Genomic DNA, 144,179 nt, shown 5'->3' on the forward strand with positions numbered 1-144,179 from the left:
TGTCGCTGATGATATAGGCAAGGCTAAAACTTGATCTGCAATAGGCCAGTTTTTTTTCAAGTGGTTTGAATAAAACTTGGCAAAACTGCAATGCAAAGTATGTGTTGCCTTGCAATAATTGGGAATAAAGGCCTAATGATTTCGCATTGTTGAAATTTTGAAGTGTGTTTAGCAAGGCTTCGTAGTTTGACAACACTGAAGAAATGGCCGGTACACGTGTCAGCCATCTTGTTTGGCACAAAGTGTGCAAGTGCAAGCTATGGTGGGATTCTTCCTGCAGGGCGATTTTGAACTTGCCAGACTGATTTTGCAAACTACTTAGCTCCTGAACAATTCCCATAGCATTATGCAGGTCTCTATTGCATATTTGCGTTGTCTTGCGAGTCGGAGTGTCCAAGCAAACAACTAAAAAGTTGTGCAACAAAGTAAAAAAATGAAAATAAAACACAAAAGTAGAAAAAATATAAAATTAAATTTTTATCTCTACGTTAGTGGGGGGGGGGGTAATTTTTCATTAGTTACCCCCACTCCAATTGGTGGGGGGGTAATCACCCCCGCCCCCCCCCCCTAACGGAGCCCATGTGTGAAACGTATAATGGATTTTTAGCAATGATGGGAGTGGGACCGCTTGACGCTATGAACTCATAACGAAAATCAATGACCTAGAATTCATTACACCGTGGTGCTGACAAAACACGTTATGTATGTAGCGTGACAGGTGTTATATTATATTGTATCGACGCTCTACGAGATAAATATAAGTGAATATACTTACAAGAATCTAAGGTACGATAAGGCGTTGTGAAATAAATAATCGAGCAATTTTGTTATGATTATGGGAATACAACAGTCAACATGCATCAAAAAGAATCAAATAAAAAATAATTAAATTTGGGCTTCAGCATCTTCTAAGAAACAAGCGTATTTATGACTTCGGCAATGTCGTCGAACAAGGGTAGAGCACATCATCATCATCATCATAATCCATCGTCGGTTTGTTCCCCACTAGTGGGGGTGGCCGATTGTTTCCGCGCAGCAATTGTCTTAATCCCTTTTCTCCATTTCACCCTGTCCCTTGCATCTTCCTCCTTCAGTCCGACTTTTTTAAACTCATCCTTCACTTGTTGTTTCCACGTTCTTCTTGGACGACCGCGTTTCCTCTTCCCATCCACCTTTAGATCTAGTGCCTTTCTAAGAAAACTTCCTTCCTCCCTGCTTATCACATGTCCATACCATCTTACTCCACATAAAAATATAAAATTGTCATGTTTGATTTGTAGTTTGTGCGATAGGCTACAATCAAAGTAAGCAACATATTGTTACAATAATGATCAAGCATTTTACGTTGATTTAACGTAGAAATGCATCGACAAATATCAGGGACAGACTTTCTGTAACGGAATAAAACTTGTTTATTCTATCTGGAAAGCAGCGAAATGTGGAAAGCAGTCGCAATTCTAAGGGCATTGTTCGAACACACACAAGTGACACGGCAGCAGTGGCCGAGTGGTTAGCGCGTTGGGCTCACAGTCGAGAACCTGCGTGTTCGACTCCAGCCACCCGCACTTGCTGTTGTTTCTCTGGGCAAGAAACTTTACGATAATTGCCTCTACCCAGTGATCGATTTCGAGTAATGGGTAGTTCCAAATTTAAGTCATAAGCAGAGTAGACAACCGGAAACAGATATTGTCGTCGGCTGCAGCGTGGGTCAGGTGTACGTCGGAAGGCGTACACCGATGCATAGCGCTCAAGTCCGCTTTCCCGCAATGCAGGATAAAGATAAACAAACAAACAAATTGTAATTGAAACCCCACAATCCTATTTTACGCTTTTGCGGCGAAGCAACGCCTCGGGGTAGGATTAGAACGAATGTCCTAAAACGGATATATTGGATAATTGGATCACACAGCGGGAGAAAAACTTCCCACGACAATTAATTGCTGTAATGTAGGCAGTTTCATGAAAATGTCTAGCCACCTGGGACAAAATGCTTATTGTGAAGGGCAGGAGGGTAGAAAAAAAACCAGGGTAGGTTTAAAAAATTCGCAAAGAATAAAAACTAAAAGTCAAGAAGTTTCACATTTCTAGCATATTTCCTTATGTGAAATATCTCACTACTGCAGTGGGGCGTCCTCATTTGACCCCGTGTCGTATTAAGATAGGGTTAAGGAGGCAGTTCTACTTAAAAATTTTTTTTTTCAAATTTATTTTATTGATATATACGGTATTGGAAATTTATCGTAGATTCCGAATATGCAGTCAGTTTTTACCTATTTGCCCTCATTAGGCTTCAAACGGAAGGTTTTCTGAACGCACCTCAGTTTAAAATGTGAATAAAAATTTGCATTTTTGTGAGAATGTTAGTTGCAAGATGTTTTGTATTTTCCCTTACAAAATCTAATAATGAATAAGCTAAATAGCGCCACCTTTTCAAAAGTATAATCAAGTTGCTGGACTTACACAGAATCAAAACGAATCCTTCAATGCAACATTGTGGAAAAGGTGCCCAAAAGAACAATAGTAGTAGAACTGCCCCCTTAATTGCAACTTCCAAAGCTCCAATAGCTCAGTTGGTTAGCGTGTGACTTCGTGAACGAAGAAGCTTCAAGATCAAGCGGCGCTGGTTCGACTCTCGGGGTGTGTGCATGAGCAACACAGTCTAAGGACTGCTCTCCATTCAGCAGCATCTAATGGATGGAATAATTCCTCGACAACAACACTTTAACAATCGGAAACTTCACTCTGACAATCTCAGTAACTGGCCCTGCGTCAAGGGCCTCCACAATTATGCGAAACTAGCCTACCACTTACCAGGAATAACCTATCAAGGCTTTGTCGTCGTGTGAGCGTCTGGGGTCGAGGGTCTATCCTTTTACCAACCCAGATCCACGATGTTCCAGGACTACACTGGAAGGCTACTAGAGAGCAGCCAGTCTTTGGTTTCATCATCCATGACACGCAGACCTTCCACTCCGTTAGGTGGCTTGAAGATGGAGCATTGGAGCAGTCATTGATGATGTGGTTTGCGGTCTGTTCCTCGGCACCACATTCACAGGAGGAGGGAGAGGTCATTCCCCATTGGTGCATGGTTGAGCGGAAAAGCCCGACGCCCGTACGGAAACGGTTGAGGCGCACCCATGCCTGTCTTGGTAGTGTTAGACCGATGGGGCGTGTGTCGGCGTCGGGGATGAACGAATAGAGTCTGGTGGCGGTTGATTTCCATTCAGAACTCCATTTATGGTCCGCCCAAGCAGCCGCAGAGATGTGTTGTACATCAGCTTCGTTGATAAGAAGTTGAGCGGCTGGCACGAATGGGTGTCTTGATTTCAGTCGACGGGGGTGCTCGTTTGGGAGAGCAGAGATCTTGTGGTGGAGAAGGTGGTTAGGCTCCAGTGCCCGTCGACCGAGGGACAGAGTGGCTTCTTTGCGACGAAGCTCAGCGGGTTGGATGTCAGCGAGAATGGGGAGATTGTCCAGGCGCTGTTTATGGCAGTGTCGAAGTTATGGCAGTGAGCACTGCGGCACCAAACAGGTGCACAGTACTCTGCTGAAGAGTACACAAGGGCTAAGGCTGCTATACGCAAAGTGTCAGCTCTCGCCCCCAAGCTAGAGCCTGCCAGGCGCTTGAGTAGCGCTGCGCGTAAGTTAATGTCAGTTTCTTGCGCAGTGACACCAAATGGTGGCGGTATGTAAGCGATCTTTCCAGTGTCACCCCAAGATATCTTGGTTCGGGACAGAAGGACAGAGATTTTCCGTTGTTCTGGACGTGTAGCTCACGATCAGCTTCCCGATTATGGCTTTGTCAGTCTGAAGATAAAGATTCAAAACTATCTAAGGCAGTTTGGGACCTTAAGGACAAGGGTGTTGATCCTAAAATAACATGGTCCAATGGTCCATCCATCTGTGCTCGGCCTTATAGTGGAGGTGGTCGTAACAATTATGGCCTCTGTTTGGCTGAAAAGCTGGCCATTCTACAGTAAAGGCCGATGGTGGCTACCTTCTGAACAAGCGTTCTAAACTGGTGGGTAAACGTCGCCATAGAAACAAATTTAAACTCAAATAGGCTACTTCAAAATAAAATAAATTCCTCTTGATTTTCACAGGTTACAAATTTAAAAATAAATTTCATTTGATTTTTACAGGTTTTAAAAATTTCGTTCAATTTGTTCAGGTTACTACAGGTTGCTTCATCATTATCGCATTTTGCTTCATTGTGATGTCACAGGTGTTGGCATCAATTTGCTTGGTTTCAATCTGAGCATTCTAATTGAGGCTTTGTGGTAACGGATGGAGGTAGCCCTTTGTAATTCTGGGGTGTTTTTTTTGCAGATTGGATTATGGTTTTAATATTTAATATCTTTTCAGGAATTACAGGTTTAAAGTTTTTTTTTTTTGCAGATTAAATTACAGCAGTGCCGGTCTTAGGGTATTTCGGGCCCTGTGCGGAATATGCTTTGCTGGCCCCTATGACAATGATCCAATTCAGTAGCGTAGCTAGGTATTTTGAAAGCGGAGGAAGGTTTGACGGCCGGCGGACGAAACCTGAAGGCTTGTTCGTCGAAGGCGACACTCAGTGGCGGGGGTCTGGGGGGCCTCCTCAGAAAGTTTTGAAAAACTACTTTGAATTTGGTGCATTCTGAAAGCATGTTCAACAAAAATTTAGGTATGAATATTATTGTAAAATGGTGCTGTCCGGTGACATAGCAAAAGGACAAGATCATGTTTTCTTTGGCATTTTTCGAATTGAATTGAAATTTTTCCATTGGAAATGACAAAAATTACTGCATTTTCTGAGTAAATTGCGGGCCCCCTAATTTGCGGGCCCTGTGCGATCGCACGGTTTGCACACCCCAAAGACCGGCACTGATTACAGTTATAATATTTAGTAGCCTATCTCTTCAGGAATTACCAATTTATTGCTTTTGCATGTTTTTCAGAACTTCTGATGATTCAATTGTATTTTTCTTTGTCGGAAAACAACAGCAATGATAAAGTTACCAACAGTTTACGGAAATAAAACCAACAAAAGGAAACGGTGGCAAAACCAAACAAGTTTAAAACGTGCATGCGATGTAAATTTAAAGGATACGTCGATGAAAGTAAATTTAAGCACGGCCACCAAACCAAACAGTTTAAAATAGATGAATTAGTTGAAAGAATCAGTTGCATCTACATACCTAAAGCAACTGGAGGTCTGGCAGTTGATGAAGCCATGCGGGGACAACTGAACCTTACAACCAATACAAAAATAGAAAAATTAAAAATTTTGGGTAATCCATATAGGTGAAACAGGCTATAGTGTTAAGGATTCAGATAGTAATAACTATTTATTTAAAAAAAGGGGGGGCGATTACTTTAAACCCGTATCAACGTAAAGTCAATCTGGGATCCGCGTAAAGCAGATACAAAAGCATCAAAAATTGAAGAAAAATGTGAACACTATAATATAAACGACGATCTTTTAGAGTAGGCTACATCATAGTTAATAAATATACCTAGTTCGCCCACAGTCTCTATATTACTGATATAGAGACTGTGGTTCGCCAACTGAATACGAATCTTGCTGTTTAAACTCGGCACGTACGCCCTCTGTCGGTGGTTAATACGTTTTGCTGACTCAGCAAAACTACTAGATATAAACCCTGTGTTGCCAGATTGGGCTACTTATCGCAAATTGGGCTACTTTCCATATGTGATTTGCGACAAAAAATTGAGCTTGGCGACTTGCGACTTTTTGGGCTACTTTTAAATTTAGATTGGCGACAATATAACAAGATTGCGACTTTTTTACATCGGAAATTTCTTACTAAAGTAATTTTCGCTTGCAGTCTACTGACAATTTATTTGTGGTTTACAAATTTTACAGCGCATTCTCATGTTTCCAAGACGTAGCAAGGGACATGGTTGAGTGAGTTTCTAGTCATTCTAGCGTTACGTTATCTCCGTTCTATGTCATTACAGTTTACTCTTACTGTAGAAGTCAGAACGCAGAAGTGCTTGAAAAGTAGTGTGCTGAAAAAGTGGTGAGAATCTAATCTGTACCCGATATAGCCTGATGTGAACGTGCCTTACTGTACCGGTAACTCTGTTGCTATTTAGCAGAGTAATTTGTGCAATTTCACTGGCTTTGTTAAGCTGATTTTTCATATGTGTGTTTTTTAGCTGTACATTCAAGAGCATTTGATGGCTTGTATGTTATTAATTAACATTTTTTTCAGGTTCTTCCACTGACTGGCATGCAGTTTTTACATAGTTTACTAATCAATGTAGTAATAATTGGAATAAGAATGAATGGCTTGATGAAAATGTATGTTTGTTGAATTTGTGTAATGATGATTGTACACCTTGTCCTTCAGTGAAAAAAAACCAACACATGACAAAACTGAGGCTAAGCAGTTCTGTTATGAAGTATGCCTAACAGAGACATTCAAAAGTGTGACAGTGTTAGAACGCCTCACGGGGGTCTGGGGGGCGAAGCCCCCCAGAAGTTGGAAAACATAGTTCCCGCGCCCCCTGCTATAAATTGGGCTACTTTGGGAGCAAATTTGCTACTTTTTTTTTCAAAATCTGGCAACTCTGTATAAACCTGTAGAAAAATGGCGAATTGAATGGTTGCAGTGTTTGTTAGGTGAGTTTGGGCTGCTGAATGGGGGGGAATAACGCTAGAAAGAAGAAATTGTGTTACAGAAGTGCTAAACGTTCCTTTTAGGCCTTCACTGTGTAATTTTAATTAAAATATTATACTCCATGTGCACGTTTTCCTCAGAACATACCGTAGCTCAGAATGCTTGCTGCACCAAGTTGAACCATAGACAGAAAGCATGCAGAAAGGCACTGGTATCATGACTAGGCCAACAAGTAGTTAAAAGATGATGTGAGTTTTCAAATTACTAAGGAATTAATTTTTGGCTTCTTCAGCAGAAGACCAAAACATAGGTTCTTAAAAGGCTGGTCAGTTGCTAACTTTTCTGCCAGGAATATTAGGCACTGGTTAATTTAAAGGAGGGCACTTGTTGCTCATGGAAATTGACCTAGACTCAAGATTAAACAGTACTTTTGTCTATTCAAAGTTTATAAATATATATGTAGTGTACAGGTATTTATTCTGAAGAACTTTTGATTAGATTATTTATTAGACTACGGTATGTAAATCCAAATACTTAGGCTACATCAGACATGCGCAATCAATCATTTTATTCTGTATTACAGTTACTAATCACTTGTGATCTGCTTGACATATGGTATGTTAACAACTATACTTGTCAAAATCAACCATTTTGCTGTTCATTAAGAATATGTGCATTACAGTCAAAAAATTGCCCATTCTTGTGGCTAGTTTTCTAGGATAGGCCCATAAATTTATTCTAACTTGCCATTGAATATTTATTGTTTGTCAGTGTACACTACAGATTGCAGATGTACTTGCAAAAAACTTGTTTGTTTATTACTGATAAAAAATATAAAGTTACGTTATGTATGTAATCTCCTTTCTTGTTCCACTTAATGTATTTTGCACCAAAATGAAGAAGTGCATTTGACATGACACATTTGTACTGGTACTGTACTATGAGTTCTTATTCACTAACCACAGTTGATTTTGAGCCATTTCCACTAAAAATATGCTGGTGCTAATTCTCGCAAGCACATAAGCAAAATAACTATGTTTGATTGAATTAAACACTGGTGAGCTAAGGTAGGCTATTGGTAACTTACGGTACTTTTGAATGCAAACAGCTAGCTTCATTGAAAAGGAAATATATTATACACTGCAGTTCAATATTTCTGATATGTCACATTTAGCATGTTACTCGTGGGCCACTCATGATATAGAAAACAATTTATATGCATAATACAAATAGAGAATGTTCATAAATACAGTATATATTTATTACAATGCAGCAATAAGTGTACAGAAAGGTTTTTAATTATATTGTTTTTAAAAGTCATTAAAATGTTGTCACAATGTTTGGAGGCTCTTCAAGACATAAGTGAAGAAGAACTTACAATATTTTTTGATGAGGTATGTTTAACCACACTTGTTTAGATGCAAAATACTATTCATATATCTTACTAACTAAGTCTCTTTAAGACTCCTATTCAAAAATGCTCGTTTAATCTGCAATTCTGACGCTCTTGTCAAATCGTCATATTTTAAATGTGCCATTCGCAGCTTGTCGTTAACAATTCTCTGCAACAGCATTATCTGTTAACCTGGTTATTGTGATTATTCTTGTGTTTTTTGTTTTTGTCTTTTTGCATACGTATGGTAATTAATATGGACTTATTGGTCTGATGCAAATAGATAATAATAAAAATAATATTATCAATATGAAATTTGGAAATCTAGCCAATGAAATACTTAACTGCTTCAGGGTTGGCCTTCAGGTTGAAAAAGTTAGTTTTCAAAAGCATAATATATATGTACACCATTATGATGGTGCTACTTTAGAAGTGCTTTAATTCAATAATTCCGTAGCTAGATTTACATTTTGAGGTAAGGAACGTTCTTCTTTGGGTGCCATGCCTTCTAAGTTCGGAGAGAATAATGGCAATTGATGAAGATGGTGTAATACTGAATTTATTTGTATTTTACAGTTGAATGAAGATTTGGAAGGTGGAAATTCTCTTCGAAACGTGGGGTATTACACCGACATATTGCCCAATGAAATCAATAACCTTAATCTGCCTAATGCAAATCATGACTACTGTGAAGAAAGCTTATTGCCGAACTTGGACTGTGCGAGGTATACAGCAATCTATTAACTGGAAACCCTCTACGAAGGCGCCTTTGAAGAACCTTTCTAGATCCTTGCTATGTTGACATGTATTGTTTTCGCTGTGATGGTCAGAAATAAACAAACTAAACTTCTAAAAAATGTGCTGGAGAGATACATGCGTATGAGGACTCATATTTTTTACCACTACAAGACTTCTTACAAGAGAAACAAAACAGCAAAACAATCGCATAAGCCGAACAGTGCACTACGTAGCTCTCTGAAAAGTACAAACAATTCTAAAAGCAAACATTGAAGGAGGATTCTTGTTGTATTTTGTTATCCGTTTTTGATTTGTACAATAAATATCGTAGCATACTTTCATCGTATGCTTTTCAAGCTGATTTCATAGCACATTACTTTAAAGAATAAAATAGGCTTTCTATTAACATCATCATCATAATCCATCGTCGGTTTGTTCCCCACTAGTGGGGGTGGCCGATTGTTTCCGCGCAGCAATTGTTTTAATCCCTCTTCTCCATTTCACCCTGTCCCTTGCATCTTCCTCCTTCAGTCCGATTTTTTTAAATTCATCCTTCACTTGTTGTTTCTACGTTCTTGGACGACCGCGTTTCCTCTTCCCATCCACCTTTAGATCTAGTGCCTTTCTAAGAAAACTTCCTTCCTCCCTCCTTATCACATGTCCATACCATCTTACTCCATTTGCCCTTGCCAGTTGGTCTATGGTCTCTCTCATCTCTAGCATATCCAACAATTCTTCAGTCCTTTTTTCCCTTCTCGTTTTCACCCCACACATTGCTCTCACCATTGACTATTCCGTTCTTCTCAGGATTGCCAGTTCACTCTCTCTCAATATCCATGTCTCGCTACCATATAGCATTGCAGGCCGCACACAGCTCCCATATACTTTCCCTTTCATCCTTAGTGAGATTTTTCTGCCATACAACATTTCCCCACATTCCCTGAACTTTGCCCAGCCCAATCTTGCCCTTGTTGTCACCGCTGCTTCACATCCACCACTTCCATTTATCCGATCACCCAGATAACAGAAGTCTGTCACTGTTTCGATGCCATGGCAGAACTCATCATCATGGCCTTCCACTTCATTCCTTCCTTTACTGCATTTCCCACAGACAAAACACTTCGCCAATCTTGTTGCGGCTCTCTTGACATTAGCACATCTTGCGTGTACCCACTTTCCACATTCCTTGCATTGCATTGAATTTCTCATCACTCTCTTGCCACATATTCCACAGGGATCTACTTTGCTCTCAACAACTGTTCCTTCTGCTCCACTCACCATCACTTTTGTTTTTTCAAGATTCACCTTCATACCCTTGGTTTCAAATGCTTCTTTCCATTTCTCAAACTTTCTCTCCAGTCCCTCCATACTATTACTTGTCAAGACCAGGTCGTCTGCATACAAAATTTCACTCAATAAGCCCTCCCTCACTCCTTCAGTTACAACGTCAACCACAATAGCAAATATCAGAGGTGACAAAACTGATCCTTGGTGTACACCAACCTTCACAAAAAACTCGTTTGAATAATTTGATCCAACTCTCACTTTTGTTCTTGCATCCTCATACATAGACATCACAGCTCTCACTAATACCTCCGGTATACCTCTTTTCCTCATTGCCCACTCCGTAATTTAAATAAGTTAAATAATTTAAATAATAATAATTTAAAAATAATTTAAATAATATTTAAATAATTTTAATTTAACACCGTAATTTAAATAGGTAGGCTACTGTAAAAAGTACACAGAAGGGTGCCAATGCGGCAATGATGTAGTTGCAGTGAAAGTACGGTAAACCACTCTTATAACCCTCATTCATCTGAATGAACTACTATGTATAAGAAACCATCCGGAATAAAATTCTCGTCTATATACCCATACTGTATGTTATATGCAAGGTTTACTGTACCGGAAATTAGCATACAGTATGTGCTGTAGATATGGATACGCCACTTTCAATCACTGTTTTATGCAGTCTCGAATAAAGCGCAGTATGCCAGAGTGGTTAGTCTAATGTTCACTTCTCGACATTAGATCCCTTCACTGCAGAGTGCTTTACAATATCTAAGATTTTGGCGGTACTGCCAAGCATTCGAACTGTAGGTGCGGTATCACATGCAACTCTTTGATGTTGACAACCGAAGTACCGTCAAGCAGGGCTACTTTGAACGGTAGCCTAACTTTGAACACTAATTTAAAAATCCGACTACCCATTGTATTAAGGCCTGTGAAAGGCACATTTTAAATTGCATTTCAGCGAAAACTTCATCAAATGACCTTTAGGAATGGTCCTTTCTGAAAATGTAAAAATAATGGTATTGTCGACAGTAAAGACTGCTTCGAAACTATTTTTTGGAAATTTGTAATTTTTGCAGACAGCTAACAGTTTTAGGTAGGCTGGAAACTTTTGTACCGATCTTGGAAAGTAAAAGAGCTTTTGACCCAGTAATTTTAGTAAAAGATTTCAATATTATTAGTATATCGAGGATAATTCGAAAACTGGATTTGTGTTGAGCATATCGTTTGTAATTACGAAAGTTCTGGATCGCATCACTTTTTTAGTTTAGGTTGCCTAACTTTGAACAGTGTTCAAAGTAGCCCGCGCATTTTCTTTGGACTACACCACTGTGATTTAGCGATGTTCAAAGTAGCCCTAACATGTTTTTCAAGCAAGGATGCTTTTTGAGCAAGGATGCTTTTCCTTGTTGTTGCATTGAGGTATGCCATGGAACAATTCTGATGTACCTAGCCAGTTTTTTGGTTCTAATCGTATCATCTCACTCACTCACAAGCTCTCACTTCTCCAAAAAAGTGTTAGCACTTTCTGAAACCAACAACGTAGATTTTTGTTGTTTACCGCTAAATTCAACTCATCTCCAACCGTTGGATGTTGCCTTCTTCGCACCTCTTAAGAAGGCTTGGCGAAGAATCTTGGACCACTGGAAATCCAGCAACAAGAAGAGTGCTGCAACATTGAGCAAGGATGCTTTTCCTTCACTTCTGAATAATCTGCACAAGGAACTGTTTCTTAACGGTCATTCTGACAACCTTGCAAGTGGGTTTAAAGCTTGTGGCATTTGTCCATATGATCCGCAAGAGGTTTTAAAAAAGCTGCCAGACTATGATGATGATTCCAATGATGTTGGAAGGAGAGTGTCTGATGTTGTTGTCAATATATTGAAGGCAATGCGAGGAGTCGGAGATGATACTGCACCTCCAAGGAAGCGTAGGAGAAAAGTGAATGTAACTCCAGGAAAGGGAGTTACTCCTGCGGACATTGACTACAGTTCGGATGATACTGACACTGAAGTCGTTTTGAACGATGAATCTGAATGCAGCAGTGAAGATTCATACTCATCTGATGCTGACTCAAGTGAAGTCGAGGAAGAAGAAATAACGATCATCTATCATATACCGTATACGATCATATACCGTATCATATATCATGGGTCGTCCGGGAGAAATTTGAAAATTTTGCTAGGAGGGGGGTTGGGGGGCTTGTTATTGACTTTGTTAGCAGTTGTTTCATCATGAAACTTTTTTTAAATGAAACAACTAGTTCAAAATAATGCTATGTGACATATAAGATTGAACAAACTGCTCAATTATGGCCTAAAATATGCATAATAAGTGAGTGTTCAAAGTTAGGATACCCCGACCCTAACTTTGAACACCCACAAATTTGGCGGGAAAAGCCCCAAAATTTTATTTGTTCAAAAATTGCTTACACCTCTTTGAGCGTCCACACACAGCCCCAATTTTGGCTAAATCTGAGCTGTCTAACTTAAAAACGCGTAAAAATACAAGCAAATAAGTGCAAAAAGTGTTCAAAGTAGCCCTGGTTGACGGTAGTGTTCAAGATGATCCTGCTTTATTCTTCTTGCAAGTACAGCAGCAAACGTTCCTTGAATTATCGCTGGTAAGGACAGATACGAGAAGAGCATCTGAAGCTTTACTTAGTAGCATCTTCTCTCTATTGACATCCCCAACTAAATCTGAAAATCAATGACCTATCAAAAATAACATTTAGCAATGTATGTTATAATTAGCATACGTGTTCATCACAAATTAACTATACACATGACACAGGGATGCCAGATTAGTGAATCTTCTCAATATACGAGTACAGTAGCAGTAAGCACCATATGCTTATTGCTTAAATTAAAAAAAAAACATAACAGATATGACACATTACGTGATTCACTAGGCATCAGCTCTTAATTTTTACCAATGTCAACCATCATGACATAAAATTACATTATTTTATTGTGTTGATCTTACCTGATGAAACTGTTTTGCCCACTGTGCTGTTGAAACAGAAATTTTTTTCTTTTCACCACTTGGAACTTTGTACAAACAAAATTCCACATTTGTAGCGCTGCTACATTGTGGTAAACAGCAATTTATTCCAATATTCCACCACATTTACACTTAACTTGTGACATTATCCAACTAAATAATCATAACTAAGATAATTCATAATCCTAAAAAGCGTACAGCATTTGATTATGAACTGTAATGCTAATAACAACAAAAGATAATTGCTAACAAAGGTAGTGGTTAACCGGCTACTGCATTAGTGACCTGCTGGTAGTCTCAAAGTGGACTAATTGATCTACAAAAATGGTAAGCTTAACATAATAAATAGAAAATTACAACACAAAGGAAATAAACAAAACATAACCTTTGTCAGCATAACTGGTCCATTCAATCAAATTTCCAGCGTGTACATAATCAATTAAGATGCTATACATGTCGCAAACCAGGCTCCCCAAATATGGAACAAGTTACGGTATCTGAAGTGAAGCAATTGAAGTACAGTACGGTAGAAAATTTATCAAACAACGATTAGTAAGCCATGTGGATTAATTGTTTTACATTCTATTGTGTAACATCTTGTTTGCTGCCCATTATCAAATCGGTTCAAAGTTTGTCCTAAAATTTTTTGTTTTAAATTCAGTTGTTTTTTTTAACTTTTCTGGATTAGTATGTGTTGTATTGGTATAAATCAATTTAATTCAACCAGCACAAGAGTTTTTAATGATAAATCACTTAGTTTTTGACATAAAAATCGAACGTTGGCCAGCAAAGCAATCAAGCCTGGTCAGTTTTTAAGCAGGGCTGCCAGACAAGTTTGGATCAATCGCACTTAGCCTAAATCAACAAAAAAATTTTTTTTTTTTGCTTTTATTTCAATGCGAAATGTTTGATTTTTTTTAATTGAATTTAAATTTTGTTGCTTTATGTTAGTGGAAAAGTGACAAAAATTGTCATAAATTGTTATTTGGGCTCAAACTTTGTAATAATACGTCGCCTGGATTCAGGGGCGGATCCAGGTATTAACGTTAGGGGGGGCGATGTCGTTGACATTCAGGCAAGTGATCAGCCCAGCACAAACAACGACGGAGGTCTCCCCTAGAAAATTTAGGTTGAATTTGGTGCGTTCTGAGAGCATTTCGAACACAAATTATGAGAAATTCTATAAGTTAAAAAACCCTCAACAATGCTGTTGTTTAACAAAGGGAGAGGTGAAGAGTGATGTGCCCTTGCCATGTCAAGTTGAACCCTGAACAATTTAGCCGCATTTACAGTTGAGACTGAAGGTTTCACCTTGATTGTTTCACAGCAATTTAAAAATTGACCACGGAAAGATAATAACAGGTAATTCTGTCTTTCCAATGTCACAGCATAATATTAATATTGATACAGACATTGAGGTTGTTATAGACTTACTGCATAACTTCGAGGTTTTATTCCTCTGACAAGTTTTGAATTGCTATAAAGAGCAATGAGGCAAGGTTATGCATACATTCAACATAATGACCAACAAAAGTGGGGGCCAGGTCAAAACACTGGGTCCATCCTCCACCCCCGCAGAATAGGCTAGCTTTATAGCCATTGTAGGCTAGCTTCCGATTGTAAATTTTTATTTTGGATCAGCGAAACACTACAATTTGTACATTAAAACTATAAAATGGCAGTTAAACATAGTTAAATGACGACCAAAGGATATAGTCCTCCTTAAAACGTGTCATGCACGGTCGCTGCACCAGACAAAGAAAGAAACTAACAATAACAGAAACAACTATTTCTGTGGACTTCACAAATAAAACGAAAATAAAAAAGCCACTTTGCCGGAACGGGTACCGTAAAACGGGGGAAATAGGAACATGGGGGTGAATAGGAACAAATTTTAGACTTAGAATATTTTGCATATTTCCTTATATCTGTTTATATATTTTTGCAGGCTCGCATGTTATTTTGGTTAGGCATTATATAAAGTGTAGAATAGCATAAGCGTTTGATCTGTACTTCGACAGACTTACTGCTGAGCAGAGATTTTTTCTTGAAACTTTTTGGAGTGTTTTTTGCAACCGTGAAAAACTTCTATTCCCTGACGACGTTGAGCAGAGGTGGAGAACTTTCATATTGCCAAAGACCTCGGCCATAGTAAGTAGTTTACGCTTCATGGTAATTTTCAATTAAAATCCTAACAAAATTTTGTGCTCATGGATTTCATTTTTTTCAGACAAATTTTCGAAATTTTCGGGGAGAATAGGAACACGCCAAAAGAACATGCCACGAACATATAAATCGGATCCTCGAGGAAAAACATACAAGAAACATACTCCAGAAGCAATCAATCAAGCTCTGGCAGATCACCGTCGTGGAATGTCCTTTCGCTCATGCTCAAAAAAATATGGGATTCCGATTGCAGTCCTTTGCAGAAGAGCCAACAATCCCAAAATGAAGACTCAAGGGGGGCAAACTGCCTTAGATCAAGAGTTGGAGACATATATGGCACAAAGAGTAGCTACGTGTGCTACACGGGGCTTTCCTTTGGACAACTTCGACATCAGATTCATGGTAAAAGGACATCTAGACAGACGTGGTGTTTCTATTCCACGTTTCAAAAACAATTTGCCAAGCAAAGATTGGGCCGATTCATTTGTTAAAAGAAATCGTGAGATTGTGTCTTATCGGATTTGTCAAAACATAAAGCCTTCAAGAGCATCGTTGTCGCCTGCCATTGTCAAGACATATTTTTCTAATCTTGCAGTGTCGATTGCTGGCATTCCACCAGCCAACATCGTGAATTACGATGAGACCAACTTAAGCAATGACCCAGGGAGAAAAAAGGTCATCACTAAGCGAGGCATCAAATATCCAGAAAGAATCATGGATCATAGCAAATCATCAATATCGATAATGTACGCCGGCTGTGCAGACGGCACTTTGCTTCCGCCATACGTTTGCTACAAAGCAGTTCATTTGTATGAATCGTGGACAGTTGGAGGGCCATCCGGTGCTCGATATAATCGCTCTAGTTCAGGATGGTTCGAAATGCAAACCTTTGAGGACTGGTTTGTGAGCATTGCGCTTCCGTATCTGAAAAATCTGGAAGGGAAAAAAATAATGATCGGAGACAACTTAAGTTCTCACTTGTCTGCTGAAGTCATAAAACAGTGCGAAGAAAACTACATTGCGTTTGCATTCTTGCCACCAAATTCCACCCACATCCTCCAACCTCTTGATGTTTCCTTTTTTCGACCTCTTAAACGTTCCTGGAGGAAAATACTGGAGAAAGAAAAGCGCAACTGCAAAGGTTCGGCTGGCCTTTCTAAAGATTCATTCCCTTCCCTCCTAAATACGTTGCACAACGATGTGTATAACAATGCTGCGTCAAATCTGAAGTCTGGTTTTGAAAAGTGTGGAATTTATCCTTTAAATGAAGACAGGGCTCTTTCCTCACTTCCACATCGCAGTACCGGTACCGAACCAAATGATGGAGATTCGTTTTCTGCAGTGGATGATACCTTAATTTCAGTATTGGAAGGAATGCGTTACAAAGCTAATGCGCAACACAAAGCTCAAAAACGGAAACGGCTAACTGTGGAACCCGGAAGAAGTGTAGGAACGGCCGATGTTCCTTCATGGCCGTTCCTACACTTCTTCCGGGTTCCACAGTTAGCCGTTTCCGTTTTTGAGCTTTGTGTTGCGCATTAGCTTTGTAACGCATTCCTTCCACCGGCCGATGTTCCTTCATGTTCTGATCAAGGTGTGTCACCGGCACAAACTTGTATTAACACCGAATCAACAGAAGTGGACGATTTTGAGGAGGATGATATTGTTGAGATAAATGCGGCAGGAGATTATGTAATTTTTAATTATGAAGGGGAGGTTTTTCCTGGCCAGATCATAGCTGTGGAAAGCGAAGGCTGCTTAATTAAATCTATGGTAAAAAGCGGCTTCCATTGGAAGTGGCCGAAAGACGAAGACATCCTCGTTTATCCTTTTTCAGATGTCAAAAGGAAAATTGCACCTCCACTGGTCAGGAAAAGGGGCATATTTGCTGTACCAGAACTCGATTCCGTTTGGGGATTTTGAACTCTGATATTGATTGATTGACTGCATGGACTTATTTCTTGAGTAACAATAAAACTTCGTTTAAATGCAATTATGTGTGCATTAGTTGCTCCACAACTCCCACATGCGGTTGTCATATTGTAGAGTATAAGCCACAAGTCGAAGCATGTTTCTTTTAGCAACATCAGTTGGGTTTTATAGGAACAAATACTTAAAAAGCAAAAGCGTTCCTTTTCACCCCGAAGTGTGGGGTGAATAGGAACATCACTTATTTGTCTCTGCTTTCTAAACGTAGTTACTTTCCAACTAATCTGGTTGTTACACGTATACCTAGTGTTGATGTACACATTTTGGAACTATTGTGGTATTGGTTAAGTCGGTACTTTCAAAGCAGCATTACAAAATACCTCCAAATTGTTCCTATCCACCCCATCTTACGGTAATACTAATAGGTGTCGTACCTTTGACTATAACACAAAGTCAAGTTTGCGGTTTCTGCTGTTGGCAAATCGATTTATCACGGAGTCTGCGTGTCAATTAAAATGTCCCGATGCTGGTATAGTAAGGCCAATCCATTCAGTCTTTCCTCGCCGATGTTGTTCCTCAGCCAAGTTTTTAACAACCGAAGAAATCAAAAGCTTCTTTCGTTTGATGCTACGCTGACTGGCAAGGTTAATAGTATTTTTAGAAGAGAGTGTACGATTGTGTACATATCTTCATCACACTGATGTAAAGCTTCTTCCGCAGTCATCGATAAGACTGCAGCAGTCGCTGGAACAGTTGTATTTGCCCACTTCTCCTTCCATAGTTGGATCTCTGAACATAGAGCTGATTCCACACTATATATATATGGCGTAACAAGCCGTTGTAGGCATTGCAAATGACTTTTGTCAATGCTATTGGGTCGATACTTGAGCAATTTTGTGGTACTGGTAGCAATGATGTTAGGTGACAAGATGCTAAAGTCTCATTGAAAAAAATTGAACTTTGCTGTTTCTAGATGCAATTTCAAGGTAGAATTCCAATGGTTTTAGTTCCACATCTAACCGCCAAAGCTGCCAATAACCTGCCCTGTCAACTAACTTATCTAGGACTATGTTATTATTATTATAGCCTACCCTAGCCTGACCTAATCTTTGAACATGGCGAAAGGCTTAATCAGCATTGCTTTCGATATGTTGTTTTTCAAATCGTATACATATAAATGAAAAATAAAGCTACTTTCTTAGGTTTTAGGGGGGCGATCGCCCCAATCGCCCCCCTCTGGATCCGCCCCTGCCTGGATTTGATTTGTTAAATTTCATCTGAAGAAAACATTATTGACCTATTGTGTTATTCGGTTACACTCAATTATTTCTCATTTACATTCTATTCAATTTGTTTGTCAAATTATACGGTCACATTGCGCTAGTTCCTAACAGGTCACACTGAGAGTCACTCAGCCATTTTTTTTATGAAAGAACAATAGGCCTATACCTTTTTTTAAACTGTGATTATTTTTGTATTGTAATACTGTTACTGAAAATGTTTTTACTCGTAGCCTTGTACTATTTATTGGCTTGAACTTTTCTTGGTTGCACTGAAGTTTAAACGCCCTTGCTACAAGAGTTTATCGATTTCAAAAGTTTTTCCTATTTTTAATCACTCGGAATAAAGTTTATAGCCTATTTGAATAAAACCTCAGGACTTCACTTGAGGATCGCAGCAGCACATGATTTCTTTTCTGTCATTAATATTACTGAACATCAGCCTATCTTGTTTCAACGTAATTTGCCGATGCTTGACATTTGTCACATTAAGAACTGGGAAGCAGCTGACTCGATGACTGATATAGTCTTTCGCTGCTTCCTGTCTGTTGTGGTATTTAGATAACTATGGTACTTTTTTATTCGGATTGTGTATAATTGTACCGTACTATTGTCGCAACAGACAAAATAAAAGGTTCTCTCTCTCTCTCTGATTCTGCTGTATCTTCCGTCAGCCTAACTAGTTTTAAGCTAAATCTCAGGATTTTTAACCTTTGTGACATCGTTGCTGTAAATTACTGAACCTGCATACATACATACTCAAATTTGTCTTGCTAATGCTTTTTGTTTACAAATTATTTTTGGAAGTGGCTATTTTGAGTGCAACAAATTGAAACCTATCACCGTTTTGTAGTATCACTAAATAAAACAACTTTAATTACACTTTTCAAAATAACTGTCAACTGAATTAGTTGATCAATCAATGTTTTTGAAAATGATGCTGGCTGAGCACCGTAGCATCTTCCAATTAGGCTATGGTACTAATTTCAAGCTTACTTTAGCTTAAAGCTTCCACAAATATGTAGTAATTAAACCCTTCAATTACTAAGCTGCTGCATATACTTGGTACATTGAACTTTAAAGACCACCTTTAAACTTATGAACTTTAAAGACCACTACTTCAAACTATAAACTAATCACTTCCTTAGTAATTTGAAAACTCACATCATCTTTTAACTACTTGTTGGCCTAGTCATGCTACCAGTGCCTTTTTGCATGCTTTCTGTCTATATGGCTCAACTTGGTGCAGCAAGCATTCTGAGCTACGGTATGTTCTGAGGAAAACCTGCACATGGAGTATTATATTTTAATTAAAATTACACAGTGAAGACCTGCTGCTTTATTTGGAGTGCCTCATGAATTTTATTTTAATTTCACAACCCCAGGCTCAACAGACAATTATTCGCTGGAGGGGCATCTTTTTTGTTGATACTGTATTAGCTTACGTTTATTTTATGTTGTCCGCTCACTATCTTGTCTCATGACCACACTCCCGCATAATTATGACAGATTGCTACCACTTTTTGTGTTTGTTCGTCAGTTGTTGCTTGTACGCAGGTCAGTGCAGTTTTATTGAATTTCAGTCATTTATAATTAACATTTCACGAATAATTGTTTTGATGATTTAAGATATTTTCCTGAAGAGGGCAGAAAGTTTTGCCAAAAACGTTTGAAATTGTGTATCTATAGTAGAACTCGGTTAATCCGGATTCGATTTGACCGGCGATTCCATCCGGATTAGGCGAAGGTCCGGATTAACCGAGTTCTAGGCTACTGTATTTCATTTCTGTATTAATTTTGAATTATGCAATTCAATGTTATTAAGTTGTTATCGATTGTCTGTCTATGGTTTTTAAAAAGTACCTCTCTACCAAAGCTATAATATTATAATGAGTTGAATCTTTGCAGAATTAGATGATTCTTAAGAGCTGGTAGGCCTATTTTATTTTTATGAAAATCAGGAAACAAACTTCGGTTATTCAGACATTTACAGTAGAATATCACACAAAATTTGAGGTACCTACTCACAACACAAATTGATAATTAATCTGCTTGAATGGAACATTATAGGCCTAAGGATATTATAAGTAAGGTCAAAGGTAGGCTCATAACTGCTAAATGTATGCTGAAGCTTTCCATTTCGCTGTTCATTCATTAACTTGGATCTAACTTAACAAAAATTAAGTCTTAAAAATTGCCCACCTAGTTTCAAACTAGGGGGGCAAAGAAAGGGGTCGGGGGCAAGCAAACGGACTAGGTGGACAATTGCCCACCTAGTTTATACGTGAAAAGATGCTATGCCAATTGCAGTGCAGAGCGATCACTCTCTATTTTGAAGCTGATGAAGAATGCACGGCGGTCTACGTTGAAGCATGATCACACATTTTGAGCATTAACTCATCTTTAGCCTACGTATTTCTACAGACTGTGAAGAAACTATTGATTTGTTTGCAAGAGAAAAAGCTCGCCGGAAGCGATTTTAAACAATTAGTTCATTATACGATGACATTCATTGATGTATTCACATAAACAGTGCAAATAACTTTTTTGTAAGGAATTGAAAATATAAATTGTAGCGCACCATCGAAAATTTTTTTTGGGGGGGGCAGGCGGGCAGCACTTAGGCTAAATCCAGCCCTGCTGCAAGTCACTTGTTGTAATAATTGACCATGCAGAAAGAGGCGTTACCCTTGTGCAAAGCTTTTCTGGGCACTTAACAAAGGATGAAGATCAGCTACAGTATCTTTTGCTAGTTGTTTCTCGTCACCGCAAGGACTTTCCCCAGCCAGTTAAAAACACCTTAACTGAGCAACAAACATGAAACCCCTGTTCTAAACAGATAATACCCACTTTTGGGGTGGGGGACCCATTACGACCTTGTGTGTATACTGTTGAGGGAGCTAAATCCCGCTAAGTTACTAATGTCACATAGGTAAACTTGTAAAATTCAATTTTTTACACTCAACCTTTTCCATATTACAATAAACGAAAAAAATTTAATACTCGAAAATATTTTTAATACAAATTTTGCCATGTTTGACTTTGCTCACCATGCTGATGAAAATGAACCCCAACACTTATATGTTTGCGTGAAAAGTTTATGAAATTCAGCTATCTGATATTTTTCGTAAAAAACATCTAAATTTCGGGGGGCAGGGGAACCCCTAAACATTAATATTTAAAAAAAATATTTCACACAAGGTGTTTTTATAGTAAATGGAAACTTTTGGGGGGTAAGACTTGAAAGTTTCCGAAAAAAAAAATTTGGGCTGTTTTTGAAGCGGTCTAGTAATTACCTGCTTCCAATCTGCGTTTCCAAACCCGCAACTTGGCTAAAAACGTTTCAGTTTTTCAGCTGCATCAATTATTGTCACACCTGGTCCTTGAATGCCACGATTAACATTGTTAATATGACCGAAAAGATCGGCTAAGTAGGCCATGCCGTATAGAAAACTTTTACTCTCAAACAATTTTGAGAGGGGACTTCGTTTTGCTTTCAAAAGAGTTGATACCTCATTTTTTAGCTGCTGCAGTCGTTTTAAAACTTCTCTATAGATAACCAACGTACCTCAGAATGATACAAAAGTATTTCGTAATCTGACCCTACTTCTTGACAGAGCGTTTTAAAAGTACGGTGGTTTACAAAGCTCTCTGCTTTTCATGAAATTAACGACTTTCACGCAATTCGTCAGAATTTCTTTGAGACTTGCTGGTTAAGTTTTTGCTGTTTAAGGCGTACCGGTACCTGTGCAAGAAGCAATGGGTAACAACCACGCGATGAGCTTCGTTTTTTACTAAAGCAGCAAATCGGGATTTGTTCCGAGCATAGCTGGTGCTCCATCCGTGCATAATGAAACACAAACTGCATGTATCAAGCTAAATTAAAACAAACTTTCAAAGGTTGTAGTAGGGAGCAGCCACATAGTTGGAGCTATTTAGTATCAACCAAGCGCAATCAGATAAAGATGATAAAGACCAATTGGCCTGGGGGGAATCTATGGTGGGAGGGCTGCTTTTCTAGCAGGTTTTATAAGTTTAACCTGCATGCAATAGCATTCCTCATTTTCAGAATCACTGTGGTAGTGGTATGTTAGTTCATGTTTGTTTCCCTTGCTTGACGACATAATACTTTTCTCGCGCTATCTATCGATGCTTTAATAATAGTTCCCACAGAGAAAAACTCTTTTCCAATTAAAAGCCTCTACTGTTAAGAAAATGAAGACAAAAGTCCCTTGAAAAGGGAGATGTTTACTCTTGAATGATCTATTTTTCGGCGACAAATGACACTGCAAACAATTAACATTAATACTGATTGTACTATACAAGGGAAAAGATTATCAATTGACGTATGACATGAGCGTAGGCAACTGCACCTCGACATCACACAAACCAGGACGTGTCAACAGTTGGCAAAATAATGAACTTACAGTACGGTAATCATTTTTCGCCTTTTTCGTTCAAACTATGGTAAGAATCGAGATAAAACTTGGAAAAAGAGTCTAGTTCTGAAGCTAACCACCCAGCTTTATTGCGAAGAGTCTTGGTTCGAGTTTGCGCGGCGGCTAAAAGGCGACACTTCGCGACCAAGTTTTCGGATTCATTATTGATTTCCTCCCTGACAATTTCCACGTCATTGCAAAGCTGAGCAAACGTTCCAGATAATTCTTGTTGGACCTGCAAAAATTCAAAGAAACTTTAGAAAATGCAATTGCGCCAAACGTGTGCAGCCATGACATTTAGCACGGTCAACTCGGTAGCCACTTTAACAAGTCGAAATTCTGCCACTAAACTTGACTAGAATGAAACCGCCAACCAATCATAAGCTACGGTTTAAGTGACGTAAAAAATGGCGAAAAGAAGATGATAGAAAGCAAATTAAGTGATGGATTTTTTGTCAGCTGGTTGGCTTAGGGGTTAGAGTTAGGGCTAGAAAGTAGTCATTTCATTGACGCAGGTTCGATTCCCACCACTGCTATTGCTCTTTTTCTTCTGTAATTACTAAATAAAGTTCAAAACAAGCATTAACTCTCTGGATGAGTGCTAGAAGGGTCACAATTGGACAGTAGCCTCTTATAACATGTTCTGATTGGTTGGCGGTTGCATTGTAGTCATTCGCAGTGGCAGAATTTCGACTTGTTAAAGTGGCTACCGGTCAACTCAGCCAGTGAAGTGTTATATCAAGAGTGTTTTCCCATTTATGTCAATTCTAAGTGAAGTCATTAATGAATGTCAAAACACTGCTATCTTGGTGTCGAAAGAGAAAGTTCGTCGTTTACAAATACAGGACAACGTAATGTAAAACTTTGTCGCAAAAACGATAGCTTGTAAAAACTGAAACATTGCGGTGTACGCTTCATTCTTTCCACGTCGTCTGCCAATATGCACCACCCATGTTTCAAAAGTCATCTTCCTTTCAAAAACGCTATGCACAAAACTTAATACAATGACCCCGAAATAGTTTCATCACCAAAAATAAAATAAAAGATTCAAAGCGCATTAAAGAAAAAGTTAGGAAGCTGGAAACAAACATTCCAAATGCACTTTTTGTGACAATAAGTTGCATCATTTCCGAACCTGATGCGAGCAGTTCGAGCTGGTGAAAGTGATGACCAAGTTCAACTTGTCGGTTGCGTGCTCAACAAATTGACGTTTCAAAGCTCCTTCTTTGGCACGAGACGTCCATATCATCCGCTCGTAAGCGTACAGACCACCGTAAGAAACGGCAGATAATGCCAACGCTTTCCAACCGACTCCGCGCCAAAATATCCACGGCACCATACCTTGATGTAGTGATGAGAAGTGTGAACAATTGCAATGAAACTTTATAAGAAAAACTTTGGATAGTAAGTGAAGCAATAGCAGAAAGTATCACTCATATCTAATTTATTAATTGGCTCGTTTATTTTTGTTTCAAAGCTTGCGCCACACATAATATGTGTTTAGGGTGTTTCATTTTTTCACCATTTTTGAAATTCAAAATGCCTGGGGTCCCATCTGGTGGTATTTGGGGAAAAAAGTTTACGTCCCAAATTTTTTTTCAATTGTGACGTCATATTGAGGTGGTCCATGAGGTTTGAAATTTTTGGGCCTCAAAATCTCGAAATTTGGCCGTATCTCCGGAACCACTCTTCATAGATCGACAAAATTAGTATCAAAATGCGCAGAAGGGTCGGTTTTCTATACCTGATGTAGATAATATTAAGGTCTATGTGCTTCAGAAAAAAAGTTATTTCAAAAAATCTGATTTTCGGTCTATTTTCTCCTGATGAACAGAGATCAGGTGATCAAAATAAGAAGTTTTTCTGTATTTTTTTCATCTTGGAAGCTGCTATTGCGTAATAATAATCGTTGTTCGTTTTGCAAGAGATTAAATGGTAATTTGAAGGTATTACTATTATAATAATAATGTAACCGTTGAGGAAGAGGTATGCTGCTCACCTGCTTTAGATTAAGTGTCATTGTGGCATTAAGGTCAGGTATTAGTAAGTCGATGCAAAATTTCAAGGAATTGAAGAGAAATGTGCTTCCCCTTAATTTAGATATAGTCAGTCACTATTTTTACTTCAGGAAGAAAGTAGCCGAAACTAATCTTAAGTTTTTGAAGAAAATACCCCATTTTAAAGATCGAAAGATGAACTGCTGAAAGATGTAGTTGGCATATGGAACAAAGCTGGTCTTCCAGTGCTTAGCAAACAGAGAAACCTAGCACTTCTGGTTTACAATCTGCCAAAGCATCGGCACAACTATGTTTGAAACAGAGAAAAGGAAATGAAGTAGTTAGATGTCTAAGCAGTAGCGAAAGCGACTCTGATGGTGATATGAATTGGGAAGATGATAAGGAATACGAGCCTCTGAAACCAGCTGTTTGGGGGAAAGTGTACAAGAAAGTACATTCTTTTTCCATAAATGATAGAAGTTGTGTACTTGCTGATCGTAGGATAACTTCGGTACGCCAGCAGTCAGATCTTATGAGGTAGGTTCTTAGAAATGATCAAGTAGCTGCAATGCTGCATCACCTTCGACAGTATATCGCCAACGACAAAAAACGAGAGAAAAACCTCTGATGGAAAGTGAGAACCTTCTCAACTCAGCTTCTGCCATGCAGTTATGTTATGATGGGCGCGTTGTCAATAAAATAGATCGATGCGTTTTCTTGGGTCAACTTGTTGATGATAATGACATGAAGCACGAAAGTGTGCTTGCTGTTAAATTTTTTCCCAAAAGTGTGTCGGTCACTGCAGAACTGATTTTGGCACCATCATCCAGGAGGCTTGCAGAGTTCACTTATCCCAAGTATATTCAGTCATGGCTGATATGACTGCTCTCAACATAGGAAAAAAGTCCGGAGTCAATACTCGACTGGTCAATTATTTTAATGATGAAGTTGGTCATGATATTCATACCCTTTAATGCATGTTCCACATAAACGAAATATATCTTTCCCATGTCATTTCTTTTGTGGACCGCGCCAAGAAGGGTCCTGGAGCAATGCAAGATGGGGCTTTGCCCAGATAAGCAAAGCAAGACTAGACAAGCATAGTACTGAAACCTTAACACCAACTATTACTACGCAATAACAGCTTCCAAGATGAAAAAAATACAGAAAAACTTTTATCTTAATCACCTGATCTCTGTTCATCAGGAGAAAATAGACCGAAAATCAGATTTTTTTTAAATAACTTTTTTTCTGAAGCACATAGACCTTAATATTCTCTACATCAGGTATAGGAAACCGACCCTTCTGCGCATTTTGATACTAATTTTGTCGATCTATGATGAGCGGTTCCGGAGATACGGCCAAATTTCGAGATTTTGAGGCCCAAAAATGTCAAACCTCATGGACCACCTCAATATGACGTCATAATTGAAAAAAATTTGGGGTGTAAACTTTTTTCCCCAAATACCACCAGATGGGACCCCAGGCATTTTGAATTTCAAAAATGGTGAAAAAATGAAACACCCTAATGTGTATATTATATTATATGAGAGCTTCATCAGTATGTTTTTCTTATAGGTAGAAACATAGAAAAATAAGCGAATTATTTTTATGTGATATTTCCGCTGGTACTTTAATTCTAATATTATTACACTAATTCCCATTGATGAATTGAAGGGTAGTTATGTTACGAAAGGTTTAGTGACCAACTTTTATTTTGGGAATAAATGAGTTCGAGCTAATTGTGGCCAACTGCAAGCTACAGGAACCTGATATGAAATTAACATGGTTAGGCAGCCAGAACCTTAATATGTTCTTTATCTATATTGGATTACCACGTAAAACCGTTAGTTTTTAGTTAACAAAGTTAGGGTTAATCACAATAATCAAAGTTGAGATTACACTTGGTTGTCAATGATAAATAATGAAACATTAAAATAATACTTTAGAAACACATAACTGGTTTGCAACAATGAATGATTGAAGTCAATGTACATTGTACAGTACCAAGAAATACATGAACTTGTTTCACCAGCAATTGAAGCTCGGCATAAAAGGTACGATATCAATCTGGTTCGGATAAACCATAAATCAATATGATGTCTCTCACCTAAGCATACTACAAACACAGAAGAGTGGCTTTCGGAGAACTTGAAGTAGCTGGAGGCTAAAGACCAAAGTACATCTCGGAAAACAACAGGTTTAACTGGCCGGACATCAGCATGGTCAACACGTTGTTCAACGATTTGATGATCCGCTGAAAGAATCCAACTTCATTAAAAGATCAACACCGTTTACTGGAAGAACCTTTGTCATTGCATCAACAGACACAAAGGCGAATAACTCAATCAAACCAGAATATCTCATTAACATAACGCAGTACAAAAATGTAACCCATCCACTTTCGAATAATTGCGATGTACAAATTGTAAGGGTACCTGTTGTAGCGACAGATCCATGACGAACACACCTGGCTTCATTGGAGCCAATAAACCTGAAATAATCTTGTATTTACATATCCAGTAAATTAATTATAATAGTCAAATGTCGACTGCAAGGGGACCAAAAGTTATTTTTTTGTATTATCATCATATGTATTAGATATCAAAAGGCAATCTTGTAAAGTAAGGGCGTAAACACAAAACACAGTTTACTTTCTTCACAAAGTAGATACTAACGACCTGATTTAGCCTGATGCTACGAGTTCGCTGTGATAATAGCGATTTGCACTAGCTTTCGGAACAAAGTTCCCTGGTCATGTGCCATGACGAATGGTGTTGAAATCAGCGGGTCGTTGTTTGATGTGGCTCTTATTCGTAGATGCTGCTTTTTGCAGTTTACTTTGCTTCGTAACCTTGGCTAATCCCAAGCAAAAATCTCTCCAACCAAATAATATTATCAATCAATAGAATTACATTTTAAACGAAATAGAGTCTACTACAGCAGTGGTTCTCAAAGTGGGGTCCGCGAAGCCGTATTCTGGGACCCCGAAGCACTTTCAAAAAAAATGTGAGTTTTTCTTAAACAAAATTTTGACGTGATTACAAATCCAAGCTAACAAACTCTATCCTTTCTTTCTCTTGTAGCAGATAGTCGTATTTTTTTCTCTTCATTACGACAGATTGAGCGGTGGACACTAGACAGCTTCTGCTTTATCATAATGGCAGAGTAAAACTGCCATTACTTTCCCAACCTACAAGATCTTCAAAATAATGCATTGTCGTAAGAGAAGGAGGTGCAGAAAAGCGGTTGCAGCCGTTACACAAAAACGTCGCTAATTTAGGCAAATATATCCAGTTACTTGAAACAGTCAATGTAAAATGCAATGCCATCGATTTTAAACAATATTGCATATGGTATTGGAATCTGGGCAGAATGTTAAGCTTCGCTTCAGTATCTGCAGAAAACTGAAAAAAATGTTGCGTTTTTAGAAGTATGTTTGTAAAGACACGATTTGGGAAAAAGTTTTTTTCGCACCTCCAAAATGTTTTATTCTCCTAGCGCTATGTTTAAAGGCGGAATGGCCCGTTTCGGCGAGTCCGATTCGGAGAGTCCGATTTGGAGAGTCCGATTTGGAGAGTCCGATTCGGAGAGTTCCCTATTCGGAGAGTTCCCTATTCGGAGACAGCCTTTTTCGGAGAGTTCCCTATTCGGAGATTTTTTGAATTTTTTTTTGAAAATTATCGAGTGCCGTAGCCTAATTATCATTGCCGTTTTAACGTCGCTAAACGTTGAAATCGTGCAGAAAAAAATAGAAATTTATCGGGTATCGTAGCCTATTTATCAGTGCCGTTTTTACATCGCTTCAACGTCGCTAAACGTTGAAATCGTGCAGAGAAAATAGAAATAAAATGTTTGAACAATTAAATGAAAATTCGTCATGTTAGTTCAGTTGAGTTGTTTTTATTTGTGACCATCATATCAAAAACAATACACGTCAACATAGCAAAGGTCGAGAAAAAGGTAGAAGCGACAAAACGCGAACGTTAAAACGTGCTTGCGACCGAAGTAAGTGATTGAGTTGAAAGAAATTTGGCACGGCCACAACACCTTCAGAAAAATTTAAGATATGAAGAGAAAATAAAAAAAAGATGCTACAAAAAAAAAAAAATCATGTTTATGTCTATCAGTTAGTACTTTTGAATAGTTAAAATGATTACCCGTAGTTTGGATCAACAAATGTGTGGCCTACAGCTTGGATTGAAAGGAAATTATCGGGTACCGTAGCCTAGTTATCCCGACCAGTAAAAATTTGTTCCAAGAACCCAGTTAGCCTAACAGTTCATTTTTACATTGTAGTAACAGATAACCAAATGTGTGGCCTATAGTTTTAACGTCGCTAAACGTTGAAATACCGTAGCCTAGTTATCCCGACCAGCAGAAATTGCCGTTTCTACATCGTTTTAACGTTGCTAAACGTTGAAATCGTGTAGAAAAGAGAACTTTAGCTAACTAGGATACGCAATACGCATACTAGGATATTCCACAATATCGTTTCTTTTATAGTTGAAATTATCGAAGCTTTAGATGAGTGGGGTTTAGACCTAACCATTGAGATCTTAAAACTAAAAAGCAAATTAAATTTATTTTTGAACTATTAATGTTTGCTCAGATGAAATTGACATGTATCATGCGTCGCCGTCTGCATGCAAACTTAGAATATATATTAGAATCCTCAACTATTACAAAATTCTAAATCCAACGACGCCTTCTGTTTATTTACAGTAGAGAATTTTGCATTTTATTCCACAATATCGTTTCTTTTACAGTTGAAATTCTCGAAGCTTTAGATGAGTGGGGTTTAGACCTAACCACTGAGATCTTAAATCATATTTATGACACCAGAAAGACCCTAGTGATATGGTACGTTCCATATAGGGACATACGTTCCATATAGGTTCTACCATCCCTAGTTCCATATTCATAACTTTACCAAAGAAAACCGGAGCAACAGAATGCTCACTCCACAGAACAATTACGGTAGCCTTGTGAATCACCTAACAAACATCTTACTCCGAATCATGATGATGAGATTGAGACCAAAACTACAATCGGAAATTTCAACAGCACAGTTTTTATTTGTTCCAGACAAAGAGACCACAAAAGGAATTTTTACATTAAAAATGATAACAGAGAGATGTATGTCCGATTCTTCTGTTTATTTAGAGCAGGGGTCACCAACTGGCGGCCCACGGGCCGCATGCGGCCCGCCACGCTGTATCGCTGCGGCCCGCGGAAGGTATCAGCGTACAAGTATAACCATTAACCAAAAATACTTTTCTTGAGGAGTTAAAGAGCACGAAGGCAAAAAATACTTTCTGGGAAGCATGTTTTCGCTTTGCATACGATTCCACCGACCGACCAATCAGATTATAGTTCTAGGTGGGAGTTGCTTAAAGTTATTCCAATGCGATGTCCAGCCACATTGACCCAGTGGTTGATTAAAACGTCTGTTTTCGATTTTCTGTGAGCATAAGGTTGCTTATTTTAAGTTTGCAAATATCATGTAAACATTAGTGTGCGTTTCACCGTTATTGTGTTTCACGAGCAGTATTCTCTTTATGCAAGTTTTTTGTAGGCAAAATAGGTCGGTGTGCCAACTCAATTTATACTAAATTGGCAAAATATGGAACGCTTCACGATTTTGCGTGTCATGCTTGCGCAGGGACCATGCTAATCTTCTCTGTATCGTTCCAATTTTAGTATATGTACTGCCAAAGCAAGTACTGCAAAATGTTGTTAAATGTTAATCAACAAATTCTTGCCACGCTAATAAGCACCACATGTGACAGTTGTCTATAATAAAAGAAAGACGGTTTTATAGACTCTCACAAAAAGGATGAAAAACCAACTCATTGCTTTTTTTGAGGGAAGACTGTTCATGAATTACGATTTTTCGGTGATTTCCACAAACGTTTGTTTCTTGGTGCCTGGTGTCTTTTTCCCTGTTGTTGGAGCCTATTTTTCGCTGATATGTTTGCAGGTCACTATTGTTGCCTGTATTGCGATGTGTCAAACATTTCCTTGTTTGCTGAAATTGTTAATTGCAAGATATCATTTGTGAAGCGAAGTGACAACACCAGTCTTGCTTGGCGATGAATAATCTGATGAAACCATTCGCCTCACTATAAGTGCGCAAAACAAGTGGCCTCGTTTATTAAACATTGTTAAAGAAGTCAAAAGTGTTGTTAAAGGAGCTTGGCCTGGTTGTTCGACTAATTGTAGCGTTGTATACTCTCCAAAAAAGGCTGTCTCCGAATAGGGAACTCTCATAATCGGACTCGTCGAATCGAACTCGCCGAATAGTAGCAGACCCTTTAAAGGGGGCCTGAAATAAAAAATTAAATTTTTTTTGGTGATTCTTTAGTGTTTAAGTATTATATTTTTCGAAAAAAATTGTGATATACCTTTTTGTTTGGGAGATATAACCAAATGAAAATCGGCCACCTGATGGCGCTATGTGTCTTGTGACGTCATCGGGTCATCGGCGGGCAGACAACAGCTTCAGGGATGAGCAGGTGTCTGGGCTTGGTGCCTTGTAGCTCTGCCTGTAGATCACGTTGGTAATCGCTGGCAAGAAAATGATTGCTGCACACACGGCAGTGCTTGTTTACAGGTGGGTCTTTGAGTTTCATCGCCGAGATCCATTTCTTCAGCTTGTCGTCATTATTCAGAGGTAAACGATGAAAGGATACCCCTTTGACGGTTCCCCGGTTAGTACAACCAGGAGCCATACAAGCAGCCACCATTTTAAGGGCGTAAAAACTCACTTATCACAAAATTGTTCGCTGTTTCGGTAGCCTACGCGATTTGTTTCTAGTGTTTGCACGCAAAACAGTAGACCTTGGATACGGCGTTGCCGGCCAATGACGTCATCAAAATTTTTGACCAATCAAAATCATTCAAATCAAAAAAGCTTTTTAGGTTTTTTAATTAATGGTAACACAAAAAATAACAAAATTGTTGAAAAACGTTTTATTTCAGAAAGATCTACAAATCCAAAAGCCATGCATTTTCGTTGCAGTGCACCTTTAAAAATAGGTACCGGTACTGCTGTTTCGTTAACCCGTTTGGAAGTAATGTTAGCAACCTCCCATCGGAAGACAACTTAGCCTACCGTACTGCAATTAAAAACAGTTTATTGAATAAGTGAATGATGGGGATGGAAAAAGTATTTTCTGTGAGATGTGCTGCAATGATGTTTGGGTTGAAATGGCGCAGTCCTAAGCTGATATCGCAAATATGGCACTAAAACTGCTGATGCCATTTCCAACAACTTATAATGTGAAACAGCATTTTTAACACCAAAACAAAAACTCGAAACAGGTTGAATGTGATGCATGATATAAAAATGGCATTATGCAAAACGGAACCTCACATAGAAGGACTGACAACAGCTAAGCTGGTGCAACCCATCTCATTGACGTGTGAACTTTTAATTGTATGTAACAAACAAATGATTATTATATATTATAACCGTTTTTGAAGTATCTGTTACAACTCACTAACCTTGTCATAAGTTGGGTTAATTCCAAAGAAAACTTAAACTCTATGTCTTCCTGAAAGTCAGCACACAAATTGGCACAGTCAATGTCATAAGACATATCAAAGCTGGGTTGCTGGGATACAGAACGATGAAGTGAACGGAACACTGGCTTTGTGTGAGGAGGAACTGAAAAAATGGGAAACTTTAAATTGCAAATAAATGCGTATTTTAATTCCCAACCATTTAGTAAATATCATTAAGGAAATTAATGACACAACAGTAATTAATCTACGAAATAAACCACCTCATATTACACAACCAACTTTCATCACCATCCATATACAGTATCTAAGAGACTTTAATCGCCACAGCACATGAGGCTATCAATAGCCAAACCAAAGAGATTAGCTTTATAATCTTAGGCATCAACCTACAGCGTCCAAATGTCCAGCTATTGATAGACCCCAACCACCCTAACAGCTTCTACTCAAGAAGGTGATGTACCACGACTAACCCCGATCTAGTCTTTTTCAATCTAGCAGGACCTCCATTACAAAATCACAATGACCATGATTGATCAGTGATCATCCTAGAAAACCCATCACACCCATTTCTACAAATCCAACTGTAAAAAGATAAAACTTTTAAACACCAAACTGGGTAAAACTCACGCAACAGGTAAAAAACTCCCTTATCTCACCTCAGCCAACACAAATGCATCCTATCAAGCTCTTTGCAAGACCCTTACTCGGGTAGGTAAGAAAACGATACCTCGTTATGCTCATCGCAATTTTATTCTTTGGACAAGGATTGTGATCCCCACTACAACACAGTTTTGAACGATAGCTCAAGAAAGATGTTGCAGTCAGTGCCTCAAACCTGACGGACTGGCCAACTGACGGACGGCTGAAAGTCCGATTATATCAGCCAAGTTTTCATCCTAAGAGCTGTGTACGGCTATCAAACATTTGAAAAGTGACAAAACCCAAGGATTGTGAGATTTGAAGAAGTCATTCCTTTTTTTTGGAAAATTAAAGGGCAACCAATTCATGATTCATGAAATGGAAAAAACAAAAGTTGGATGTGTGATCTACTGTAGTTTTCTTGCGTGAGATAGCTAAGCTACACACCTGAATGACCTCAACACAACGCTGCAGCAAAATGGCCAGTAAGCAAATGACATGTATAATGACAAAGCAAATGACAAATAAAAGCGTTTCAGAACAAGTTAAGACTTTGAAAAGCTCACATACAAAATCTAGGCTGAGCCAGATTCAAACTCTGCGAGATACTAGACCAGTGGTGTCCAACACGTGGCACGCAAGGTATTTGAAAATGAAACTCGAACTCTTGCGAAAATTCATAGGTCAAAAACCAAAACTAATCAAGCTGTCTGTTTTGTTTGTTTGTTTGTTTATCTTTATCCTGCATTGCGGGAAAGCGGACTTGAGCGCTATGCATCGGTGTACGCCTTCCGACATACACCTGACCCACGCTGCAGCCGACGGCAATGTCTGTTTCCGGTTGTCTACTCTACTTATGACTTAAATTTGGTACTACCCATTACTCGAAATCGATCACTGGGTAGAGGCAATTATCGTAAAGTTTCTTGCCCAGAGAAACAACAGCAAGTGCGGGTGGCTGGAGTCGAACATGCAGGCTCTCGACTGCGAGCCCAACGCGCTAACCACTCGGCCACGGCTGCCGACAAATAATTGTCAATTGTTGTTGAATTATTTATTGATGATGCCAAACAAAAGTAGCAATTACGACAAACAACATTTACCATTTACTTTTAACCTGTACCAGTATGATAATGCAAGCATGAGCACAAGTCGGCAGGTAACTTTAACGTTGTTGAAAAATTTGCTAAATTAATTCTTTTTCTGCTTTGTCGAAACTAAGGATTGCATATAATTGAACTATTATTGTATGATTATTATAATGTAGTGGAGGTTTGCATTCGCACCATTTTGTAGATCGATGTGCAGAAGCAACCAATAAGAGAAAAAAATGGGCCGCTACGAATGTTTCAAGGTAGAAATAGACGTTGGCACGGAAATAGGCTATGAGACAAAAGTTGGCATACCAGCATGTTTGAGTTGGACACCCTACGCTAAACTGCTTCAAGAGGTCTAGAAAACAGGTAGAAGCGACAAAATAAGGACGTTATAACGTGCATGATGCCAAAGCAGGACAATCAGTTTAAAATATGGCAGGGTTCGGTTGCAACACCTTAAGTAGTTACAGAGTTTCAATATCTTGGAGATACGTTAGAAATAGATAATTGCACCACAGAGCAGTGATGGCAAAGATACGTGCAGGAAAAAAGTTAAAAAAATTGTAAGGCACACTTTGTGGCAGAATGCTTTCTTGCACATTGAAAGGAAGGTTATATAATGCAGGTGTATTGTGTAAGAAGCGTGATGTGATATGGAAGTGAACGCTGGGCGATGAAGAGGGCAGATATTAGACGAATGCAGACGACAGAAATGAAAATGGTTCGTATGATGTGTGGCAAGAGACTTCTCAACAAAATTGGAAATAATGTCTTGAGAGAGTAGACTGATTTAGAGAATATTGAAGAGTACTTGCGAAGTCATCACCTAAGATGGGTTGGACATCTTAAACAAATGGATTAAATGGGCCTACCATATTTTCATGGCCTAAAAAGAGGACACGTTTTGCCAGCAAGTGGAATTTTACGCTTGAACAATCTTTTAGGCCTACATGTTTTTATAGCATTACAGTATAGGCCAGGGCTACTCAAATAGCGGACCGCGGTCCGAATCCGGACCTTCTGGGTGTTGATGGTGGACCTCGGGCTCCTGGAAGAATAACCTCATTGCCACGTTTCAGGGCCTTTTTAAACAGATTTCTACTGTGAGTGGGAGGAAACAAAATTGTCTGTGATTATCTTACTAACTTAGCTAAGCCATCAAGACCTCTGAACACTTTGTCACAAATTCAAGTCAAGATACATTTTACCTAAAAAAATGGTTCGGCACTGGCACTGATAGTTTAACTTTTGTGGTTGCGTATGAAATAGTCTATTCACATGACCGCTGAACACATTCAAGTTGTTAAACCGGATCTTTGTTAACATTAGTTGAGTAGGCCTAACCCTGATAGGCCTACGCAGCAAAAGTTACGAAAAAAAAGCAAGAAAACAGATTGACTGAACGTTTAACTTATTTTTTTTCATTTGTAGTGCTTCCTTAAGACAACAAATAATTTAAATTTTTAAAAGTCAGCAAAAAGTGAAAAAAATACCTAATTTTTAAACAGTTTCAGTCAGACAGCAATGATCGCAAAAATCTGCAAAATGTGACAAATCAGGCACAACCTCCAGGCCAAGCTTTAACTTTTTTCAACAAGGAGTGGTCAGCCTTAACGAAACTGTTAAATTGTTTGCAAGAAATACGATTAAAACAGTAGGCTGCACATAACCGTTAAGATGCTAAAACCGGCGTAAACTGAAAAGCTGTTCCTTTCCTTGCAGCAAAGCTGTAGGGCGTAGGCCTATCCATGCCACGATTTCTTTTGCTGGATGTTAGGTCTTATACACATTGCACTTTTAGACATTCGTTTCGATTTGTTTCAAGTAACAAACGAGCTAAACTCAGTTGTTAATCAACAACGTCTACAAACTCTGTATCAATATAAAACTTATGAAGGTAAAAGAATAATTTTTGTAAAAGTCTGAGCATGGCCTTTAAAATGCCGCTTAAACTTAAGTAACTTAAGTAAACCAGGCAATGAATGTTCAACAACAGCTCCATAAAATGCGCCAATTTCGTGTAGAATTTATAAATCAGTATGTTACATTGGTAGCCTATACAAAATGTTTAGAAAACAAATAGCCTACAAGCCGTCGCTGAAACGTCAATCAAGCAATATAATCCCATTGAAAATATAAACATGAAAACCCAAACTGTCAAAAAAAAGGACATTTGAGCATTTTTTAGTGTCCTCGGAGGACAATTTATTTTTCTTGAAAAAAGAGGAAGATCATTTATGAAAGATCATTCATGAGATGATAGAGGGGAAATGAAATTCGAATAATAAAAAGCTTCCTTCAACTATGACTATAAATGATAAAAGCTATAAAACAGATTCTATTGAATTCATTAATTTATTAAATAATTACTCACAAATATTGGAACTTCAATGGCAGCTAAAATTCCAAATTCAAATGTAAATTTTGAATCATTCATGTTAAACAGAAAATGTTCTTCTTTTGGCTTTCCTGATATAAATGAGATAGAAGTATCTGATGCTATAACGAGCCTCAAAGCAAATAAAGCTTCAGGCATTTTTGAAATACCTTCTAAATTTATCAAAATGGCTAATGTAATTATATGCCCTTTTTTAACAAAAGTACTGAATAAATGTGTCTTGCAAGAAATCTTTCCTGATGTACTCAAAAAGAGTCTGATAATACCTGTACCAAAAGTTAGTTCACCTTTACACTTTACAGATTTGAGACCAATTTCTTTATTGCCAACTTTTGCCAAAATTTTCGAAAAAATTCTATATAAACGGATGATGAATTTTATTGACAAAGATAATATTTTAACCCCAGCTCAACATGGTTTTCGTGAAAATGATTCAACAAGCTTAGCATTGACAAAAATTTATGATGATTTACTTTCTAACTTGAATGATCATAAATACACATGCTCGGTTTTTGTTGATTTAAGTAAAGCTTTCGATACAATTGATCATGGCATACTTTTAAAAAAACTTTACCATTATGGCTTTCGTGGCAAGTTTTTAAACGTTTTAACATCTTATCTAACAAATAGAATGCAAAGTACAAAAATTAACGGTAAGAATTCTAATTTCAATGTTGTTACATGTGGTGTCCCACAGGGGTCAATCCTTGGTCCCTTGCTTTTTCTTCTTTATGTGAATGATCTTCCAAATGCATCTTCTTTTTCAACTACACTTTTTGCTGATGACTCAAACTTTCATATGTCAGATAAATGCCTGTCTCCTCTCCAAAAAAATAGAGAAATAGAAAAAAATTGATGTGTGGATGAAATCCAATAAACTTTCATTAAATTATAGTAAAACTACTTATATGATCCTCTGCAACAAAAGAAGTGCAGCAGAAAATTTTAGTCTGTCCATCAGTGGCCGATCCATCGAAAGGAAGAAATGTATAAACTATCTAGGTGTAACTTTGGATGAGCGATTGACATGGGATAGTCATATTATCAATCTTAGAAAGCAGCTTGCAAAGGTCTGCGGCATAGCATTTAAGCTGAGATACATTGCCCCTTTAACAGTATTACGGGCTTTATATTATGCTTTGTTTCAATCCAAGATCCAATACTCGATTATAAATTGGGGAAGAGCAAACTCTACATTGCTTGCTCCACTACAAGTGTTACAAAACAAGTTCATTCGATCCTGCTTATTTTTGCCGAGGTCAACAAATATAACTGTTCTTTATCACCAATTTAATGTGCTCAGAATTGACGATATTATTAAATTAGAAACTGCAAAATTTATGTACAAATATGTGCACAAAATGCTGCCCCGGGCCTTTGCTGGCTGCTTTATTTTTGTAAATGAAACTCACCATCATAAAACCCGCCAGAACCAAAAAAATGATTTATATTTGCCTTCTACAACGTCAAACTCTGGTAAGAAGATGCTATGTTTTAATGGAGTGAAACTATGGAATCAAGTACCAAAAGAAATAAAAGAAAAGTCTTACAATGTTTTTAAATTTAAATATAAATGTTTATTAAAGAATTTGTACAATGATCACTCCTGAAACGTATCATCCGCTTATTTCTCTACACAATGTTTTGTTTTATGTTGCACTGTGTTATTCCATTGTTAATGTATTGTTAATTCCATTGTTAATTTTTACAAATTAAAGTGCTAGTATTGTGCTATATATTATATACCGTATGTGTTAATGTTCTTAATTTTGGGTCTTCTGTTTAAATGTTTGGGTGGCAGCTGACTTTGGTGACCTTTTGGTCTTTCGCTGCTATCCTTGTTGTGCGAATTATTTGTGTTTATTGTGTTTTTGCTTTTGGTGTCTTTTATTTTCTCCAACAAAACAAAAAAATAAACTGAACTGAACAGAGGACAAGTCCTCTTAAAAGAGGACGTATGGTAGCCCTAGATTAAACCAATTTGACAAAGCGAGTTTGGAATAAGGTAGTGACAGGAAACATGAGCAAAAGAAGACCAAAGAAAACGTGGGATGACCCCGTGAAAGATAACATGACAAAAAGAAACCTGAAAATTGAACATGCCAATAATTGAAAGAGATGAAGGAGTCGCTGCAGACAACTGGTTAACCCTGATGATGATGATGATGGCTATCAGCAAGCAGGATTGATAAAAATTTATGACTTTAAAAAACGAGACTTTTTCAGATAAACAAAATTTTGTTGTCAATTTTAGGAGGGGGACATTTAAGTAACAAGATTGCTTTTGATCCATTAATTATCACAGGTCAACAAAATTTTTGTTGTATTTCTACCAACACTTGTTACATAATTTGGGAGCGCTGATTCCGAATTGACCATAGTTTTTTTCTGCAAGCCCTCTATTTTTTGTAAATTAAGATATTAACAATATGGGTTATTCCATACCAACGGCATACACCCATGTAAACATTATAATACTAATCATATGCAAATTTAAATTCCAAGTTTTGTCAAATCTAGAGGGAGCCGCAGCCAACCTGGATTAACAGAAGAAAAAAAGTCGTTCAAAACTGCATATTTTGCATATTGTTGTAATGTTGAGTTTCTCTTTTTTTTAATATGCCAACTTTTCAACGAAACACGGATTATTTTGATACAAAGCCAAGCCCACCTAGGTAGCTATTGGATGTTGGCAATCCACCATCGACACTACTTGATCCTCGATCTTCATCTGGCGTCGCAGCTGTGGATGCAGTGAGAAGAGGGCGAATATCTTCTATCATTTCTCCTCTCTGTTTGTCAATTTCTTTCTGCAAAGTGAGACTGCAACGTGCTGAAAGATTTCGTCCAAGCCCTGCCGAAAGTTAAGAAAGATTATATATGAATTGTATTGTTACACATTTGGTGTCGCATCAGTAGAATATTGGAAGTGACTACTGGTACTATCAGCCAATTTATTACACAATGGGTAGAGGTGAGCAGCGTTTTTCAACAACCAGCTGAAGCTGGGAGTCGAACCAGTATTGCATGATTGGAAAGCAGGTGCCTTATCCGCTGTGCCATACCACCGCCTATTTCGCCAGGAGCGAAAAAGTAGACTTGCACAAATAAGTTGATCCAAAAAAGCTTTCAGGTTCAAGGGACATCTTCTGAGGTTGAGGTACTTCTCCTCCACCAGTAGTTTCAAGAACACTACACGCGCTCCAAGTTGAAATGATGTTCTGGCAATGTAATTTTTAAAGCTACTGTAAGAATAAAATTGATTTTAGTTCTCTCGCGTTGCACATCTCGCGATCAACTTGTGATCTGGCTTAGACGAATCATTCATTTCAAAAGGGAAAGTAGTCACACCATAAATGCTGAATACGGTAGCATTGTAGCAATTTGTGTTTGGCCAACTCAGTTTCACAACAGCTTTTAACAAAAATTGATTTGCATCAGTTTTGTAAGCGTTTGTAATGTGTTTTCTTAATAGCAGGGGTTACTTCCCAAATCAAAATAGTTAATATGACCATACTGTGTATGTTTTCTATTTTGTGTTTTTAAAATGAAGCCAGTAATCCCATCATAGCATTGGTTTAATTTTGTCAATTGCCTAGTCAGCTTTGAAACATTCTCTTTTTTTTAAACGTTTCTCATAATCACTTCTTCAGATCTTCACCATTCCATAAATTGACAACTCAAATTTCTAAAACATGTGGAAGTTTGTGAACATAGAAGCAATAGTGAAAGCGTTGCTCTAATTCTAAAATTACCTTCTAATAGGAGGTGGTCATTCCTTGACATAGCTTATAGGGCCACACTGCGTACGTGGTTTTTCCTACAAAGTCTACCCATGGCGATGCCTGATAGTACCAGCAGAAAGTCAGTGGGAGTTGGAAGCAGGCAACTAGTGATTATTCTCATGGTGGTGTTGAGGGCAGTGTCAATTTAGCTAGTGTGTACGCTGTGCACCAAATGGGGGAAGCATATTCGAAGGTGCTGTAAACAAATGCAAGAGCACTTGCACGGAGTGTCGCTGTACTAATACCCCAGGTTGTTCCAGCTAGGCATTCAGCAAGTTGTTGCGTGCTTGGTTTAAATGAAGCTGAATAAATATTAACTGTTTGGTATACATACTGTAACTACATTATACTATTTGCTTTATTTCGTTGGTATGTATTATTTTTTATGTGTTACAATTGTCAATTGATATCTTGAATTCTTTTTTGTGTGTGTTTATAAACCATATTTAAAGTGCCTCTGACAGGAAAATAAATTTGCTAAATTTGCCTAAGATACCAAAGAGATGACACTAACAAACTTCCCTGACCAGCAAATAGTAAAAAATATCAACAGGCTAATAAGTTACACGCTTGCAAACTTTCGTTCACTTTTGGCAAATCTGGCACTCATTCAATTGCGAAAATAAAAACGGCAACCTCGCTGTGACGTCACCGTGGGTGGGAAGGATACATTCTTTCTCTGTGGTGAGTTGGTAAGGTATGGTACGACTGCTCCAAAACGTCAATGTGTGGGGCTCTATTGGTCTAAAGCATGTGCAAAATGAGAATTACCGAAAGGAAAAAGTCAACTTATTATTACTATCAGGTTTACATCAAATAGATTGAGTTTATTTTTATCAAACAGCATCTCAATTCAATTGAAATTGCAGTTTTTCTAAACTCTTGTAGGGCTACAATTTAGATAATTTTTTATTTGTCCTAATCTGGCTATAGCCATTTGCAGTGTAACAGCAGTATCTCACAGACAGTACACTTAATTTATGGTTGAGGTAGGCCTAATGCCTGGAAATTGCTGTTTATGTGACAGAGTCAGTGACAAAGACGTGTGCTATATTTTCATGCTTTCAAACAAAACAAGGTGCTGAGAAGAAAATAGTCAAAGTTTTCTTCAAGTGTTCGAAAGTGGATGGACCATACAAAACTAGTCGTATATGTTCACTTCAATGGAGATGATTTTGTTAACACCACCAACCCGATTTGGATCTTCTCAGCAATGAGTGGCGTGCTGGGAACTGTAGGTGGTGCGTTTGCCACAAGTGCGAGTTTATGTCCCAGCCCAATGATTGTGTATGTTGCCATGAAGTGCCATAGACGAAAGGACTTTTGACGAAAGACGCATCTAGCTGTGTTACCAATTTGACCGATTTTGAGGCACACTTACATCCTGCAGTTCTGAGGACCTTTTTTTTATGAGGAGCGGGAAGAACTCGAGAAAAAAACAATAAACCGAAAGGAGAAAACGGAGACCTATCAAAAGAGTAGGCCTAAGGATGCTACATTAGGCTAAAAATACCCTAAACGCTAAAGAATGCACACTAAACGAAGTGATTTTATTTGCTTGCAGGCAGTATCGGTAATTAGTCGCTTACAGGCATGTATTGGAGTGGATACTACAAGGTGGTGCTCTCGGAAGCAACAATCGGATTGTGCTGCCGTCGAGCATTGTTTGGCGAATCCGAAACAATTTTCAAGTCCAGATGGCCGTTACACCGGATTTCAATGGCCAACTGAAGGCACATTATGAGGGAGAGAGAGAGAACTTTTATTCATTTATGAATAGTGATGAATGATGATGAATTAAATATGAATGATGATTCGTACAATTTCTTCATTTTTCACTTCAAATATATTTTAGGTTTTGTAGGAACGTATCCAGTACAGTTTTATTAAACTGCAAAAAACAATAAATCTTTGAAAAAAGCAACCGCTTGTACCAACTCCGACCAAACTGTGATCCACCCATTACATCTAGAAAGCATTTGTTTCATCTGTCGCTAACAACGCCCACCCACGATGACGTAATACTACCAAAGTCGTCCCAGAGCAGTGAAATATGGAGTTTCGCCTGTGGTGGCGCTGCGGAACTGTCGTTTTGTATAAATTTCGCCCTAACCAGTCGAGCTTCGAGGTTAAGATTAAAAAGTTCGCTAAGCATAATTTTGCGCTAGAAAATGCTTAGAAAATTTACTATACTTGGGTCCAACCTGTCAGGGGCACTTTAATGTGTATGTTACTTTCATCATTTATCATGAGGTGGCTACTGACTTGATGACCCACTGGTCTTTGCCCTGTCTTCTCGTCATATGGCACATAACAGTTGATGGCATATCTCTTATTATTCTTATGTTTGTGTTTATGACAAATAAACTAATTCTGATCCTGCACATGAGCTATTTGAACTGCACCAATGAAGCAGCAAGAGTTCAGTCAATACATTTTCAAATAAAAACAAAATCATGTTTCGTAACTTGGGAGGAAATATAAAGACTATAACTTTTTAAGTATAGTCAAAAGATCATGACAACATAGTTTTTGTTAGACTAAGACCAAAAAAACAACTATACTTACTTTTTACTAGCGTTAGTAATGTCTGTACAAATAACAATATCACAATTGGGCTACTCTCTTACCATCCTCCACATGTCTGTAAAGTTCTGTTTTGTAGACCTTCAAAACCATCGGGTTGGGGTGAAATGGGCGCTGGAATTCATCAACAAGCAAAGGTAATCGTCGTATCTCGTCAGTCATGGCAGTCCGCACCTGCTGCTCTGCCTTCATCGACAAGTGGGCGATACGAGTTTTGCACATCTCGGTGATCGTACGCATCTGATTGTCTGAACACGCAGACCAAAGGTACAATGATTTCAAACAGAAGTGCAAAGAAAACTTAAATTTGTCAGTCACAAAGCACGAAATGGCGAAATACAGGGGTTTTCAAACTTGCGACAACACGTGCCAAATAAACTATTCGATAATAACACATTGCGGGCTGGTGGTAGAACAAATCATGTGGTAGGTTTTTCTTCACACCTTTTTCGATTTTTCGAACGACTCCATTGCGAATGACGTCACCTCTACGCAACCATGTTCGAAAAGTTTTTTAGTCGCATTTTTTTACATCTCTAAAGTTTCTTCGTTTCAACCAAATAATAGTTTGATTGAACAAAAACGATCGAAAACAGAGGTTCTTAACTTTTTGAACAATAGAAGTTATTGAGTCAACAATGAATAAAACAGAGCAACTGCGCTCTGTCGTGTATTTCACATCTCACAAAACATGATTGATGAAAAACGTGAAACTGCTTGGCAGTCGACAAGCGGTCTTCTTTCGTCTGAGACAGGATTGGTAAAATTTCAGGGCAGGTGATAGAAAGCTAGATGAGTGTAGCTTCGTGCCGTTCTGCTATGCCATGCATTCCATTTGATGCATTGTAAATGGAACATTCAAGAACGTCATGGTCAGCAGTTTGTTCATCCGTGCTGCATAACAGGCCGACGAGGCTAGGCAAACCCCACTTGTGTACTGCATACTGGAATGAAACTCATGTTCGAATTCTAACAGTTAAACCGTGGGATGTAAATGATGAAACAACATCAAAGTCCATATAAACCATACTAATGATAATCTTGTTTTCAGTAAATTGGTCAACTCCGATAAAACGAACGTATACCCTCATTAACGCGACTTATGTGCAACTCTATTCTCCTAATAAATCCTTATGCTACCGGTGCGGTGTCGTTCGGGTAAGAACTCATAACGTCCTCGCGACATTCGGGCATGGTGACATAAAAAAACGCATCGTTCAGCTTGAAATGATTCGAACCACGTCATGAAAACTTGTTCCAGAATATAATTGTCACTGCAATGCTTTAAAAAATGTCCATTTTTTAAACAACAGCTATACCAGACAGCTAACACGTTAATACAACATTGCTGAATTCAACCAAAGAATATATTCCAACACTGACCTATATATTCTAAACGATCCTTCAAAAATTTTCTCCTGCTGTCACATTCTCTCGTTAATTCCGAAGCCAGAGACTGAAAGCAAAACAAGGAAAATTTAAGTTTACAAGGCGAGATATTGTTACGTTTATATAATGGAAGTTGATGGTGGCAACTGGAGAATAACGACAATTTGAAGAAGTATCTCTGCATGAGAAACCGATCCTACGATACACGTTCATCTACAACCACGTGGCGAGTTTTCACTGGAGATTTTCCATCGCATCAGAAACAGTGCAATTAACATATATGAGAGATGATTCACAAATATAGGTACAAACGACATGTTTTAGCCCGATGCTACGTATTCGTTGTGGTAGTAGCGGTTTGTATTAGCTTTCAGAACACGATTCCCTAGTCATGTGTAATGACTAGGGCAAGTTTATATGGGTCTGCTACTATTCGGCGAGTTCCCTATTCGGCGATTTTTTGAAAATCCAACGACGCCTTCTGTAAATCCAACGATTGAATATTATTCCATATTCAGACATTGAATCAATGTAAATACGAACTGTAAGGCTAATTGAGTTCTTTGAACAAATCGAATGGCTTTTGTAAATGTATCTCAGGTACAACCTGTACCTGGTCAGAAAAAGTTCCCTTTCGTAGACGATTTCAACGTCTGGCGACGTTAAAACGATGTAATTACCTTTACATTACATTCAAAAGTTTTGTTGACATCAAAAATTCTTTGAGTTACAGCATCGTTTTGTGAAAAAGGTAGTTTTGATGTAAAATATATTTGAAATATCATATAAAATCACATAAACATGACGCAAAGAAGGTGGATGACGTAGGATACATGTTAATTTTATGTGAGCAAACATTTTAATTTATTTTTCTTTCTCGCAATGTAAAAGAAACGATATTGTGGAATAAAATACAAAATTCTTTTCAAAAAATCTCTGAATAGGGTAAAATTTTGAAAAAATTACTTTAAAAATTAAAAAACTGACTTTATTAACCTAACAAAAATTTGAGTGAGTGATTCATTGTTTCTTGTGTTTTGCAATTGAAAGTTGCATTAACAAAAAAGATATCTAAATCAACAACAAAACATATTAGGCTAGTCTACATGGTCACCAATAATTAATTAAGGGTCCACGTCTTTTAGGCGCAGACAGTTAGGCGCCGGTCAAATAAGCGCGCCGTTGGCGTTGGGATATTTAGGTGCAGAGCACTGTGGCGCCCGTTCATTTAGGTGCTATTCCTAGTAAAGTCTGCAGATTGCATCAGCTTGGCAGGTAGGGCAATGCTTTTCACACAAAATGTTATATTGAACAGAAAAATGTGTTGTTTTGTTGATGCGCGTGCATTTATTTGTTACTAATCAAGGCTTCACTAAGTGAAGCTGCTTTATCCGGCAATGCTTTTCACACAAAATGTCATATTGAACAGAAAAATATGTCATAGTTTCCGTGAGTAAAGCTGCTTAAACAGGCAATGCTTTTCACACAAAATGTTATATTGAACAGAAAAACATATTGTTTTGTTAATGCGCGTGCAGCCGTGCATTTATTTGTTGCTGGGCATGGTTTCAGTGAGTGAAGCTGCTTTATCCGGCAATGCTTTTCACACAAAAATATGTCATGGCTTCTATGAGTGAAGCTGCTTAAACCGGCAATGCTTTTCACACAAAATGTTATATTGAACAGAAAAATATTTGTTTTTTAATGCGCGTGTTCGGCATTTATTTGTTGTTAGTCCAGGTTTGCGTCGGCGAAAGCTTTATTATTAATTATTCAAGTTTCCGAACATGACTGAGTTCACTTTTAGTTAAGTTAAATAATAACTACAGTAAATATCAGTAAAAAATATACCGTAGCCTATGTTTAAGCGGGTGGTAGGCTTGAGTGAAGAGTAACTTAGTTTTGCGTCAAAACCCCGACTATGTTTAATAACGAGCAAAGTCGCACAATTATGCTTGCAACTTGTAGCCAGGGTTCATACGCCCTATCGAAATGTATTCAATATTCATGTAGTAGAGCGTTGTCTCACACGTACTCGCAAGAATTGCCCTACCTGCCAAGCTGATACAATCTGCACTCTGCAGACTTTACTAGGAATAGCAGCTAAATGAACGGGCGCCGCAGTGTGCGCGCCTATTTGATCGGCGCCTAACTGTCTGCGTCTAAAAGACTTGCTCCCATAATTAACAATTACAACTTCAAACAACTGTATTTAACATCAATATTTAGCTTTACAATGTGAATAAATTGAATATTTCTCCATTTTGCATTTTTTAGGCCTAAATTTGATAGGCCATGAAGGAAAATTTGAATAAAAGAATAGCTATTGTAGAGCTCTTCAAATCGGGCAAGTCAAGGAGTGATATTTTCTGGGACTTAAAAATTAACAGAATGTTGGTCTGGAGAACTCTCAAAAAGACACAAAGAAACTAGAAATGTCAAAAATCGACCTGGCCAAGGTCACCCTCGAAGCGCCAGAACTTCAAAATTGATAAAAGCAACTAGAGAAAAGGTGCAAAGAAATCCCAAGAGATCCAGTCAAAAAGTGGCAAAGGAAGCAAATGTGGCCTATGGAACCATGTTTACATTTCTCAAGAAGGATTTGAAAATGAGCCCATTCAAACACATGAAGAAACAGTTGCTAAAGTTAATTTTTTTAGCAAGTTATTGCGGGATGTTTTTAAGTAAGCGTTCTGGACACAAAAGTGTTTCAGATTCTTAATTTGATAGATCAATAAAAAGTCAATTTTTTGTTGCTAAGGGGCATTCTTAGTGTACTGTAACAGGAAAATGGCAAAAGTTAAAAATCGACTGTCTTTAATTGGTACGGTAATGCGGGCGGCAACTACCTAGCTATAGTCACTTGGCACAAGAAAATGTCTTTTCAGATACGTATAATATATAAAGCAATCTTGATTTAGAGCCAAATAATGATTACCTTTTACTTTCGCATATTTTACAAAAAGAAATTCAGATCAAACTGTCATGAACGCAAAAGTGTATCTCACATGCAAAGATTGGGCTTTTGCATAAAGAGAGTCAACAATCTTAGCCGCACGTTGGCAGTGATACTCAAACTTGGTGTGAGTGGCTGACTGCGAGATGCATTCCTCGAATTCCCGTTCGAACTGATTAAACTCCATCAGACGAGCCTGGTGGCCCTCTGCCATCATGGGGTTCTTATCTGGAGCACCTAAACATGACAAAGTATTCCCAGAATTGAAAGTTATAATGTTGTAGCTGTCTAGCTGGTGATAAGTCTAGCTGTCTAGCTGATAACATAGAGTAAGTGCATGTTAAACGCTCGAGAAGGAAATGCACATTTAAATACGTTTTATGTGCAATAAAAGCTCCGTTCCAAACGGCTCATATTTAGAAACGATGTCTTTGTTGAGCGCCATTCTAACATTGATAACACACTTCATAAAAAAAAGTAAAGTTACAATATTGTAAAACACCGACAGTTGAAAGGACTTCAGTTTCTTCATTTTTGTTCTGCATTTCACATAGCAGAGAATAAGAAAATCCAACAAATCAAAGCGCATCAAATTTTTATACCTTGCAACTTCTGCATTCTTGATTGTAACGTTTCTTTAGCTGATACAAAGAACACTCTGTTTCTCGCCTGCTTCTTTGTCACAACTTTAAGCTCGTCAGACAGAAAAGAAACACCTCGCTCCAAATGTTGTTTCCGCACCTACAGTTATATTTAATATGTGCTCAAGAAAAATTCAAACTTTGCTTTCGTAAGGATGTTTGCATAAAACTACTTTGATAAGTTTAATTCCATATTTAGATGACAAGTGGAAATGGCAAGACCGAAAAAAAATCTCCAGTTGTAGTTCAAAATAAACACAGGCTAAACCTTGCATACCAATTGCTTTTATACACATGTGGTGCAATATGGTAACGTTCAACAAAGTTATTATTAGTGATGGAACAACCTTTGGCTCCGACCGAATTCTGGCACACTTTTTTCAACTCCGGCTCCGGGCCGGACCGAATGTGTGTGAGCCAACTGTGTGTGTGGCTGTGGTCAAATTCATGACCCTGGATAAATGCAATTTTATGCCTCAATGTGGTACTGCAGTAATGCAAGAATACACAGTTACACATGTAGGTTGTAACACTAACCATAAATGTATGTATATGTATGCAATTGTAAGAGTGAAAATGAGTTCAAGCAAGTCAATCAAAAATCTTCAATATATATCTTAAAAACAATACTAAAAAAACACGTGGATAGAAAACATAGCCCAAACTAAAATCTACCTAAATGTTTACTCCTAAATGAACCCTTTTAAAGGACTGCAAGCATTGTAATAAAGCAACTTGTTTAGGAGTGTCATGTCTGGTTATCGCTTCACTGGTGTACTGACGACTAGGGCCGTTGAGAGAATAACTTGGACCTGGTACCAATGAGATTTTCATGCCCCGAATTCAGAAACTTCTAAAAAAAAATGCACCACATCCAACAAATATGAAGTGGTTCCTTCAAGTTTTGGGTCCCTTGAAATAGTTACAAGCCCTTAAAATCATCTCGGGTCCAAAAGTACCCTCTGGACCTCCCTGTCATTGCTACTGCCAACAACCGCTTGGTTAAAACAACGATTATATAAGATAGATATTAACAAAGGCCGGTTTGACATTTTCTAGCCGGAACATCCTGCTTCCGGCCAAAATCTTACTTCGGGTGCATTACTAGTTATTATGCTGATAAAAGATCACATTCAGTTTCTTTTATAACTCAAGCTAAGTAAACAGAGTTTAATGCTCCATAATGGTTGCAAACGAGATAATTTAAGCTAACTAAAATTACATGAATGTGATTTAAAAATAGGATATTTCTTGGTGAAATCATCCAGAATTTTTCCAGTTTGTCACCTATTACCTGTATAGTCTGTATATACATGGATTTTTTCAATTTTTTTTTATACAGGTGTAGAATTCAGTATTCTGAGCAAAATGGTGCAAATTAGTCTTAAGCAGTTTTCATCAAGAGTTGTGCGGCCTGTACAAATGGGTGTCTTGATTTCCGTCGCTGGGATTGCTCACATATAGACTCATAGAGACTTGAATGGAGCCAGTGTTGGGGTTCCCAGCGTGGCGAGAAAGAGACTGGATGGCTTCTTTGTGACAAAGGTCAGCTGATTGGATGCCTGTAATGACAAGGCGATTGTGTGGATGGTGTAGGTCGCAGGCATCCAGCCATAATGCGCAAATCATAACACTGGTCAACAAAATGAGAAAAAAAATTTTTGGCAGGACATCTAAGAGTGTTTTCTGGGGTTTTTAAGGTCGCTGATTACGAATATGACATTGGTTTTGCCAGATTGACTCTAGTTTAGAAGATACCTATACCCCTAGGTTAGCCCAAATTAGTGTATTTACCTGTATTTACCCCCTAAACATCTCACCAAGAAGGACGCAAATCTTGTTTGATTTTGGCGCAATTTTGTTTGATGTAACATAATATTTAGTAACAAAAGCTAATTTAAAAATTACTTTAAAGTCCTACATTCCGCACTCCCTTTTTCATTATTTATTGTGTATTGGGGGTATGGGAGTCTTATGGGGGTAGCACCTTATCACTGTGAGAATTGGCGGCTCTTTATAGATAACTCTAAAGCATGCCTAAAAATTGTACTATTGCGCAACGGAAACAAATTTGCTCCTGTAGGCTACCAATTGGACATTCTACTAAGATGAAAGGGGAGTATGATGCCATCAAACTTTCTTGAAACTTCCTTGAAAAGCTTGACTGCAATACCCATAAGTGACTCATCTGTGTTGACATAAAAATGATCAATTTTCTAGTTGGTCAACAAAGTGGATATACCAAGTATCCTTTCTTCCTGTGTTTGTGGGACAGCAGAGCGAGAACCCAGCACTGGCGCAAGAAAAACTGGCCAGAACGCACCAGTCTTCAAGTTGGGACAGCCAATGTAATCAATAAACCTTTAGTTCCCAGACATAGAATTGTATTTCCTCCTCTGCACATCAAATTAGGGTTAATGAAGCAGTTTGTCAAAGCATTAAACAAGGATGGAAATTGCTTCAAGTACATTTGCAGTCAATTTCCAGGACTCTCCGATGAAAAGCTTAAAGCTGGTGTCTTTGATAGACCTCAAATTCAAACGTTGATGAAAAATTCGGATTTCACCAGTCACATGAACAGCAATGAACTCACTGCATGGAACTTCTTCAAGGATGTAGTACAAAACTTCTTGGGGAATCACAAAGCACCTAATTACAGAGAATTAGTTCGGAAGATGTTATCTGCATTTGGAAAACTTGAAGCATTAAAGTTCACTTCCTATTCAGCCACCTTGACAGATTTCCTGACAATCTTGGTGATTACAGTGAGGAGCAGGGGGAAAGGTTCCACCAAGAAATTAAGACAATGGAAGAAAGATATCAGGGCAGATGGAATGAGCACATGATGGCAGACTATCGCTGGAACCTGTTAAGAAACTGCCCAAAAGTTTCTCACAAGCGAAAATCTTACAAGAGACATTTTTTCGGCGCAAATTAGTTAATAGTTTTAATCTTATTGTATTTCATACCATTGTTTTCAATTTACAATGAAAAAGATAATGTGGTTACTTTTATCTAAATTTTATGATACAAGGTTGATTGACTGATTTGATGCAACATTTTTTAGTGTTTTATGTACTTACACTACTGCTGTGTATGATTGTGTATTTGGTGTATATGACACTGGTAATATCAAGTTTTGAAGTATGACAAATCTAATATCCTTAAAAATTTCGTGATGTTGCTGTATTTAACTTTAAAACTGTCTTTATTGTTCACAATTGACAATTAAATTGCATTTCTGAAATATCTAGTATGGTTAAACTGTTTTTTTTGATCTAGCGCATAAAGGCTCAAATATGGGATTTTGGTCAAAATCACCCTATGCGATATCTCCAAAACTAGAGCCAATTCGGGAAAACTAAGGCCATATTCGGAATCAGCGCCCTTCAAAACCCCCAAAAACACTCTAACTTTGTCTGCCAAAAAATTGTGTTGACCAGTGTAATTTATGGCAGTGCACACTGCGACTTCAGAAACCTGGTTTAGAATCCTTTCTAATGTTTCCCAATCATTCGACAGGTGTAGAATGGTCAAGTCATCGGCATAGGCATACTTTACGGATACGTTTTTGGCAGGTTGTGGGTGTAGAATGTTAAACAGAAAAGGAGCCAGGACAAATCTAAGAAGGACGCCATTTTTAAGACGTTGTAACCTGCTTAGTTTACCACTTCTAGTACTGAGGGTAAAGCTTGTACTGTGAATGAGCTCCATGATCATGCGGACCATGTGCCTGTGTGGGAGCAAGCAAAGCACTTTGCAGGTGAGGTCTTGGTGCCATACGATGTCCCAGGCGGCTGTGAGGTCAAGAAACACAGCACTGGCCTTCTCCTTGGCCTCAAAGCAGTCTTCAATGTCATGAGAGTGACTTGGTCTAGTACAGTAGATCTTCCACGTCAGAAACCAGCTTGATGCAGAAGCAAGAGTGAATCTACAATTGGTTCAACTCAAGTGTAGATAAGACGTTTGAAGATTCTAAAAGGGATGCAGAGAAGAGATATAGGTCAATAACTTTTTGGATCGTACTGTGGCTTACGGATCACGACTACTTTGGCTCGCCTCCAGATTTTGGGGATTTGCTGCTAATGACTTATTGCTAACGTATCATGGTTTGTATCTGCAACTTTCAAGCAACTTTGGTCACGTTTGAGTGACTTTTCCAAAATGCCTTTCAAAAATGTTGAGATTGTAATTTTACTTATTTTGCTATGACAAATTCAAATACACATAACCTTCTTTGTACCATTGGAAAGAGTAATTCCCAAAATAGCCATTTTTTTTACAATTGGTCAAAGTTGCATCACGCATGAGTAACTACATGAACTTAAACTTAGAAAATTTAGTAAATCACTGAAACATGACTAATGTTGCAGATATAAATTATAATATATTAGCAACAAGTTGGTCAAATTCCATTCTTAGAAGTTGGAAACTCCATTTATGTTGTAACAATTTTAAAACATATATTAATCGTTTCAAATTTCATGCTTGAGTGATCACAAAATTCTCAATTCTCAAAGGACCATAACTTAAAAATGGGTTCATGTCTTTTAGTGCAAACAGTTAGATGCCTGCCAAATAGGTGCGTGCACTGTGGCGTTACGATATTTAGGTGCGAAACCCGGTTATTAAGGTGCTATCCTGTTTAAAATTATACTCAAAATAATTTATCAGAAATGCTTTCAGATTACTTCTCCTTTGTTCTCCCCAGAAATGCTTGTTCTACTTCTCCCCCCGGGTTACAAAGTGAATTTCAGTTCGAAACTTATCAGTGTGCACTGCCTGACTATGCAAGTACAGTACAGCTAAGAACCCACTTAGCAAGCTCTTTTGTTTGAACATGTGCACTTGTGCACGAGGTGTAAGGAGAAGGATTTTTATTAAGCGTTAAAAAAAATAAGGAAATGTGCAGTTAAACACTGCAAATAATAAGATACGTAACATACGCAAAGAGCATGAGAGTTTATATTTCATTGACAGGCTGCCTTAAACGTTGGTCAGACTATAAAGTAGCATAAGGCTACTCTTGATTAAAAATGTCAAATTATATCGAATGCCCTTCCCCAGGAACGAAATCATGAGGACGCTGGTGAATAAATCCTGAAAACGCGTGGTTCAATGGGTGGGGAAATGAGTAAGCCAATTACGTCGTCTACGTAAAATATTAAATGCGAGACGTTAAAAGCGTTGTATCATATTGTTTGTTTTAAATATAAAATCTATCCAAATGAATAACCTAACTGTTGGCAAATTAACAAAATAGCGTCAATGCAAACTGAGTATGGTAAGCTAATCTTATACAATATAACTTGATGGTTAATATAATTAGCAAATGGGTGTTTTTTTTATTTGTTTTCATTTCGTTGCGATTCGAAAAGCATTTTGAATTCCCCAATTGAGAAAATCCTGTGTACGCCACTGTCTGCAGTACTACCATCAAGCACCTTACAAAATAGACAAATAATGCCATCTAAACTAGGGTGGCCGCATGCGGCCCGCGTGAAGCTTTTGTGCAGCCGCGAACACTTTGTGCATGCCGGAATTATCAGTGCTAAATCCAAGGTTTAAAAATATACATTACATTCGACACAAGTTCACAACCCTAAATAAGTCGCGCATAATCGGGTCAATAGGTAACTATGAGGGAACAATGTCGGTTTGTGACGACACAAACGTGCGTTGATATTTTGCTTTTGTTGCTAGCACTTTCTCCGTTATGAAGGCACTTTCTTCGTTATGAAGCGATTAAAAAGCGACACACAGAACAGAATGGCTGATGAAACCCTGGATGCCTGCTTACGTCTGTCGACCACTGAATTTAAACCAGAGATCGACACTATATGCAAAAGCAAAAAAACAATAAATTGTTTTGGTTTGCTAATTTGTTGATGTGTCATGTATCGTATCTTTTTTACTAGCTGAAAATCACTTTTTGAGTCACAAGTAGAGGTTAAAAAGTGAGTTAGGCGTGCAGCAAAACATTAGGTCGATCAGAACAGCAAACTCAGTCCTTTCATTGCAACTGTATTTTGTCAGCGACAAGATTTGTTAATGTTCAATGTTCATAGCCTTCGAACAGTAAGAATGTAGCTAAAACAGATCGAAATCTATAGAAAAGAAGTTCAAAATCGCAACCTAGTTAAGTTTTTTTTAACAACGTTTCTACTTTCAGCAACGCATTATCATTTCTCACTATGCGGCCCGTGAAGTTTTTCTCAGACCCTAATGTGGCCCTTCATGTTCGCAGTCTTGGACTACCCTGATCTAAATGATCGGGCGCCACAGTGTGCACTCTCATATGGCAGGCACCTAACTCTCTGCACCTAAAAGATGTGCTACATTAAAAAATAATGACTCAAATTTTCTTAAATTAGCACTATCTTGCTTAGAAAACTGAGCTCTACAACTGTATAAAATTTCATGAAAATCTGTGACTATGGGTGACATGACCTGGATTATTTCACAAAGAATGACCCAATAGTTAAACCTCTTCCATTAGTTCTGGCTCTGACGCTGAAGCATCCCATCTGTTGTTTAAGATGAAGATGTTGGGTTTGGAAAGTTTTTCATTGACACGATGAAAGAACTTCTTTTCAGCCAGCATTAGCGTTGATTCAGCATTAGCCACAAGAATGAAAACATCTGCATCCAAACAATAGCTGCATGGAAAAAGAAAGATTGCAATATAATATGCTTTTCTGCACATACGAAGCAACACAAAAAGCTATTCGGCAAACCGATTGTTAAACCAATTTACTAACAAAAAACAGTAAGCTTGTTCTTGTTGTTTTGAAACACCATAAGCTGCATGGAAAAAAAAAGATTGTACTATAATATGCTTTTCAGCAAATACAAAGTAACGCAACAAACCTTTTTGGCAAACCAATTGTTAAATAAATTAATGACCAAAAAACATTCAGCTTGTCCTTATTAATAATTCTGCAGTTCTAAGTAAAATCAGGAACTAGAATTTCTCTCTCACTTGTCAATCCATTGATCCAGGTCAGAACTGACATCGATTCCAGGACTGTCCAGTAACAGCAGCTCATCTTTCAGCAATGCACATTTTCGTTTCGGCCAAAACACCTAAAAAGCCATCTTCGAGCTGAATAAAAGGTAAAGGTGGTCGGACACTTGATTCAAGTGGCGAATATGAAAAGATAAGGTTCTTAAGCTTTCGGCACTAAGTAAAGTAGGGTGAGCAGTTCCTTTTTCTTGGTTGCCTTTCCTACAGCAATTATGCCCACCCCATTTATTACACCCTAAGTAGAGGTGAGCGGTGTTTTTAACAACCAACTGAAGCTGGGAGTCGAACCAGGTTTGCATAATTGGAAAGCCAATGCTTTATCCGTTGTGCCATCGGGTTGAATACCATGAATAAAAAAAATTGAAAGGATCAGTTTTCCATGGTTTACGATGAACCAACCCAGAAAAACGGTTTGCAGTTGTCTTCGAACAGTATTAATGTGTTTTGGTGCAGTAGCAGTATGCAATACAAGGCAATTTTATGCAAAAAGTAATTTTCAGGGTATGAAGGTTGGGGGGGTTGGACAGAAAATTTTAAACATTTTTTTTCTAGAAATCTTAGAATGTACTAGTCTATTGTATCCTAAAATCAGGGCTAAAGTAAAAATTAAACTTAACTCCCTTACTAGAAGCTGATGAAAAAAGAACTCAATATGAAACAGAAGAGAGCACAAGAGGAAGCAGAAGTTGAAGAGAGCACAACTTGAATTAGAAAAATTAAAAAACTGGATTTGGAAAGCAAGAAACTGAATATCGGTGAGCGATTTATGTATGTTAACGATAATGGTGGAAGTGTTACTATGGCATAAGTTATTAGACAACCAGATTTGCCGTCGTTTGTCGATGGAAAAGATGATTTAGATAGCCATAGGCGTCGATTTTTTCTTAGAAGAGAGGGATTCTGGGTGGGCGAGAGTTTTCAAACAGATTTCATTGAATGTGTATGTTTGCGTATGCAACCTAGTTCGTACCCTGAACAGTTCGTACCCTCAGTTCGTACCCTGAGAAGATTGAGAGAAAAAATTAAAAACAGCGGAAGTCGCTGATCGCAGTTTGCGCAAACATTTTTCTGCAGTTTCCGCTAACCCTAACCATAGACTAATCTATGCTCTAACCCTAACCTTCCCTGACCGCAGTTTCCGCAAACATTTTTCCGCAGTTTCCACTAAACTTTACCCTAACCCTAACTCTAACCATAGAGTAATCTATGCTCTAACCCTAACCCTCGCTGATCGCAGTTTCAGCAAACATTTTTCCGCAGTTTCCGCTAACCTTTACCCTAACCATACAGTAATCTATGCTCTAACCCTAACCCTCGCTGATCGCAGTTTCCGCAAATATTTTTCCGCAGTTTCTGCTAACCCTAACCATGCCCTAACCCTTGAGTTTGTTTGCGGAAACTCCGATCAGTGAGTTCGGCTTTGTGCTATTAAACTGCAATCAGCGACTTCGGTTTTTTTTATTTTTTCTCTCGATCTTTTCAGGGTACGAACTGTTCAGGGTACGAACTAGGTTGCACCCAATTTTCGCAATGGTTAGTCTTTCTCACAAAGACTGCGTTTAGCGTCGCTGCAGCAATTAAGCTTTAATAGGTTTGATGTTTGCTTTCTTGTGCCTTGCGATCTTATGAGCACTGCTGAACTAAATAAACTTCTTTTATGTTTTCCTTTGCGACCTAAAAAGCGCGTGACTCGTGAAAAGGGCACCTTTGGATTTGCCGCAAAATGTTCAGACAGGTGACTGCTGACTGTGTGGATCATACGCACTGATTTCCGGGGGGGGGGCGGGGGGTGGCGCCCTCCGTAAACTTATGGTTGAGGGGCAACAAAAATGGCTATTTCAAGGTGTCTCAAAAATAAAATATTTTGTGAAAAGAGATTTAAATCATTTGAACGGACTTAAAGAATGCCGAAAGCGCTAATCAGCCTACGTTGCTCTTGCCCGCAAAACAGAAGCTGAACGCACGGCTTTCTCTGGAACGTGAATTCTACTGAGATGCGCAAGGCACGCACGCTCACAGTCACACACTGCTAATCTTCGCGCGCGTGAGGAGCAACTTTAAAGTCAAAACGCGTGGTAGCGAAAAAGCGAATGCGAGGTTGAATTGAATGTTTATTCTCATTTCACGATATATCCAAACGTCCCTTAGATTTTCTGCGACTTCAAACATGAAATCGAATTTAGCAAACTTTATCGAGTTGAAACTATGACACAACGAACAATTACGTGAATACAACTTAAAAGAAAAAAATGCATTTTTCAAAACTGTCATCCGGGTTTTGCTTCAATAAGCACTGTATTGACGTATATTATGTGAAAATATATACATCTCATACACTCCATTACATCTCATGCACGCATATTGCCTACTCGAGTATAGGTCGATCGCATGTATAAGTCGAACCCCTACTTATGAGCTGAAAATCGGTGACATTTTCTTCTCCCATGTATAAGTCGAATAGCTTATTCTCGGCACTACCATTCCATGATTCATCTAAGTACATTGACATAAGGTGAGGAAATTTCAAAGTAGAGCGTAGAGTAACTTGAGCTGCTGAAAGTCACGTTCAGTCGTTCATGGCAATATTATGGCAACTAGGCTATTCATGGCAATATTAAGTAAACCAGGTAAATTAGACGCGCTATTTTCAACGAGGTCTTCCCGCTGTGAGATCAATTATGATTTAACAGAACGCATTGTTTTGTTCGCAATGTGTGAGAATTAAATCGAAAAACGATAAAGATGTTTATAATGGTGTTGGTCGCAGATATTGCCTGCATTAACGACGCCTCTTACCGCTATTATCACCTCGCCAACCTGACATCATTGTTTTATGCGGCCGCTAAGGTTTGACATCGACTTCAACGATCATGGAATGTGACGTAATAAGAACGATTATACCCTACACACAAAAACAAAAAAAATTGATCTCTAACAGCTGTTTCTGCTGTTTTCTCTCGTGAGCTTTGCATATTGCTCAACAAGTGCATAAAGTTTAGAATTGACAAGAAATCAGTAAATTTGAAAATTAGGTTTGAATCACTGCAAATAAACGTATGTGAACATCTTGACCTATACTTGAACTGCGGATATTGCGATTTTGTACCACGCCAAGCTAACGTACAATGTGGTCATTCAGTCACGCAGTACGAGTTCAGTTGTAAAGTAGTCCTGAACAGAAAAAGGTATATTTGACCAACTTTTTCAGATTCAAAATAATTTTTCAATTGATCACGCTGCTTGCTATACGTTTCACGAAAATGTATTCAGAACTTCCAAAATGGAAACAAGATGCAGCGTGACATTATACAAAAAAGCAAACGTAACCAACACGGAAAGAAATGTAACCTGTTGGAGCTACAATAACAAGTACGATCAGGGTTAAGACGCATCCACTGGAATTCGGAAAAAAAGGCTTCCTTTGCAACACACGACCTTCCCGAGCTGGAAGCTGATCCGGCAGCATGCTAACGTCAAATGGAGCAGGTAGAGATCCATGGCTCATGCTGTCTTCTACAACTACCGGTGCATTGTCTGAGACATTGACTTCACCACTGTCCATCCTTGAAGCACTGCTTTCTTCATCAATGTCATTTCTACGTTCATTCGTGCTGGACGAGTGGACGTGGCTTCTTCAGCGTTTTTATCTCGACGCCTTTTGGAAGCTGGTTTTAAGAATTCGCGGAAACATGTTTGACTTTGCTTCATCTTTAAATTTTCAATAATGAAATGACAACACCGCGCGGTGCCCCAATTTATACCCAGCAACAAGTTTGTGAGGAAAGATTTGTAAAAAGCGATTGTTTCAGTACGTCTTTAGTTTGTATCGGTTATTTTATTGTCATGTTCATTATGATGTCATATTCATATTCCCTTACGCTGACCCGAAACTGAAGTTTGATTGTGATGTAACCAAAGTGTGACCATTCGGAAAAAAGATCAAACGTGGCTTTCTCTCATCAGGAATTACCAGCGTGTGACCGTTGCCGTAGCAACAACAATGCAGTGAGTACCGAAAATGGTTTGCAGATGCTGATTTTTGTTTCTAACCGCGACGATATTCAATGTAATTAGAGGAAACGTACGACGTGTCCTTTTAGGAGAAGTGCGGTAAATGCGCGCATCCGATTTAGCGTTTCAAGTACAGACACACTTGTCAGCGCAATTTCGATTACCACGAAAAGCTAGGCCACGCGGATTCTAATTGACTTGGCTTTCTGCTCTAGACAGGCTTTCAACGTGCGACGTCCCAAAAGAGAGAGAGAGAAAATACAGGGTGGGCGAAACAAATTTTGCCCACCCTCATTTCACGGCAGGGTGGGTGCCGCCTATGTAGATAGCTATTTATTAAGATTTGAACAATATGCTGCAATAGCAAAATTGAAGAAGCTGACGTGGGCTACTCTACTCAGTTAAGCATGTTATTAACGGGTCAAAGTCAAACCTTAGATATATATTCAAGACTATCGCAAGATGCAATGGATTATAACAAACTGAAGTTAGCTCTGTTAAAGCGCTATAATTCTACTGAGTATATATATACGAATACCGACAGATATTCCGTGCAGCAAAGCCTGAACAACATGAAAGTCCAGTTCAGTTTAACGAATGTATATGTATACTAGTATATAAGTATACATTACAAGGCCTTTTGCTAAAATGGATTGTACGTTCGAGGGCTGAACAATCATTAGACGGATTGACAAACCTTACAGTTGAAAAGCACCTTACAGAGTCATGTTTAAAAGATCTTTCTGTCTATTTAATGGAAAGTAGAAAAACTTTAGAAAATATGGCAAACTTGACTGAACAGTATTTAGGTGCTCATGATGAGAAGCTGTCGATTGAAGAGAAGTTATGCGATAATGATGCGAAACAAATGGTTTTCAAGAGGGCTAGGTTCCAAGAGAAATGTGTTGCTTTGATTGCAATGGCTTAGGCCATAATCCTGCCAAACTTAGCCTAACAGGACTAATTCAGATTCAAGGAAGTGGTGCAATCGTTGCAGTAGGCATGGACACGAAGCAAAGGAATACAAGACAAGTCATTTTCGCTAACCGCTGATCAACTGGGAAGATTAAAAAACGCCCACGTTTTATCGAGGGATATTTGTTATAGTTATTCAATGTGGCCCTTAAAAATCATTTTTCTGAAATTTACTGCTCCAAACCCTTAAAAAGTTTCGTCCTTACAAAAAATGAGGTCTTGCAAAAAATTTTTAAATTTGAAGATAATTTAGAGGGTGCACAAGACCCCTCAAGTTCCGCATCCCTCCAAAAATGCAAAATTTGGGTATCTCAAAAACCGCTTGAGTTAGAGATGTGCTTTTGGTGTCTAAAGATGCAGAAGACAAGGTTTTCTATATGCTTTCTGAACATTGAATATGCCTATCTTGAGTAGAAAAGCAGTAATTTTGAAAAAACTACTTTTTAGGGGTTTTGCGTGTAAGATTCATAGTTAAACAATAGTGCAGACCAAAAACCACAATTTTACAATTTACCTTTCTAACCTGTTAAATTGTGATGTTACAAGTAAACAAATAGCACTGTTTAAAGTGGCTAGAAATCCAGCAACCTGGGCATCAGATACACAATGTTCATAACCTTTAACAACCTGTAAGTACTGTTTTCATGTCCCTAAGTCTAGCTGAGTTCCGAGCTAATTGTAAAACTTCATAAAATTCATGTAAAACTTAAAGCTGAGTTCCGAGCTAATGTTCCTGCGGTTGTCAACTGGGATGGAAAGCTTCTCAGAGACTTAACAACCAAACAGCATGTCGACCGCTTGCCGATTATTGTAACTGGTAATGGGGTTTCTCAGCTGTTGCAAGTAGCAAAATAGCCAAACGAAACGGGATCAAAACAAGCAAAAGCTGCTGTAGAAGCTTTCAATGAATTGGGCCTAAAAGAACAAGTAATTGCATTATCATTTGACACTACTGCTTCCAACACAGGGCGAAAGCTTGGCTCATGTGTCCTCATTGAACAAGAGCTGCAAAAAGATCTATTGTATCTAGCATGCTGCCATCATATTCATGAGCTGCTAGTACAAATAGCTTTTGCCACAATCATGAGAAGCACTGCTTCACCAGATATTCTGGTATTTAAAAGATTTCAAACACGCTGGGAGTTTATAGGCAAGACGAGGTTCACCACAATAGCTGAAAACAAAGAAATAGCTGATGCAATCATCGATGTGGATCTATAATAGCTTGGGCTAAAAAATCTTTGAAGGAAAGAAAAGATTTACGTGATGATGATGATAACAGAGAATTTATACAGCTCTCATTAATTTTTATGGGAGCTATTCCTCCGAGAGGTGTTCATTTTATAATTCCTGGCCCAATGCATCATGCTAGATGGATGTCGAAGATTTTGTACTCATTAAAAGTTTGGATGTTTTATGACCAGTTCAAACTTGCAGAAAGAGAAAGGAGTGGGCTCTTGCAGATGTGTATTTTTGCTACAAAATTGTACCTTAAGGCATAGATAGAATCTCCTGCTGCAGCCCCGAATAACGATCTAAATCTTTTGAAGTCTTTTAAAACATATTCCAGCATTAACAATGCAGTGTCGAATGCTGTATTATCCACGTTTTCCTCCCACCTGTGGTATCTGTCTGAAGAACTAGCTGCCCTTGCCTTTTTTGATCGTTCTGTATCGGCCCAAACCTAAAGACTCATGGTTAAAGCAATACAAGAGCGGGAAGAAACTGAGGATGCCCCTTAACGACAGACAATCAATTCTGCAATGGCTGATCGACTGGAGTTGTCTGACCAGGTCATTAAGGGGTCATTGTCACTGTTCAAAAAAACTGGACATATCAACTGAGTTTTTGGAACAGGATCCAGAAACCTGGGCAATCTGTGATGGTTACTGTGAGGCATCAAACATAGTAGACACTCTAACTGTCACAGATGACCATGCTGAGCGAGGTGTAGCTTTCATAGAGGAATAATAACCGCATCCTCACTCACAATGAAGAACAGGTTCAGTATCTGATGCAGGTGGTTGCAGACCTTCGGAAACGATTTCCAAACTGCAATAAAGCCACTTTAGCTGACAAGCATGTGTTGGCAAACAATTAACAATGCGGACAGAAAAACTATGTGATTTTCATGCCAAAACAATGCGAAAAGCTAGTTAATTTTGCCGTCAGTGATTGATATTCCGATAAAGCCCAATAATTTGTCATAATGCTAAGCTTATGCCTTGTATCATATAGTTTATTGCGCATTGATTTCCTATTTTTGACTACAAGAAGTGCTTTTGTAGCCTTTTTCAAAAACAAATTACCGAATCTCAGAATTTACATGCATTTTCTCGTAAGGACCACCTTACCCGACCTTGTTATTTGTGTGAGGACCACCCTACTACCCTAAAACACATGTTTGCAATGTTCTATTTGTTTACTTGTAACATCACAATTTAACAGGTTAGAAAGGTAAATTGTAAAATTGTGGTTTTTGGTCTGCACTATTGCTTAACTATGAATCTTACACGCAAAACCCCTAAAAAGTAGTTTTTTCAAAATTACTGCTGTTCTACTCAAGATAGGCATATTCAATGTTCAGAAAGCATATAGAAAACCTTGTCTTCTGCATCTTTAGACACCAAAAGCACATCTCTAGCTCAAGCGGTTTTCGAGATATCCAAATTTTGCATTTTTAGGGGGATGCGGAACTTGAGGGGTCTTGTGCACCCTCTAAATTATCTTCAAATTTAAAAATTTTTTGCAAGACCTCATTTTTTGTAAGGACGAAACTTTTTAAGGGTTTGGAGCAGTAAATTTCAGAAAAATGATTTTTAAGGGCCACCCTATTATTCATGAACCATTGTTTGAGGAGAAGGCACTGGATAAAAATGACAGTTTGTTGGGAGAATAAAACGAGACAGTGACAAAAGGCGCATATGGAGAAATAAAACCTGAAGATTATCTGCCAGTAGTGACCACAACAGTTGGAGACAAAGAAGTTAAAATTTTACGTGACACTGGGTCTACTCTACAAGCATATTGATGAGGAGAGATTTAGTAAAAGAAGCTCAGTTAACTTGAAAAGTCAGCAATGTGATGTCAATTGATAACACTTTAATACAAGGACGTCAGCAAGGATTTTCATTGAAACTCTATATGGTAGCAGGACAGTGAAACAGTTATGTTAAAAAAACAACTTCAGTTGATCTTTAACTGGAAATGTTCCGGAGAGAAATTATGAAATTACTTGTTATTCTTGTGGCAAGAATGGTCACTTTGCTCGATATTGTTCTGCAGGAGATGACTTGCATCAGCAATGATCTCATGACTGCAAACACTACAAAAGAGATGAACAGAGAAGAGAATACAAGTGACAACCATCTGGAGTTTGCTACCGCTGCGGGAGATGCAAGCACTTTTCCAGGGAATGCGATGTTGACAACGGACATTTAGAGAACATGCATTGCCGTGACAACCACTGTTACCGTCGTGGGGAGAATGGACACATAGCCAGTAACTGCTCCGTGCTCACTTTATGAAAACGCTTGCTACAACTGTTATAAAGAAGGCCATCTGGCGAAGGACTGTCCAGAGAGGAAGTGTTTCCGATGTAGGAAGATGGGTCACATAGCTTGCCACTGCACTAAAGACATTGAGAATGGTGAAAACTATTGCAGTAGACAAGACATGGCAAGTACTGTTTTGAGAAATACGTTTGTAGGCAGAACATGCTACGATGAACTATTGAGTCATTTGAACACAATTCAATCTGGTGTTTATGCATCCATATGGATGATGGTATTGTTTTGTATTGATCGTGTTGTTATACTGTTTGCAACAATATTTTAAGCGGGGCGTACTACACAATCAATATGCGTAGCTCAGGCGACAGGCTGCATTCATGTCCTTGAACAGGTAAACTGTTTTATTGTGCAATTCTGTTGCGGTGTTTCATCGAATGCTCACCGATAGTAATCTTTAGTTACGCAATCTTTCATTGGGGAATCTGCTTTAGAAAATTTTGCATGACACGTGACATTCTGAAAACTTCTTTGACTTATTGACCAAAAAAATGAGTTCTTGTGATGTAATATTACCCTAATCTCTGGAAGCTTCTGGTCCAAGCAAACCTGTTATAAATAGCCGGGTGTTTGTTTGATTGATACTGCTCAGTTTCATGACATGAGTTATTAATTAAACTGAGCGGTAATCTTGTTGCGTTTTTTTTAAACTCTGATTCTTGCTACTTTATTCATTTCGTCAGTATGTTTTTGTGTTGTGCCATTTGTTGGTAATAAACGCTAGTAGTCTACACTCTACTCAGTCACCAGAAGAACACAAGTCACTTTATGTAGCACAAAAGCTTTTAAAGAAATTTTCGAAGTGCATAAATAATGATTGCTGGTAAAAAAAATATAGTGAAGCAGAAACTTACTTGAATTAAACTATCACTGGACATACTTTTTTCACTGAGTGCATGTCCAAGTTGATACACATTTTTGACGTTTCGTCTTTCATCTGAACCTCCACAAAGCAAATATCCTCCATCATCAGAACCACCTTTATCATCAACACAACCGGCGACAGACAAGAAGCAGTTGGTCGTGTGACCAATTCCACTAGGTAAGATTTTATCCCACAACATGGCATTAATAACAGTACTTTTCCCATTGCTTGTTCGACCAAAAAATACAACCTGAAAACAAAATTAATATATATGTCAACACAAATGAGCAACTTTTTATCAAGAAAAGACATTTCACGACTTGTGAAAATAATTTTGAGTTTTTAGAGGTCAACACCCAGCGTTTTTGCGAAACTTTTCTAAGCAATATTTGTTGTCAGTGTGGGAGAGACTTTGTCTTGTTTGTGAAAAAAAGTTGCAAATGCGAGTGAAGGAAAAAAAGTTTTAAGTCCAAAAGCAAGTGGAGAAAAATTTTTGAAATAAAAAACAAAAGTTGTAAAAAAAGTTTCAAATATATCAACAAAAAGGTGATTTGTTGGCTTGTGGAAACATGTGACCAATCATGATCTATCAACATGGTAATTTCGAAGGACATGTAACAACTTGTTGGCAGCAATAGCCTGCATACAGTGGCATACGCAGAGGACCATGCCTCTCCCTCCACTTTTAAAAAAATGTTGTTTTTTCGGAGTTGTTGTAACTGTGTAGCGCAAAATGGTATTGTTCTTCTTCTTCTTTTGTATGAGAGGTTGTTTTTTTGGACTACATTTCATTGGGGTCAAATGTCCGGGCATTCTTCGAGCAGCCACTTGATTGTAGAGTCCTCCAGCGTTGACAGGCCAACTGCCCTTGGAGGAGTAAACGTCGGGCAGTGGTAGAGGATGTGATCTGCTGTCTGTTCTTCTGCACCACAGTTGCATGCCGCAGATGTTGATAGGCCCCATTTGTGCATCAAGGAAGCGAAGCGCCCAACACCTGTGCGGAGGCGATTCAACCGTACCCAATACAATACGCAAGGCGTCGTTGATGGGTTTGTCGAGCAAGTGAGTATGAGCACTACAATAGTACAACACCATACAGGGGCGCAGTACTCCGCGGTGGAAGGGACAAGAGCCAGGGTAGTGGTGCGCAGAGTTGTTGCTGTCACACTCCAGCTCGTACCTGCCAGTCGACGAATAAGGGCAACGCGTGATGTTACTTTCTTGCAAAGTGATTCCAAGTGGTGTCGGTACGTGAGAGTCCTGTCCAACACTAACACCAAGATAGACTGGTGTGGGGTTAAAGGGCAGAATGTTTCCATCAATGTTGATGGTCAGCTCACGCTTTGCTACCTTATTGTTTAGATGGAAAGCGGTCAACACCGTTTTAGATTTACTGAGCTTGAGTCTCCACTTGTGGAGGTAGTCGGACATCTTAGCCATATCTTGAGTTAGGGTCCTTTTCAGTGGAGACCATTCCGAAGCGTTATGCACCATAGCCAGGTCGTCGGCATAGGCATACAGCTTAGATGTTGTTGGTGGAAGGTCATGGATGTAAACATTAAAAAGGAGTGGAGCCAGGACAGATCCCTGGAGAACACCATTCTTGAGGCGTCTTGGCCTGCTTCTTTGACAGCGTCCGGTAGGGTTGTAAAAGGGTGGAAAGTTTCCGAGAATTTTTAAACTTTCCGGGAATTTTGAAGGACCCGGGAATATTGGGAATTTTTATTTGGCATTTATTATGTTTAAAACATTTGTTAAATACAGGGTTGAGAAAAACCCGGGTTTTTTTAAAAAAGCCCAACCCGCCCGGGTTTTTTTAAAAAAACCCGGGTTTTTTTGGGTTTTATTGGGTTTTTTTAAAAAAGACGCAAAAAAGGTAGATTCATGCTTATTTCACCTCAAAACTACTTTTTACGAATGAAGTGCCTTTCACTCACAGTAGGCCTACATGCTTGCATAACTCAATAAAATAATGCACTAAGGCTGTTGTTGCTTGAATGTTGCATCATCCATTAATTTCAAGATCAAGTTGGATGTTGCATCATCCACTGATTTCTATACCGGTACCAAGTTGATTTTAATGTGGACGTGGTAGAAATCACATTATTGCATCATTTGCTTTAGATTTGAAGGCAAGGAGCATTTATGCCATCATGTTTAAATATTTTTTATCATTTATATATATATTATATAAATGTAATATAGTAATGGATGAGCGATTGCGTGGCCAATGGCCATTTAGGCAAATGCTCTGAAACAAGCCATGCGTTAGAATCCAGAATCTGCAATTGGTAAATAGCCTCCTAAATTGCATTTCACATCATATATACAGACTGCAGTAGAGTAGTAGCCTACTTTCACCAGTTTAACTATAAGGCCTTCTTGCATAAATGAGTTTTAGTGTAGTATACACAAAGTGGCATTACTTGATTTTTGTGTAGCCTACTGTACAATATCCACTGCGTTTTCAGTTTATTCTTGGAAATTTACTTCAAAATCACATCCTTAGTGTCCTAATTTAAAGTTTGTTTTAAGTGCCTTGTAGTGTTTTTGTTCATTTTTTTAATTTTCTAATAAAAACTGGACAAATATGATGCTCTGGGTTTTTTTATGGGTTTTTTTGGGTTTTTTTAAGTGGTTTTTTTTAAAAAAACCCACCCGGGTTTTTTTGGGTCGGGTAAAATACCGACAACCCTGGTTAAATATGTCATCAATTAGAAAAAAATATCAAAAACCTATCTTAAGCATTTCTTATTTTCTTTAATTATATAAACACTAATTTGGTGTTAATTAAGAATGAGGCTTATGCATACTTTTTCAATATTTAAAAAAATACTGATCATATTTCGAACACTCACACCAAGGTCGGCAATAGGCTCGCAAGTAAAAGGGTGGAAAAACTTGTCAGTCAGGTCAAACTTGGCATTGTTTGAGCTGTGTGAAGACAAGTCAACTCAAGTTGAAGTTGACTCTGAAGTCAATGACGCTGCCAGAACAGTCATTAGTACATCATCTGAAGAAGCCGAGCAGGAGGAGATGCTAACCGGCGGCAACTAGAACAGTGGTTCCTAACCTTTTTGTTGTCATGGACCTCTTTAGACAGATTATTAATTCTGCGGATCCCTACCTCAATTTTGCCTGAAATTCAATAAACATACTATTGACGATTGTAATAATTATGCTAGGCTACTCAACTACTGTACTGTGTCATATTGCATTGCCGCTATCTATGACTCCTGCGGCAAATATCAGGTTACACAGTTGCTCAAATAAGAAAATGAATGAATTGTTCAAGAAATGTCAGCAGTATTTGAATATTAAGGTGACCCAAAGCGCCATGCCGAAACTTTTTCAACGTAAGCAAATTTAATAGAGAAATGAAAGTAATAAAAAGATCGCTTTTATTTTTTTTCCAAAATTTATCAAGGTAATCACGGACCAGCGGACCCCCAAATGCTTTCTCACGGACCGCCAAGGGGTCCGCAAACCCCAGGTTGGGAACCACTAAACTAGAACAACGACTTTGTAACTGACTCAGTATTGTAATACTGACTCAGTATTGTTTTTTCTTTGCAAAAAACAGATTGGTGATGATTTATTTTTGGAGTTATTAAAGTTTAAACCATGTGTTTGTATGTTCTTAAGTATTTTAGTTATACATAGTAATTTTATTCTAAACAGTATAAAGCCATTATTTTCCTGTTTCAACATCAAATTAAGATTGTTGTGAAAGTTTCCAAAAATTCCCAAAAATTCTCGTTAATTCCCAGAATTTCTATGGAAAGTTTCGGCTTTGAAAATTCCCTGGAATTTTGCAACCCTAGCGTCCGGTGGTGAGGGTGAAACTGCGTTGTAGACAAGCTCCATAATCATTCTGACCATGTGCCGGTCGGGAAGAAGGTGAAGAAGTTTGCAGGCAAGGCCACAGGGCCACAGCCACACTGTGTCATATGCTGCAGTGAGATCAATGAATACGGTACCATCCTTTTTCTTTTCCTCCAAACAGTCCTCTATGTCTTGGCTCATGCGAGTGACCTGTTCTACAGTTAATCGGCCACGGCGAAAACCTGCTTGCTCTGGTGGTAAGAGTGGGTCGATGATTGGATTGACTCGGGTGTGGATGAGCCGTTCGAGGATTTTATAGGGGATGCATAGGAGTGAGATAGGACGGTAGCTCCTAGCGTCATCCAGGGGCTTGTTGGCCTTTGGTATGGCTATGACGTTAGCTCGTCTCCAAGTTTTGGGTATTTTTAGGTGGTGCAGGCAGGAAGAGAGGAAATCGTGCAGCCAAGATTTTAGTGCTTTGCCGGCGTGGATGATGAACTCTGGGCATATATGATCTGGGCCCGGTGCTTTACGTGGCTTTAGGAGGTTTAGAGCATGCAGGAATTCTTCGAGGGTGAAGTCTCGGAATTTATTTTGCGCAGGTGGTGTTGGAATCTTCTACAGTTCAGACACTTTCCTTTAGCCACTTTGCTTAATCCCCTAAGGGCCAAGGGGTATACCCCATTAATCACAAGTTGTGATGCAATAGAGTTGGCTGTAATGGGGCATTCTCCAAGCGGATGTCTGGACCTGCCAGTTAGCCTGTTTATCGTGGACTCGGCGTTACGGCTTGAGTGGGTGAAGTCGATGTTTTGGACCGTCTCTTCCCACCGTTCTTGTCTGTTGTTATCAAGCCTTGTGATCAGTTTGCTCGCCGCTAAGTCTGATGCGTTGCCGGTGGAGGCTTGTGTGGTGAGGAAGAGTGTTTCACATTCTTTATCCCAGCACGGTATGTAGAATTTTCTGCAGCCACAAGGAATGCACTTTTTTGCAGCTTAGATGGTTAGGTCGCAGAAGTCCTGGTTGGCTTTGTCCGCGTTAGTAGCGTCTGGAGAAGGAAGCTCCTTAGCAAACTGGTTGGTAATTGTGCCGTAGCGCTTCCAGTCAGCCTTGCGAAAGTTCCATCGCTTTACTGGCTTGCTCGTTATTGGTGTTACACAGAGTTGAGAAAAACCCGGGTTTTTTTTAAAAAGCCCAACCCGCATGGTTTTTTTTTTAAAAAACCCAGGCTTTTTTGGGTTTTATTTTAAAAAGATGCAAAAATGGTAGATTCATGCTTATTTCACCTCAAATACTACTTTTTACCAATGAAGTGCCCCTCACTCACAGTACATGCTGGCATAACTCAATAAAATAATGCACTAGAGCTGTTTACGGAATGGCCCGTTTCGGTGAGTCCGATCCCTATTGAGTGACTTTTTCAATTTTTTTTTTAAATTTTTGGGTATCGTAGCCTAATTACACAGGCCAACAAAAAAGATAAAAAATTTTGTGTCTGCAATGTATGATGTGATTTGGGGTATATTGAGGCTGGTGCTTTCAAAAATCACATCAGATTTTGCCCAACACATCAGGTTTTTGAGATTTTTGCATGATATCTTTTCTCATAATATTGGCTTTTTGGCCGAACTTTCTCTTACTGTTACCGTTTTATAAAAACCTTATGAGCCAATAGTGTTTGAAAATTTGTCATATTCATGGAAATGATTTTATTTTGTAACATTTGGAGATGTCTGATGACACCATGACCATTAGAGTGATCGACCTACCTTCAGAAGGTACACTAGTCAGAAGCTCTCCTAGCTAGATGGTCCACTGGTCAAAAGAGTCACCTAGACCATCTGGCTAGTGGACCATCTGTCTATGGTAGACCATCCAACTTCTGTACCTTCTGAGAACTGTCCATAAACCACCCCTTACAGGCAGGGTTACATTCACTTTCGCCTGAATGCTTAGTACCATTCTACTTTTTGATAAATAACATCGGTTTTATCTTTTTCGCTGAACGTGGAGATTTAAGCGCATGTGAAACTTGTCTATGACTCATTCTTATTTGAATTTTCATGTATTCAGATTTTTTCATATTAGCAAGGTGTTAATTCTGTTTGTGGTGTGAATAAGTAGTAGAAGGACATCTTCAAAAAAGTCTGAAAATGACTCTGATGTTCTTTGTTACATATGTGGCAGTTATAGGCTACTGTTCCTAACCAAAGGCAAACCATAACAACTTTTGTGAAACAAGCATATCTTACATACTTTAAAATTCGCCTGGGTGATCAGGATAAATCATGAGCTCCACACATGCTGCATGTAAAACTTGTGTGGAAAACCTAAGACGATAGATCAATGGAAATCCTAAATCCACTCACAACATTCATAAAAATCATGCAAGTGAAATTTTGTCCAGAGTAACGTTTCCCAAATGTGCATGTGAATTTCCTTCTGTAGAATTGAACCTATTTTTAAGTGTCTATTCTATTCAATTTCTTCAATTTTATTTTTCTTTGCTGGCGCAAACATAATAGCGAATGCCATAACAAACACACAATTGTAGCACCAACAAAAGGAAAAGATGGCAAAACCAAAAGGTTTAAAATATGTATGGGGATTTGCAAAACCACCAAACCTACTTCTTAACGCGAAAAAAATAACAATGTAGCCTACTCTTGTAAAAAAAATGACGTTGAACATTTAGTGTTAGCAGATAAACTTTGAAAAATTGGGTTCAAGTTACCACACTTCAATAAAATTAAACATTAAAAAAAATAAAACAGGTCTTGAAATACCTCAATGTTTTCATTAATAAGTTATTATGTTTGTATCTCTTGTGTACACTTTAGACTTTGTCGTGATGAATTTAGGCTTTCTCACAGACCTTCTTGACAAAAAAGAATTCAAATTCCATGAAACGTCATAGTCTACCAATATAGATCAGAAGTCGATTTTACCCATTTTTACCAAAAAAGCATTCAGATATCATAAAATCCTGATGTGATACAAAAAATCTGATGTGATTTTTGAATTCAGCACCCAAAATATACCCTAGAATGACATTTACTATGATGACACAAAAAGTGTGTTGGCTTGTGTTATCATTGCCGTTTTAGGGTTAGGGGTTAAGGGTTAGAGGTTAGGAACTTACCGAATCGGACTCACCAAATCAGACTCACCGAATCAGACTCACCAAATCAGACTCACCGAATCGGACTCACCGAATAGTAGCAGACCCGTTTAATTATGAGGCCTTCTTGCATAAATGAGTTTTAGTGTAGTATAAAGTGGCATTACTTGATTTTTGTGTACAGAAATATCCACTGTGTTTTCAACTTATCCTTGGAAATTTCCTTCACAATCACATCCTTAAGTCCTAATTTAAAGTTTGTTTTAAACCTTGTAGTACTTTAGTTCATTTTTTCAATTTTCTGATAAAAATTGGACAAATATGATGCTCTGGGTTTTTTATGAGTTTTTTTAAGTGGGTTTTTTCAAAAAAACCCACCAGGGCTTTTTTGGGTTGGGTAAAATACCAACAACCCTGGTGTTACATGACAAGTGGAGGTTATAAGAGAGGGTTGATGTTGTGACCGTGGGAACTTTCCTAGTACTTGTCTGTCAGGGAGTTGGCAGTTATTGTTGGTTCTCGCAAATCCTAAATCTGGGTTGGTATCAGTGTTCCATCGTCCTGAAAGGAAAGTTGGTGAGCCTTTGGGATCTTGAAGTAGGATCAGGTCGTTGTGAGAAGCCCATATTGCTAAGCATTCTCCATTCGCACTGGTGTTACTGTACCCCCAGTCAGTATGCTGACAATTGAAATCTCCAGCATAGATGCAAGGGGCGGGGAACACAGGTAGTGATGTAACAAACATTTGTGAGAGAGGGGGTTTGTAGATGTTAATGATGTTGTGCCCCTCTACATTGATGCAGTGCCACTCTATCTCGGAATTCTCCGGAGAGGAATCTGATGTTTTCCAACACAGGTTTCTTCTGAAAAAAGATGTGAGGCCATGTGTCCTGCTAAGAGTGTATCCGGCTAGCGAAAAGTTGTTGATTGCTAGCTTTCCCACTGTTGTGAAGTGAGTTTCCTGGAGGAGAACAGTGGTTGCATTATGCTCATGGGCCAGCCGCTCCACAATGTCAAGCTTGCTGGTCGTGAGCCCTTCGACGTTCAGCTGGAGGATTCGGAAAGACCCCTGCCGAATCCTCCTCTCTCCGGTCTTTGTCCCAGCTGGGACGACCATCGACCCTGAAAAGGGCTGTTTTCGCTGTGAAACGTCGTGAATGTAGTATTTTTCTCTGACTTTTTGATGAGCTTTGTTTCGCCTTTTCATTTGTAATTGAACTCGGCTACTCACAGGAGGGACCACATGAAGGTGCTCATCATCCCATGGTATAGTTTAAGAGTGGTCTTGGGTAGCATGTAAGTTTGTTTGTTTTTTGGTTGTTTAAAATAAAAAGATGTTGCAAATATTGTTACAAAACCACAGTATCCAATTGCTTAAATCATGTAAGGCAGTATTTATAGCCTCCAAAACCCTGGATGAGGGCCCATTCTTGTTTAGAGGACCACCCATATTAATTATTATTTGGAACAGTATTAGTAGCTATTTAAAACAAAAAATGTAAAAATACTGCTATAAAAACTTGACATTTCATAGCTTTCAGTATGAGGGAGGAGGGTCTGCTACTATTCGGAGAATCCGATCCGTTGAATGACTCAGTTGGCCTATTGTTTTTCATTACATTGATTTCACGTCTGAACAGGTTGATTCAACGTAAAAAAACTGTTTTGCTGACTGGCGTGGCGTGCTTATAAATGCAATGGTCATTTCACCGATCAATTGCAACACCGATTTGCTCCAACAGCGTTTCATGATTAACAATAGAGGTTAATGAGATAAAGTTTCAGCGATAAAGTGTCAACAAAACAAAGACAGTTGCCAAATAGCGTTTGACATAATCAAGTAAGTTAAAACTAGAGATGTACCGATACCAACATTTTGGCCGATACCGATATCACTTTTTTAGGCCAATACCGATATTTTGGCCGATACTTTAGTGTTACAAAAAGAAGCAATTTTGGTATTTGAAGTAATTACAGTATATCAAATGCTAAGTTTTACCTTATTTGCATAAAACTATTAAAAAAAGCTTTGAATTGGCATATTATGCCAAAGAATTATGCCAATTCAAAGCTTTTTTCAATAGTTTTATGCAAATAAGGTAAAACTTAAAGCACAAGATCAAAAGTAAAACCACAAGATCTTGTGCTAAAACACAAGCCGTGGCACCACTGCGACTGACACAGTGACAAATTAGTCTAAAACCAAAAAATCCCCTAAATTCAAAATTAGTTGTGTTCAAGTATGGCGCTTACGATAAATAAATTCCAAAATACGACACAAAACCAACCAACTTTGGAAATTTATAGAGCAGCAAGGGGAACTTCAAATGGGCAACATTAGGTGCCAAAGGAGCAATATTACGTCATTATGAGTGACAATGGACGGATCTGGAAGTCCTTGGCACTTGAAGATTCAAGAATCCAATCTCAACTCAATGTTGTGTCATAATAGTAGGTTTTAGTAATGAAAGGCCACCGTGATTGAGGACTGGGGGGTATAAGGGAAGAAACAATACATCATAATTGGGGTTTCTGAAAAATTAATGAAGGGTTTGCGCAAACTCTCCAAATAGGCTATCATAATTGATAAGATGTAAAATGTAAACCAAGTCATTTGTGTAGACGTACAAAAACTATTCGACAAGTAATGTGCAACCTAAGGGGCCAGGGCGGTAGGCACTTTAACATACTGATATCCCACTGAACCACTAACCATCAACCAATCAGAAGCTACGCTGTTCATGACATCATCAAGGTTGTGTTTCTCAAAACAAAGGAAAAATGCAACTTCCCACCACTGCTATTGCTCTTGTTTGTTGTGTAATTACCAAAAAAAGTTTAAAGGCATATTCAATGAAATTTTCAAACTGGAATTAAGCATTAAAATGCGTAAACTGAACACTCAAGAATACATTTTTTAAAAAATTACCGAAAAAAAATGGTTTTCAATGGCGCTGGCAAGGCCCAAAGTCCAATGTTTTATTTATTTTTTATTTTTTTCAAAATGACCAAAAAGTGGAAACACTGCTAGAGTATACGTCATAAATGCCAAAGCTCCAGCAATACCAAAAGTCTTTTCGCGCGCTGGGTACTGGGTTGCAAAGTTCGGACGTGTTGCAAAGTTCGGACGAGTTTAGCAGGATAGTTTTACACGTCTTTTAAGTTTCTAGGATATTTCTTTGAGTAATAGTAGCAATGTTACTAGAAAGGTGAGGTACGGTAGTGTATAAATCTAGTAGCATTGCTAAAAATTAAATGTCCATAAAATCAATATTGCATCATAGTTTGACTATTGTAGAAACAATATTGCATCATAGCAAATACTATGCCTGACTTTTGTGTTGTGCTTGGCTGTGACACGACAGCATTGCATAAAGTTAGTATGTTTGGGTTTCCCAAAGACAGTACACAAAAAAAGGAAATGGAATAAATTTGTCAACACCACAACTTGTCATTGGAGTGGACCAAAACCACACCACAGAATTTGTAGTCTGCATTTTCAAGAAGCAGACTTCAAAAATTTTCTTCAATTCCAAATGGGATATGCCAAAAGACTTGACTTTAAACCCGGTGCATGTCCATCTTAAATCTTTCCTTCTCCAACAGAAACTAGTGCAACAGTTGAAAGATCACATTTGACTTCTTCCTGGCGACCAGCTTATAGAATTTTTTTTTTAAAAAAAAAAAAAAAAAAAAAAAAAAAAAGCTTATAGAAGACGCCAAGTTAATGAAGTAATGTTGATTTTATGGTTTATTGTATTTATTTAGAATTACAGAATTAGGTTTTGATAACCTGTACGGTACCCCAGGGCCTAATTTACAACAAGGCCATTAACCTAGTGCAGCTGTTCCCAACATGTGGGTCGCGACCCCAACTGGGGTCACCTGACAATTTGCCTGGGGTCACCTGAGGCCTTCTGAAAAGTTTAGAATTTCATTAGTTTAGAAACTTTGCCACAAGAATTTCAAGATACAATGAAAAGCGTTGTAAGTGTCGTGAATTTTGTAAAAGCTAGTGTTTTAAACAGCCGCCTATTTTCAAAAGTTTGCAGTGAATTGGATACATCCAGTAATGTTTTGTTATTTCACACTAGTGTGAGATGGTTATCCAGAGGCAAAGTTTGGAAACGTGTTTTTGATCTTCGTGATGAATTAGAAACATTTTTTAATCAAAAATCTAAACCACAGTTTGAAGCACTTTTCGGCGACAAAAACCAACTTCACAAAATTGCTTGGTGTCAAATTCGTATGTTTACTTGTCATTCTGTACATGTTTGCGCCAGCAGCAAAAAATAAAATTGAATGAATTCAATTCACTTTAGGCCTATAACATCATTAAAAACAGAGTGAAACGGTTCACCAGGCATTTGATAATTAAAGTAACTTGCGTTCTTCTGGTGACTATAGGCTACTAGGTTACCAGAAGACCGCAACCTAGTATGGTAGCCTATAGTCACCAGAAGAACGCAAGTTACTTTAATTATAACATCATTATTGTATGCGTGGTTTATACAGTTGTCAATTTTTAGGTGCTTTAGGTTACTATAAATTTTTTGTGTCATATTGGAGAATTTTTGAATCTTGGTTTCCAATACGAAGAGGAAGGTAGTACGGTGGTTGAAGAAGTAAGTGATGATGAAGAAGAAAGTACGCTAGAACCTAAACCCTATCGTTTTGAGCCTGAGTACACAGAGGCAGAGATCAATCAGCTTTACCTTGCTGATGTGACTGACGTTTCTCAGCAGGAGGATCGAGTGGGAAACACTGATTGGTAAGCAAATTTAGATATTTGACATCATATACTGCATTCGTTTAGCTTTACTTAACATAAAATAATTAAATCACCGACCGTACCAGGATAAGTGCTCAGCTTTGCATTGCATTTTCCTATGGGTTTGTAAGGCCTTGAACCTACAACATGTTGAAAACAACTTTACAAATGCAACTGAAATTATAAGAAAATGAAATCTTAACGCTCTTAAGTTTACCTTGCCTAATACTAATTATATTGCAAAGTTGAATTTTCCCGTCCCGGTAGCCTATGCAATGAATTATTATATACTAGGGCAATTATTCTTTGGCTTAAAAATTGAAACTTTTGACATTAAAATTTGTTTTGACAAATTTTGAAGTATGAAGAACTCAAGTAGTTAAATTACGCATCATTGTACAAAATGCTGTTCAACATAGCTGCCGCAAAACGACCTATCAAAAATTTATTCACCTAATTATTTCACCTAATGGCTTATGATTCACAAGAAGTAGACAATGGGCCATTTACACCAGTATAAAGTAAGCTAAAAAGGCAAATGTGATCCCATACTTGATTCAAGTGTTGGGTATGAGAAGATAGGTACTCATTGTACTAAGCCTTTGGCACTAAGGAAAGTAAGGTGGCCAGTTCCTTTCTCTCGGCCGCCTTTCCTGCAGCAATTATGCCTACCCAATTTATTACACCCTAGCTAGATGTGAGCGATGCTTTCAACAACCAGCTTAAGCCGGGAGTCGAACCAGGTTTGGTTGGTTTTGAATCTTTATCCTCGGACTAACAAAGCCTTGATAGGTTATTCCTGGTAGTTTCGCATACTTGTACATGTAGAGGGTCTGCTACTATTCGGTGAGTCCAATTCTTATCCGTTACACCATCCCTCTGTGCCAAAGTAGGCTACAAGGTGTAAAATGAAAAAAATTCACTGACAGTGCAACCTCTACCACACCACGACAATGCAGTTTGTAAATAATTTTGACTTTGTGAACAATTTTTGATCTAACGCTACAATTTTGATGAATTTTTTTGACAAGTGAAAAAGTAATCACCCTAATTATTACCAATTTTATATCAACAGGTGTTCATGTTGTCACTGTGTGGCAATGGATGAGCAACATCAAGCTTTGTGCTACTGTGAGATAGATACAGCACGGATGAAAGACATGCTAGATGGACAATTGGACATGCATGATTACATTTACTCTGCTTGTTTGTTAATATATGGCGCTGTTGAAACAAAATAAATTGACTTGACTTGCTAATTGCTGTCGCCTTATTTGTTTCCAAGTTATCAATTCCGTTCAGGCGTTCAGTAAAAATAAAGTAAAAAAGATTTTTTTTAGGTTAAATTAAAATGGCCTTAGTAATATGTAAGTCTGCACCTAGTAAAAAATGCACTAAACTATGAAAAGCAATTCACTGTCCTGTTAAATCTACATAAAATCGCTCATTTTGTTGGTCCAAGAAATGTAGCCTATGTGATCAGACGAGCGTGAATTTACACAGCAGCCTATATAGATTTGGTTGGTTGTGTAAAATCATGTGTATGCCATTTCTTTGAATGCAATATTTGAACTAGACAAAACATTATTTCATTCTCCAAGTATAAAAACCACCGCTTGTAATCATAGAACCTCAGGTTAATGAGAGAATACCATACAGTTAAATCGCCCGCAGTAAGAAATATTGCTCGATCAGCTTTTATGACGTAGGCTGTACAGTCGCACGCTTCGCTGCTCACGCAAATTCCCGTTTTGACAGCTCGGACAAAACCACGCGCGCAATGGTGGTCAGACCGCAATGGGGCAAAATTTTATTGAAAATCGTTTTATGGTAGCCTATTAAACACAAAGAACATGGAAAGTCGCCAAGTCAGGTTTTTCCTTTAATACCCCTTTAAAGTAATCACCAACTCTCTGGCTGAATTCTAAAATGGTCACAATTGGACGGACAACCTAACATCTGATGGTTCGTGGTTCGGGTTCGTTCAATTGGATATCAGTATGTTAAAGTTCCTACCCCTAAGGGCGCTTGTCGTTTGGTTGAGAAGCTTTTGTCAGGCCAAGACTACCCAGGTAGCAAAAATGTATAATTTTGCATCGTTTTTACGTTGCTAAACGTTTAAAAAACCCATGTAACTTGGTTGTTTTTAGTAAGCTGGTTCTATCAGTTTGTGATTTAATTTCCACCTTTCGTTGTAATAAACTCATCAAGCTTAAACAATGTCAGAGTAAGTAGGCTGCGCAACAAACTCCCACAGCCACAGTTATCACCAGTTGCTGCTGACAAGTCAAAGAAAACATCTATGTCTTTTGATGTTGCCTATTTGCATCACATTTTTGTGTTTTTTTCATAGTGATACTTGCTCTTGCTATTTCTGTTACGTTTAGATGATGTCACGTCATTATGCCGATTTGAGATATAATTTAATTTATGACGTTGTATGGAAGAAAAACTATTACAAGTTTTATAGGCCTACTGTGCTGAGAGTAAAAAAGAAACACAAATGATAAATATTGGAGAAATTGAGTCTCCTTACACAACTTAAGAATCGAACAATGCAAAACTGCTGAAACAAAACGTTTTGTTTAAGTGAAAGAATCACTGTAAGCAACCAATGTTAAAACGTGCGCGCAAGAAGTCATGGGAGTGTGACATATCAAAAATTTGAAAAGGTTGTTATTTTTCTACATCAATGTGACGTTAGTTACTACTTTAAAAAAAATTATATCTTTGCTTCTGTAGAAAATCCGCAGCAAACGTCTTTTTTTACGTGTTTAGTATCGGCCACAGTAGGCCTATCGGCCAAATTTCGCCGATACCGATACTAAAAAAATGGCCGATATCACCGATACATCGGTACATCTCTAGTTAAAACCTAAGTGGCAGTTAAGAATGCAAATTGTATAGAAACAGAAGGCGTTGTTGGATTTTCAAAAAATCTCCGAAAAGGGCTTTCTCCGAAAAAGGATGTCTCAGAATCGGACCCTAAGAATCGGATTCTCCGAAATGGGTCATTCCGAGGGAGGAGGGGTTAATTTCAAATTGAGCTTCTGGTACATATAATTTTTTTTTAAACTTTTGTCCGAGGACTCGCTATTAATGAAGAAGCATCCTGAGCAGCAGTTGTCAGCCTGAGCCCTGAGGTTATTTCAGCAGAAGCATAGCAAAGGCAAGTCACTCTACGTGATTAAACTGAAACCAGTAGATAAAATAGAAGGGTAAATGAAAATGGAATGAGTGGAGAATCTCAGCATGAGGGCTTTAATCAACAATGTAAAGTAACTTTTTACAGGTAAGCCAAAGACGTTTTATTAGTAAAATCAGTTATCATAACCAAATATGCTAAATTCAACTTTATTATTTGAAAAGTAATTTTGAGAAATAGATTTTGGTCAATTTAAGGTAGCTAAATATAACCAGTTTCACACAAACTGTTTGCATTTTGGATTCATGTCATGCTTTCACATAATTATACACCTGGTCATGTGCACAAATCGAAATGACCACTTTCATATTGTTTTACAGTAAAACCAAGCCCAGAAAAATGTTTGTGATAGTCTTACAACATATTTAATATGTTTTAGTGCAGCAGCAAATAACTTTAAAGGCCATAGACAAAAAGTGTAGTCTAATTCGTCGGTGCAATATTAGGCAAATATCGAATGGGCGTTATTCAGAGAGAGAGAGAAAGATGTTTGTTTATTTGCCTTTCTAATACGAGTCGAGAAAAACAAACACAATTACATACAAATCAAAATATAGCAATAGAAAGGTCTGGCAGCACCGAACAACCTTGCGGTTAACCAGTCAAGGTGCTGCCTGACATCAAACATTGCAGCGTTAGACATTACAAGTTATACATTAGCTAATTCAATAAACAGCATGATTGAACAGTAGCTTCGAAATCGAAATGAAACATATGAGGTTTTGTAGGAAAATGAATCAAGACCAGCTAGGAAAACATAAGCATAATAATGAATCATATCGGGTAATAACACAAAGTACACAAATACGAGGTTACATGTAGATAAAATATTTAAACTGAACAACTTTAATTATTTAATAAGAATTTAACAAGGTAACTTCAAGGTATTAACAAGGTATTCACTGCTTTTTTGTGCAAGCAACGAAATCATTATTCGTTTTACACTAATCGATATTTAGAACTGATAAATCATTTTTTGTTGTTCACTTACTTCGTCGTCAAAACGAATTTACGAGATTTAGTTTTCGGATTACTTTCCGACCTAGTCCCCCTCCAGTTTTCGAACTTCAAGGATTAAGGAAAATTTTGCGGCAACACAGTTAAAAAAAAACCATGCCAGTGAGACTGAGAGTCGTTAACTCGAATATAATAAAATACAATTTTTCTAGTAATTGCTATTCATTGCTTTTTTTAAGTATCGATAGCGGAAAGTCATTGCTTTTTTGAGCACTATCGAATAATGAAATAGTCATTGCTTTTTGACTAACGACTTCCAACCCTGAATATAGTTTATAATGAACTAGCACAGCAATTTTTAGTCTTCTACCACAATTACAATAAAAGTTATAGGGGTCTGAAAATGGCTGAAATTGCTATTCGCTACCCCCCCCTAAGAATAACATGAATAACAAAAAAACTACTTTTTTGTGCCTGCAACTACTAGCCTAGAAATCATGTTAAATAAACGTGCGGCCCGCGGTTTCACCCAGTTATTTATATCTGGCCCTCCTGTAATAATGGTTGCACACCCCTGCAGTAAAGGAAGGAATGAAGTGGAAGGCCATGATGATGAGTTCTGCCATGGCATCGAAACAGTGACAGACTTCTGTTATCTGGGTGATCGGATAAATGGAAGTGGTGGATGTGAAGCAGCGGTGACAACAAGGGCAAGATTGGGCTGGGCAAAGTTCAGGGAATGTGGGGAAATGTTGTATGGCAGAAAATTTTCACTAAGGATGAAAGGAAAAGTATATCGGAGCTGTGTGCGGCATGCAATGCTATATGGTAGCGAGACATGGGTATTGAGAAAGAGTGAATTGGCAATCCTGAGAAGAACGAAAAGGTCAATGGTGAGAGCAATGTGTGGGGTGAAAACGAGAAGGGAAAAAAGGACTGAAGAATTGTTGGATATGCTAGAGATGAGAGAGACCATAGACCAACTGGCAAGGGCAAATGGAGTAAAATGGTATGGACATGTGATAAGGAGGGAGAAAGGAAGTTTTCTTAGAAAGGCACTAGATCTAAAGGTGGATGGGAAGAGGAAATGCGGTCGTCCAAGAAGAACGTGGAAACAACAAGTGAAGGATGAATTTAAAAAAGTCGGACTGAAGGAGGAAGATGCAAGGGACAGGGTGAAATGGAGAAAAGGGATTAAAACAATTGCTGCGCGGAAACAATCGGCCACGCCCACTAGTGGGGAACAAACCGACGATGGATTATGATGATGATGATAGCCTTGTTGGCTAATTTAAACTTTAGTCAAACGATAGCCTAGTCAACCCTCGGTTTAACGGACTTCGATTTAACTGACTTCAGATTTAACAGACTCAGTTTGACAGACTCAGTTTGACAGACTCAGTTTGACAGCGACATGCTGTTCTCAAAGTTAACCAAATAATAGCCTGAGTGTGTAAGCGCGAGTGAATATGCGAGAGACAGAGTGGATGGCAGCTTCAGCCAAACTTGCTGCTCATCTTAGCATCATGGATTTTAAGGGCAGTGATGGGTGGCTTTGGCAATTCTGAAATCGTCACAGATTATTTAACCAGGTGTTGCATAGCCACGCAGGATTAGCTATGAAGGATTGAAGGCCTCACCTTTTCTCAAGTTTACAATGCAGATTGCAGATGAGACTGGTATTCATTGGCGTTTCATTCTTAATACCTAAGAATATTGAGGTGAGGAAAACTCCAACCGAAAAAAAGTCAAGCAAGGAAAGGCTGTTGTTTCTTGCCTGGTCTAATGCTACCGGTACACAGTACACACTAATTCAAGCTAGGCGCAAGAAAACTCCACAATGCTATGTGTACGAAGGACAGAGCCCCTCGACCCTTGGAGTGGCAAAAAAGGTTCATACAAAAAAGAAGCAGCTTGGCAAGACATCGAAATGTCAGTCCTCACAAATTGTTGGAAAAAATCACTAGAGGATAAAGATTAAAGATGAGAAAGTTAACTTTGCAGGATTTAAAACATAAGACTTTTGCGACGTGTTGCAGTGTGGTGACATGTTTAACACACAAAAATATAATCATCATAGCAATGTTGTGTCATTAGCGTGTTGTTGACTGATATACCTCAGGTTGACAGCAACAGTAACACAGTACCGGCACATAACGTAACTGTGCAAAAGGATAGCCTAAGACAGGGGTCGGCAACCTTTTTGAGCCGCGGGCCAATTTGATAAAATAAAATATACTGGCGGGCCGTAACTGCCGGGACAGCTTTTCCAAAACGAGAATATCTTACCCTCAAATTGCACAGCATTTTACACTCCTATTCATGCTTATATAATATGTTCATAAGCGCCGACTTTTCAAAAAACCTTGGGGGGCGAGAAAGGTGATGACGTCATTACCATAACGCTATTTTACTCAATTAAAATAGTGTTTGGTTAAGCTTACTGTCTTGTTTATATTGACACCTAGGTCGCAAACCGAATTTATTAGAACCTCTGTTTGAAACGATTAGTTTTACGCATGCAGGAGTGCAGTACGCCTAGTCGTAAAAATCTTGATATTGTTAGCTCATAATTGGAACAGTTGGAAAACAAACCCATTCATTACCTTTTCGTGCGAGTGAATAACAACGATCAAGACAGTGAAGTTATCGAAATAAAACGCTAAAAATCATGATTTCAAGCAGAGTGGAAACCCGCTATCAGTTTTATTAAACTCGTTTCGCTCGTTTTGCTAATTACTTACCTTCAAAGCGTTAACAGCGGCGAAGTGTTTTCTCTTCTGTTTTTTATCGAAAGTCTTTATAGTCTTTTATCGAATACCGTATATTCTCGAGTATAGATCGAGATGTTCGCAAGTGATTTTCACCTAAAAAAAACAGGTTCAAGTCAAACACAAGACAAGCTGTTGTCTCCAGCTCGGCAGTTTTCAAAATGAACACATTTTTGCTGCGGTAAAATCATTGCCGAGGTAGATTATGGAGTGTGAAATGGCGTCGGCCAAAATAAAAGTTTTGAATGGGTGAATTTGCAGTGCTTCAAACTTAATTTTCAAATTTAATGTTTTCCTGTCAATTCTAAACTTTATGCACTTGTTGAGCAATATGCAAAGCTCACGAGACAAAACAGCAGAAAGAGCTGTTTTAAGAGATCAATTTTTTTATTTTTGCGTGTAGGAGATATATAATCGTTCTTATTACTTAACATTCCATGATCGTCGATGTCAAACCTTAGCGGCCACATAAAACAATGATGTCAGGTTGGCGAGGTGACAATAGCGGTAAGAGACGTCGTTAATGCAGGCAATATCTGCGACCAAGACCACTAAACACCTTTTCTTTTATCGGTTTTCGATTTAATTCTCACACTAGCGAACAAAACAATGCGTTCTGTTGAATCATAATTGATCTCACAACGAGAAGACCTCGTTGAAAATAGCGCGTTTGATTTCGCTGGTTGACTTAATATTGCAGTGGATAGTTACGTGACTATTCCAGCAGCGTAAGTTACTCTACTACTTTGAAATTGCCATACTTTGAATTTTCCATGAGAAAGCCATGCGATCAGCAGCTGCTGTTTTGCGGGCAAGAGCAACGTAGGCTATTTTTCGCTATCGACATTCTTTAAGTCCGTTTAAATGATCTAAATCTCTTTCGCGAAGTGTTTTATCTTTGAAACACCACTTGTAATAACCATTTTTGTTGCCCCTCAACCATAAATTTACGGGGGGCACCGCCCCCCGGCCCCCCCGGAAGTCGGCGAGTATGAATATGTTCATTGATATGATAAAAGGAATTTATTACTTTGAAACCGATTATTAAAAGAACAAATGTGTGTAACAATTTAATGTGAATGTTGTTTGCATTTTTTTGCCAAATTGCCAAAGTCAGTTTTGATATTGGAACAAGAAATTTGTAAGACATCATTAACATGTTCATCAGATAAACGTGATCGAAGTTTATTTTTTGCAAAGTTTATCTTGGAAAATAATTGTTCACAAAGATAAGTGTTCCCAAACATGGATGCAATTTTTTTCGCATTATCTCGTAATTTCGGAAATAGGGTTGCAGATACATGTTCTTTGTAAAACACTTCCGGAGAAGTAACGTGAAACTTCGACTTTAACGTTGTATTATTCTGAAGTTCAATCAGTTCCATCTGGACGCTATTGTCCGCATCGGCTGGATCCACATCAAAAGGTGTTGCCAGTAACGCGAATTCGTGTTTGTGCCTTCGCATGTCCTGGAACCGGGAAGCAAACTGCTGTTTGATGTCAACAATAACCTCCACATATTATAACCCATTACATTCAAATGCAGCAATAGAATGATAAAGAGAACTTATCAGGTGTCCGCGACCTTGTAATTTTAAATTCAAATCGTTCAAATGGGTTGTTAAATCCACCAAAAAGGCCAAGTCAGTAACCCATTCAGAGTCATCAGAATAACTTGTGTTCATGTTCTTTTGTTGCAAGAACGTTACAATTTCTTTTCGCAAGTTATAGACTCGTTGAAGCATTGAACTGCGACTAAGCCACCTGACATCGCAGTAATACACCAAGTCAGGATATTGTGAATTCTCATGAACTAACAGGGCCTGAAACTGGCGATGATTCAAACCTCTTTCTAAAATGAAGTTAACAGTTTCCACAACATGGTCCATTACGTCCGACATATGTTTGAATTTTGATGCCAAAGCCTCCTGGTGTATGATACAGTGGAGCTTAATAATTTTGTTGCTAAACCTCAATATTTCCAAATGTTTTTGCAACAGAGCAACAACTCCTTTTCTTTCTCCTGTCATAGCTAGAGCGCCATCGGTAGTAACTGATATCAATTTGGAAAGATCCAAGTTAAGATTGTCTGTACAAGACTGTAACAAAGCCTCCAATATGTCTTCGCCACGTGTTGTACCGTGCATGGGTACAACCTCCACAAACTCCTCAGCGACATCAAAATTTGGTGTCACGCCACGTATAAATACTGCTAACTGAGCTGTATCTTTAACATCAGTACTTTCATCGATCGCTAATGAAAAATACTCCAATCGAGAACATTTATCTCGAAGTTGGCACTTAACATCGCTCGAAATTGTTTCAACTTTACGCGTCACAGTTCTTGCAGATAAACTGACGTTGGAGAAAAGCGCTCTTTTGTCTGGGCAAACTTCATCTACGAAGGCCATTAAACATTCTTTGACAAACTCGCCGTCAGTGAATGGCTTCATTTTCTTAGCAATTATGGAGCTGACCGCAAGGGAAGCTCTTGTATTAGCATCAGCCTCACTGTCCTCCTTCACAAATAAGCCTGATTGTTTTTTTAAATTTGATCTTAAGTTTTTTATTTTCACTTTTCTCTCTCTCCCAGAAAGTTCGTCAAATTTCCCATGCAATGATTCGTAAAGCCGTTTAATGTTAAATTCCTTATAGACCACCACATTTTTCTGACATATCAAACAAACTGCTTTGCCATGATGCTCGATAAAAAAGTATTTCTCAGTCCACTCTTGCTGAAAACTTCGTTTCTCCAAATCCACTTTTCTGCGTTTTGCCATTGTTACTCCTACCAACTGTTGGAATCTAAATTTTGAAATATATCAACCAGTTGCAATCACAGTCGTGTGATTCCCTTTTTCTTTTTCTTGATTTCCAGGAAAAATGTCCTTTTTCTTGATTTCCAGCATTGTGATGTCATCTGGCTTGTTCAAGATTGCATCAACTTATTGAATCAGTCTAGTTAAACTTTTGCACAAAAATGAAATGTGTGCAATGAAGCATATAATTTGTAGCACGAGGTAGTATTCATGGTTTTGCTGCACTATGATTTTAGCATGCGAAAAACAACTTATTTATCGTCGCGGGCCGAATTGCGTGCTTTTGCTTGGAACTGCTCGCGGGTCGGAGCGAAGCGCCTGGCGGGCCGGACCTGGCCCATGGGCCGTAGGTTGCCGACCCCTGGCCTAAGAGCTTATGTTATTCTGGAACAACTTTTTTTCAGCAACGGACTGTTGCTGGTCCTCACTTGTCCGTTAAATCAAGGGTTTGAGGCATTAGGCTATGTATACACTGGTACTGTGTTAATCTTGATAAACAACTCTCAAATTGTATGGAATGCTCCCCTTCAGCAGTAACAAAATCCTCCATACGCCACTGCCTGCATAATAAACTTCATGTGATAGGCTACATTACTAACATCGCAAGCAAACAATCTTACTTCAGCAAAATAACTGAGCAATTATATACTATATTTACTGAGGTCATACTTTCATGTGGTTACGTGATATCATGTCTTTAATGCCATTGATAGTTTCCAAGAATGACAAAACATCTTGTTTCAGTACCTAAAAAGAGATATAATACAGTTAAATAGTGCATTACAAATCATCCAAAAACATACTTATGTTGGGTCCACGTCTTTTAGGCGTAGACAATTAGGCACCGGTCAATAGACGCGCTGTGCAGGCCTCAAAATTCGTTTTTGCTGACGGCGGACAAACGTGTCCACTGTCCGGTCTGAGCAGCTATCTCGGCGGACACACCAGTTTTAGCGTCAATCGTCATAGGTAATTATTTAATCATGTTAATTCTTAGCCATTTGAGAACTATAGCTATGGTTTTGAAAGATTTTTAAAATTTCAGCGAAGTGACTCTGAAAGGCTTTCATCAGACCAACGACTTGCGCTTGAAGAGCCAAATCGCCATGTAGCTGCTAAATACGCCGCATAACTGATTAACTTCGAGAGTCATTCCATTATAATTCAACAAATTTTGAAGAAATTTTACATCACCATCTCTTAGATTTTCTTCATTGTTACATATTTGGTACATATTTTAGAATAATATTCATAACTGTTGGAATTTTTTTGATACCTTGTGTCGTTTTCAAGTTATCGCAATTTAAAATTTGACATTTTTACCACTAGTGGCGCCATTGTGCGTGGGAATATTTTGGGAAAATGCTCTAAACTCACCATTTCTTGTCCAATTATGATGAACAAAGTGTCTATTCCCATGTTCTCATTAGTGAGAAATTCAATTATGCTATTAAAATATCAAAAAAACAATTGCTTGATATGAAAATCCTCATGTTATTTTTTAAAAGTTCCTCAAACTTTAAGGCCCCCCACTCCCCCATGATTGCATAAATTTTTTTCTGATTTGGCTCCATTTTGTAAAGTGATTGTTTAGTTACCAAGAAATGGAAAATCTTTCACTGCATATTTCTCTAAGTGCGTTTATCACATTAACTGTTAGCATACCCATTGCAAGCTAATATAATTATATTTAAGCTATTGTGAAGTTAGGGATAACAATTATGACTTCAGAGCCATTATGACTTCACAAAGACATAAAAATGATGTGGTTAACCTCAATTTAAATAAGTAATATCACACCACATCAGAAAAATCAATTTATTGAAATATAGAGCTTTCGCCACACAAGTGTTGGTTCTTCAGTATAATCTTATTCAAATAGAATTATATTTGAATATTTTCAATCGTTTCAATCTTATTCAAATAGAATTGTATTTGAATATTTTCAGTATTCAAATACAATTCCAACCAACCAATGGGGGACCAACCAATCCATCCTGGTACAAGAAGCTTCATATACGCTGACGATTTGTGTATAACAACACAACACAAACACTTCACTTCCGCGGAGAGAGTACTCAGCGATGCTCTGGATGGGCTGACAACATACTACACGGACAACCACCTGCGTGCCAACCCCAATAAAACCCAAGTCTGCGCATTCCACCTTAGATCCCGGGATGCATCACGCCAACTAAACATTTCCTGGAATGGAACCAAACTGGCACACTGTATCAATCCCACATACCTCGGTGTCAAATTAGATAGGTCCCTCACATACAAATCCCATATCGAAAAAGTAAGAGCTAAGGTGGCTTCTAGAAATAATATTTTGCAAAAACTCGGAAACTCTGATTGGGGTGCCCTCCCTGACACAATACGGTCAACTGCTTTAGCCTTATGCTATTCGGTTGCAGAATATGCTTGCCCAGTGTGGGAACGCTCAGCACATGCCAAGAAAATTGACCCCATATTGAACCAAAGCTGCCGTCTGATTACAGGTTGTCTCAAACCAACCAACATCACGTCGCTGCACATTCTGTCTGGTATTGCTCCCCCCAATATCAGAAGAAGCGTGACCAGCAGAAAGGAAAGATCTTGTCAGGACATAGATTTGAGACACCCACTGTATGGCCAAACTCCAGCACACAGGCGTCTGAAGTCAAGAAAAAGTTTCCTTGCTTCAGTTGTCCCATTAGGTCATGACGATGTCGCCGCCAATGTGCGGGTTCAACTATGGCAGGAGAGACTGGCAGCCGGACCGACATTGGCCAATATGGAGCTCACACCCATGGAGAGCCTTCCTCCCGGAAAACGTGAACCGTGGAAGTATTGGCGATGCCTCAACCGCTTAAGAACTGGTATTGGCAGGTGTAAAACCTTGATGAGACACTGGGGGTATTCCATTGGGAGCACAAGTTGCAAATGCGGACAGGAGCAAACGATGCAACATCTACTCGAATGCCCTGACCTAAAAGCAAGGTGCTCTGCACAGGATTTGGCCGAGTTCAACGATAGAGCAAGAGCCTGCGTGATGCTCTGGGCTACGGCAGTGTGACACACGATGAAGAAGAAGAAGAATATTTTCAATAGTTTCTATTCGAATAAGATTATACTGAAGAAGCCACACTTGTGTGGCGAATGCTCTATATTTCAATAAACTGATTTTTCTGATGTGGTGTGATATTACTTATTTAAATTGAGGTTAACCACATCATTTTTATGTCTTTGTGAAGTCATAATGGCTCTGAAGTCATAATTGTTATCCCTAACTTCACAATAGCTTAAATATACTTATTAGCTTGCAATGGGTATGCTAACAGTTAATGTGATAAAAGCACTTAGAGAAATATGCAGTGAAAGATTTTCCATTTCTTGGTAACTAAACAATCACTTTACAAAATGGAGCCAATCAGAAAAAAAATTATGCAATCATGGGGGAGTGGGGGGGCCTTAAAGTTTGAGGAACTTTTAAAAAATAACATGAGGATTTTCATATCAAGCAATTGTTTTTTTGATATTTTAATAGCATAATTGAATTCCTCACCTATGAGAACATGGGAATAGACACTTTGTTCATCATAATTGGACAAGAAATGGTGAGTTTAGAGCATTTTCCCAAAATATTCCCACGCACAATGGCGCCACTAGTAGCAAAAATGTCAAATTTTAAATTGCGATGACTTGAAAACAACACAAGGTATCAAAAAAATTCCAACAGTTATCAAAATCATTCTAAAATATGTACCAAATATGTAAAAAAGAAGAAAATCTAAGAGATGGTGGTGTTCACCATTTGTTGAATTATAATGGAATGACTCTCCATCGAACGAGGTCGTGTATGGCTTCTTGCGTCACAATGCTCTTTGTTACGCTGAATCAATGTCATCAATCGTTGAAGCAACATAAAAATCGAAAGTTTTCCTGCTCGAATAGAAGTTAAGGTTCGATACAGTATTCGCATTTTCTAGATGTGCGCTAGATATAGCATATTTTCGCAACAAATGTTCGTGCTATGCAGTGACGATTTGTATTGCTAGTTCCTGCGTTATTTCTCGGTGGAAAAATATGACCGATCTAAATGGTACTTCCCGCGGACATCACATGCTGTGACGGCGGACATGTCCGCCGTGAATTTTGAGGCCTGCTGTGGCGTCAGGATATTTAGGTGCGGCGCCCGGTTAATTAGGTGCTATTACTAGTAAAGTCTGTAGATTGTATTAGCTTGGCAGGTAAGGCAATGCTTTTGACACAAAAAGCAGGGATTCCAAAACAAACCGGGATGCGAAACTGACGGATTATCCGCTTAGGATCGTAACAACAGTAGTGCTATCATCATGTCGCGGAGTGCGCGCATGATTTTGCACGTATGTGATTTTGCCAATAGTAAGCAGATGCTAGACAGCAGTTCACGTTTCGTTGTTTTTATTCAGTAGTTGTGTATTTCCTAAAAAAAGAGATAATTATTTGACCAGCTTGATGAATTATCGGTAGAAGTCAATCAAAGCTGCAATGGCAACTCTCACCATGCTGGTATGCCATTTTTGAAATTATCTGGTACCAGGTTGCAGTACTTGTAGAGGGCAAGTAATCAAAAGAATTATCTCTCATTGAGACATGCTAAAAATTAGTTTTCAGTCAGCAATGAGTGTTCAACATGTGCGCTTGCAGACAAAATGGCATCTGACATGCTCAATGATATTTATGATGGTACGAGATGCGTAAAATATCATTAATGAAACGATGTTGTGTTTTTCTTTTTAGGATAATAGTTTCTATTTGCAAGGAAAAATTTTTTGAAATCTGGTAAAATTTGAAAAGGAATCTGGTGACAAACTCATTTGAGAATTTGGCATCACTGAGCTGCATAACCAATGTAGGCTAATGGTAGTAATACAGTCACCTGGGTTGTTCAAAACCACTTAAAAATGGAAGTTGATGAGTTGTCCGATTTTTCCCATTTTTGTCAGACTTTACCCCATTCCTATGATATTAAGTATGGTTATCAGCACTAGGCCTTATTGAAATTACCTTTTTGTTCAGGTGTTAATTTGTAAAATAACTACGGTATTAAACGGTACTAAAATCTATTTATTAAATTGCTGGTAGTGGTATATGCCATGGGCTACACTTGTTGTGTGCCAAACTGTAACACCGGCTATAGATCAGCTAATAATGGAGAAAAAGTTGGAATGCTTTGTTTCCCCAGTGACCCAGAAATGCTTCGCCGTTGGGTCAATGCGATTCCCAGGAAAAACTTACCTGTGACAAAAAATAGCAGAGTATGCGCTAAGCATTTTTCTGACGTTGACTTTGAAACTGTTTCTACGGATCAATGTAAAAGCAGAACTAAGAAGCGAGACACACAACAGCTTAAAAGATTAAGATTGAAAGCAAGTGCTATTCCTCTTATCTTTCAAGACCTGCCCAAATATTTATCTAAGCCAGCTCCTCCCAAGCGCTCTACTACTGCCTGTTCCTCTTCTGCACGTTTGGACAAAGAAAACCTTAATATCCAAATGCAAAATGACAAAATACTTGAATTGGATAAGGTCAGAAATTTGGATGCATTAAAGAAGAAGTTGTGTGATTCTAATTTGCCATTGGATATTATCAAAGTGGAAAAAGTGCATGTTGAATTTCACTATATTTACTGCAAAGAACAAAGACACAGCTCCAAATCTTATGTCTTCTGTTGTGATTGGAGATGATATGTGTGTGAATGCTTTCGTAAACTTGGTGATGCTGTCAAAGGAGAAGTTTCAGCATCTGATGAACTCCAATATAATAAATACATTGACCGAAGTTAGCAACATTCTTGCATTTTGCAAAAAACTCTGTAGCGATTTGCAATCTGGAATCGTCGATAACTACAATCGCATCAATTTAGCCATTTGTGCTCTAAAAGATTTCAAAAGCGATGACAAAAGTGATGATAATGATTCAGGTTCATGTATGCATTTTGTGAATTTTTTAACGGAACAACTTAATTTGATGCTACTTCCCAAAGGTGGCCGAAGATATTCACCCGAAATGATTACAATATCATTTTTGTGGAAACTCAACAGCAGTTCCTTATACAGGGTGACCCAAAAAAAAACGGGCCCCGCGTACACTTTATGTCATATCTCCTATATTTATTCACCGATTGCCCTTATTTTATAAGACATGGCAGAATCAACGACCGTGAGTACACCAAGACTCCAGTGGGAGCTGGGACAAAGAATACACTGTGTTAAATTTTACTACAAGACAAGCTCGTTTAAGAAAACCCAGCACAGTTTCATGCATCAGTTCGAATGTGAAAAGGCTCCATCCAAAAGCAGAATTCAGAACTGGGTGAACCACTTCGAGAAGTATGGGACCGTGGAGAACCTTAACGCTGCCAGTGAGAACCGTCCAGACCACTCGGGACGTCCCAAGAAGCGGACAGCCGAGCTGGTCCAAAGTGTGAGGGAGTCTCTCCAGCAGAGTCCGAAACGCTCTGTGTGTAAATGAAGTCAGTCTCTCGGTATGTCCCGTGAGACTTGCAGGAGAGTGCTGGTGAACGATATCAGGGCTTACCCATACAGAATACAGACGATGCAGACCCTTACAGCCTCAGACAAGAAGCAGAGGAGCGCTATGGCAGTCAAGATGCTCGAGAAGATCGAGGAGACACCAGGTTTCCTTAACCTCCTTTGGACCTCAGATGAAGACCACTTCCATCTTGACGGAAAGGTGAACTCCAAGACAAATGTCTTCTGGGGGTCCTCCAGACCCACTGAAGTAGCCACCAAGCCCCTGCACTCTTCTAAGTGCACGGCGTGGGCTGCAATCTCGGCCAGAGGCATCATCGGACCAATCTTCATCGAAGAATCTGGCGCAGCAGTGACAGTCACCAAGGAGCGGTATGTAGAGGTCCTCAAAACCTTCAAGAGTGAGCTCCAGACCCTCTACCCGTCGCTCATGAGCAAGTTCTGGTTCCAGCAAGACGGGGCAAGTTCTCACACCTCAAACCTGTCCCAAGATTGGCTGGAAGAGAACTTCGGAGGCCGAGTGATCAGTCTCAAGACTGATTTTGAGTGGGCACCCCATAGCCCGGACCTAAGCCCCCCCAGATTTTTTCCTTTGGGGCTATCTTAAGGACAGAGTGTACGCAGGGAAACCCAGAACCATCACGGAACTCAATGAAGCCATCAGGGAGGACATGAGAGCCATTCCCAAGTCAGTCTGTAAGAACGTCATGGACAACTTCGTGCTGCGCCTCAAGAAATGCACGGAGGTAAATGGAGGCCATCTAGAACACATGCTGTAGAACGGAGAAAATAAGGCCAAAGACCCTAGTGCTTTGATGTGATGTTTTGAACATAATAAACTAGTTATAACCAAAGTTTCATTTCATTCGGACGAAACACTCAGAAACTGGGCCTAATTAGAGTTGGGGCCCGTTTTTTTTGGGTCACCCTGTACAAGCGACTATCTCACTTTTTCTTGTTACCATCTACAGTTACACGCAGACTGCAGCAACTATCAATGGACTTGAACATTGAAACAGGAAAAGTTGATGAGGGCTACTTAAAGAAAAGAATGTGTAATTTAAGTGGTGAACGAACGGTTGTGCTACTGATTGATCAGGTCTATACTGCCCAGCGTGTTGACTGTTGAGTACTGTAATGGGAGTTACATCGGTGTAACAGAAGACGGTCGTCCAGCCAAAACTGTTTTAGCTTTTATGGTGCAGTCTGTCTGCAAAAACTATAGGGATGTGGTGTGTTTGGTGCCCGTAGAAAAGCTTGATATGAAGCTTTTACAACGCAATTTTAATCTTGTAATGGATGCTCTAGATGAGAATTTTTTTGTTGTGGCTGTATCAGTGGATAATCATGTATGCAACAGGTAAGTCCATTATACTTTTTGATGTTGTTAGTTGCCTTAAAGCAGAAGTATGGAAACTATTTTATTGCCACCTCTCATTCGCCATAACCATCCAGTATGTTCACCATATAACGATACAGTACTACCCTTAGTAATATTAAATTGCAACAAAATAATTATTAAACTTGTTCTTAATCAACTTGCATGGGCATCATGGTGAACAGCCATATGGCCTGTGCTACATTAAGCTGATTGTACAATCGATTTTATTTATGTACCGGTATATATGTGGTACTGATTCATTTTGAAGTATTGTTAGTAAAGCCAAGGAACCCAATGTTTAAGAAAGTTTTCTGCTACAGGCATAAGCCATCTGGAACAATAATATGTATATATATATATAAAACGGTTTAATTTTAACAAAAGCTGAAACGTATTGAAAAGTTTTCCTTGAGATAGCTATACTTTAATATCTCATTTCTTCAGAAACTTGTTTTCCGAATTATGCGGAAGCAGCAATCTATCAAGCAGTGTGACTCACCCTACTAAGCCTAATGAACGTTTGTTCTGAACGTTGAATTTGTTCTGAACGTTGAATGAACGTTTAGACTGGCATTGAGGTACTCAAAGAAATCCGAGCTCTAAAACCCAACAAAGCAACTGGCTACGATGACATTTCAGCATATTTCATACAGATCGCCTCCGTGATTATTGCCCTGCCTTCTCAAATCTTATTAACTATTCCTTTCAGTTCGGTATTTTCCCAGATACATTCAAACTTGCCAAAGTTGTACCCGTCTTCAAATCTGGAGACAAACTTGAGGTAAATAATTATAGACCTATCTCCCTTTTATCGTCTTTCAAAAAAATTTTGGAAAAGCTCATATATAAAAGGGTCTCTTCCTTTGTAGACAAACATTCTGTCCTTGCTCCTACGCAATTTGGATTTCGGTCTGGCTCCTCTACTTCATATGCCGCTATTGATATTATTAGTGCCACCTATGAACACGTAAAAAGCAACCTGTACACAGGTTTGGTTCTCTTGGATCTCAAAAAAGCCTTTGACACGGTAGGCTATACCATCCCATTCTACTATACAAACTCAACCACTATGGAATCCGAGGTACAGCAAACGAATTATTCTCCTCCTACCTAAAAGACAGAATGCAGTATGTCGCGATTAATGAACAGGAATCTGAACAGAGATGCATAACACACGGTGTACCTCAGGGTTCAACGCTGGGTCCATTACTGTTTTTATTGTACGTAAACGACTTACCAAACTGCACGTCTTCTGTTCCAAGACTTTTCGCAGACGATACCTGCCTGGTAATTAACGCTCCTAATCCAACCTACTTAGAAAAGGAAATATCGTCTGAATTACTTAACATCAAGAACTGGATTAATGCCAATAAATTAGTTATCAATCCTTCCAAATCAAATGTCATTGTGATCCCTCCTAAAAAATGCAGCTACCCAGAAGATATCAATGTACTTTATAATTGTGCTCAGATCGAACAAGTCAAGTTTGCCAAATACCTTGGCATTATTTTTGACAATGGTCTAAATTTTGAACCTCATATTAATATGCTCCACAAGAAACTTTCTATATCTGTAGGAATATTGTCGAAACTCAAATACATTCTTCCAAACAAAACATTATTACAATTATACTACGCACTGGTACATTCTCATATCGTATATGGGATAACGATTTGGGGTTCATGCTGCAAGACACAAATGAATAAGCTTAGCACCTTGCAAAATAAGGCTGTCAGAATAGTAGCAGGTGGCAGGTGGTCTGATCATGTCACACCTTTCTATAAGAAACTTAACAAACTCAAGCTTAAAGATTTGTACGAACACGAAACTGCTAAATTTATGTTTAAATTTGATACGGATGTATTGCCTCTGCCTTTCGCACACTACTTTGAAAAAACCAAACTCATGTATAATGCACGTCTTACTAGACACTCTTCCAATGATTGTTATTTTGTCCCACGTTACGCCTCATCCCGACTCCAGCGCAGGATTAAATATGTCGGAGTGAAAGTCTGGAACTCCTTACCAACGAGCTTGCGTAAATTGTCATTTTATTCGTTTAAAAAACAACACAAATATTCACTCATCGCCAAATATTAGCACGATTAATTTTGTATGATATTACCTTTATGCTACCGATAGACTACTAAATATATTTCTCTGTGACCATCTTCTAACACCTTCTCTCAATTTTCGTTATTGAATTATTCTTATCGCAATTTTAGAACTTCTATTAGAATCTGGGGTATCTGCTTGACTCGAGGACCTATGGTCTCTTCGCAGATTCCCGTTGCTGGAAATTCCTTTTTTATTGCTGTATTTATTGTATTATATTTACCTACAACGAAATAAAATCAATCAATCAATGTTTTTGCTCTTCGATTTCACTCACAATATGAAGAATATATTCAATAATTTTGTGAACAGAAAGGTGATGCATATTCCAGAAATCACTGGTGATCAAAGCTTACTTGGTGGAAAGTGCATTGCTCAGTTTGCACACATAAAACGATTATGCACTAGAGGAGCACAAGCCTCTGAAAGTGGCTCATCCATTGAAGAAAGCTTCTCTTAATCCGAGCAATATTGCACAAACCTCCCTACAGCATGCTCTCAGTAAGTGGAATTGATGTTTTGCTGTGAAACATTTCGTTTTTATGGTTGGCCATCATTTCTAGAATTAAGTTACAATTCCATGCATGTATTTTATTTAGTTTATACTGGTGTACTGGTAGATTAGATCGTATGTCAACAAGGATATACATATCTTCACGCAGGAAGAAACCGAAGATTTCTTTTTGATTTGTGGTACATTATTATCCCTGTACTCTCAAGTGTTTTTGTCTGCTGGTAACATTTCTTTCAGCTTTAATGCTGAATATTTCGTATTATTGAACATTGTATGACTTGTGCATTGTGTAGGTGCGGAATGGCCCGTTTCGGCGAGTCCGATTTGGAGAGTTCCCTATTCGGCTAGTTTTTTAAATCTTTTAAATAAAATTATCGGGCAGCGTAGCCTATTTATAATTGCCGTTTTTACATCGTTTTAACGTCGCTAAACCTTGAAATCGTGCAGAAGAAATAAAAATAAAATGTTTGAACTATTAAATTAAAATTCGTCATGTCAGTAGAGTTGTTTTTATTTCTGATCATGATATCAAAAACAATACACGTCAACATAGCAAAGGTGTAGAAAAAATGTAGAAGCGACACAACGTGAAGGGAAAAAAAATGTAACAAAATATATAAATCATGTAATGATTGATTAGTTTGGATCAACAAATGTGTGACCTACAGCTTGGATTAAAAGGAAATTATCGGGTACCGTAGCCTAGTTATCCCAACCAGCCAAAATTTGTTCTAAGAACGCAGTTAGCCTAACAGTTCATTTTTACATTGTAGTAACATTAGGCTAACTGGATTCTTGAAACAAATCGAAGGGCTTTTGTGAATGTTTCTCAGTTTCAACGAACGTATCCTAGTCAGCAAAAGCTCCCTTCTCTACACGATTTCAACGTTTAGCGACGTTAAAACAATAGGCCAAACATTTGGTTAGCCTTTTCATTCTGTTACTACAATGTAAAAATGAACTGTTAGGCTAACTGGGTTCTTGGAACAAATTTTTGCTGGTCGGGATAACTAGGCTACGGTAGCCTACCCAATAATTTCCTTTCAATCCAAGCTGTAGGCCACACATTTGTTGATCCAAACTAATCATTTTAACTATTCAAAAGTACTAACTTATAGACATAAACATGATTTATAATATTTATTTTGTTTGTAACATTTTTTTTTTTTTATTTTCCCTTTATATCTTAAATTTTTCTGAAGGTGTTGAGACCGTACCAAATTTCTTTCAACTCAATAACTTACTTCGGTCACAAGCACGTTATAACGTTCGCGTTTTGTCGCTTCTACCTTTTTTCTACACCTTTGCTATGTTGACGTGTATTGTTTTCGATATCATGATCAGAAATAAAAACAACTCTACTGACATGACGAATTCAAGCACGTTTTAACGTTCGCGTTTTGTCGCTTCTACCTTTGCTATGTTGACGTGTATTGTTTTTGATATGATGGTCAGAAATAAAAACAACTGAACTGACATGACGAATTTTAATTTAATAGTTCAAACATTTTATTTTTATTCCTTTCTGCACGATTTCAATGTTTAGCGATGTTAAAACGATGTAAAAACGGCAATTCTAATTAGGCTACGCTGCCCGATAATTTTATTTAAAAAATTTCAAAAACTCGCCGAATAGGGCACTTGCTGAAAAAGGCTCTCACCGAATAGGGAACTCGCCGAATCAGACTCGCCGAATAGGGAACTCGCCGAATCGGACTCGCCGAATCAGACTCGCCGAATAGTAGCAGACCCGTGTCACAGGTGTGTTCAGTGAGTCAACTTTCCTTGGTTTGGAACTCTTTTCAGAAGAACACCACGGCTTCAAAGACACGGCAATATTTGTGAAATTTATCTGCACTATTTGGAAGATTATGACCGTGAGAACGCCTTACAAAGGTTAGAACATCCATATTCTGCGCTCTTTGAATATTATATTTTGTGTTATTGTTACGACACTGCCGACTGTTTTGTGTGCAATATTTTGTCTTGTAATGTTAAGTAACTCTGCATTTCATGAAAACAGGCGATATTTTCTGACACTAATAAGCATCAAGATGTCTTGAGCTATGAAGCTTTTGTATGCCATTGCTATCAAATGGAGATGTTGATAGACATTCTATCTATAAATTCTATATCAATACACTTTTTAACTCCAAGCTTTTGAGGGCAACTGGCCCTGCACCCAAGGCAAAAGCAGACAATAAATACTTTACTATAAATGCCTTCATGAAAAGTATTTTTACTCACTGCGTTATTATATTTAGGCATTGAAAAGAGAGATAATATGTGCAAGCCTATGATGTTTGGAGATGAACAGGAACAAGACAATTTGCAATACCTTACTGCGGCGACAGACATATTTGTGCAATGGAAGCAATCAGGATGTTCTGGACTGACTGACTAAACCTTTTTGGCCTGCATCTAAACCATGACTGCAGTACCAAAGTTGGCAAGGTACTTGCACGAAAAGTTTAAGCTTTCGTACGTTTTACCGAGAAAACTCACCTCAGATCCCATAGAAGGACGTTTTGGATGGTACCGCCAAGCCAATGGAGGTAACTTTTTTATGTCAATAAAGCAGCTTGTCGAAGCGGAGAAGAAAACTCGGACATTGAGTGTTTTGCAAGAGCACGGTTTGCTGGCAGCTTCAAGGCTGAATAATGATGAAGTCATGCCTTCATGGCATGCTAATGGTGGTAGAGGGAGAAGTACAGACGACCCCAGAGTAAAGTGGTTGACCGAACATTTGCTGATCGTTGCTGTGCATGGACTGGAAGATTTGTCCCAAAATGATGCAAACGTAGCTTTTTATGTTAGTGGCTACATTGCACGCAGCATTACACGCCGACGGAAATGTGAATGCTGCAAAGATCTTCTCATCAAGAGCGAGGATGTCCCTCGATTTCCTGATTGTGAGTCAGAAGACCAGTCCAAATTATTCGAAATGGCAGACCGAGGGGGGTTGTCAGTGCCTTCTGAATTCTGTTTTGCAGTAACCACGCTAGCTGTATTATACAATGTTATAGGCTACTGCTTTCATATCGGATGAAGGTGCCAAATCCAAAATGATGTCAGTTTCTAATCAGCGCCCTGCATATATAGCAGCAGTGAAAAATGTTGCACACGAGTCTGTCCACTATTGTGCTATGCTGCGCCAGAACTGCGTAGGAGGACATTGTAATTTTGAACTTATTTTAGAGATAGTTTTTAACTGTTTTCCCAAAAACGAACTCAAACGGCTCAACGCACCAAAACATGAAACACCAGCAATGATGGCTAGAAAGATTCGAAAAGTTACGAGTGCCAGCTCCAACAAAACTGCTGCTTAAACCTCTAGGTTTTGGTATTCAATTTGTTATTATGTGTTTTTAATATTCTAAGAAGTGGTTTTTCACCCTTATTTGACTTTTGAATCATTGTTTTAGTAATAGTTTTTTGGGAGCTGGTATACAAGCCCCCCCCCCCTCCCTGGTAACTCATGACAAAGAGGAATTGACCAAAACATGTGGATTGAAGTGTGTAAACAGTAAAACAAAGGTAAAGTAGTTTCACCCTATATGTTTGGTCGAGTCCTGTCTTTGTCATGAGTTACCAAGGGGGAGGGGGGGGACTTGTATACCAGCTCCGTTTTTTGGTGTAAAAAAATTGTAATCAACCAATATTGCTTCCAGTTATATGTAATGCCAATACTAGTGTTTCTAGAACGTTTGAAACAGAAACTGCAGTAAGTTCTGTATCAGATATATGCTTACAAACAGCTGCAGCGCTGTTTCGCGTTAGCCCTACTGTTGTTACGCGGGCAAACCGAGTTTTGCATCCCGGTTTGTTTAGGAATTCCTGACAAAAAGTTATACTAAACAGAAAAATATGTTGTTTTGTTAATGCGCGATTGCACATGCATTTATTTGTTGTTAGTCATGGCTTCAGTGAGTGAAGCTGCTTTATCCGGCAATGCTTTTCACACAAAATGTTACATTAAACAGAAAATTTTTTTTTTAATGAGCTTTTTCGGCATTTATTTGTTGTTAGTCCAGTTTTGCGTCGGCGAAAGCTTTATCAATAAATTATTCAAGTTTCCGAACATAACTGAGGTCACTTTTAGTTCAGTCGAATTATAGCTAACACTAAATATCAGTAAAAAATATACCGTAGCCTATATTCAAGCGGGTGATAGGCTTGAATGAAGATTAACTTACTTTTACGTCAAATCCCCGACTAGGTTTAATAACGAGCAAAGTCACACCATTATGCTTGCAACTTGTAGCCAGGGTTTATGCCCTATAGAAATGTATAATTCATGGTGTAGAGTGTTGTCTCCCTTGTACTCGCAAGAATTGCCCTACCTGCCAAGCTGATGCAATCTGTAGACTTTACTAGAAATAGCACCTTAATGAACGAGCGCCAAAGTGTTCCGCACCTAAATATATTGACGCCACAGTGTGCGGCTGTGCGCACCTATTTGACCGGCGCCTAAAAGACTTGCTCCCTTTATGTTGACTATGGCTTGTATACAGGGTTGTCCGTATTTTACCCAACCCAAAAAAAACCGGGTAGTTTTTTTTAAAAAAACCCACTTAAAAAAAAACATAAAAAAACCCAGAGCATCATATTTGTCCAGTTTTTATTAGAAAATTAAAAGAATGAACAAAAACACTACAAAGCACTTAAAACAAACTTTAAATTAGGACTTAAGGATGTGATTGTGAAGTTAATTTCCAAGAATAAACTGAAAACGCAGTGGATATTGTACAGTACACAAAAATCAAGTAATGCCACTTAGTGTATACTACACTAAAACTTATTTATGCAAGAAGGCCTTATACTATAGTTAAACTGGTGAAAGTACTACTCTACTGTAGTCTGTATATATGATGTAAAATGCAATTTAGGAGGCTATTTACCAATTACAGATTCTGTAATCTGTATTCTAACGCATGGCTGTTTCAGAGCATTTGCCAATGGCCATTGGCCACGCAATCGCTCATCCATTACTATATATAATATACTGTATATATAAATGATAAAAAATATTTAAACATGATGGCATAAATGCTCATTGCCTTCAAATCAAAAGCAAATGATACAATAATGTGATTTCTACCACGATAGCATCAACTTGGCATAGAAATCAGTGGATGATGCAACATCCAACTTGATCTTGAAATTAATGGATGATGCAACATTCATGCAACAACAGCCCTAGTGCATTATTTTATTGAGTTATGCAAGCATGTACTGTGAGTGAAAGGCACTTCATTCGTAAAAAGTAGTTTTGATGTAAAATAAGCATGAGTCTACCTTTTTTTGCATCTTTTTTAAAAAAAAACAATAAAACCCAAAAAAACCTGGGTTTTTTAAAAAAAAAAACGAACGGGTTGGGCTTTTAAAAAAAAAACGGGTTTTTCTCAACCCTGCTTGTATATGCAGGCCTCTATGCTCCTGACGGCCATAGCAGCCAAGAAGCCGTAAAATGGCCTTTGAAACTACAGCACCAGTAGGACAAGTTTGGTTGCCAACTTTTATAAGCCAACATTTCTCCACTCGGTTAGTATTTCAAACTCTTTTGGCCTCTACTAGCGTTTGGATGTATGCTGCTATTTCATTCGTATTGTGTAGGCCTACTGTATAATTGTACCATACTATTCTCGCAATACACGAAATAAAAGGTTTCTCTCTCTCTCACAACTTTTTTTTTAAAACAAGGCAAAGTCTCACACAACGACAAGAAATATTGCTGATAAGAATTTTGCATAAAGTCTGAGCATTGACCTATAAAAACTTGAAGACTAGCTCTACATCTAGGGTGCAACCTATTTCAATATTTCATCCACTGAACACTTCGTCCCCTGAAATGATTTAGAAAAAAATACCACAGAGCCGCAGTCGGCTGTATTGCATGACAGCCCCTATGAATGACTTTTGCTCATTGTGACACAGCCTACAATAACAGTGAAGAAGAAAGACCGCTGCAGAACAATTCCATTGGAATTTTCTAGCTGTAGTAGCATTGGTAACACTACATAGGTTAATAACAGAGTTTTATAGCTAAGATATAGGCTACGTAACAGTTCACCGATTTTTCTTGAATATATTTTAAAACTTATTACTGTCAGTCAATACACAAATCAAATACACAAATTTTGAAATGTTTGCGGCAACTCCGATCAGCGACTTCGGCCCTGTTGTATTTTTTTCTCAATTGTTTCAGGGTACGAAATGGGGGTACAAAGTGTTCAGGGGACGAAATAGGTTGCACTCCTAATCTAAGGCAGACAAGTTGTAGAAATCACCGGCGGACAAGAATATTCAGCAGAACCTAATACATTCTTGAGAAAGCTTATGAAGGTACCGGTACCATTTGATGGATGAGTTGAAGATATCTCAATCTCATGGTTGAAATCAGTTGATATCTAAGCTACAACTCCAACTCAATAGTTAAGGATTTGGAAAGTATGGTAGCCTAATAATAAACAGAGGCCCAACAATTTGTTACAATACTTTAACTCCGACAATGCAGCTGCTGAAACATTCATTAAAATAGTGCAATGATAAAATAACAGCATTAAGCCACCATGTATTTTGCTAAAACATTTGTTACCTCATCAACAGCCATAGTTTCATTACTGTCCCCGACCTCTCCAACAAACTTGTCAAATTCTTTAATAAACAGAGTGATATCGGCAAATATATTGTTGATTTTTCTTTTAGCATTTGTGAAGTGTTTTAAAGGAGAGGACGTATCTCCACCTGGTCCTGCTATGTGATCCATCAGCATGGCAAACTCAAAACAAATGTTACAACATGAAATTGTTCAAATAACTGAGAAAATCGAAACAAGATTTATTTGATGGAATTACCCTTGTTTAAATTAGGTTAATGCCCAGCAGTTGAAAATTTAAATTAGGTTAGTGGATGAGAAGGCAAAGCAAATCTTGTATAATTTAAGGCATGCCATTGAATGTCCAGCCTTGGGATGGGCAATTTAGAATAGCGAATCCAAATTGATTCATATCCTAAACTAAACTATTTGAATCCTAAAATACCGTAGGATTCAGTTTACAGTATCTTGACATGATTATCTTGTATCTAATCTTAAAATTCCATTGTTTTATCACTAATCAATGCTGCCACAGCAAATTCGGAAAAAGCACAAGATTTAAGAAAAAAAAGCACAAGATTTGGATACAAAAGCACAAGATTGCAAAATTGAACCTTTGCGACCCATTTTGTGCCAATTTGAAGAATAACATGACTCTGAAATCAACAGTTTAAAAGAGAAGATAGGCTACATGCTTATTGCTTACTAATCACTGTTCTCTTTCGATTCGTGGTCTTTAATTTAATATCGAAATATCGATTCGATTCGAAACGATATCGATTCGAAACTTTAATTTAATATCTTCGAAAACCATCACTGAAATTGAAACCTTTTCAATATTTTGCAGTAACTTGAAAAAGCACTTGCGTTTTGAAAATTAACCTCTAACAACCTATGCTGTAACTCTTTAATTATCTGACTGTATTATTGATTGTTGCACCATAGCCTATCCTGGCATAGCATGCCTTTCCAAATGCCATTTTTGTAAATTTATCCTACATATCATATATTACCATAGGCGTCGATTTTTTCTTAGAAAAGAGGAATTCCGGGTGGGCGAGAGTTTTCAAACAGATTTCACTGAATGTGTTTTGTATATGTTTGCAAATTCGCAATGGTTCAGTCTTCAAAATTAGCATATTTTTACTTCGGCAAAAACGTTGCCGAGGGCCGAGGCCAAACGGCAAAAGTTGAAATTGCCTAGGCAATTGCTGTGAAAACTTAGTAGGAAAAGATTGTACTGAAACATGTAAAATGAGAAGCGAAAAATATACTAGAGTAGTCTATCACGAACGCATTGTTTGATTTGTTGTGATGTAATAATACCAAAAGTAGTGATAAAGCGAGCAACGCGATACGCACGCTGTTACGGTAATTCACGTTAAAAAACTCACGGGAAGGGGGAAAGTAAGTTAACTTTGGGTTGATTCAACGTTCGAGTCAGCACAAATCGATTTAATTTTCCCGGCGGGTTATATTGCGTAACAATGACCAATAAGAAATTTACGTTTGTTTTACATTAATTCGACATCTAGCGACGTTGAATTATCATAAAATAACGTTAATTGCTCAATCAGGTACAGGTAACATATCAAGAGCTCCCTGCGAGAAGATTGCCTCGATTTACGTAAGCTTATATGCCAACATAATTTCGGCACAATTGGGATACTGCGAGCAACACAAAGTCTGTTTGATGAACTAGTCAGAATCGGTATCTATCATCAGATGCTGTATCAGCTGGACGAGATAACGGAAAGCGAGGCGCAACAAGGAGTAGATGCTTACAAAAATTTGACGTCTATTGGAGTTAAATCAATGCAAATAGGGTAATATTTCTATAAAAGATTCTCCCAGCTGGGCACGTGTCTAAGCGCCGGCGAAGCAGGAAGTAACCCAAATAAAGCATCCAACAATAGTAAGATTGAATCAACATCCTAGTCTGGTGTAGTCTAAGAAAATTAGTTTTTTTCTTGTAATCTTGTGGTCCTTACAATCACCTCGGCAAATGCAGACGGTAATTTCGAAGAGTGTGGTTAGTCTTTCCCACAAAGATTGCGTTTGCGTCGCTGCAGCAATTAAGCTTTAATAGGTTGGATGTTCTCTTTCTTGCGCCTTGCGATTTTATGAGCGCTGCCAAACTAAACAAACTTCTTTTATGTTTTCCTTTGCGACCTAAAAAGCGTGTGACTCGTGACCTGTTATCTTTAAAGTGGCGCCTTCGGATTTGCCGCATTTTGATTTGTAAAAGCGATTGTTTCAGTATGTCTTTAGTTTGTATCGGTTATTTTATTGTCATGTTCATTATGATGTCATATTCACATTCCCTTACGCTGACCGGGAACTGAAGTTTGATTGTGACGTAACGAAAGTGAGACCATTTGGAGAAAAGATCAAACGTGGCTTTCTCTCACCAGGAATTGCCAGAATTGCTAGCTGTGGCAGTTGCAATAACAACAGTGCAGTGAGTACCCCTTTTTTTTCATGCAGCATTGTTGCAGAATTGCTTTGTCCTGTCGGATACTTAGCGAGAGGCATAACGTAAAACAAGAAGTTGCGCTGCAGTTGGTTGGATAATCCAGCGTTTAAGAAAAACAGAAATAATTGTAACGAACACTTCATAAGTGTCATGAAAACAGGGTGGGCGAAACATATTTTGCCCACCCTATTTCGACGCCTATGTATATTACTATATTATACAATAACATATCTTACTATACGTATATCTTATATATTACACCCGACCGGATAAGGATGATGATTACTATCTTTACTCTTCCATGAATAAGCTACTACACCATTTTGTATAATTTAATATTTGCCAGATAAGAATATATCACTATGTTACTACCAGCTTGCATCCAACTACTCCCTGATTATTATAAGCTATTATGTTCGTTCAGAGGATCGCTTGACTTTTCGTAAGATTATTATTTAGGTTGGTTTGGAAAAGATGCTTGAAACAACTCAAACACTACATCCTTCATCGGCACTACCAAAGAATCTCCACCTCTCATTAACGATACCAAAAACACTCCATCCCTCATTGACGCTATAAAAGATGATTCAACTCTTATTAGAAATACCAAAAACACGCTGCTATATCATCATGCTTCTTATGCTCTTACATGCGCAGGAAATTAATTTAAAATACAAAGCTTTTTTAACTATTTTATCTTGATAATGAGCTGCCATATTATGTATTTGTTCTGCAATATATAGGCTACTTAATATCGTTGCTGCGAACACTTTATTTCTGTATGAAATCTGTAAATAGTCCTTGTTTTGATAGTCCGTTACGTAATTTCAATATGTGTGTATAACTGTGTACCGGTATATTAGTTTGTTTTTGTGATGTTGGGTTCAGTCGTGTTCTCATTGCTTTAAGAATTGGCGCTCCAGTTGTTCCAGGAACGAGGAGGCGACTGATTCTTAACTAATTCATCAACTTATTTTAAAGTATCAGGTTTGGTGGCCGTGGTTAACTATATTTATTGATGCATATACCGCAATACTAGATCCTTTCATGCACGTCTTAAACCATTAAGGTTTTGCCACCTTTTCCTTTTGTTAGTTTTGTTACTGTATTTCTTTTTCACAATATCATTTCTTTTGCATTCTGACAAAGAAAAAAAAAATTGAATTATATCACAAATCTCACAAAAGGCTACCGTAGGCTACATATCGATCAGTTTTGTCTTCTTGTATCGAACTTTTAAAATCAGGATCATTCAACCATTGACGATTAAAAGGCTGTTTATAGGCCTACCACTTTTTCGTTTTCGAACTTGGTTTTGAATGATTTGGTTTCGGATTTTGAATGATTGTCATTATTTGATGCCGATGTACTCTTTTCGCTGCTTTTGTTATGTAGTATCGAGCAACACAAACTCTGAGTCTGACGACGAGCACATACCATACTCTCTGGACTCTTCAGATCAAATTTTTAGCTAATCTTGTCAGGCTTAATAACTCAATGAGTAAAATTGGTCAATATGCCTAAGTATGGTACCAGAAACCTAGTTACCAAAACCTTCTAGTTCCAGTCCTTAATTCTCTACCAAACTCAAACCATGGTAGCAACGATTAATTTGACTTTGATAAAAAAACACAAGATTTAGCCAAAAATCGATCGGAAAGCACAAGAACACAAGATCAAAAGTACAAACACAAGATCTTGTGCTAAAACACAAGCTGTGGCACCACTGTCACTAATGCACAGCGTAACAAATATGTTACACAAGCACACACATGTTAATTGGCATCGCAGGACGCAGTTGCCAGTTTTAATGTTTTCCCTGCAGAAGTGTGATAAATGATAGAACCTCATCCTTAAATCAATAGTTTTTTTTTTCAAGTCTAAACCTTAAACCATTTGACCAGGTTAACACACACAATAGTATTTCAAAAATTTTTTTAAACTGCAGAAATTTGGTTAATTGGGTTAAAAGTTTAAAAAAAAAAAAAAAAAATTGGAATACTATTGTGTGTCTTAACCTGGTCAAATGGTTTAAGGTTTAGACTTGAAAAAAAAACTATTGATTTATTTTCTTAATGATTGCTTTCTGTGTTAGGTTGATCGCCCATTTGAGGAAGTGTCATAGTACCTGATCACCTTTACCAGTTAGTTTTTCTCACTTTTGAACCTCAACCTCATCCTTATTTAGGAATAGACCTTTCCCGCAACTCTGTGCAATGAAGCGTGACGTGGAAAGCTTCCAAAACATCTGGTGTGCCGTTTAGCGTTTACAAAGATCAAGCGGCGCTGGTTCGACTCTCGGGGTGTGCGCTTGAGCAACGCACGTTAAGGATTGCTCTCCATTCAGCGGCATCTAATGGATGGAATAGTTCCCCGGCAACAAGACTTCAACAATCGGAAACTTCACTCTGTCAATCTCAGTGACCGGGCCTGCGTCAGTGATTCGAAGCCTCTACAAGTATGCGAAACTGCCAGGATTAAGCTCTGCAAGAAGCTTTCCCAGTCCGAGGATAAAGATTCAATCAATCAAAAACAACAATATGTTTTTATGAAAAACAGCCTCAACCACATCTTTGCATAGCTTATCCTAGGGATTGTAGATCATAGGGATGCGAAACTTCATCCGCTTTTGGCTTATCCGCAACACTAGAAGGGTTACATTTTTTTGTAATTTACAAAATATTTTACCTTTTATGGGTTATATAAGAAGAGTGAAGTTGGTTTTAAAGTAATTTAAGGTTTTTGGTTGAAAGCAAGCCAGCAGTAAAGCGTAAAAAAAGTGTCAAATTGGCAATTGACCCTTCTAATGTTGAAGGAACAACGGAGTTGCGCGTCCCGTAATGTACCGTCCCTAGCTTATCCCAAACAAGTAGGCTAATTACCATCCAGAAACCATTATATTTTAAGGAAAAACTCGTGGTTTAAATCAACAAAATTTAGGCTATAGAAATTTGTAACAGTACGGTAGATATTTAGTGAACTCTTAAACTGACGACATCCAAAGTGGGCCACTTTAAGTGGCTCTCTGTGACCTTTGTGCATTTGCAGTGTGTGTATTATTTCGTCATGAGCTCTATCCAAGGGGGGGTGAGGGGGGTGATCACCCCCCCACTAATTGGAGTGGGGGGGTGATCAATGCAAAATCACCCCCCCACTCATTTGGCTTTGAAAAGGTTTTGTGATATTTTATTGATCAAATTTTGAAAAATATGTTTTCGCTGTTAGCACATTTTAAATTTTTTATCAATATGAATATATATTTCATTTCAATATGATTTTTTGGTTTGGCAACCCTGAACTACGAGCCAGGCGTTTACACTGTGTTTTAACTTAGTTTGCTTGGTAGCCACTTTAACAAGAAAAAATTCTGCCACTGCAAATGACTAGAATGACACCGCCAACCAATCAGAACATGTTATAAGAGGCTACTGTCCAATTGTGACCTTTCTCGCACTTAGCCAGAGAGTTAATCTTTGTTTTGAACTTTATTTGGTAATTACAGAAGAAAAAAGAGCAATAGCAGTTGTGAGAATCGAACCCACGTCAATCAAATGACTACTTTCTAACCCTAACCCCTAAAAAGCCGACCAGCTGCCAACTTAGTCGGCAGCAGTGGCCGAGTAGTTAGCGCGTTGGGCTTGCAGTTGAGAGCCTGCTGGTCACAGCGGTAAACCATAATCTCTTCGTGGGAAAATTGTAACATAAGTTTGTCTGCATGTAATGACCAAAAAAGAAACACTCCTTTGAAACGTCTATTCAAAATTGTATTTCTGTAAAATTAGCCACCTGGCTGTCGAAAATGGAATGCAACGCCGTACACCACTAAAACTTGTCACTACAGAACAGATTACTTGGATAAAAGACGGAAATTTTCGTCCAGCTGACAAGCACTAAGCAAAACAGTTAAATGTGCGACTAACTCTCAAGCAACCATTTCACGAATGACCAGAATAGATATCAATATCTCAAACTCACGTACGCAGTACTGTGACGTAATAGTGAAAGACATTGTCACGCAATTCAAACAGGTGTTCAAAGGTGGTGATGCCATGTTTCATGTTTAAACAGGTTTGATACAAGTCTTACGAACGATGGTGCAATTTTGGCTCATTTTTAGGAAAAATTCCATGACGTAATACGCTAAGATTCAGTAGACCTGGACGGTTTTTATATGACGTTTGATTAGGTGAACAATTGTCTGGAACACCTGCATGTTCAACTCCACCCCCCCCCCCCCCCCACCCGCACTTGCTGTTGTTTTTCTGGGGAAGAAACTTCACTATACCCGCACAGCAAACAATGTCGGCTGATCGTTGGCCAACGGTCGCGAGCGTCGCGGTCGGCTTTTCGCCGCAAAACAACCATTTGCCAACTAACATTATTTCTTCAACTGGACAAAGAATCAGTAAAAAAGGGTACAACATGTTATAATTTGGTGATATAAACCACATAAAACATTTTTTTTACCAAATATATATTGTGTAAAACTTGGTTGTGGACACAATACTAAGACAATGGTGGGCCAACGTCGCATTTGTCGTCGTGGGCATTCAGTTGAAAACCAACCTCCAGCCACCGATTGTTTATTTTGATATTCCGAGTGAAATAATCTTACATAATGAAAAGTACCCATTACAATTCTGTGAATTGAAGCTTTTATAAATTTTTATTTCAACAAACGTCAATATCATAAATAAGTTGTTAACACAACGTTGAACCAACGAAGAACCAACGTCACGTACGTCACCGTGGGCATTCGGTTGTCAGCCAACCTTTTGAGAATAAATCTCAATTTTGGTGTTTCTGGCAAACGAATTAAGAGATATGGCAAGTATGTATTATAATTCTGTGAAATGAAGAATTTTTAAAGTTCATTTCAACAAAAATTTAATATGACTAATTTGTTTGTTTGTTTGTTTGTTTATCTTTATCCTGCATTGCGGGAAAGCGGACTTGAGCGCTATGCATCGGTGTACGCCTTCCGACATACACCTGACCCACGCTGCAGCCGACGGCAATGTCTGTTATCCGGTTGTCTACTTTACTTATGACTTCAATTTGGTACTACCCATTACTCGAAATCGATCACTAGGTAGAGGCAATTATCGTTAAGTTTCTTGCCCAGAGAAACAACAGCAAGTGCGGGTGGTTGGAGTCGAACATGCAGGCTCTCGACTGCGAGCCCAACGCGCTAACCACTCGGCTAATATAGTTGTTGACGCGACGTTGTGCCAATGGTGGACCCCACAGCGCGTTCGTCGCCGTGGGCATTCGGTTGTAAACCAACCTTACTACAACAAATATCATTTTTCGTATTCACAACAAAATATTTCGAAGCATTGGCCAGTATATGTTACAATTTGACGAAATTAAAGTGAACAAAGGTTTATTCTAACAAAAACGCTATATAAAAAATATTTTGTTGAAGCGACGTTGAGCCAATGGTGGGCCCCACAGCGCGTTCGTCGCCGTGGGCATTCGGTTGTGAATCAACCTTTCTACAACAAATATCATTTTTCGTATTCACAACAAAATAATTCGAAGTATTGGCCAGTATATGCTACAATTTGACGAAATTAAAGTGAACAAAGGTTTATTCTAACAAAAACGCTATATAAAAAATAGTTTGTTGACGCGACGTTAAGCCAATGGTGGGCCCCACAGCGCGTTCGTCGCCGTGGGCATTCGGTTGTGAATCAACCTTTCTACAACAAATATCATTTTTCGTATTCACAAGAAAATAATTCGAAGCATTAGCCAGTATATGCTACAATTTGACGAAATTAAAGTGAACAAAGGTTTATTCTAACAAAAACGCTATGTAAAAAATAGTTTGTTGACGCGACGTTGAGCCAATGGTGGCCCCACAGCGCGTTCGTCGCCGTGGGCATTCGGTTGTGAACCAACCTTTCTACAACAAATATCATTTTTCGTATTCACAACAAAATAATTCGAAGCATTGGCCAGTATATGTTACAATTTGACGAAATTAAAGTGAACAAAGGTTTATTCTAACAAAAACGCTATATAAAAAATATTTTGTTGAAGCGACGTTGAGCCAATGGTGGGCCCCACAGCGCGTTCGTCGCCGTGGGCATTCGGTTGTGAATCAACCTTTCTACAACAACTATCATTTTTCGTATTCACAACAAAATAATTCGAAGTATTGGCCAGTATATGCTACAATTTGACGAAATTATAGTGAACAAAGGTTTATTCTAACAAAAACGCTATGTAAAAAATAGTTTGTTGACGCGACGTTGAGCCAATGGTGGGCCCCACAGCGCGTTCGTCGCCGTGGGCATTCGGTTGTGAATCAACCTTTCTACAACAAATATCATTTTTCGTATTCACAACAAAATATTTCGAAGCATTGGCCAGTATATGTTACAATTTGACGAAATTAAAGTGAACAAAGGTTTATTCTAACAAAAACGCTATGTAAAAAATAGTTTGTTGAAGCGACGTTGAGCCAATGGTGGGCCCACAGCGCGTTCGTCGCCGTGGGCATTCGGTTGTAAACCAACCTTTCTACAACAAATATCATTTTTCGTATTCACAACAAAATAATTCGAAGTATTGGCCAGTATATGCTACAATTTGACGAAATTAAAGTGAACAAAGGTTTATTCTAACAAAAACGCTATATAAAAAATATTTTGTTGAAGTGACGTTGAGCCAATGGTGGGCCCCACAGCGCGTTCGTCGACGTGGGCATTCGGTTGTGAATCAACCTTTCTACGACAAATATCATTTTTCGTATTCACAACAAAATAATTCGAAGCATTGGCCAGTATATGTTACAATTTGACGAAATTAAAGTGAACAAAGGTTTATTCTAACAAAAACGCTATATAAAAAATATTTTGTTGACGCGGCGTTGAGCCAATGGTGGGCCCCACAGCGCGTTCGTCGCCGTGGGCATTCGGTTGTGAGCAAACCTTTTGCCAAAAAATCTTAATTTTATTTTATTTATTTATTTGCAATCAGACTCAAAGTCCATAGAATTCAAAATGCTTAGCCTACGCAATTGAATCAAATAATTTTCAATTAGAGAAAACACAAGTCTCACGAAACAAAGTGTTACAATCACTCATACAAATAGCCTATATTAAGATGTTGCATGACCAAATGCTGCATAAATTTGATTAAAGAAATTCATCTTTTGATAAACGTTTTTACAGCTTTTCAATAGTTTATAAGTCAGTAAATCGGTTGGATATCGGAAATTTTTGAAAATGAAATATAAGCCGTCGCCAAAAATTCATATAAAAATAATATTTTGTTGAAAATACAACCAAGAAAACTCAAAATGCAAAAATTTTGTCTTGTTTGAGGATAAGGATTTTCGTTAGCCTACATCTGCCGTATTTAACGTTTGACTAGAATTAACTACATCAAAATAAAATAATTTAATTTGGACCAAAAAAATGATTTCATCATGTTTTTACAGTAACCGCAAATATCCCCCATAAAGTAGCCTACAAATGATCATATGAATGTTTGTGGTGGGCAAAACTATTTCTCAACCATTCAGACTTTCGAGTGTTCAATACAAATTACTTCCTTTAGCCACAAAACTTGTTGTTCTCATCTCGTTTGCTTCGAATTTTCGAAGTATTTCGTTTCGACCTAAAAGTTTCTATTGAAAAGCAAAGTCCAATTTTTTCACATTCATCCAATGTTTGAAGATGTTGAATCAATGTAAAATGCCTGATTTTGTTCGCCAGTGATTTAACCCAAATAGAATTGTGGTTTAATTAAATCCAAAGTTTGATTGAATTGAATTAAGTTTAACTACTAGATTCACCCGGACAACAGAGCAGAAATTGATTTTCATTGATTCAACGTTCACAGATGTTGATACAAAAGCATGCTTTGCTGGCTGGCAATAAACAGCTCTTTGTTAATTAGGTCATGCATTGGTGTTAATTAGGTCATCCTCTTCTTTTTTCATTTTTTCCCCATGCTGCCCTGCTTTCAAATTTATTCACAGTGAGTTGTAACGGCTTGAGGGCTTGTACGAATTACAAAGATAATATTGCGGTGCTTTGGTATGTCAGCAAAGTCCAACCAATGAAATTGCGAAAGATTTTAAGCCTACAAGCTCCAGCCTCGAATACTATCATTAGTCGCCTGGAAAAGCATTGGTGAGTGTATACTAGGTACTGCATATCGCTGTTTTTATTGTTGTTAGCATTTTTGATAAAGCATGAGATGGTTCAATTAGTTCAATGTAGTAGCCTACTATAATTAATTATAATGCAATACCGATACATAATTATTCATAAATTTAGATTTTAGGACACACCTGGGTGTGTACTGTGCAGTGCATTGATTTTTGTGTTAGTTTCGATAATACTAAATAGCTTATCTCCTGTTTTTTCGATGAAGTCAACTTTTTGTAGCAAGCTTGCGCGGTGCGTTTTTTGTAAGGATTCTGAAAGTAACGAAAAGGTTCCAGATGCTTGTTTAATAGATCAATGAAAAGTCAATTCAATACCATTACTTATTTTAAGTCAGTTTGTTTTAAATGGACACTGGTAAGCAAAATGTTTCCTCCTACATTGATAAAAAAAGCTCACCCTCAATAATTTGTTTATTTTTATGTCGCCAGTTTTGTGGCTCAGACTACTGTCTTGTATCGCAATTTTGCAATTTTGGTACGATCTAATTGATTAAAAGCAATTAGTTTTAACAAAAAATCTAAAAAAACACTAAATTATTGGGTCAAGTTTTTGTAAGGTCATTAAGGTCATTTTCACATTTTAAAGTAAATTGTTTTGAATATTCAGGTCGATGAAAACTTGCTCTATTTGTGAGGAATAGGCTGATGATGATGGATGATGGTGATGACGGATGATGATGAGGCTACATCAGATTTCGATAATCCTTTTTCACTACAAGCACAAGCATGGTCAGCTTAAGCATTTACCCCTTTACCTTATGTTTCTTTTTCAACAAACTCTCAGTTTTTAATGAATAATAACTAGGCCTACAAACAAAGCTTCTGTAGTTAATTTAATGCAAGGTTGCATGAAAAAGGTGTTCATTACAGTGACGAAAAATCATAATTTTGTATTTGTAATAGAAGTAATTCGCAAAATCTTTGAAGAAATGATTTCAAAGTTTATTTGTAGCAGGATAATTCTCATTTTCTTTTCCAGACTGTTGTAATCAATGTAATTCTGAGTTTATCCATGGGAGATACTTTCAGAACTTTTTCAGTGTGATTAGTTCATTGCTTTATGGGAAAAAGTTGCTTGTTAGAGTTAGTTACGTGGCTTCAGCAACCAACTTTTTCCACTAGACATATTGGTTTGGACCAGCTATTGGCAATTTATCCCAATGACATTATTATTTTTAGATGGAGTACGAAGAACCCATAACTTGTCCACAGCAACAAATTCAAATATCCATGCCGCTATTTCAGACTGGCTGAAATACGCAAGAGATGAGGACTGAGAAGTTTGAGAAGAGGAAGACAGGAAATTTGATTTAATTTGCCTCATGCCCTTTTCTAGACCGCTGTTATATTTAGCATGTTCTTTGTTTTTGCTGTGATGGTTAGAAATAAAAACAAACTTAACTGCCATCTGTCCTACTCTTTGCTTGTATGAGTGCCTTTTCTAGCAATGTTGTACCGAGTGGAATGCTAGTATGGTAAGTGATAAGGTTTACTGCGAATTGAGGCCTCGATCCCACGTCTTCGTGGTCATCATTTTCAGCACAGATTAACTCGAAAAAAGTGAGTTAACAACACGCCACCATGTGGTCAAAGTTAAGAAACGTTTTCGGTTTGGTGAGGTCGTAATGTCTAACCCTTGTCAGAGCAAAACGTGAGCGTTTGGTCGTAGATTAGCAAATGATGACCAACGCTAGGCCCACGAGTAACCAAATCGTTTTCGCCAGAGGGGATGATAGTAAATTGCGTCTTCCACGTCGACCCAACGAAAGCGTTTGGTCGTAGGTTGGCCAACAATGCACTAACGTTGGTTCTACGATTAAACAACTCTTTTTTTCCACAGTGAGGATAGTTGTAGGCTAAATTGCGTCGTGGATCCCACGTCGAACCAACGAAAGCGTTTGGTCGTCAGGTTGGCCAACAGTGCACCAAAGTTGGATCTACGATTAGCCAAGCATTTTTTTTTGCCACAGTGAGGATAGTTGTAAATTGCGTCATGGATTCCACGTCGAACCGACGAAAGCGTTTGATCGTAGGTGGCAAATGGTCGGGAAAGGGTTGGCCAACAGTGCATCAACGTTGGGTCTACGATTAGCCAAGCCTTTTTTCGCCACAGTGTGGATAGTTGTAAATTGCGTCGTGGATTCCACGTCGAACCGACGAAAGCGTTTGGTCGTCAGGTTGGTCGCAGGTGGCAAATGGTCGGGAAAGGGTTGGCCAACAGTGCATCAACGTTGGGTCTACGATTAGCCAAGCCTTTTTTCGCCACAGTGAGGACAGTTGTAAATTGCGTCGTGGATCCCACGTCGAACCAACGAAAGCGTTTGGTCGCAGGTTGGTCGCAGGTGGCAAATGGTCGGGAAAGGGTTGGCCAACAGTGTGCCACCGAGGGATCGACGTTTAACCAACCGATTTTTGTGACTGACGATTCGCCCAAGGTGGCCCGCTGGCCAAATTTGTTACGCGCCAACGTCGGAAACCAACGGAGGGCCCACGGGACGTTTCCGATGGTCTAACGTTGGACCAACGACACGTTGTTGTGCGGGTAATTGCCTCTACCCAGTGATCGATTTCGAGTAATGAGTAGTACCAAATTTTAGTCATAAGTAGAGTAGACAACCGGAAACAGACATTGCCGTCGGCTGCAGCGTGGGTCAGGTGTACGTCAGAAGGCGCACACCGATGCATAGCGCTCAAGTCTGCTTTCCCGCAATGCAGGGTAAAAATATGAAAAACAAACAAACAGCTGATAGAAAATCCAGCACTTGATTTGCTTTGTATCATCTTCTTTTCGCCCTTTTTCACGTCACGGAAAACGTAGTTTATGATTGGTTCGAGTTCGAGTTTTCATTTGCACTGCCAGAATTATTTCTTGGTAAGTGACTACCAGTTTGCTTACCCAAAAATGCCCTTTCCGGAACATACTTTATGAAACGACTTGGAAATCCGATGCTTGGACCAGAAAGAAGCTGAAGCTGCAATGGGGGGTCTGGGGGGCGTAGCCCCCCAGAAGTTGAAATGACTATAACGATTTTATCCCACTGTCCAAAAATCACCCCCCCGAATTCTAAAAGTGGATAGAGCCCCTGTATTTCGTTATTTTGTTTTGGATATGGACAGCTTTGTTTGACGCAAATAAATAATAAATATAGAACCTCTAATCTACTATATCCTTCGGCACTGTCAGATTAAAAGCCTGAGTTATCTTTCTAGGGTATTCATGAGGGTATTGGTCACAGCGGAAAACCATAATATCTCCGTGGGAAAGTTGTAAGATAAAATTCCCGAATCCTTTCGTCTGTATGCGATGACACCGAGCGAAACGCACTTCTGAAGCCTCCTTCACGAATTGCATTTCGACACAGGACAGCTACACGAAATGTTACAAAGGGATAGCGCAACACGTATGCACAACGCACTAAAAAACTTGACACCTGCAGGACAGATTTCTGGGATAAAGGACGGAAATTTCGTCTAGTTGGTACGCACAGAGCAAAGCAGTTTAATATTCGACAAACCTATTGAAGCGACGATCTAAAAATGACGAAACCGTCGCAATATTTCAACAACCAGCGACTGGCATCTATGACGTAACAGTCCACATTGTTACGTCGTATTTGTCCGCATCCCTTTCTATGTGTCACCAGCTAAATTTGGATTCCTTTAATGGCAACCCCTGATGCCTTACCTCGAGGTGTGCTTGTTACATCATACTTGCATTTGAGTTTGTTGCTACGTTTCGTTGTTCTTTGAGTTTTGTCCAGTGCATGTAAAGATGAGTTTAGCGTTTACTTTACAGCAAACTAGTTAGTTAGCAAACTACTTAACTTTACAGCAACTAGTTAGCGACTGGTAGTTAATTCGAGCTATTAGCGGTGCTGCTGTTTTTTTAGTTAAATCAGAATAAGTGCTACTGCGTTAACGTACTGTATTGTTGAAGTCAGCAACAAATTCATCTGTCTTTGGCCTATGTGGCCTAATCAGTAATCATCCCAGTTCACGGTAAGCTTAATATCCTACTGCAACCTTTACTGATAGGATGCAAAAACAATGAAAAGAAAACATTGCAATCATCCTGGTCAGGAAACTGACTCTTGTTTTCAAGAGAAAATTCTTGCTCCTTTCGGAAGCCCCTACGTGTGCGAGTGTGCCTTTTCACAAATGAAGTACCTGAAACATGAGTACCGAACGCGATTGTTGTACGGAAACATAAAGTTTCACATTTTTAAAACTATAATTTCTATTTAAATCAAATATAGTTATTACTATATGTAATATATTTGATTTAATTCGCTCTGCTTTGCCTTTTTGCTTGGCATTGAGCACTTTTTGTAATATTTGTACTATATTTGATTTAATTCGCTCTGCTTTGCCTTTTTGCTTGGCATTGAGCACTTTTTGTAGTATTAATAGTTTTCATTGTTTTAATTTCTAACTTATTTATATTTCTGATATTCTTAGAAACTTTATAATTTCTATTTATATTTCTGATATTCTTAGAAACTTTATAATTTTAAAGCATTTGATGAACAAACTTATAAATTGTAAATACAAATACTTATTGGTTGTATGGCAGAGTGATGCGGGGATCCAACCGATGCCAAACACTGGGTTCGACACCCGCCAAAAGCGGTATCTCTAAATACCCATTGTCAGGCATTGTCGGGCATTGTCAGGCATTGTCGGGCATTGTCAGGCATTGTCGGGCACTGTCAGGCATTGTCGGGCATTGTCAGGCATTGTCAGTCATTGTCGGGCATTGTCGGCTTTTCGCGGGCATTGTCGGCTTTTCGGGGGGTTGTGGAGCATTTTCAGGGGTTGTCAGGCATTGTAGAGTAGCTACATTCAGGCATTGTCTAGGATTTCCAGGCATTGTCTAGGATTTCCAGGCATTGTCGATCATTATCAGTGGTTGACGGGTTTGTTAGGCATTATAGAACATTTTCAGGCATTGTCGAGCATTTTCAAGGGTTGTCGAGCATTTGCAGGGGTTGTCAGGCATTGTTGAGTACGGTAGCTACTTTCAGGCATTGTTGGGAATTTCAAAGCATTGTCTAGGATTTCCAGGCATTGTCGATCATTATCAGTGGTTGACGGGTTTGTTAGGCATTATAGAACATTTTCAGGCATTGTCGAACATTTTCAGGTGTTGTCGAGCATTTCAGGGGTTATCAGGCATTGTAGAGTAGGCTAGCTACTTTCAGGCATTGTTGGGAATTTCCAGGCATTGTCTTGGATTTCCAGGCATTGTCTAGGATTTCCAGGCATTGACGATCATTATCAGTGGTTGACGGGTTTGTTAGGCATTATAGAACATCTTCAGGCATTGTCAAACATTTTCAGGGGTTGTCGAGCATTTTCAGGGGTTGTTAGGCATTGTAGAGTAGCTACTTTCAGGCATTGTTGGGAATTTCCAGGCATTGTCTAAGACTTCCAGGCATTGTCGCTCATTATCAGTGGTTGACGGGTTTGTTAGGCATTATAGAACATTTTCAGGCATTGTCGAGCATTTTCAGGGGTTGTCGAGCATTTTCAAGGGTTATCAGGCATTGTAGAGTAGGCTAGCTACTTTCAGGCATTGTTGGGAATTTCCAGGCATTGTCTAGGATTTCCAGGCATTGTCTAGGATTTCCAGGCATTGTCGATCATTATCAGTGGTTGACGGGTTTGTTAGGCATTATAGAACATTTTCAAGCATTGTCGAACATTTTCAGGGGTTGTCGTGCATTTGCAGGTGTTGTCAGGCATTGTAGAGAAGCTACTTTCAGGCATTGTTGGGAATTTCCAGGCATTGTCTAAGACTTCCAGGCATTGTCGCTCATTATCAGTGGTTGACGGGTTTGTTAGGCATTATAGAACATTTTCAGGCATTGTCGAGCATTTTCAGGGGTTGTCGAGCATTTTCAAGGGTTGTCAGGCATTGTAGAGTAGCTACTTTCAGGCATTGTTGGGAATTTCCAAGCATTGTCTAGGATTTCCAGGCATTGTCTAGGATTTCCAGGCATTGTCGATCATTATCAGTGGTTGACGGGTTTGCTAGGCATTATAGAACATTTTCAGGCATTGTCGAACATTTTCAGGGGTTGTCGTGCATTTTCAAGGGTTGTCAGGCATTGTAGAGTAGCTACTTTCAGGCATTGTTGGGAATTTCCAGGCATTGTCTAAGATTTCCAGGCATTGTCGATCATTATCAGTGGTCGACAGGTTTGTTAGGCATTATAGAACATTTTCAGGCATTGTCGAGCATTTTCAGGGGTTGTCGAGCATTTTCAAGGGTTGTCAGGCATTGTAGAGTAGCTACTTTCAGGCATTGTTGGGAATTTCCAGGCATTGTCTAGGATTTCCAGGCATTGTCGATCATTATCAGTGGTTGACAGGTTTGTTAGGCATTATAGAACATTTTCAGGCATTGTCGAGCATTTTCAGGGGTCGTCAGGCATTGTAGAGTAGCTACTTTTAGGCATTGTTGTGAATTTCCAAGCATTGTCTAGGATTTCCAGGCATTGTCGAACATATTCAGTGGTTGTTACGTTTTTTAGGTCGAACGTTTTCTTGGGTTGTCGATCATTTCCAGGTTTGTCAGGCATTGTCGATGTTACACACTATCCACAATACACAGCAAAAAATAATCATTAACACATGTTTTCGATAACAAACAATCATACAAGGAAGAAAAACATTCCTAAAAAGCATGTTTTTCATCAATATTCCAATTCATCAATTTTTCATCAATATATATGACAAAAACGTTACGTTGGCGTCACATGGGGGAGGGGGGTCAAAAATTGGGAAAAACAGCGTTACGTAATATTTGAACGCTCCCTTAGGCATATTGACCAATTTTACTCATTGAGTTATCAAGCCTGACAAGATTAGGTAAAAACTTGCTCTGAAGAGAGTAGGCTACGGCATGTGCGCGTCGTCAGACTCAGAGGTTGTGTTGCTCGATACTAGATAACAAGAGCAGCGAAAAGAGTAGCATACGTCAGCATCAAATAATGACAATCATTCACCAAGTCCCAAAACGAAAAAGTGGTATAAACAGCCTTTTAATCGTCAACGGTTGAATGATCCTGATTTTAAAAGTTCGATACAAGCAGACAAAACTGATCGATATCTAGCTTTTTGTGAGATTTGTGATATTAAATTAAAGATCACGAATCGAAAGAGAACAGTGATTAGTAAGCATGTATCTTCTCTAAACTGTTGATTTCTGTTGTATTCTTACTTCTGCCTCGTTATTAAGTCAGGAGATACTTCGGTAAGATATAGGTTTTTGTATATTGAACGAAACGCTTATAAGTCAGACAACACAATAACAACGCACTGTACTTCACAAACTCTTCTCTTCTACTGCATAAAGATACAACCACGTCTTAGCACGAGAGTTTACGCCTCATTGAATACTTAAGCATCCATGCAACTTTCCGCAGACCATGTGTCGAAACTAAAAGCAATGACCCGTAGCGATACACAACACCTCCCTTCTACTCTGAAAACCCGTGAAAGAGTTAACATTCAAACATTCTTTTTGGCTTACGTCTTCTTGAAGACGTTCTTGGTGGTTGTTGGACCGGATTGGATGTTTCCACATCTGCTTCATCTGCTGGATGGTCAAAACGTGGTTGTAGCTGTTCGATGTGCCTTTTCCACATCGGACCGTGGGGTAATACCCGCACGTTTACACTCCGGCTACCGAACACTTTCGTTACCACAGCTGGGACCCACTTAGGGTCTTGTGTCTGTCGAGGTCCGCAATACAGCGCATAACAGGGGGTTCCCACTTCGAACTTAGGTCTTTCCACGCTCTGAAGTGCTTCCGCATTTCCTTGCCTGTTCACTTGCTTACTTTGTGCGAAGTGGGCTGGCGACGGTAGCATGACGTCGATCTTGGCGCGAATGCGGCGCCCCGATAGCAGTTCACCTGGTGATAAGCCACTTGATAGCGGTGTTCTTCTGTATAGCATTAAAAACTCTAGAAGTGCTTGCTTGGGTGGCAAGCTCGACTTCCTTAGTGCTTGCTTAAACGACTGGACAAGCCGTTCTGCAGCCCCGTTCGTTGCTGGGTGATAAGGTGCCCCTGTCAAGTGCACTATACCCCTTTCTTTGCACCACTGCTGGAATTCCTCGGATTTAAAACTTGTGGCGTTGTCCGATACAATTGTATGTGGATAGCCAAAATGCGAGAAATCTTCTTCCAGCAGCTCAGTTGTAGCTTGCGTTCCCACTGATGTATTTGGGTGAATGCAAAGGTACTTAGAGTACGCATCTACAATAACTAGCCAATTGTGTCCCATAAAATTAATTGCATGGTCAATATGAATTCTACTCCACGGCTTCTCTGGCAACATCCACGGGTGGTTGATTGCTTTTGCCGGTTTGTTTTGATGTTCGGAGCATGCAGTGCACTGACGACAGTTTTCTGCAATGTCTTGGTCGATTCTGGGCCAATAAACTGCTGACCGTGCCAGTTGTTTCATTCTTTGTATCCCGAAGTGCCCAAGATGAAGAAGTTCCAGGACTTGTTTGTGAATACTTCGTGGAATGACTAGTCGGGCTCCATAGAGTAAGCAACCATTCTCTACAGACAATGATGGAGCGATTCTTCTGAAGTCTTCTGTCGAGTAAACGTCACAATTTGGTGCTTCAGACGTCTTTGATTCAGGCCATCCTTCCCTGGTGTATCTCATTACCGTTGAGATGACTGGATCCTTGAGAGACTCTTTTGGGATCATTCCAGGCTCTGTTGGATTCAGCTGAGCGTTTATCATTTTGATGGTACTCACTACAAGAGTGTTCTCTTCCTCTTCCTTTCCGTCAAAGATGGCGTCTTCTCCCGCCGGCAACCTGCTGAGTGCGTCAGCGTTGCCGTGCTCTTGCGTTTTCCTATACTCAATTGAGTAGTCATATTGGCTCAACATGAGTGACCATCTTGCCAAACGGTTGGCTGCTAAAGCTGGTGTGGCTTTGTTTGGCCCAAATAATGCCAGTAGTGGTTTGTGGTCTGTGATTAGGAATAAACTTTCTTCCGTAAAGATATTGGTGGAACTTTTGTAATCCAAAAATTATTGCTAGCGCTTCTTTCTGTATCTGGCTATAACGCCTTTGCGTATCTGTCAATGTTTTTGACACATTGGCGATTGGTCGTTCTTGGCCATCTTGGAAACGATGGAAGAGTACCGCTCCAATTCCGACACTTGACGCATCGCATGATATGCCGACAGGCAGAGAAGGATCGAAATGAGCCAATACAGAATCTGCGCAGAGTACCTTCTTTAGAGTTTGAAAAGCTTCTTCCTGCTCTGCTTCCCATTGCCACTTTACTCCTTTTCGTGTGAGCTTGTGAAGTGGTTCTGTCGTGGAAGATAGGTTTGGCAAAACTTGCTGTAAAATTGCACGGAACCAAGAAAAGACCTCAGGCTGGACACGTCGTTTGGTGGTGGCATCTTTAAAACTGCGTCCACTTTATGTCCTTTTGCAATGCCTGTCTTGGATAGCCGGTGACCCAGGTACTCAACGCTTGGTTGAGCAAAGGCGCATTTTTCCAGACGACATCTTAAACCCTTTTCTTGCAAGCGATGCATAAGAGCTCTCAAGTTTTGCAGATGCTCCTCGGCGTTGTGTCCACTCACCAAAATGTCGTCTAGGTAAACGGCTACTCCTTTCAAATCAGAGGTGAGTTGACCCATAATTTCTTGGAAATAACCAGGAGCTGAGCTGATGCCAAAAGGTAATCTCATCTGGAGTAAGACTCCTTGATGGGTGCTCAAAGCAAGCTTCTTTTGGCTTTCTGGACTCAGTGGTATTTGATTATAGGCATCAGCCAAGTCAATCTTTGTGAACCCATAACCACCTCCCAGCTTGTGCATGAGCTCTTCCGGCAGAGGAAGAGGTTGTCTATGTGTTTCCAGCTGAGAGTTGGCGGTAACGGAATAATCTCCACAAACTCGGAGGGATGCTGTGCTTTGTCCTGGAAGTTTTGTCTTGCGTACAGGCACCACAGGAGTACCGTAATCATTAAACTGGGTTGGCTTCCAAACCCCTTTGGCAATGCCAGCATCATACGCTTGGGCTAAATCAGACTGTATGGCAAATGGTACTGGTCTGGGCTTGCAAAACACGGGCTTGACATTCGGTTTAAATTTGACATCAAGCTCAAAATCTTTCAAACACCCCAATTCTGGTTTAAAAAGGTCAGGGAACTCATTGCATAATTGCTTACAAGCATTTTGGAGAGATGTGTCTGCGGAAAGGTTATCAAAAACATGATTTACACCAATCAAATTACACACTTTAGTATCAGCAGGAGATATCAAAGCATCTACAGAAATTTGTAATTTAGAAATTGCATCTCTACCAAGTAAGTTCAAATCATTTACATTTGTCACAATAAACGATAAATTGTTACAGTTCACTTTAGAGCCTTCTGTCGTAACGGAATTCGGGTGAAAAATGCCCATAATTGGCAATTTGTGTCCGGAAGCGGACTCGAATTTCGAACTGCAATGTTGCAATGGTGGCTTGCCAAGCTGCAGCCAACGACGTTTACACATGAAATTTTCCCCAGCTCCAGTGTCAACTTCAAAACTAAACATCATGCTATCAATAGAAACACATTGTTGGAGCTGAGGCACATTATTATTGGTTTTTACTTTTTGCAATTTAGTTATGCAAATCACCTTAACATGCGCAGTTCGCTTCTTCTTGAAACATGCCGGTTCGATATGTCCCTTCTTGTTGCAGTAGTTGCAAATGGAATCTTTGAAACGGCAATCTTTTCCAGTGTGGCCCTTCTTCCCGCAGCGTCCACACTGTAAGTTTCTTTTCGGATCTGCTCGCTCTCTATGGTTAAAGGAATTAGTTTGTCCTCTGTGCCATTGTCTCTTTTCCTCGACCACGTTAACTTGGCCAGGTGTAAACGGCTTTGATCCGTAAACTGTCTCTTTTGCTACCTTAGCAGCATCTTCTGTCTCCAAGGCAATTTGTATGGCCTTGGCAAAACTTAATTCTTCCGCGTCTACTTTGAACAAAGCTTTCAACACCGCTTCATTGCTGACGGAGCAAATAAAGCGTGTGCACATGGCCTCATCTTGAGCATCCTTTATAGAAGAAAAATCGCATGTTGAAGCGTCCTGTCGTATTCGAGCTGCCAGCGTGTTGATAGACTCGCCTGGCTTGCGGTGCATGTCGCTCCAGAACTTAAATCTTTCTCGTATCGTAAAACGTTTCGGGTCGTATTGGTCGTTCATGAACTTTGTTATCTGTTCTAAAACAAGTTTGTTTATCTCCACAGGAGGGCTCTGTTGTGCTGCAAGATTCTGCAACATCTTGTATGTGACTGCACTTTGATTTGTCAAGAAAACTTGCGCAGCCTTTCCTTCGGGGACAGAGTGTGCTCCCAAAAATGTTTTGAATCTGGCGTGATAGTCAGACCATAACTCACTCGACGGATCGAATGCGCTGAAGTTAGGAATAACAGAACTACTCTCTGTTTTAGTAGTAGTTGTCCCTTGGTCTCCAAGCTTTTCTAAAGCTTTCGTGAGCATTTGCATTTGTTGCATCTGCTGCTGCTGTTGTTCCTGCTGCTGCTGTAGTGCATGTTGTTGAGCTTCGTTTTGTCGATCAATTTGCAGTTGTTGCTGCTGTAGCTGTTCTTTCATCAGTTGAATGAGCTCTTTGTTCGACATTTTTATTCACTTTAAAAACCGATTTCAACTTGCGTTAACTTCTTACCAACTCACTGCTTAAAACGAATATCCCATCCTCGTCGCCAAAACTTCTGTTGTATTCTTACTTCTGCCTCGTTATTAAGTCAGGAGATACTTCGGTAAGATATAGGTTTTTGTATATTGAACGAAACGCTTATAAGTCAGACAACACAATAACAACGCACTGTACTTCACAAACTCTTCTCTTCTACTGCATAAAGATACAACCACGTCTTAGCACGAGAGTTTACGCCTCATTGAATACTTAAGCATCCATGCAACTTTCCGCAGACCATGTGTCGAAACTAAAAGCAATGACCCGTAGCGATACACAACAATTTCAGAGTCATGTTATTCTTCAAATTGGCACAAAAAGGGTCGCAAAGGTTCAATTTTGCAATCTTGTGCTTTTATATCCAAATCTTGTGCTTTTTTTCTTAAATCTTGTGCTTTTTCCGAATTTGCTGTGGCAGCATTGCCTCAGAAGGTTCCGTGGAAAGTTCTGGGTTAGAGCTGAAAGGTGTTTTCCAGTTGTTAAGAAAGTTCTGTTTTGAGCCTTCCAGAGTAAAATGTTGGTGCCATTGATTTTTTGTTCTGGTACCTAAGGTTTAGCTCAGTGCAGGAAGCTGTATTTCGGATATGCAATGGTAGGCATTAGTGCTGAATCTTAGTCAGACTGTGGTTAATAACTTGCTCTAATTTTTTAGTTCTGATGCAAAGCATACCAATCAGGCTGGTCTTGACCCATGAACCACCAAGGAGCATGACTCTTGAGCCATGGTTCATGGGTGATGCCATTATGTCATAGTATGTAGGATTGTATAGGTGTATTACGGTATGATGTAAACCTGCTCAAATGGGACAGAAAAAAAAGAGAAATGTTTTTAAAGTGCTCTCAGAAGATTCGGAAAGTGAAGCTGAAAATGCAACTGTTCTTGATCTTAATGACAAGGGTGCAACCTAGTTCGTACCATGAACAATTCGTACCGTCAGTTCGTACCTTGAAAAGATCAAGAGAAAAAATTAAAAAAGCCGAAGTCGCTGATCGAAGTTTCCGCAAGGTTAGGGTATCTGAGTATCGGTTAGATATCGGTATCCGCAAACTCCCAACAAACTGAAAAGAACAAGAGATTCCGTTGTTTTTACGCAGTTTCCGTTTTTCCGCAGTTTCCGCAAGCATTTTAAAATTTCTGGTAACTAAGAGTTTGCCAAAGTCGCTGATCGCAGTTTCCCCAAACATTTTAAAAGGGTTAGGGTTGATCAGAGTTTCCGCAAATATTTTAAAAGGGTTAGGGTGTTTCAGCAAACAAACAAACTGAAAAGATCGAAAGAAAAAAATAGAACACAGCCAAAGTCGCTCATCGCAGTTTCCGTTTTTCCGCAGTTTCCGCAAACATTTTAAAATTTCCGGTAAAGATCAAGAGTTTGCCGAAGTCGCTGATCGCAGTTTCCGCAAACATTTTAAAAGGGTTAGGGTTGATCGGAGTTTCCGCAAAGTTTTTGTTCAAGATCAAGAGTTTGCCGAAGTCGCTGATCGCAGTTTCCACAAACATTTTAAAAGGGTTAGGGTTGATCGGAGTTTCCGCAAACATTTTAATAGGGTTAGGGTTGATCGGAGCTTCCGCAAACATTTTAAAATTTCTGGTAATGATCCTAAGAGTTTTTGTTTGTTTGCGGAAAATTTTAAAATGTTTGCGGGAACTGCGATCAGCGACTTCGGCTTTTTTAAATTTTTTCTCTCGATCCTTTCAAGGTACGAACTGACGGTACGAATTGTTCATGGTACGAATTAGGTTGCATCCAATGACAACAGTTCGGATGAAAGTGAGGTGGACGACACGATCAATGATTCGAAAGATGAAACTACGGTTAGCATTGGGGACTTCGTGGTTGTTAAGTTTTGTGAGAAGCGAGACATGCACTATATTGGAAAGATCACAAAAGAAAAAGATGATGAAGATGATGTAGAGGTGTCCTTTTTGAGAAGGAATCCGAAGGGAAATAGTTTTTTTGAACCTGTTGTTGAAGACATTCACTCTGTGCAAATATGTGATGTCGTATTGTTGCTTTCTCCACCAAATCCTTGTGGCTCCACTAAACGGACACAAGGGATTAAGCATTTCTCTGTAGATTTAACCTGCTACAACATTGAATAGGTTTTGTGTTAAATGCATAAACCGAGGACAATTTCTTTAGCAGCATGTAATGTGTTTTATTAATCAGGATCAACTGAAAAATATCCATACCCCTCCATCGAAATCTGTAGATTTTCCGCCCTTCCTAGCAAATCCCCAAATGGGGTAGAGAGGGAAAATGGTCTGCTGAAATCTTTTCCCCACTTATGCTAAGCCGAACTATTTCCCTCCCCCACCCTTATTTTGAGCTATGCTAGGTGGGGCGAAAAAACTACGGATTTCGCTGGGGGGGAGGGATTGTTCAGTTGGTCCATTAATAATACCTTTGTAGCCTATTGTACTTTTTGTATGCTTGTGTTTTTTTGCGTCTAAAGTACATTTCATAACAGAAATCAAACCAAGTTGGTTGATTTAATTGCAGTGGTTCATGGGTAATTCGGGGTGGTTTATGGGTCATTACCAGCAGAACCCTTGAGCCACTTTGGAGACTTTTAGGAAAATGTTTATAACTGATACGCTATAAAAGGTATTGATCTGAAACTTGCCCATGATCTGCCCCAATAGTTATGTTAAATGCTTTAAAAATTTAAGCGGTCTATCTTCAGCAAAAAAAGTTAACGCAAAAAATCTAAAAAGTGGCTCTTAGGTCAAGGTCTTCCCCTACAATTGAAGTGGAAATGTAGACATTGAAGGTTCGAGCATCCGAAGATGATTTCTGGTGGTTTGTTGTTGATGCAAAATAGTGCAATATCAAAAGATGTGCGGAACACATCCATTCTAGTTTTGGTTCAACTTATTTATGTCAATCTGCATTTTCATTTGTGAACGTAATAAAAAAAAAAGCAACGTGCTGTGCTAACCGACCGCCACCTGGACGATTGCTTTAGACACCTGATGTTCTGATAACGGCAAGCTGAAGAACCTACAACATGATGACTCTAATATTTCACTGACTCATTAGAAGAAATTTAAAGTAAATTTAGTTGTAGAACATAATTATTCTTCTCGTGTTTTATTGTAAAGAACCAAATTAACTGAAATATGAATAGACTGCTCTGTGCTGACGATGGTGGATGTGTGATAAATGTAAATGCATTTACAGTAAAGGTGTCACTGGACAATGCCTGAAAATGTTCTATAATGCCTAAAAAACCCGTCAACCACTGATAATGATCGACAATGCCTGGAAATCCTAGACAATGCCTGGAAATCCTAGACAATGCTTGGAAATTTCCAACAATGCCTGAAAGTAGCTACTCTACAATGCCTGAGAACCCCTGAAAATGCTCGACAACCCCTGAAAATGTTCGACAATGCCTGAAAATGTTCTATAATGCCTAACAAACCCGTCAACCACTGATAGCCTAATGATCGACACTGCCTGGAAATCCTAGACAATGCCTGGAAATTCACAACAATGCCTGAAAGTAGCTACTCTACAATGCCCGACAACCCCTGAAAATGCTCCACAACCCCTGAAAATGTTCGAAATTGCCTGAAAATGTTCTATAATGCCTAACAAACCCGTCAACCACTGATAATGATCGATAATGACTGGAAATCCTATAGACAATGCTTGGAAATTCCCAACAATGCCTGAAAGTAGCTACTCTACAATGCCTGACAACCCCTGAAAATGCCTGACAACCCCTGAAAATGCTCGACAACCCCTGAAAATGTTCGACAATGCCTGGAAATGTTCTATAATGCCTAACAAACCCGTCAACCACTGATAATGATCGACAATGCCTTTAAATCCTAGACAATGCCTGGAAACCCTAGACACAATGCCTGGAAATTCCCAACAATGCCTGAAAGCAGCTACTCTACAATGCCTGACAACCCCTGAAAATGCTGGACAACCCCTGAAAATGTTCGACAATGCCTGAAAATGTTCTATAATGCCTAACAAACCCGTCAACCACTGATAATGATCGACAATGCCTGGAAGTCCTAGACAATACCTGGAAATCCTAGACAATGCTTGGAAATTCACAACAGTGCCTGAAAGTAGCTACTCAACAATGTTCGACAACCCCTGAAAATGCTCGACAATGCCTGAAAATGTTCGACAATGCCTAACAAACCCGTCAACTACTGATAATGATCGACAATGCCTGAAAATCCTAGACAATGCCTGGAAATCCTAGACAATGCCTGGAATTTCCCAACAATGCCTGAAAGTAGCTACTCTACAATGCCTGACAACCCCTGAAAATGCTGGAAAACCCCTGAAAATGTTCGACAATGCCTGAAAATGTTCTATAATGCCTAACAAACCCGTCAACCACTGATAATGATCGACAATGCCTGGAAATCCTAGACAATGCCTGGAAATCCTAGACAATGCTTGGAAATTCACAACAATGCCTGAAAGTAGCTACTCTACAATGCCTGACAACCCCTGAAAATGCTCGACAATGCCTGAAAATGTTCGACAATGCCTAACAAACCCGTCAACCACTGATAATGATCAATAATGCCTGGAAATCCTATAGACAATGCTTGGAAATTTCCAACAATGCCTGAAAGTAGCTACTCTACAATGCCTGACAACCCCTGAAAATGCCTGACAACCCCTGAAAATGCTCGACAACCCCTGAAAATGTTCGACAATGCCTGGAAATGTTCTATAATGCCTAACAAACTCGTCAACCACTGATAATGATCGACAATGCCTTTAAATCCTAGACAATGCCTGGAAATCCTAGACACAATGCCTGGAAATTTCCAACAATGCCTGAAAGTAGCTACTCTACAATGCCTGACAACCCCTGAAAATGCTGGACAACCCCTGAAAATGTTCGACAATGCCTGAAAATGTTCTATAATGCCTAACAAACCCGTCAACCACTGATAATGATCGACAATGCCTGGAAATCCTAGACAATGCCTGGAAATCCTAGACAATGCTTGGAAATTCACAACAGTGCCTGAAAGTAGCTACTCTACAATGCCTGACAACCCCTGAAAATGCTCGACAATGCCTGAAAATGTTCGACAATGCCTAACAAACCCGTCAACTACTGATAATGATCGACAATGCCTGAAAATCCTAGACAATGCCTGGAAATCCTAGACAATGCCTGGAATTTCCCAACAATGCCTGAAAGTAGCTACTCTACAATGCCTGACAACCCCTGAAAATGCTCGACAACCCCTGAAACCAATCGACAATGCCTAAAAATGTTCTATAATGCCTAAAAAACCCGTCAACCACTGATCATGATCGACAATGCCTGGAAATCCTAGACAATGCTTGGAAATTCACAACAATGCCTGAAAGTAGCTACTCTACAATGCCTGACAACCCCTGAAAATGCTCGACAACCCCTGAAAATGTTCGGCAATGCCTGAAAATGTTCTATAATGCCTAACAAACCCGTCAACCACTGATAATGATTGATAATGCCTGGAAATCTTATAGACAATGCTTGGAAATTTCCAACAATGCCTGAAATTAGCTACTCTACAATGCCTGATAACCCCTGAAAATGCTCGACAACCCCTGAAAATGTTCGACAATGCCTGAAAATGTTCTATAATGCCTAACAAACCCGTCAACCACTGATCATGATCGACAATGCCTGGAAATCCTAGACAATGCTTGGAAATTCCCAACAATGCCTGAAAGTAGCTACTCTACAATGCCTGACAACCCCTGAAAATGCTGAACAATGCCTGAAAATGTTCTATAATGCCTAACAAACCCGTCAACCACTGATAATGATCGACAATGCCTGGAAATTCTAGACAATACCTGGAAATCCTAGACACAGCTTGGAAATTCACAACAATGCCTGAAAGTAGCTACTCTACAATGACTGACAACCCCTGAAAATGCTCGACAATGCCTGAAAATGTTCTATAATGCCTAACAAACCCGTCAACCACTGATAATGATCGATAATGCCTGGAAATCCTATAGACAATGCTTGGAAATTCACAACAATGCCTGAAAGTAGCTACTCTACAATGCCTGACAACCCCTGCGAATGCTCGACAACCCCTGAAAATGTTCGACAACGCCCGAAAATGTTCTATAATGCCTAACAAACCCGTCAACCACTGATAATGATCGACAATGCCTGAAAATGTTCTATAATGCCCAACAAACCCGTCAACCACTGATAATGATCGACAATGCCTTTAAATCCTAGACAATGCCTGGAAGTCCTAGACAATGCCTGGAAATTCCCAACAATGCCTGAAAGTAGCTAATACAATGCATGACAACCCCTGAAAATGCTCGACAACCCCTAGAAGTGCTCCACAACCCCCCGAAAAGCCGACAATGCCTGACAATGCCCGACAATGCCCGACAATGCCTGACAATGCCTGACAATGGGTATTTAGAGGTACGGTACCCCGCCAAAAGCATGGTTGGTTCTTTGCAAGACATTCAATGACATGCTTGAAGTTGGATACGAAGATAAGTTTTCGTACAATTCTGTCCGCTAAATATTTTTAGTGTTGGAGATGGTGAGGCATGGTTAGCTGCAAGCATTCTATCACTTGTGTTTCCTGGTTGGGCAGAGATATAGTATAATTCGAAATATTATAAGGTTTATTTTAGTAAAGTGCTTTGTATGAAAAGACTCATTGGATGTTGCATTGCCGTTGATGACCTAAAAAAAGCATAAGATTCCCCTGCAGTGTAGTACGTCCTCCTCAACAGCGTAGCGCATCCTTAACTCCTATTTTGTTTCATGTTTGGAGGATGAAACGGAGAAAGACAATTAACGGAAAGGGGGGTGTCTGAGTCAAGGGCAACGTTTGAGGCAATTTGCTAATTGCAAAAGAAAACAAAACGAGATTTTTTCTACAAAAATAAGACAACAATTTCTCTTGAGTTTGTGGAAGGAGTTTCCTTGTCAGTGTTTTTATATATCTTATTTATATAGGCCTATATTTATAGGTGCTCTTGCACAAGACGCCCTGTTGGTCAACTGGACAAAATGATGACGTCAAAAACGTCACACACATTAGAATATACTATTATGAAAGAGGAAGTGCGGGGTGGAAATGCAATGAAACACACCAGAAGAAAATTGTCTCCCATTTATTGATTTGTTGTTCAATTTAAACAAATATGCGATTGGTGAAAAGCACAAGCATAGATCTAACCAAAAAAGTTAATACCAAGTCCCACTATGCTACTAGCTCCATCTGGTGGCCACCTAAACTTGACCAAATTGAAACCATAACAAAAACATCATTTTAAATGATAAACAATCTAAATCAAATCCAATTAAAAGAACATGTTACTGTTTTATTGAAGTGCTAACTTTCATTTTTATATCTTATTGAATATGCGCGCAATCGTTGTTCGAAGACAGCCCCCCAACGAAGCTTTTGCCCAATGCATTTCAATGGCGAATCGATCGTCTTTCAGTTCACGCCCTGCGTGTTCACGATAATTAATTGTCTCCCATTTATTCATTTCTTGCTTAATTTCAACAGATTTGCTACCGTTCAAAAGCACAAGCATAGATCTAATCAACTAAGTTAATATCAAGTCCCAAAATACTACTAGCTCCATCTAGTGGCCACCTAAACTTGACCAATATCAAACCATTATCAAAAGTTTATTTGCAATGATAAAAACATTAAACGACAACCAATTAAAAGAACATGTTACTGTTTATTGAAGGGCTAACTTTCATTTTTATATCTTTTTTATAATGCGAGCAATCGTTGTTCGAAGACAGCCCCCCAACGAAGCTTTTTCCCAATGCATTTCAATGGCGAATCGATCGTCTTTCAGTTCACGCCCTGCGTGATCACGATAATTAATTGTCTCCCATTTATTCATTTCTTGCTCAATTCAACAGATTTGCTATCGTTGAAAAGCACAAGCATAGATCTAACCAACTAAGTTAATACCAAGTCCCAAAATACTACTAGCTCCATCTAGTGGCCACCTAAACTTGACCAAATTCAAACCATTATCAAAAGTTTATTTTAAATGATAAAAACATTAAACGACAACCAATTAAAAGAACATATTACTGTTTATTGAAGGGCTAACTTTCATTTTTATATCTTATTTAATATGCGAGCAATCGTTGTTCGAAGACAGCCCCCCAACGAAGCTTTTGTCCAATGCATTTCAATGGCGATTCGATCGTCTTTCAGTTCATGCCCTGCGTGATCACGATAATTAATTGTCTCCCATTTATTCATTTCTTGCTTAATTTCAACAGATTTGCTACCGTTCAAAAGCACAAGCATAGATCTAATCAACTAAGTTAATATCAAGTCCCAAAATACTACTAGCTCTATCTGGTGGCCACCTAAACTTGACCAAATTCAAACCATTATCAAAAGTTTATTTGCAATGATAAAAACATTAAACAACAACCAATTAAAATAACATGTTACTGTTTATTGAAGGGTTAACTTTCATTTTTATATCTTTTTTGATATGCGAGCAATCGTTGTTCGAAGACAGCCCCTCAACGAAGCTTTTGCCCAATGCATTTCAATGGCGAATCGATCGTCTTTCAGTTCACGCCCTGCGTGTTCACGATAATTAATTGTCTCCCATTTATTCATTTCTTGCTCAATTTCAACAGATTTGCTATCGTTGAAAAGCACAAGCATATATCTAACCAACTAAGTTAATATCAAGTCCCAAAATACTACTAGCTCCATCTAGTGGCCACCTAAACTTGACCAAATGCAAACCATCACCAAAACTTCATTTTAAATGATAAACAATCTAAATCAAATCCAATTAAAAGAACATGTCACTGTTTATTGAAGGGCTAACCTTCATTTTTATATCTTATTTAATATATGAGCAATCGTTGTTCGAAGACAGCCCCCCAACGAAGCTTTTGCCCAATGCATTTCAATGGCGAATCGATCGTCTTTCAGTTCACGCCCTGCGTGTTCACGATAATTAATTGTCTCCCATTTATTCATTTCTTGCTCAATTTCAACAGATTTGCTATCGTTGAAAAGCACAAGCATAGATCTAACCAACTAAGTTAATATCAAGTCCCAAAATACTACTAGCTCCATCTAGTGGCCACCTAAACTTGACCAAATGCAAACCATCACCAAAACTTCATTTTAAATGATAAACAATCTAAATCAAATCCAATTAAAAGAACATGTCACTGTTTATTGAAGGGCTAACCTTCATTTTTATATCTTATTTAATATATGAGCAATCGTTGTTCGAAGACAGCCCCCCAACGAAGCTTTTTCCCAATGCATTTCAATGGCGAATCGATCGTCTTTCAGTTCACGCCCTGCGTGTTCACGATAATTAATTGTCTCCCATTTATTCATTTCTTGCTCAATTTCAACAGATTTGCTACCGTTGAAAAGCACAAGCATAGATCTAACTAACTAAGTTAATATCAAGTCCCAAAATACTACTAGCTTCATCTGGTAGCCACCTAAATTTGACCAAGTGCAAACCATTATCAAAAGTTTATTTGCAACGATAAAAACATTAAACAACAGCCAATTAAAAGAACATGTTACTGTTTATTGAAGGGTTAACTTTGATTTTTATATCTTTTTTGATATGCGAGCAATCGTTGTTCGAAGACAGCCCCTCAACGAAGCTTTTGCCCAATGCATTTCAATGGCGAATCGATCGTCTTTCAGTTCACGCCCTGCGTGTTCACGATAATTAATTGTCTCCCATTTATTCATTTCTTGCTCAATTTCAACAGATTTGCTATCGTTGAAAAGCACAAGCATATATCTAACTAACTAAGTAAATATCAAGTCCCAAAAAACTACTACCTCCATCCAGTGGCCACCTAAACTTGACCAAATGCAAACCATCACCAAAACTTCATTTTAAATGATAAACAATCTAAATCAAATCCGATTAAAAGAACATGTCACTGTTTATTGAAGGGCTAACCTTCATTTTTATATCTTATTTAATATATGAGCAATCGTTGTTCGAAGACAGCCCCCCAACGAAGCTTTTGCCCAATGCATTTCAATGGCGAATCGATTGTCTTTCAGTTCACGCCCTGCGTGTTCACGATAATTAATTGTCTCCCATTTATTCATTTCTTGCTCAATTTCAACAGATTTGCTACCGTTGAAAAGCACAAGCATAGATCTAACCAACTAAGTTAATATCAAGTCCCAAAATACTACTAGCTCCATCTAGTGGTCAACTAACCTTGACCAAATTCAAACCATTATCAAAAGTTTATTTGCAATGATAAAAACATTAAACGACAACCAGTTAGAAGAACATGTTACTGTTTATTGCAGGGCTAAATTTCATTTTTATATCTTATTTGATATATGAGCAATCGTTGTTCGAAGACAGCCCCCCAACGAAGCTTTTGCCCAATGCATTTCAATGGCGAATCGATCGTCTTTCAGTTCACGCCCTGGGTGTTAACGATAATTAATTGTCTCCCATTTATTTATTTATTGCTCAATTTCAACAGATTTTCTACCGTTGAAAGCACAAGCATAGATCTAATCAACTAAGTTAATACCAAGTCCCAAAATACTACTAACTCCATCTGGTGGCCACCTAAATTTGACCAAATTCAAACCATTATCAGAAGTTTATTTGCAATGATAAAAACATTAAACGACATCCATTTAAAAGAATATGTTACTGTTTATTGAAGCGCTAAATTTTATTTTTATACCTCATTGAATATATGAGCAATCGTTGTTCGAAGACAGCCTCCCAACGAAGCTTTTGCACAATGCATTTCAATGACGAATCGATCGTCTTTTTGGATTCGCATTGCGTGTTCACGATAATTAATTGTCTCCCATTTATATTGAAAAAATGCTAAAGTCATAGAAAGGATTAGGATCAGGCACACAAATAGCCTAATTGGTGGTGTAATGGCTTGTCCGAATCAAGTAATGTAACAAACACTGATCAATAGGAAAGCGATGTGTGCTCTAGAGCGGTGTAGAACTTTGATCCTTTGTGAGGTCAAATTTAGGTGGCCACTAGATGGAGCTAGTAGTATTTTGGGACTTGGTATTGACTTAGTTGGTTAGATCTATGCTTGTGCTTTTCAACGGTAGCAAATCTGTTGAAATTGAGCAAGAAATGAATAAATGGGAGACAATTAATTATCGTGATCACGCAGGGCGTGAACTGAAAGACGATCGATTCGCCATTGAAATGCATTGGGCAAAAGCTTCGTTGGGGGGCTGTCTTCGAACCACGATTGCTCGCATATTAAAAAAGATATATATAAATGAAAGTTAACCCTTCAATAAACAGTAACATATTCTTTTAATTGGTTGTCGTTTAATGTTTTTATCATTGCAAATAAACTTTTGATAATGGTTTGAATTTGGTCAAGTTTAGGTGGCCACTAGATGGAGCTAGTAGTATTTTGGGACTTGATATTAACTTAGTTGGTTAGATCTATGCTTGTGCTTTTGAACGATAGCAAATCTGTTGAAATTGAGCAAGAAATGAATAAATGGGAGACAATTAATTATCGTGAACACGCAGGGCGTGAACTGAAAGACGATCGATTCGCCATTGAAATGCATTGGGCAAAAGCTTCGTTGGGGGGCTGTCTTCGAACAACGATTGCTCGCATATTAAATAAGATATAAAAATGAAAGTTAGCCCTTCAATAAACAGTAATATGTTCTTTTAATTGGTTGTCGTTTAATGTTTTTATCATTGCAAATAAACTTTTGATAATGGTTTGAATTTGGTCAAGTTTAGGTGGCCACTAGATGGAGCTAGTAGTATTTTGGGACTTGATATTAACTTGGTTGGTTAAATCTATGCTTGTGCTTTTCAACGGTAGCAAATCTGTTGAAATTGAGCAAGAAATGAATAAATGGGAGACAATTAATTATCGTGAACACGCAGGGCGTGAACTGAAAGACGATCGATTCGCCATTGAAATGCATTGGGCAAAAGCTTCGTTGGGGGGCTGTCTTCGAACAACGATTGCTCGCATATTCAATAAGATATAAAAATGAAAGTTAGCACTTCAATAAACAGTAACATGTTTTTTTAATTGGATTTGATTTAGATTGTTTATCATTTAAAATAATGTTTTCGTTATGGTTTCAATTTGGTCAAGTTTAGGTGGCCACCAGATGGAGCTAGTAGCATAGTGGGACTTGGTATTAACTTTTTTGGTTAGATCTATGCTTGTGCTTTTCACCGATCGCATATTTGTTTAAATTGAACAACAAATCAATAAATGGGAGACAATTTCCTTCTGGTGTGTTTCGTTGCATTTCCACCCCGCACTTCCTCTTTCATAATAGTATATTCCAATGTGTGTGACGTTTTTGACGTCATCATTTTGTCCAGTTGACCAACAGGGCGTCTTGTGCAAGAGCACCTATTTATATATATAAAAACAATGAAAACTATTAATACTACAAAAAGTGCTCAATGCCAAGCAAAAAGGCAAAGCAGAGCGAATTAAATCAAATATAAGCTTAGTTATTACTATCTGAAGCCTCTACAAATTGTTTCACCTAAGGGATCATCAGAAGGTCTGAAAAAACATGCAAAAAAGTAAAGAATCGATAATTCCTGAAAAGATGTTTAATATTACAACTGTAATTTAATCTGCAAAAAAACCTTTAAACCTCTAATTCCTGAAAAGGTATTAAATATTATAACCGTAATCCAATCTGCAGAAAAAAAGCCTCAGAATTACTAAGGGTTACCTCCATCCATTACTACAAAGTTTCAATTAATTTGTCCAAATGGAAACCAAACGGATGCAACCTAGTTCGTACCATGAACAGATCGGACCGTCAGTTCGTACCTTGAAAAAATCGAGAAAGAAAATTAAAAAAAGCCGAAGTCGTTGATCGCAGATTCCGCAATCATTTTAAAATTTTTCCCCTGAAGAGATCGAGAGAAAAAATAGCTCAAAACTGAAGTCCGCTGATCGTAGTTTCCGCAAACATTTTTCCATATTTTCCGCTAGCTCTAACCCTCGCTGATCGCAGTTTCCGCAAATTTTTTTCCGCAGTTTCCGTTAACCCTAATTCTAACCATAGAGTAATCTATGCTCTAACCTTAACTCTCGCTGATCGCAGTTTCCGCAAACATTTTTCCGCGGTTTCCGTAAACATTTTTCCGCAGTTTCCGCTAACCTTTACCCTAACCATATAGAGTAATCTATGCTCTAACACTCGCTGATCGCAGTTTCCGCAAACATTTTTCCGCAGTTTGCGCTTACCGCAGTTTCCGCTTACCCTAACTCTAACCATGGAGTAATCTATGCTCTAACCCTCGCTGATCGTAGTTTCCGCAAACATTTTTCCGCAGTTTCCGCTAACCGCATTTTCCGCTAACCCTAACCCTCGAGTTCGTTTCAAATTGTTTGAAAAAACTCCGATCAGCGACTTCGGCTTTGTGCTATTAAACTGCGATCAGCGACTTCGGCTTTTTTTAATTTTTTTTCTCGATCTTTTCAGGGTACGAACTGACTGTACGAATGGTTCAAGGTACGAACTAGGTTGCACCCAAACCAAACAACTTGATGGCAACATCTATGACATCACAAAGAAGCAAAATGCATTTGTGATGATCAGTGCAACCTGTAGTGACCTGAACAAAATAAATGAAAATTGTTTTTAAAAGAACCTGTAAAAATTAAATGAGATTTATAACCTGTAAAAATCAACTGAAATTTAATTTTTTCACAACTATAACCTGTGAAAATCCCAAGGAATTGTGATGATGTAACCTGAAAGAATGAAATGAAATCTGTTTTTGAAACCTGTAAAAATTAAATGAGATTTATAACCTGTAAAAATCAAATGAAATTTTTTTTAAACATAACCTGTGAAAATCAAAAGGAATTTATTTTATTTTGAAGTACTTGAGTTTAAATTTGTTTCTATGACGACATTTACCCACCAGTTCCGAACGCTTGTTCAAAAGGTGGCCACTATTAGCCTTCAGAATGGCCAGCTTTTCAGCCAAACATAGGCCACAATTATTACGACCACCTCCACTATAAGGCCGAGCACAGCTGTGGATGGACCAAGTTATTTTAGGATCAATACCCTTGTATCTCGTCCTACTTACATTCACTTTTGTTGTTGCATGGCATGAGCAACAGCTTCTCGACCCCCTATAAAATGCTCTGCGACCCCCAGGTTGGGAACCACTGGGCTAAACTATATCTAAGTGGCACACCACCTGGAAGCTTATAGGCTTGGCATGCCAGTCAGGTTACATGAACTGTGAACTGTTCTTGCAAGTCTTAAGTCACTTTGTCAAGTTCATGAATGTTTCAAGGGCTAATCTATTGTTCCTTGATAACCACATCAGCCATTTATCCAACGCAGCAATTGATAGTGCAGGTGAAAATGGCTTGGCAATTTTGACCTTCCCATCTCACTGCAGTCATAGATTGCAGCATCTTGATTAGGCTGGCGCAAAATCTCGAAAAAATTTTTTTGTTTCTTTTAAATTTTTCGTCAGTTTGCAATATTGTTCCTTTTGGTAAATGTATCTCCTATACCAAATTTCACAAAAAAATATTAACGTTTGACCATGGTTTACCTGGTTTGAATTTTTTCAAAATATCGAATTTTCGTTTATCCCTGAAACTGCTCACTCGCTATCTTCTAATGCACTCTAGCATCTTAATGGACACAATAAGAGGCAGTAACACAAACTTGTAGCAAGCAAAGTGGTTTAATTAGCAGCTCCATGAACACTGACACGTGTATTACTCTCAAAATGTCGAATTCTACCACATTTCAGACATGATTTTCTTTGTGCACCGTTCACTGTAGTAAATATCTACTGCTTTCCGTTTCTTGAATCATTTGACGATGTTTGTCGATTTTCACAGGCCAACAAATTTTTTTTATATGAAGGCAGGACATGTGAGAGTTATTTTAAGGTATTTCGAGGCCCCTGATTCTGAAAATGCACTAAGTTTTATCGAATTGGCTCTAGTTTTTGAGTTAGCCAATGTTTGCATACTTTAGGAGGAACCCAGGACTTATCTTGATCACCCAGCTTCATGTCAAAGTAATAATAATAACAATGCTTGTTTTTATATAGCGCTGTGTCTATCGCAGAATGCGTTGCTCCTCTGCGTTGCCTCATGCAGTAAAATATAGCCTATCTGGGTTGTTTGTACAGCATCCTACTTGTCAAAGGCGTATTTTATTAGTCTATATGCCATTTATTTCGCCTATAGACCAGAAAAAAACTTCTTGCAGCAAAGACTTGGCCTTAGCAAAGGCTTAGAATAAAATTTCATATATAGGCTACCCTACAGTATCCATTTCAGTAGGCCTACCTTTTCAATATAAAGCTGCATTCATGAACACATGACTTTCGGAATATTTTTCTTGTGATGTAGGCCTACTGATTCACAACTGGTTTCATTGAATATTTATGTCTCCCTTACGTTAAACACAGTTCATTTCAACCTTTGCTTGCCTTTTGAACTTTCGTGCAATATGAACCAATTGAACTAAACAAGTGCAATTATGACATCATAATGGTAAACAGGGCTGAAAATAAGTAATTAGCTAATCCAAAGCCTTTGAGTAACGATTTCAAAAATATTTTCATTGTCGAATATCTCGAAAACTAGAGCCAATTCGAAAAAACTAAGTGTATTTTCGGAATCAGGGGCCCTGAAATACTCCAAAATGACTCTCATCTTTTGCGCCAAAAATTTTTGTTGATCTATATGTTATAGATTCACTGACTGCGAAAAGGCTGTAAAATCAACTAAAATGACACTAAAAGCATGCACTATTAATGACTCTCAGACTTGGAGTAGGGTAAAGATGTTCCACGTGGAAGTTAACAGAGGAAGTGACGTCAAAATCACGTGGTCAAATTTTAAGAAATCCCCTCTTCAGATACTGCTAAACCACTTCGAAATTTACTAATTTTTCAGAAAAATTCAGAATTTCTCCTTGGGTGCACCAGGGTCAAAGGTCAAAACCCAACAACAATTTTTGGTTTGCAAATATCAGTGAGCAAAATGGAACATTATTCCAAACTGACAAAAATTTTAAAGAACATCAAGGTAAATGAGCCACCCTAATCTTGATGTTGCAGCATACGGACCATTCAAGCGTTTCTTCTCATCGTTCGCTGATTTCTGGATGACAGGCAATGAAGGAAGTGTCCTTTCTATACACCAGGAGCATAGCCGTACGAGCCAGGGGGCAGGGGGGGCAGCCGCCCCCCCCTGTTGTTTCAAAACGTTGCAAATTCGGGCAAAATCTTGCAATTATTAGGGCAAAAATTGCTATATGAAAAGCTACAAAATTGCATGAATTAAGAAAAACTATAAGTTAATATATTTTACGTATCAAACTATAAGTACACTAGTAGGCAGCCTCTTATTTGCACAAGAAATGTGCCGCAAAATTTTCATTTGGCACACCCGTATTGATGTATTGCATTGCATGGTGATCAAACTGTAGTACGAAATGCATTTAACCAATTGCATCATGCCAATTTGGGCAGCCACCAAAATATGTCTCTAATACTTTTGTGAAACTGCCCCAGGCCCGTAGCCAGCCGGGGGCCAGGGGGGGCCTCGCCCCCCTGGCAAAATCCCAACATTCTTGAGCAACAGCTGCAATTATAATGATTTTTGCCCATTTTCCCGTTGCACAGCTCCAACTGGCCCAATGAACTACAATTGTTTTGTTTAGTTAACAGCTATGATGATTAAACAATTTCGCCCCCTCCCCTAACTCCTCCTTTGGCAACCTCAACAGGTTCAATTCAACCAAGGCCAACACGAGTTAGGTTGGTAAAAAAATTGTCAGAAACTGTGTAAAATAAAAATGTTTTGGGAAAGAATGATAACCTAACAAAGAGGGAATGGATTTCCAGCAGGCCTACAAACCGGTACAAGTTAGGCTATACTTAATTCTTACCATTCTTAAATACTTACCATACTTAATTCATACCCATTATTTACCATACTTAATTCTAAGGGTCAGTGATAACCAATCTGTGCAGTGATAAACCAAATGTGTGCAGTTAAGCAGTGTTTATTTTTTTTCTTCAATCCAATCAGTGTAAATAAATTTTGTTTCTAGTTTTCTGATCTGTGAAGTGTTTAACCTTGCAGCAGATATTGCTACATTTGAATCTAGCACTGCCGTTTGTGAGTGTGGATTCTCAGTGTTAACAAGGGCTGACGCTCCCACTAGACGGAGCATGTTACAACCAAGACAGGCAAACTTAGTGCTTATGGCCTTTGAACATTCTGTATCAAAATCTATCGATTTAGACTTGTTTGTGAAACGGCTTGCATCCAAACATCCGCGACTGCAATTGCAATAGACTAGCTCACGGTTGTATAGGCGGAATGTAATCATATATATCAAAATCCTCGGCACTAGCTTCTTCGAGCCAGTTAAAGTTTTTGCTCGTAACAAGTACCGCTATTTATACAACAAGTCAACAATTGCTTTGTTATGTTGGTCATTGTAATATGGTTGCCGTGATAAGAGACCAGTGTTGGTCTTAACCAGTAGCGTAGCCAAAGGGGGGGGGGGGGTTACACCCCCCCCCCTTTGGCACGCGTGTGACGTCACGATATTGAGAATGATGCTTTCAGTCTCTTTATGCTTGAGCATGATGCTTTCAGTCTAAAAAAATTTGCCTAATTTTAAACAAAACTGCATTAAAAGAGCGAGTTGTGCCAATACCTAACATTCAAACATCTCAGCCAGGAATTAGCAACAAGAAAACATAGAGACTTAGCTTTATTTCCGAAAAATGCTGAAGAAAACATGATCTTATCCTTTTGCTATGCCACCTGACAGCACCATTTTACAGGAATATTCATACCCACATTTTTGTTGAAAATGCTCTCAGAATGCACCAAATTCAAAGTAATTTTTCAAAATTTCGTCAAAACCTCTCCTTTCAAAATTCCTGGCTACGCTACTGGTCTTAACACTAAACTGACATATTGCAATTTTTGTGGATACCGGTGTTTAAGAGGTTAAAATGCCAAAATCATTCAAATTTTTTCGGCCCCCCCTAACGAAAAGTTGGCCCCCCCCTTGCTCTGCGGTCTGGCTACGGCCTTGAACTGCCCAAATCAAAACGCAAAATTTGCTGTATAGCTGCTTTTATTATTTTTCACAAATGGCTACGGCTACGCTACGTAGCGCTACGCTACTCATTCTATTTGAATAAGGTTTCTATTTGAATAAGGTTTAAGGAATTAAATAATATAATGTAGTGTGGTTTAAAATTTTAAAGTTTATGAAGCTGCTCTGAAAAATCCTATGGATTTCTTGGACTTAACTTTTGGTTTCTGTTTTTGCGCTATCTTATGGCTGCAGCAGACCTTGACCTTGGAAAATTAAAATCAAGAAAGCAGCAGTACACTTATTCAGGATGCAGTTTGTTACAAGTAAAAAATCTGTCAAGTGGAAAGTACAGTTTAGAGAAAACAGCTTGGAATGAGTTATTAAAATTGAAAATCAACAGGATTAAGCCAACCAGGAGAGGAAAGAAAGCAGGAAAGTGTTTCAGAAGACCAATTTCAGTTGTATGTACAAAGTCATCTGGTAGGCCTATAACTTTTCATCGAAAACAAAGTAACTTGAACTTAACTAATCTAATTCCAGTCCAACGTTTTCCAACTTTTAGTAAATTTCACTCCCCTTAATTATTGGATGTTTAAATATAAGATCAATCAATAATAAATCACTTTCCTTAACTGACTTTATTTTTGACTCCAAAATTGATGTGTGTGCCCTGACTGAAACTTGGT

At 38.6% G+C, this 144,179-nt stretch overlaps 1 protein-coding gene, 2 long non-coding RNA genes, 1 other non-coding gene and 1 pseudogene across 6 annotated transcripts; 3 read left to right on the forward strand and 2 right to left on the reverse strand.

Annotated features, from left to right (window-relative positions):
- Positions 1-7,897: 7,897 nt before the first annotated feature.
- On the forward strand, positions 7,898-9,192 carry LOC145771292 (uncharacterized). Its single transcript, XR_014289190.1, has 2 exons — positions 7,898-8,020; positions 8,596-9,192. It is a non-coding gene; the product is annotated as an uncharacterized LOC145771292 (long non-coding RNA).
- Positions 9,193-22,684: 13,492 nt separating this feature from the next.
- LOC145769965 (mitofusin-2-like) lies at positions 22,685-103,113 on the reverse strand. 3 transcript variants are annotated; one of them, XM_082581531.1, is made up of 16 exons: positions 102,931-102,973; positions 86,474-86,551; positions 82,959-83,081; positions 64,325-64,585; positions 54,871-54,974; positions 54,376-54,547; positions 47,850-47,988; positions 47,300-47,484; positions 44,286-44,358; positions 42,947-43,150; positions 39,203-39,385; positions 32,377-32,539; positions 27,306-27,361; positions 26,978-27,124; positions 24,006-24,211; positions 22,685-23,105 (listed from the first exon to the last, which is right to left on the reverse strand). In XM_082581531.1, exons 4-16 carry the CDS (start codon positions 64,532-64,534, stop codon positions 22,869-22,871), a joined length of 2,079 nt encoding a protein of 692 aa, XP_082437657.1. In that variant the 5' UTR covers positions 64,535-64,585; positions 82,959-83,081; positions 86,474-86,551; positions 102,931-102,973; the 3' UTR covers positions 22,685-22,868. The 3 variants fall into 3 exon arrangements, with proteins under 3 accessions (XP_082437657.1, XP_082437656.1, XP_082437658.1); XM_082581530.1 differs by lacking the exon at positions 82,959-83,081 and having other exon boundaries at positions 102,931-103,113; XM_082581532.1 differs by lacking the exons at positions 82,959-83,081; positions 86,474-86,551; positions 102,931-102,973 and having other exon boundaries at positions 64,351-64,452.
- LOC145771413 (U6 spliceosomal RNA) lies at positions 30,488-30,594 on the reverse strand. Its single transcript, XR_014289205.1, has one exon. It is a non-coding gene; the product is annotated as a U6 spliceosomal RNA (small nuclear RNA).
- LOC145769966 (uncharacterized) lies at positions 50,093-50,995 on the forward strand (annotated as a pseudogene).
- Positions 103,114-113,473: 10,360 nt separating the features above from the next.
- LOC145771305 (uncharacterized) lies at positions 113,474-114,995 on the forward strand. The gene is made up of 3 exons (XR_014289191.1): positions 113,474-113,556; positions 114,202-114,323; positions 114,774-114,995. It is a non-coding gene; the product is annotated as an uncharacterized LOC145771305 (long non-coding RNA).
- Positions 114,996-144,179: the final 29,184 nt, after the last annotated feature.

The sequence above is a fragment of the Aplidium turbinatum genome, chromosome 5, assembly GCF_918807975.1.
Source record: "Aplidium turbinatum chromosome 5, kaAplTurb1.1, whole genome shotgun sequence".
Taxonomy (NCBI): domain Eukaryota; kingdom Metazoa; phylum Chordata; class Ascidiacea; order Aplousobranchia; family Polyclinidae; genus Aplidium; species Aplidium turbinatum.

Bases quoted from the DNA above. Each gene is read 5' to 3' on its own strand.
- LOC145769965 (XM_082581530.1), bottom strand. From the start codon at position 103,107: ATGCTGATGGATCACATAGCAGGACCAGGTGGAGATACGTCCTCTCCT. The intron at 32,540-39,202 runs GTGGGCTTGGCT...CCATTTTTTCAG, and splicing joins AACATCCAATAGCTACCTAG to TTCCTCCTCACACAAAGCCA. The intron at 23,106-24,005 runs GTTCGGAAATGA...GAATTTTTGCAG, and splicing joins GCTCGAACTGCTCGCATCAG to GTCCAACAAGAATTATCTGG.